General features: G+C 41.4%; 3 protein-coding genes, 3 long non-coding RNA genes and 2 other non-coding genes across 15 annotated transcripts; 4 read left to right on the top strand and 4 right to left on the bottom strand.

Moving 5' to 3' along the window:
• Positions 1 to 10,824: 10,824 nt before the first annotated feature.
• LOC140591001 (uncharacterized) lies at positions 10,825 to 26,568 on the bottom strand. The gene is made up of 3 exons (XR_011991887.1): positions 26,464 to 26,568; positions 11,065 to 11,189; positions 10,825 to 10,947 (listed from the first exon to the last, which is right to left on the bottom strand). It is a non-coding gene; the product is annotated as an uncharacterized lncRNA (long non-coding RNA).
• Positions 26,569 to 32,412: 5,844 nt separating this feature from the next.
• Positions 32,413 to 52,455, bottom strand: LOC111858254 (synaptotagmin-C-like). 3 transcript variants are annotated; one of them, XM_023839859.2, is made up of 12 exons: positions 52,170 to 52,450; positions 49,239 to 49,469; positions 46,910 to 47,338; positions 46,515 to 46,632; positions 46,170 to 46,352; positions 43,299 to 43,425; positions 39,928 to 40,146; positions 38,911 to 39,031; positions 38,338 to 38,509; positions 36,289 to 36,418; positions 35,670 to 35,760; positions 32,413 to 33,479 (listed from the first exon to the last, which is right to left on the bottom strand). In XM_023839859.2, the coding sequence occupies exons 2-11, from the start codon at positions 49,387 to 49,389 to the stop codon at positions 35,674 to 35,676; spliced, it is 1,737 nt and encodes a 578-aa protein (XP_023695627.1). In that variant the 5' UTR covers positions 49,390 to 49,469; positions 52,170 to 52,450; the 3' UTR covers positions 32,413 to 33,479; positions 35,670 to 35,673. The 3 variants fall into 3 exon arrangements, with proteins under 3 accessions (XP_023695627.1, XP_072568755.1, XP_023695628.1); XM_072712654.1 differs by lacking the exon at positions 32,413 to 33,479 and having other exon boundaries at positions 34,554 to 35,760; positions 52,170 to 52,452; XM_023839860.2 differs by lacking the exon at positions 32,413 to 33,479 and having other exon boundaries at positions 35,687 to 35,803; positions 52,170 to 52,455.
• Positions 52,456 to 52,690: 235 nt separating this feature from the next.
• On the top strand, positions 52,691 to 56,500 carry LOC111858255 (uncharacterized). The gene is made up of 3 exons (XR_002841547.2): positions 52,691 to 52,839; positions 54,695 to 54,958; positions 55,435 to 56,500. It is a non-coding gene; the product is annotated as an uncharacterized lncRNA (long non-coding RNA).
• A 1,722-nt stretch (positions 56,501 to 58,222) lies between these two features.
• Positions 58,223 to 75,618, bottom strand: LOC111858252 (circularly permutated Ras protein 1-like). Of its 6 annotated transcripts, none has more exons than XM_023839854.2 (22): positions 75,472 to 75,517; positions 72,703 to 72,787; positions 71,810 to 71,913; positions 71,423 to 71,656; positions 71,087 to 71,335; positions 70,571 to 70,708; positions 70,232 to 70,312; positions 69,970 to 70,043; positions 69,553 to 69,720; positions 67,415 to 67,456; positions 67,034 to 67,123; positions 65,627 to 65,778; positions 64,948 to 65,068; positions 64,603 to 64,733; positions 64,183 to 64,267; positions 63,971 to 64,077; positions 61,936 to 62,048; positions 61,299 to 61,410; positions 60,818 to 60,958; positions 60,378 to 60,471; positions 60,103 to 60,132; positions 58,223 to 59,505 (listed from the first exon to the last, which is right to left on the bottom strand). In XM_023839854.2, the coding sequence occupies exons 3-22, from the start codon at positions 71,898 to 71,900 to the stop codon at positions 59,389 to 59,391; spliced, it is 2,370 nt and encodes a 789-aa protein (XP_023695622.2). In that variant the 5' UTR covers positions 71,901 to 71,913; positions 72,703 to 72,787; positions 75,472 to 75,517; the 3' UTR covers positions 58,223 to 59,388. The 6 variants fall into 6 exon arrangements, with proteins under 6 accessions (XP_023695622.2, XP_023695621.2, XP_023695618.2 ...); XM_023839853.2 differs by lacking the exon at positions 75,472 to 75,517 and adding an exon at positions 73,451 to 73,594; XM_023839850.2 differs by lacking the exon at positions 72,703 to 72,787 and having other exon boundaries at positions 75,472 to 75,618.
• Positions 75,619 to 76,768: 1,150 nt separating this feature from the next.
• LOC111858253 (protein kinase C and casein kinase substrate in neurons protein 3-like) lies at positions 76,769 to 89,532 on the bottom strand. Its single transcript, XM_023839858.2, has 10 exons — positions 89,352 to 89,532; positions 83,048 to 83,117; positions 81,699 to 81,855; positions 81,017 to 81,252; positions 80,308 to 80,463; positions 79,654 to 79,829; positions 78,994 to 79,114; positions 78,796 to 78,866; positions 78,630 to 78,709; positions 76,769 to 78,001 (listed from the first exon to the last, which is right to left on the bottom strand). Exons 2-10 carry the CDS (start codon positions 83,105 to 83,107, stop codon positions 77,889 to 77,891), a joined length of 1,170 nt encoding a protein of 389 aa, XP_023695626.1. The 5' UTR covers positions 83,108 to 83,117; positions 89,352 to 89,532; the 3' UTR covers positions 76,769 to 77,888.
• Positions 89,533 to 91,319: 1,787 nt separating this feature from the next.
• On the top strand, positions 91,320 to 96,753 carry LOC140590918 (uncharacterized). The gene is made up of 3 exons (XR_011991821.1): positions 91,320 to 91,429; positions 92,711 to 92,742; positions 93,962 to 96,753. It is a non-coding gene; the product is annotated as an uncharacterized lncRNA (long non-coding RNA).
• On the top strand, positions 92,541 to 92,627 carry LOC111858266 (small nucleolar RNA SNORD88). The gene has a single exon (XR_002841550.2). It is a non-coding gene; the product is annotated as a small nucleolar RNA SNORD88 (small nucleolar RNA).
• Positions 92,826 to 92,914, top strand: LOC111858267 (small nucleolar RNA SNORD88). The gene has a single exon (XR_002841551.1). It is a non-coding gene; the product is annotated as a small nucleolar RNA SNORD88 (small nucleolar RNA).
• Positions 96,754 to 119,000: the final 22,247 nt, after the last annotated feature.

The raw sequence follows: 119,000 nt of genomic DNA, 5'->3' as shown, positions 1-119,000 counted from the left end.
ATAAATAGGGCATCAGAGTGATTGATCATACATTGATAGTTTTCTATATTCAGGCCTGAATCAGTCATGCTCACTATTTCTGTGCATAGCCCTGCTATGTCACCCTTTGATTCCCACTCACGCGCTCTGTCTTTCTGACACATTTAAGCACATGCATGACCTGCTCTTCATCTTACACTTTACACCCTGAAATGAAAACCTGAACATCTGCATTTTTACTAGTGAAAGGAATTCTTAGTAAGTTCAGAGCAGATTATGATATTTTCGTCATTCTGAGAACCTTACACTTCTTCATCCAACAGTCTTATTATTATTTTTAGTAGTAGTAGTACTACTAGTATGACAGTGATGACTATTGCTAGCTTGATTAGTAAATGCCCTGTATTTGAAGATAGCCATGGTCCACTGTGACTGGAGACTGAATCCGCTCCTCCAAGCTGACCCCCCTCCAAACACACACACACACACACTGAGTGGGTCTCTGTGTGCCTCCCTCTCTCTCCTCGCCCCCGACTCCTCGACTGTTTGTCTCCACCACTCCCCAGTCCTTTAGAGTTGCCCTTTCACTGCAGTGCCCAGCAGAGGAGACAGCAGGCTAACTTCATGTTGAAGCAGTCACCCCTAGCTCAGGCCCTGCTTTCCTGCCCCCGCCTCTTCTCCTTCTCTCCTACTCCCTTTTCACTTTTTCTTGTATGCGGTAACAATCGGTGTTCAAAATTTGACTAGGAATTATATTCAAGTCAGTTGCCTCTGTGTTCCTATGCTTCCAGTGTCTCTCCCTCTCTCTCCCTCCCTCCCTCCATTAAATTTCTAGTCACACAACGGTGCAGTGAATATCCCTCCCTCATTCCCTCCCTCCTGCTTTTCTCTTCACAGACCACATTTTAAATTTTCAATCTTCCTCAATCTTTTCTTTCTCCTCTGTGGAATTCTCTGTCCTCGAGTCCATCCTACTTTATTTCTCTCCTTTTCTAAAAGAACCCTTCATACCCCCCCCCCCCCCCCACTGCCCTGATCTCTTCTGCCTTGCTGCTTCCACTTGGTATCAGTGTTTGTGTACTGCAGCGTCTCCATCAGGTGAATATGCAAGAATAAGAACCTTTTTCTCAGTCACTCTTAGCATTGAGACGGATACTTCATGTGACTCAATGGATAATGCAGGACATTGATCCTGATGTTGTGAGGGAGGGCGAGGAATACAGTGAAGCACCAACTGCAGGACATTAACAACATACTGAGCTAAAAGCTACAGGGACCGGATCTGATGGACACCTGGCAGCAGTATTCCGTAAACAAACAGACACAATAGGCTCAGAGCTCATCATTCATTTCTGCTTGCCCAATTAGGGAATCTTAGTGTTACTCAGAATCCAATTATTGCTGTTTTGGGACCTTTATTGAGTCATTTTCAGCTACCTTTGACTATGGTTGCATTTTTGTTACTAAATATTGTGTGCATGCTACCATCTGCTCTGAAAGAGATTACTGGATGAGCAGACCATGTGCTGACATGAACATGAAGATCAGCGAACCTCTGAATGCCAGTACATACACAAGCAACAGGGGCTGCTGTGATCCTGGGACACGCCATGACTTTCCCCTTCGCTTCCCTTGCTGGCTCATCTCAGCTGGCCAGAGAGCGTGAGTACAGCTCTGGGTAAATGCAGCCGGAACGGTGGGACCGGCGGCAGCTTTGTGCCCCTCTGGCAGCAGGCGTGAGGCATGGCCTCAGATCCACATGGACCACAGCCCTTACCTGCCTGCTTCTGGAGCGTTGCCCGGCAACACCTGCAACTTCTTTTGCATGGCTTGTGATGCTGTAGCAGTCACAAGACAAGGCTGAATTTTGGCATGAATTTGCAAGTGACTTGATTAACACAAACAGGTCAGCAGTCAGGATAATCAGAAGAAGAATTATATTGCGTATGACATTATAAACAATATTAAATAAAAGTTGCTGATATATGAACAGAAATAAACCCTGTTTTGTTAACAGTGAGAGATTAAAATAATAATCAATAGATGCAGACATGATTTAGGAAGTAATTCATTGTGTGACTGCACAATGTTTCTTACTGTGTGAGGGACACAGAAAGAGAGGAATGAAAGAGATTCCAGTATCACAGTATCCTAGCAACTGTTTCCATCTCCTTGGAGACAAGGACTGACATCACTTCCCGTATGTGTATGAGAATGTATCTGTTTGTTTACAATTTGTGTTTGCATGCGTGAATCTGTATATGCATGTATGTAATATGCAAGAAAATGTTGGGGATTTCTGTTTATGTATGAGCCAAAGGACATGGAGAATCTCTTCATTATGCTGCGTTGCTGGATGTGGCTTCTTACATATTAAAAAGTACAACCAGCAGGGAGTATAATTTTATATGCTAAATGTCTAAAAATAATTCATTTTTTTATCATGATACTTTTGAATAAGGATCAGTTATGATTTATATAACTATAGCAGTGTACTTGTCATTTATTCATTCATCAATATATTTTCTGACTCATCCAGGTGACGATTGCGTTTGGAAAGGATTGTTCAAATGAAATGTATAATGAAATACATATCCAGCATTGTATATTGTACGTATTATACCATTTTTTATATACCTGTTTTATGGCTAACTTTGAACATATCCAACTTTGGAAGACAGGAAGCATCCTAGTTGTTTAACAAACTAAAAATTTGCCATTAATGATATCCTACAACAATTTCTCTGATTGCCTAAACAATATATTTCTTTATTTTCCTTTTGGGCTGCAAGTCTTCAGCTTGGAGATTTGATGTTGAAGGATTTTGCTTCCCAGGGTCAGGAGGGTATTTCCGCTGGCTCCCAGATGAGGCAGTCAGTCCATGGGGCAAATTTTTCCACTCGAAAGGTCAAAGTCATGCACAATTCCTCTCCAGCTGCAAAGTAAATACATTTGGTATCGTAGCTTCTTGTGCTTATTATGCATGTGCTTCAAGCTGCTGGCCCCTTTGAATGGGATCCTCTTCGGTGCAGAAATGTCATGCACTACTCAGCAACATGACAGGATGCCACAGCCTAAGGGACAGGAAATGACCGCAGCACCACAGCCGTAATAACAATGATAACAGAAATGCTGTTTATAGCTAAGCTTTTTTGGGGGTCTTTTAAATATTAAGACAAAAATGTTTCCTCCCAACAGCAAATGCTTCCTATTATGTGTTTCATCAATACATATATTTTATAAAACCAATGAACCCTATTAAACTGAAGAGGGAAGAATGAGTTGAATTGAAAGGGATCATTTGTTCATTCATACAGAACTACTGTTCATCCTTGAGTGGGATTTTCTGTTGAGTGTGTCCAATTCCAGGAATGGCTTCAGTTTGAACAGGCGCCCTTTGTTTTCTGTGCGACGGCTGTTTGTGTCCCCAGGGTCGTGTCACTGAAACTTAAATTCTTCCACCTTTCTGGGTCCCCTAAACACGAATACCAGTGTGACGACCGGAGAATGACATGTGACATAACCGCTAATTAATTCCTCCCTTTTCTTGAAATATGGTTTATTCTTCAGGGTAAAAATGTATTAGACTGTAATGTACATGTAAGAGAAGGTCCTGAGGAAGGAATTGCTCCTCATTGTCACTGTTTGTGCGTTAAGTCCTGTCGTGTGACTTCTGAAGTACATTGCCATCAAAAACACTTGAGTTGTTTCCCTGTCTTCACCATACTGAAAGTATTGCTCTCTCGCCTTAAGTTACAGAAGATTTAAAATACGTAATTTAGCACAAGTCTTTCATTCAAAAGGAACAATTAGTATTATTATTTTTTTAGATTAATGTAAAAGACCATTAAGTCTTTTATAAACAATGCATCATTTCTCAAACGTTGGGTAGAAAAAATTACAAATTAAAATATACGCACATTCCTGTCATGTAAAGTGACCTATATATTGTTACACACACACACACTACAGGTTTATATGAACATGAAGATCATTATTATTTAGATGAAATGCATACTGTTGCCTTTGTACCATGCACTGCAGCAGGAATCAGACAAAGTTACCCTGGATACCAGACAATTTGATAACTTGCCAAATAGTAAATGTGAACAGTAATACGATGATGCGAACCTACAGATACCAAATGCACCTATACATGCCCAACGTACCTGAGAAAGGAGGAAGCTGAGTTTTGTGTCATTTGTACATCGTGGGGTTTTCTATCACAGTAGACAATTTGAAGACATGTCTATGTCACATTCATGGAGTGCTGGCCTTTGTGAATCTAAATATGTCTTCTTTGCCAAATAAGATCACTGCCAAACAGAGCCATCTGGTATAACTACTAGTGGGGAGACACTATCTGACACATTTGAGCATCTATGGTCACACAACATATGAGTATATTTAAAATTATCATGGGGCAACATTTTACAAGACATTAAATAATCTTTGGTCTTATCTATGCCTCTGCTTTCCTCTCATTGTCATCTAACAAGATCAATTAAAGAGCGTGCAAGATCCAAGTCCTCATTTTACTTGATATAACCCAACCCATGCCGAGACAAGAATCTGCTTGTTTAATTTCAGCAAAAACAATTCAATCTGACCATTCGATTTAATAGAAAGTCAGTCTATAAAAGATGCACAAATGGTGATAAACTAATTAATATATAATATCATCTTGCTTAATACTTAATGTGTAGCATACGTCTTTCTGGCAGTTTATGCTGCTTGGTGTATCTGCTTATGCACGACCAGCCCCTCGCACCGCACACAGCTCTCAGACGACCAGCCCTGCTCTCTCCGGTGTGTGTCCTTTGTGCAGGCGCTGCTCCGCACGTGCTGGTGGCTTCGCTCGGACGGTGCTGCGAATTGAAGCCCGGTCTGAGCTACAGGGGCTTTCACACTTATAAACAAAGAGGAGACTGACACGCGTCGCTCTGGCTCACAGATCTGAAAGTGAAAATCAAAGTCTATTGACCTCGATGTTGGCAGTGTTTGCCGTGTGTTGCTTTGTGCATCTGCTTGCTATGCGTAGTCTCTTGCCCCCTCCCCAAACAAACACATTTTTACCTTTCCTGCTACCCTATTCAGAACCACAAACAGCCCAAAGGCCAGGCTCGGTTCAGCACCACGGAGAGCGTCGGTGCTCAGCTCAGATCTTTAGATTCTACTCAGGGGAGATAGAAGGATACACCGTGCTGAATTATATCCAATTGATCGCCTCCACCTCTACAGGCTGCAGCTCCCAGGCCCATTGGTGCCTGGTAGAATACTGACCTTTGAGGAAAGAAAGAGTTCCAGAAACCAACTTCGGTTCATGGTCTGTTTAAAAAGGAGAACAGATCTTTTGGGGTGGGGGGGTGGGGGGGGGTGATAGTGACAGCATAAGCTAAACAGATTGGCTAGCTCTCGGGAATGGCATCGTGGTTGTGGTCTGGGTTGGGGGGTAAAAGGAAAAAGAACAAACAAATTCATGCATAATGAATGGAACAATGGGCAGGAGACTCCAATCGACATGGAAAAGCTGGACTGGACCCGATGGCAGCCAAGGCCCACCAGAAATCTCACAGACCATGACGTGACATCACTGAGTTCTAACAGTACCTTTCATACAGTACACTGAAGCTGCTCCGGGTCATTTCATTTCAGCAGAATGTCACCCCTGCTTGTAATAGCAGAAGGGAAGCACCAGCCATGTGATGCAAGATACTTCTCAAATTTTGCTGTACTTTCCACCCAAAAAAACTTTCAGCATGGGGTGTTGATACCTCTCCAACTTCTAGAATGGCACCTTCTGTCTAATGTATCTGCAAAATGACTGATTTGGAAAAGTTAGGTAGCATAAAATGTGGGCTACCAGAAAATGCTACCTTAATGGGCAGGGATACTGTGTGATGGGAGTATGTTCCCTGGACTGGATCTGCAGATCCTTTCTGGGTGTGATGCCTGTGACAGGGCTGGCCAGGGATGAAGAAATGGGGAAAAAAAACTGTAATTAGTCACCCAGACCAGGCTGGCTTTCCAAACTTAGGCTGTGGGCAGGCATGGATCACAGCTGTTTGAACTTTTCAAGGTTGAATCCGCCCGCCATGCCTGAGAAATCCTAAATAACCATACCTCCCGCCTTCGGGAAGTGGCAGCCGTGAGGTCCCTGCATCTCCGCCTGACTGCATCACCATTCATTGCTGTACACAAAGATGTAATTGAGATGATATCGGCACAGGCAATACAAGGATGAAGAATGCTGCCCATTAATCAGCAAAATGTTCCCTGGCCCCATGCAAACCCAACAGAACTGTACTAAATATTTATAAACCAAAAGGAGTAAAGATGGTCGACTTTACAAGGCTGCCTCTGGCGATAAGAGAATCTGGTAAGAGCTGTATGGAGTAAAATCAAGGCTGACCCAAGCAATGTAGAAACCGAACAAAAGGAGGTGTGAGTTACGTAACAACACCTTGTTTATTGTTTACTCAAAATCAAACAGGTCCATCTGGTTAACATGCTATCACACCGGACAGATGCACTCACTGAGATTATAAATCTACTCATAGTCAGGCATTTTAGCCAGTGTCCCACTGCTTAGTTCTTCAGCTTGGATAGATATAATGGGCAGCACTACAATGCCTGGTGGAGTCTGTATGTTGTGTTCTATGAAGTCTATATGAACAAGGCAGACCACGTACTGAATCTCCTGCTGGATAATAGTTTGTGCTTTTTGCTCCAGAATAAACTAAGCCTTACAGGGGATTAGACGGGATTGGGTGTTTCTGGCGAATTTAGTAGCCACCCCTTCCAAGCTTTCTAGAGGTCAGCACAGAATATCTGAAGTGCATTTCAACAGTGTGTTGGCTGAATCTCATCTCCTCGATTTCCCTTAAAGGGCCCTCGTCATTTAGCGGGAAATGTAGATACAGATGTAGAGCGGAGCACATGCTTCTTATTTTCTGATGGAAAAAATACTTTTTTTTTCTGGAAATCTACTGTGCAGGTCTTGGTCCTGGAGCAAATGCTCTAACAATACAACCTCTAGGGAATGGATTTTTGTTCACAGGTGCAGCACATATCAAACCTTATTTTTAAATGCGCTTGGACCATCATCCCTTTGTTGTTTAATAAATCCCACTATGACCATAATTCAAGAACCCTGGGTGGACTGGGAAGCTCCCAAATAGAAACTCATAAAGGGCTGATTTCTGCCCCAGGCTCCAGCTCAACGTGACCCTGTCCTGGATAGCAGTTGGAAGACAGATGGATAGATGAATAATTATTCCTAGTTTTTATATCGCATGGATCTTAAACTTTTGTTAAAGCTGCCTGATTTATGTCTGCACCAATGTCCAGGGAAAGGAAATCGGCTATTAACCTTTCAAGTGCTTTGGTCCCCTGCAGTGTATCCAGCTAACAGGTTATGATGACTTGCTGGAGAAGCATTTCCCAACGGCTACTCAGAGCCAGAAACCATGTGCTTCCATCACCTTCAGCTCTGTCCTCGCTCATCTTCACCAATCAGAAATAAGTATACATCCACACTCAAGCTACAGATCAAGCTCTGAGCAACTTTCTCTAGCACAGGATGAGGAGTACTAACCCCAGACGGCTAACCATAAACACAGGAAGTAGGGAAAACCATAATAGATCTGACTGATGGGGCCCTGATGATTCTCCCCCTACAGGACAGCCAGGGTAATGCACACATTTATCCACCCATGCTTTTTCAAAGCATGCTGTAACAGATGATGGAAGTTTACTGTTTCCATTACACATGGTTTTATGGTTTTTTCCATAGTGATTAACAGCAATCTAATGGACTCTATATCAGCGGTGCTATAAGGGTCCTTTCTTGGGTGGCTATTTGGGTATGTTTGGAGGTTAACAGTGTTTGAATTGAGTGGTTTTGGGGGGGGGGTGTCTCCTGAAGGATAACAGTTGTCAACCTGGACCGGGGGGACATTTTAAAAGAAGGAAAGCTGAGTTCTTATGGGAGGGGGTCTATTAAATCACTAATGAATGGTCACATTTAGTCTGTCTCGGTTGGGTGGGCAGACAATTGGTTTGGGGGTGCACTGTCCACCCCCCCGCCCACCCATATCCATGTCCATGCTTTCTGTCCTTACTCCTTGAACAAATAGAATCTCCACAAATGTATGTCCCTTTTGGCAGTATAAATCAGATATTGATAGATGAGAGATTGTTCTCCCCCAAAACCCCAAGACAGGGCCCAAACAGCTTAGTACTTTATAATTTTAAGCCCTGGCCAATGATGCCAGCATAAATGGGGGGTGTTCCCTGCAGGACAGCGACCCAGGACGCAGCATCACCACCATGGTGAGAGGGAGGTGTGAAATCACCCATCTTTCTTCTAGATGACAGCCGTACACCTCCACCAAAGAGATGTCACCAGAGGCATAGGGGCCAGGGGGGTGGTGGAGACTTGTACTCCCCAATAATTAATTTTGATCATTAGCCCCCCTCCCCAATAAATAGGCCTTATTAAGTTGTGTACAGTACCTTCCGATATTAGATTACCTCCAATGCCCTTGTGTGCAACTGCTACTTGTAACTGAAAACTGATTTTTTTTTTTTAAAAAAAAGAAAAAAAAACCTGACCTTTGTATGTAGTAGAATTTTTATTGTACGTTTTTACTGTAAATATAAATTGTTCCTTTCTCAAATTTCAAATCTAAAAGTAAACTGATTTACTTTTAATTAATAAAATACAAGGTATTTTCCATATGTTTTTCCTTGACTTTTGCTGTTTGGTAAGTGTCAGTACACTATACCTTTCCCTGGTGCTTCACTTGGCCTAGTTATCAGTCAACCAGGACAAGTCGAGTAAAGAAAACAGCAGCAGTAAATATCAGAAAAAAGACTAAGGGAAACCGAAATCAAAGAAAAACAACTGTCAATAAAACTGCCGACAGGCTCCGAGCTGCAGTGTGAAGGTGTCAAAATCTGCCTTCCTCAGAGAGCTGATATAGCAGAATTGCAAGGGCTTCAAAATGCAAAGCTCACAGTTTACAACATACAGAGCAGATTATAATTTATTCGGTGCAAAGAAGATCTGGGCTGGATTCGGATCAGAAGCGTCATGTTACCTCATGGGTGTGACACCCGACAAGGGAAGTGTCTCTGGAGTGACAAGGTCATTTTTATCGTTGATGGACATCTTTGGTATGAATTTTGTACAATATAGAATACAATCCCTTCATATACATTGGTTATCTCCCTAACATCCAGATTAAATCTATATCTTAAGAAGACCTAGCTAATGGTTTTGATTGAGTTATGCTGGCGTATTTTATAGTACAGGCTGTCCCCGGGTTAAGAATGTCCGACTTACAGACAACTTTTACTTACAAACAGACTGCCATAAAGCCTATTACATAAAAAAATTCAGTTGAATATAACGGTTTTTAATAACCAATGCACGCACTACTTTGTGATGCTTGTGAAAACATTGCGCGGCTTCAGCGGTTCGTTGGCTCAAGGTACAGTACAGTACTGTATGTAGTCAGTTTTACTATTATTATCAGTAGCATCATTATTTTTATTATGTGCTGTATTGTTCTTTTCACAATTAACCTACAAATTCGACTTAAAGACAGACTTAGGGAACGGTTCTCATTTGTAACCTGGGGACTGTCTATACAGTGAATTTAAGTTTGTGTAGGTGGCTTTATTGTTTACAATGTAATAACTGTACGGTAATACTGGTGTTTCGGACAGCCAGGTATTTGGCACACTTCAGTGTAAAGACAATGTTTGCTTAAATGCAGGCATATGAGATGGGAATAGCGAGTTCTTACTCATCTGCTGGTCTTGTGCAGTTTTTACTCTTACTGGCCAGCTCTCCCACAGTGACAATGATCAAGAAGACCGCTTACCAAACTGAAGTGCTGCTCACAGGAGAAAAATTGGATAGTATTTCAGGGGCCAGAGTTGGATTTATCCTTCTGTCACACCCAGATGAGGTTGTACGCCTCTTCAAAACAGCCCAATTTGCCGCATAAGAAAAGGGTAAGACACCAAATGTACTGGTGGGTTCAGCTTCCATTCAGTTGTGTTGTGAGTTTTGCTGGTCTTCCATGGTGCAAAAATTAACACTTGACACTCTGACTGATGCATAAGACCACGCATAAGCAAAACATTGACATGCAGCACAGACGCCCTGCAGGGCATAGGCAGTCACGGGCTAGTGGTGGCAGTCGGTGCTCAGTTCTGCTATATCTGCAGAGAAGTGAAAAAGAAAGGGAAAAGGTCATTCAATGAGCATTCCTTATACTTTTCGTTTGATGACCACCTCACCGGTTTGTTTTTGGTCAACGTTTATGTATTCTTTGGAGATTTAAAAGCATCTGATCTAGGAGATGGGGGATCTTGATAGATGAAGGAGTCAGACATCACGCAAGCCCAAAAACACGGTGTTGAAATGAGAGCCCTCAGCCTCAAGCTTTGCCTCATTAATGCCAACCTCAGCAGAGACTGCGAGCTCCATCCAGCATTGCAGTCTGCGGGTTTGAGGAAATCGCAGGCAAGAATGTGGAGAATGACATCATGCTTTGCGTTTACTACCGCCCGCGTTAAATGGGCTTAAAGTGGGATTATCTATGTGCAAGCTGCTCCTGAAACAAATCAGACAAATATTATGGAAATGCAATATGTGAGGAGGAATTGCTGTAGAGTGTCGGCAGGATTTGTGACGGAGCTTGACAAAAGTAACACCGAGCAGTTTTTGGTTGTTTATTTATTTATTTTTTGCTGTGCCAAATCTTTGTGTTGTAGGCGGAGTCAGTGCAAAAAAAAACAAACAAAAAAAAACCAAAAAGCACAGGATGTTTCATGACCTGACATTGTACATGACAAAGGTCCTGAGTCTTGAAATCCGCAGCATAGCTGTAAGACTGCTGAAAACCCAAATCCTTGCTTATTCCTCACACCATGGGCTTGCTGTCTGGAGACCTGATAGACATAAAAGAGGGTGAGAGAGAAAAAGAGAACAGAGAAAGGGAGGAGGTACTCTCTGTTTTCCATTTTTGTTAAGTTCTTTCCTCCAGAATACTCCGGTCTCCGTCATACCTAGCCCGCCCGCGACCTGACGACGACTTGCAGCTGAGCGCCAAGCCTCGGATCCTATCCCAGCATCCCGGCCGCTGTCAGACATGCGTGTGCGTGAGACGTCGCTGGATGTGACCGACACCACTCTGGTAATAAACATGAAGCGCATGGAGAAACCAAGTCAGGAGAACCTCAAAGAAGGTGGGGTGAGATGGACACAGTCAGACTCATGGGGAAAGATAAACCGTCTATTAAGGGAGAGAAGACTCAAAAAAAAGAAGCACGGGAGAGACAGACAATTCGTCTGTCTCTGTGGGAACCATTAGAATAGTCAAGTCCAGTAGTGAATAAAATGTAGATAGACAAAATGCTGCACTCCAATGCTGAAGTGAGAGAAAAAGGAATTAAAAAAAAGTTCTTTCTTGATTATACTGAATAACAATTCTTATTTACTACTTACACAAACTACTCACAGTAGAAACCAATACGCTTTTCGGGGGCACTGCAATTTGACCCCCCCCGCCCCCCCCCCTGGCTGCCTGATTTATCTGATAATGGGTTTGGACCATCCACTGCATTATGTAAAAGCATTATGTAAAAGCTCACAGATCTGTGCTTATGAAATAACATACCACCAACCCCCCCCACCCCCCACCCCCCCCCCCCCCCGCACACACACACACACACACACACACACACCTCGTTCTAATATCTCAAAGACCATGAGGGAAATTTTTTAGTTTTGACTTTAAGAATATAAACATAGTTGATTGATATTACATACTGTACAGAATGCATAATATTAAATTCCTGATTGGCTCTCATGCTGCCCCCCCCCCACCCCCCCGTCTCTCTTCATTGACTCCGTACTGGCAACCACATCCACTGACTTGGCTTTGGTCATCAAGCCAACTCCACCTGAAGACCCTCCACAACATGAAAATAAGCGTGACTTCACACATCTCTTGTGTGCGGTTCCTCGATGGTGGACCAGGCTACCCATTCACATCTGAGCACTCTCAACCTTCAAGAATCACTTGAAGACCCATCTTTTCCAGGAACAGCTCATCCAACCACTGACCTGCTCTATCCACATCTACCATCTCTTGTTTATGGTCTATTGTCAATACTGGATGCTCTTTTATTTTTGTGCTCAGTTCATAAAAACCTAGTCCTCATAGTGTCTTTGAGCTGAATAGCTCTACTGTCTGGTTTTTGCAAGGTTTTGTAATGAATTGTAACTCTTGCTCCAATTCTAGCTAGCACTTGGTACTGGTCACTCCTTGGAAGTGAAGCCTAGTTGCACTTCTACCCAGTTGGTTCCATGACAACTGTTTGCTTGTCAGGTATCACAGATCTGCCACATCTGCATGTCGCTTTGGACAAAAGTGTCAACTAAATAGCTAAATGCAAATGTACATATATTGACTTTTTACATTGTTTCTGCTGTTTCCTTTGACTGTGGCTTCTTTTGCATCTACAGGTGAATATTAGGTGTGCAAATCATAGCAGTATTTGCTGAATTATAAAAATATTCAAACTGGAGTAAAAAAAAACTGTGCCAAAGTAAACGATGGACACATTTATAAAAATTTATCATTCAGCGCTCATTTCCTACCTTAGAAGCCTGTACAGCCCTATTTAAATGTTGTTATTGCTCTAAATATAATATGCACTTGAGAGAGAAGAGACTTCAGCAAACTGTTAATGGGTGCTGTAGACACTGCGCAGGCTGCACTCTGGTGTCGTCTGTCTGGAAATGGGATTCTGAGGAAGTGACACAGAAAGATATGGAGGTTCTGGCGTATCCATATACTGCTGGGGAAGACAGAGACACACTGAGCACTGAGTTGTTTCAGGCTTTCCTGTAGCTATCAGGTACAGTCTCAAGTCACTGAGCATCAAAGCGCTGCACTTCACCCCCCACAGTGGCTGAAGAGCATCACTGCAGCTCAGCTGCGGTAATCTTCAGCCACATGACTCCCCTCCTGTCACTTATCTGGGTCTCACAAAAAATTTTACCTACCCAGATTTGCTGCCACCTACAGGCAATACAGAGGACTGCAGGAACAAAGAAACATTGAAAATCCACTTTTTTAAAGACTAAAAATCAAAGGAAACCCTCAAAATTTTTCACATATTTTCTCAGTGTTTTATTTTTATTTGTTATACTTGTATCACTTAAAATATATTACCCTGTGGTAGAAAAACCAAAATAAGCTGAAAACATGGTTATTCTTGCCCATGATCAAGAGAGGGGTGGCGGTTCTAGGAATAAGAGATGAAGGGCAGACGTGAGAGTAGTGTTAACAATGCTAAGAAGTAATAAAACTCCCTCAACAAAAAATAAATAGAGGCATCAATGAAAGCCCTTAAACAAAAAAGTCTTTGTGTAGCAAAGGAAATGTAGAGGGTAGTAGAGGGTAGAGCCAGAGGAATAGACAGGAGAGTGACTGACCTTCCAGCGAGAGAGGAGGGCAGTCATGCCTTTCATAAGTCACGGCCTGAAGCACAGAACCGAAGGAAAGCAATATAGACAACAAACCATGGGTCCCAAAGCTCATGAATGATAAAAAAGTCCAACTGAGGACATACTGTTTCAACACACTGTATCTGCCCTTTATGTGCTTTCTGACCTTAAAGTCACGCTTGGCAAAAATTTAAAATAAATGCAAGCTACAGTGTTACTAACGATTGATAACGATTAATTCAATTTATGACACGACGGACTATTCCAGAAATGAAAATCAGCTTGTTTTAGTCTCATTTTTGCTGTGAAAGAACTAGCTGCATGAATGTGACTCGTGCCAAAGCAAATAAATTTCATAATACATCATGTCAGTCACTGCTCTGGTCCTGTAAGTACTCACAAGCTTGCTCATGCTAGTAAAAAACGAATGTGGCATTAAAAACAACAAATTAAATCTTTAAGGAATTTCTCACCACAGAAGCAGGTCTATAGAAATATTAGTGAGGAAGAAGTCAGCAAGGTGCAGGTTAGACCATGACCAGGTTCCATGGACCTGGATCTGCATAACGGCCCACATGTAACCTCAGGGATCTTAAAAGCAATACATGATAATATGCTTGAGAACATCATATGAAGATACAGATACATCTGGCTTATGTTCTCCTATTGCAGTGTCAAAACTTATAAGAATGCTCATTTGTTCTGACTGGGCAAGTATCATTTTTCCGGCTTTTTGTCCTCGGAAAAGGTGAAGTGGTGACTCAGCGGGCATAAGTCTAGGGTCACAGGTGCGAATGCGGCCCCATGTCTATGTGCTGAGAGAACATCAGCCAGACAGAAGGGCTACTTCTGTAGACACCATCATCAACTGTGATTCATTAACTACCAAACGAAGCACATAATGGAATATTGTTCTTTCCATATTATCCTTGCTTAAAAAAAGAGTTACAGTTTTTCTTCTAAAAGTGAAGGGCAACAGTCACTGGCCACACTGACGACACAAACCAATATAACAGCATCACCGCCTCGCCATTTTCATGCCATTCCCTGCGCCCGCTTCGTAATGAGTTTGATTAATTGAAATGTTTCTTGCAATTACCACATATACTCTCTGAGGAATCTGGTGAAGTACTGCGTTACCCAGGGGTTAAAACTCCAAAAGGTTCAGGGAAATTTTACTGACACTAGGAGCAATGAGCTGTGATAAATAAGACTGATCGGCTCAAGCTGTTCATCATAAGACAGGTGCAGAAAAGTAAAGGAAAGGACTTCAGAGACTCTCTGGGCACCATCAAGTATTCAAGAACATCGTCAGCAGTATCACTAGTACCATGTATTCGTCATGAAAAAGGCATCAGAGACAAAGAGGAATGTGAATGACTCAGTGGAGCTCTGACTTGCACATTATTATTGAATATACACAATGGAAATTATCAAGAGAATAAAAATGCGTAGTAATTCCTGGGATACCTTGGAACACAGTCATACTTTTCTATTGAGCAAACTATTGAGGAATATTAGCTCTTCATAAAGTTCAATGGCAATCCCACTTACAACTCCTACCTCTGATAAATTGCAATGACAGTAACAAGGAGGAATAATCAATGCAGGTGATTAGGTTGAGGTCTTGGGATGATTAAACATTGGCTTCATGGATTATCAATATTCAATAACACACTGAAGTGGTCATCCAGTTAAAAGTGATTTAGCCAAATGAATCGTAATCTCATTGTTGTTAAGGCTTCTTCACACCATGCTGTCGAAGCATTTTACTCCATGATAGTCTTCCAGCGGTATCTCAGTAATCACACTAAATAATACTCATTACTGATTAAATGCTAACTCAACACACCAAGTTTACAAAGGTACAAAATAAAAGTACAGAAACCCCTTACCATAGTCAAAAAGACACATGAGTGCCCCCCCCCCCCCCCCAACAGGGCCCATTACAAAACAGCTGCCCAGCCCAGGCAGTAAAACAAATGCGTTAAAAGAATCATCACAGCCTTTTGCACGTCTGGCTAGATGATGATACTATAGTAAGTGGGACAACAGAAGAATATGAACTAAAACCACAAACAAAGGCAGTGCAAACCAGACTGCAATGGAAATACATAATTTAATTCCTCACAAGTAAGATATTCTTTCATCTCCCCATCAATCTCACATGCTGTTTATCCAATTCAAAGTCAGTCTAGATCCTCAAACATATTCAGTTCTTAATTTTATACAGATTTCCTGAGGAAAAAAAGCATAAATGTATATTAAATGGTAATCTAAGAGTATATGATCTTACTTGATACTTTGAACTTGTTACTTTGATCATACTTGTTACTTTTTTCATGGCATGATAATGCTCGTACATTCAATTTCAGCATTTATGTTTAAATATCCTAGCTGTCTATAAAATTACAAGGAGAAAGAAGCCCTCATAGGGATTTTGTAGTGTGGAGGGTGCAGTATGATTGGATTTAGTCATCAGACAAAATAATGCATTTTACTACTCATACATTTTTTTGTAAAGATCTCATGGTTTTTTTTTTTTCAATTCACTGCAACAATTGAAATGAGAAAATGTTTCAAATAGCATATATCCACAAGGCAGTCATGCAAATTCTCGTACAACAGTGCACTTACATTACTCATTCAGGCTAGGTTATAGATTGAATTACGTGCTGACGGGGCAGGTTTGAGGCAGAACCATGAAGCCTGCCCTTGGGAGGGACTAAAAAGAGAGGATGTATGAGGGGGGAGAAGGGATTCAGCTTTTACCAAGTAGGACAAAACCATAGACTTGACTAACATGATGTGTTTTCTCTTCAGCACAGCTGGGAAAATTCTTTCAGCCCACATCAGTCGGGAAGCAGGGCTGCTTTTCGGCATATCTTTAGGGAGAGAGTAGCTGCTAACTCATATCTTCAATAATTAAGAAAAATCACAAAATGCACGTGGGTGAGAGATCGAGCTTTTCTGCAGAAAACTCCTCCCACTCCCTGCTGCCTACATTAGGACTAATGTACAGAGAATTGTAATTCATGATAATTAAGCATTTTGACCATTTGAGGCGTCACTGATGATGCAAGTTATATGCTCTAGTTTGTATAGCCACTTTTATATGTATATAAACATACAAAGACGCACAAATACATATATTCGCTCAAAAATGATGTCTTATTCCCATTTTGATTGTCTGATAAAGTGAACGGTTGAAATGTTGCTTTTTCAATCTCATGTATCCAGTCTATGAATTATTTATTTATATGGTGCATTTATCGGCTTCACCGGTATAATTATAAGCTTGTCTGACTGACTGCCCTTTCCATGACACCCTTATCTAGCTGGGACTGTGTAGCGAAGAAAACTAAAAATACTTTTTAAGGCGCCCGCATTTGCATGTTTTTCGATGTTGTAAGCCATGGGCCTCATTCATAATACGTTCCTGATCTTAGATTGTGTGTATGGTTAAATCCTTGCCAAAGTTCAGATTTATAAAAATAGTCTTTGATGTAGAAAAGTATGTTAGGTCCGGACTTGGCGTACACACTTTTACTTGGGGTACGTTGGGGTACAAGAGCCGACATGTCATCTGCTGCCTGATTCCACATAATATTAATAATAACTGTCAATGCCAACATTGTCCTTGTGTGTTATTTTTTATAATACCAATAGTTGTTTCATTTTAGTTATTATTTGTTTTTTTCATTTTGCATTGTTTGGTATAAATACTTGAAGGTAACGTGGTACTGTTGTTGTTTCACAATGTTCAAATGTTTTTGATAAAGGGGTGTATGCTGAAGTACATGGAATATATGGTTTTGTTTTTTATTGTGGTGCTGAATTGGATACTGAAAATCGTGAAATTTTGCTGGTATTGGTACCGACTAACGAATTTCTGATATTGACATCTTTAGAAGTAACACCTCTGGAAAGTCTCCCAAACAGCATTCCTGCATGTATCTGCACCTCTGCCAACGGGACCTTGATTTCCGTCTCGCTAACATTGTACTTTTTGCAGCTTGCCATTATCAAGTAGACGATTTGGACTTTAATTCAAGCTAATTTATATGCTAATGATATTACTAAGTAGGTGTTTCAAAGGTGGAGCTCTAAAACCATTCAGCTGCGCACAATTTAATGATCATTTGCGATTTATAGATTGCACATCTGGGAGACATCATACGCACATTGTGTGTACATTCATTTTCTCTGAATTCAGAAATGATCTTAGATCAAATGAAGCCCCAGGCTAGCTAACACAGTATTGAGAACTGATGCACTGGATGTTGTTATGCATGAGAAGCCATGATTTTGACGAGTAGTTTCCAGATTTATACCTCTTAGCTACTGGGCCAAAATCAACCAAACATTGTAGCAAAATCTAAATGAAACATTTTATTAAAATTATTTGAAGGCCCCCTCCACAACGCTGACCAAGGTAAGTGGGAGAAAACTGGATGGATGGATGGATGGATGAATGCATGGATTGATTGATGGATAAAATTGTTTAAATCATGTTAACGTCCATGTGAAAAAGCATTTTACAGAACATGTAAAAACGCAGCAATGGCCATATTACATATGACAAAAGAATAATAAGAATCACCAGTAGCCTAATAATTCATTGTATTCCCTACATCCAGGAAGAGGCCTACATATGGTTTTAGCACCAGTCCACCACTAATGCCCCAGACACTTTGGTATGCAAGCCAATAACTCAAAAACCATTTGACAGATCTTTTTCCACCTTTGTTAAGACATTGTATGGGTGAGGAATTAAAAATGATTCAATTTTGAGACAGATCGCCTCAAAATTGATGCAACGTCCCATAGTGATAGCAAAAAAAGGCATTGATATTGTTAAAGTTCAGAAAGTTTTTCAAGCATCTTCGTAAAACTTCGCAGCAGCATTATATGGGTGCCAAAGTGGAATTAATTCCATTTTTACTCAGATCACCCCAAAACTGAAGCAACACCGCTTAGTGGCAGCAAGGTAAGGGTGAAAGCAAAAGACATTTGACCTTGTGAATGTGATAAGTCAAAACATATTTGATGGATCTTATTACTGCTTCACAAACACATTACATGGTAGCTCTTTAAATTAAGGCCCCCTTTTGCCAATTGTAAATGGTAGTAACTCATTAATAAAAACTGTTATAACTTGTTTAAAATTGTCTATTTTAAACAAGTTATAAAAAGTTATTTACAAAGTGTTATAACCTAATTAATAACCAGATTATAAACCATTCATAAACCCTTTATGTGGGTAGTCTTATTGTAAAGCGGCACCCATTATATACATGAAGATCTATACCTGTTTTCATTTTCAGACAAAAATTAGGTCGCCGTTGTAGAAATTGGAAATAAAAACTCGGACAATTTCTCACAAACTGTGACGCACGTCACTCTCTTTTATTAACTCGCAGCAGAAAACGCGCCTAAAGCAAAAAGAGAAAAGGAAGTATCTTACCCGGAACATCCCATCACGTGAAGATGAGCACCGATTCTAATGGGTCAATCACAACCCGGGTTAAGGTACAGATAATCAATTACAGATTAGGTATCAAGCCTTCATGAACAACATAGACTTGATAGTATGGTGAATTATGCTCAATAACTATAATGTGAAGTCGCCACACCGTGCTGTTTCACAAAGGAAGAAAACAGCAGATGTAAAAGACTTTTGGCCTTGTGAACACAGTAACTCTAAAAGAATTGCAGTTATCTTTTTCAAACTTTGCAGCCACATTGTAGGAATGACAAATTGAAAATGATCAGGTCATATTTTAAGACAGACTGCCCAAAAACTGAACGAGCACCACACAGTGATAGCAAAAAGAAAGGGTAGTTTCAGTACTTTTATCTTATTAGCATAATAACTATTTGACAGATCTGTTTCAACCTTTGCAGACATGTTGTAAGGGAGAAGATCTGGACATGATCAAACTGTGAGACAAATTGCACTAAAAATTGAAGCAACATCACATAGTGATAGCAAAGGATAAGCCAGCCTAGACATTTGATCTTGACAGCATGGTAACTTAAAGTTAAATATAAAAAACTGTCCAAGGCCCCTTCAGACCTTCGTATATGCCAGTGGTATTTAAAAAAAAATGAAAATTGAAAGAGCCCTGTAGTGTGTTGTATGTGGATACTATGTAGCTTATTTGTAGAGGATTCAACTGGTCCATTAACTTCAGGGGTCTAGAATTGTGTTTCTCAGTCACTGGTCTATTGTGGGCTATGGAACTGTGGCAGCGAAATACAGTTCAATCCATAATGGGACACTACATGGACGCCAACTCAATTGACACCTAGAAAGATTACCCAGGTAGCAAAATTTACTGAGTGGATAGGTCAGGGCAATATAAATGATATATAAACGTGTCATCATATAAAATTTAAGCAATAAGAAGATGATCAACTTCTTGAGCACACATCAAGCTATCACATCAGAGAAACTGACATAGTTCCAACCAATCAAATAGTAGCCTTTTAAGAACAAACAACCTAGACACAACTAACATACAGCAAGTTTGACTGAGTTAAGCCTGCCACTGTTCTGTTCTGGTAACATAGGCTACGTTCACACTGCCATGCTGAAGTGACTCAAATCGGATTTTTTGCCTTAATGTGACACAGATATGATCTTTTTAGGGCTGTGTGGACACGCAAATCTGATCTTTTCAAATCAGATTTGTGTCACTTTCATGCGTGGTACTAAATCTCATATGTATCCGATTCATGTGGCTTTTTGCTTATACGCATGCGCCAACATGATCAGCCTGCACCTGCAGCGCGGGAAGGTAAAAATGGGGGAGAGCTGCGATAACAGTCAGTGGAAGGATGGAGAAGTTGGGGATTTAATTGATATTTGGGGAAATGAATCTGTTCAAGTTAAACTGAAAGGAACCTATCGTAATAGAATAGTAATTGAAATAATTGTCAAAGAAATGGCACAGCGCGGACATAAACGAACGTGGCTACAATGCCAAAGGAAAATAAAGAGCCTGAAGTCAAAGTTTAAGAAGGCAAAAGACTCGAATCCGCACAACGTGCCAATTTTACGAACAACTTTTTACTCGAGTAAAAACGCATCAATGTGCGCATGCGTGACGTTTCGGAGGACCGATGCGTTCACATTACGGTCAGATACAGGTCACTTAATTGTGGTTATGAATGTGAACCGTCAAGATAGACAAATCCGATCTAGCTACATAAAGGATATATTATGTTTTATGTATAAACAAGGAAAAAAATATTGGCGGTGGTGGTGCATTTTTTTGCAGTTTAAAGTCCGATACACAAGACTGGTACGTGCTGTGTAATCTCTGCCGAAAACTTGTGCCAACTAAAACTGGAAATGCTGCGAACTCATTTCACCATCTGAAGCATTGCCATCCAGTAGAACATACAGAATGCAAGCGCTTATATTTACAAACACTAGCACACGGCTGCCAACTCTCCCATATTAAGATTGTAATTTTTCCTCCAAATTTTAAGGTTCAGTCAAACTGTTATATTAACTATCGATGAACCGAATACTCGGTTGAAACGAGTATCCGGTAGGAATGCGCACTTATATGCATGATTCATACAAGTAAGACGTGATCTTACGTGATACTTTTGGTTGCATTTATGGCCACATATGGACTCCATATCCTGGTGCAACATGCTAAACACACATGGTGAATGTAAATCAAAAAAATAACAAACCGCACGCTTTCGGGTTAAACCACGCCAACCTCCGATATGAATCCCACCCAACAGCGCTGTCAGCAATTAGGATTTCCACATTTAATCTGAAGAAATACGGACAAATCAAGTCCCATATTGCTAAAAAAACGAGACACAGCATTTTATTTTTCACTTTCGGGATGGTTCTACCAGAAACGTCTAACCTGATTCATAGAACAAGCAGCAGAGAAAAACACCTACAGCAAGACACCGTACTGTGGGCGCCCTGCCTGTTTTTCTTTTTTTTGTGTGTGTATGATTTATATATCATCGCTATCTAATAAAAACAACGTATCCCCAGAAATCTTTCAAGATTGTGAAAAACGCATTTGCTCTATAACTATTTTAAGAGATAAACAAACAAACAAAAAAACGCACTGATACACCCTTAACACCACAAATAGAAATCATTTTTACACAGAGGTTAGTGAACGGTTTAAGGTTTTCAGTGGATTTAAGTGGATTGCTGTCAGCAAACTTGGCCTTACGTGATTTTATCATGTGTTCTACAGGCACAAAGTTGGTTCCTCACGCTGTTCACTATATTCTAAGAGCTCTGTAGGTTATCGACGGCTAGTTTAAATATTTGGACATACATAATCAGAGCTTTGTCTTACTATTTTACCTAGCTACCAATGTCAAATTATTAAAATTAGCGATATAACGTAATCCATACAAACGGCTATCATGAATGTAAATGTTAACTAGTACAAGCAAACTACAGCGCTAACTTTCTTCTGCATGTTTCAAGTGACAGCTCTCGGAGTTGGGCTGCACAGTTAATCCTTTCTGAATCGTGATCTGGATTCATACCCTTATGCGGTCTTATCTCCTCAATACTTATGCGATCTCATTCTTACAAGACAATGATTCTGCCATGTTTGCATTAGTGTGGAGATCCGTTGGATCAAACCAAGTGCTCCTTTTTTCTCCCTAAAAGCTTCATCAATAAATTACAAAACTGCGTTACACCACATGACAGGAAGCGGGTACAGAAAACGATTTATGATAAATGAAAAAAAGAAAAACACAATTCATATTTTATGCAAAATATTGCTGCCATAGTTGATGCTCTGCCAGTGTGGTGAGAGATACACAGTTTTTGATTGTATCCAATTGAGATTCTCAATTAAATGGATGACTTCATATAACAACTTTTCATTGGTCAATTAGATGTCAAATGTTATCAGTAGACAAATGAGAATGGGTGTATTCCATCTATAGCAAAAAGTAACAATTATCTAAAAGTGGGCTCACATGGTTTTCATCAGACAGCAGTGATATTAAAATTCTATTTCAGTTTGCAGTCCATTCAATTTCTCTCATCTTTCTGAATCTATAGATTTAAGGGCATTTTAAAGGGACCTGTAAGCAAAAATGAAGCCTTGAAGTAAACAAATAATGAATTGAACTGTATTGTGATAATTATCAACATCGACTAACATTAAAAAATATCATGATATAATTTGATACCACATTTTATGCCTCCAGGGTGTCAACACGATGATGAATAGCTTGGAAGGGTTGTGAAGTCATAGTGTATATATGAAAAAAATACTCTGATTTTTTGGTCTGCCTGCAAGACAGAATTGTATGAAGAGGACATTATCACCAGGTCAATTAGATCATTAATATAATTCCATAGTCACACTGATACTGTAAGGAGCCAACAAGGAAGTTGTCATCCTGGAAATGACTTTGAGGCTAAGCGGTGTAGGTAAAGAATTAGAAGGTACTGCTATAGATTGCAAGAAGAAAAGTATTTTAGGAGACAGGTAAAACCAAAGGTTTACATCAGAATATCTCCAGAGCACTGTGATTGCTGCAATACAATACGCTGAAAACTCAAATGCTTTCAAAGAGTTGTAAAACAAAGTCACACACATTACACAAACACATTTCAAATCCCCACATACACAGACCAATATTATTACATAATTCTTGTTTTAGTGAGAATAAAATGATACCTCAGTACCTCATTTTTTTTTTCATCAGGAAGCATCTAGCTTTCTGGGCCACCTTTGAGGGTGGGGGCTGCATATCCGATTTCTTTTTCCTACTCCTGTCTGCCAAAATGTGTTTCATATTTTTAAATTAAGTCCTGAAACAGGGAAGTTGTATAAAAGAGCAAATATTACATTTTGTATTTGATTTTCATCAGTCATTCACTTATATGCTGAACATGGTCGAAATTGAATTGAATCAAAGCTGCATTTGATGTAGTTTGAAATGCTTTGTTTTTTAGGTACCTGTTTTCTTTCAGGGTAAAATCCTGGATTCAATGAACAGTGCAGCTTCAGGAAAACATGCAGGTGGTAAAATTGGGCCAACTTGATGTGCAAGCGGCCCAGTGCACAGTTGAATAATGTTATGTAGCAGGCACGTGCAGAAGGGGGGGGGAGGGTGCTTGAGCACCCGTCCCGTTCCTCCAGGATGCCTCAAGTGCCCTTTTCTTGGGTTTTTTTCTTTGTTGTTGTTGTTGTTGTTTTTTTTTTTTTTTTTTTTAAATATGTATGTGCGTATGGAGCCCTGTCTTTGCCCCTCAACAATAAAATGTAACTATTAATCTCAATTTTGCTAAATAAAAGGATCTGGCTTGCATCAGTCACATGACTGCCATTAACCAATGCTCGCCCTTGAGGGCAGAGCCCGCTCGTTACGAGCCGGGTACGAGCTCGCAAAGTGCACGCGCATTTTCTGCAGGCTGGGTGGTGCGGAGCTGGCGGAGAAGCAGGCAAATTAATTGGAAGGTGCAGACTGCAACAAAACAGTAAATAGGGTGTACAGCGCACACTATAGTCTATAACAACAAATGAATTTAAATAAATGAGCGTGCTGTTTGTGCAACAGCGCGACAAACATTACCTGTCCTTTTATGAACTGCACAAGTTGTGGTGGTCATTAACTGCTAGCTAACTGGGTAAGGTTGTTACAAGGGGGTCTGTAGCTCTGCCCACCGTTTTAGGGAACATGTTTTGTTTTTAAGTAAGTTACAGGACTTTTCCCTTCTTTTCTGGAGGGATTTTATTTCACTAAAAATGATCTAATATGGATATCCACATAATTCCATATTAGATTCGTCATGAATGTGAGTTGTTGTTATTCAGCCTGTTCTATCTTTTTTAACTTTGAGCACCCGCCCCTTTAAACGTCTCTGCACAGCCCTGTTATATAGTGTCCCAGTACCAATGACTAGCCTCCGTATATACACTCACCTAAAGGATTATTAGGAACACCATACTAATACGGTGTTTGACCCCCTTTCACCTTCAGAACTGCCTTAATTCTACGTGGCATTGATTTAACAAGGTGCTGAAAGCATTCTTTAGAAATGTTGGCCCATATTGATAGGATAGCATCTTGCAGTTGATGGAGATTTGTGGGATGCACATCCAGAGCACGAAGCTCCCGTTCCACCACATCCCAAAGATGATCTATTGGGTTGAGATCTGGTGACTGTGGGGGCCATTTTAGTACAGTGAACTCATTGTCATGTTCAAGAAACCAATTTGAAATGATTCGAGCTTTGTGACATGGTGCATTATCCTGCTGGAAGTAGCCATCAGAGGATGGGTACATGGTGGTCATAAAGGGATGGACATGGTCAGAAACAATGCTCAGGTAGGCCGTGGCATTTAAACAATGCCCAATTGGCACTAAGGGGCCTAAAGTGTGCCAAGAAAACATCCCCCACAGCATTACACCACCACCACCAGCCTGCACAGTGGTAACAAGGCATGATGGATCCATGTTCTCATTCTGTTTACGCCAAATTCTGACTCTACCATTTGAATGTCTCAACAGAAATCGAGACTCATCAGACCAGGCAATATTTTTCCAGTCTTCAACTGTCCAATTTTGGTGAGCTCGTGCAAATTGTAGCCTCTTTTTCCTATTTGTAGTGGAGATGAGTGGTACCCGGTGGGGTCTTCTGCTGTTGTAGCCCATCCGCCTCAAGGTTGTGCGTGTTGTGGCTTCGCAAATGCTTTGCTGCATACCTCGGTTGTAACGAGTGGTTATTTCAGTCAAAGTTGCTCTTCTATCAGCTTGAATCAGTCGGCCCATTCTCCTCTGACCTCTAGCATCAACAAGGCATTTTCGCCCACAGGACTGCCGCATACTGGATGTTTTTCCCTTTGCACACCATTCTTTGTAAACCCTAGAAATGGTTGTGTGTGAAAATCCCAGTAACTGAGCAGATTGTGAAATACTCAGACCGGCCCGTCTGGCACCAACAACCATGCCACGCTCAAAATTGCTTAAATCACCTTTCTTTCCCATTCTGACATTCAGGAGATTGTCTTGAAAAGGACCACACCCCTAAATGCATTGAAGCAACTGCCATGTGATTGGTTGATTAGATAATTGCATTAATGAGAAATTGAACAGGTGTTCCTAATAATCCTTTAGGTGAGTGTATGTCACACACTTTACCCAGACCTGATGGGTGATTTTTAAAGCATATTTCTCGACAAAGGCGTATAGACATTTTCTGCATTTAAAATGAATAATTCTTAGTGAACATGGAAAGAATTCAAATAGCTTGAGGAAAATAAAATTGTGCGAATGAAACAGAGCTTCATCGACACGCTACAGAGCGAACTGTACTGTACGTGTCTCTAGTGTTAAGCTCCGTGCTTCCGGGGACAGGCTACGGATTGAACTCTGATTGAACGAGTGGTTAATGAGTAAATGTGAATGGAATCGATAATATTAAGGTGTAATGTTCTTTACGACCACGTGATGTCAGCATAGTCTCAAAAGAATCGCTAGGGAGAGAGAAAGCCAAGAAATGAATTTCGGAAACGGTAATGATCATATACATCAAATGTAGTTCATTTGCTTGTACATGTAAGATGTCCCTTTTTGTGGGACTTCCTCGGAATTTTTTCATGTTCAGGTTATAACAAACAAATTGTGATATCCAATAAATAAATCCATAAATAAATCCACCGGATTTCCACTTGCTTATACCTTACAAATGCAGCATAATGCAATTTAGCACCTTTTAGTGGCCATAACCTTAACAAACCGACCTGCTGAGCATCACTGGCTGTCAGAATAAAGGAAAAACACTGATGAAACCAATAATCCACTCCCAAATGTGCGACGGCACCCAAATAACATAGTTTACATTGAAGTTTAACATGCCTGACCTGTGAGACTCAGTTCACCGTGGACCACCCCCTTTTACTTTTTTGTTTCTGAAATCTTACCTGCATTCTGTCTGTCATTGGCTTTTTCTCACACAAATTTTGACTACAGCATAGTCATTTACGAGGTGCAGTTTTTGATATTGCATTCTGGGATAGCTTGATGAGAAGGGCACCAGTGGTGTAAAGTACTTGAGTAAATGGACTTCGTTACTGTACTTAAGTATTTTTTTGGCTACTTTGTACTTGTACTGAGTATCAAAAATATAAGCAACTTTTACTCTCTACTCCACTACATTTGTGACTGAATATATGTACTCTTTTCTCCACTACATTTGAACGGACGCTTACCGTTACTCGCTACATTGTGATTGCGTGCGACAAGTCAGGATCTTTATCTACCACGGCTAATTTCTTCAAGTATGTCTGGCTGCAGCCTGCAGGAGGGCGGGGTTGGACATCCAACCCCGCCCACATCCAACCCGGCCCATTCGTACCGCGAAAGCCACGCCCTTGTCCAACACGTCTTAAAGCGGAAGCCAAAGCGAACTCGCAGAACGGAATCGTTGTAGTACCTGTTATGTCATTAAGTTAAAAATCTTTAGTATCCCAGTGTAATAACAGTGCTATCTATTATTTATTATTTTGTTTGTTAATGTTTCTGCTAGACACACTATTGACTGTCAATTACTGCACAAAGATTTTACTGTGGGACCCGCATGGTTGTTTGTGGTTGTTTTGCTGCTGGTTAAACGTTTCCATCAGTTAGCTGACTATCTAGCCGACTCACTACCAAAACTATGGTAACTAGGTAAAGACCTTCTTGCTGATAATATAGCTTCCATGTAGTTAACAAGACTTGACACTTAAAGACTTTGTGCGTCATCAGATATTACTGTCTGCTCAAACGACTGTTCAGCTTGCTTCCTATGGGTTACTAGTTATTAGCTAGTTAGCAAAGCCACTGTGGTAGCATCCATTAAGGCTGTGCGATATAGCAAAAATATTTTTATCATGATCATATCAAACGATATTGATAATTATCATGGTGTAATTCAAGTCATTATTTTATTACTAGGAGTGCTCCATTTTTGCTTGAAATACCCTTAAGAATTGCCCTTAAGACACCATTAAAGTCAGCTCTGAATTTGTTTTTTTATTAGTTTTTTTATTGTTTTACCTTTTTTTTGAACATTTGAGTTTGACTGAGACTGACTTTTTGTTCTATTTTCTTCTTCTGCCATTTTGAAACATTGAGGTGTTCAATTTAATGTCTATATTAGGAAATAAAGCCTCATAAATAAATAGTTCCTTGTTTTCCACATTTCTTGGTGTTCTTTGAGCCTACATTCAGTACGAGTAAAATACTTAAGTTCTTTTAAAATTGGATACTTTACGACTTTTACTCAAGTCTTATTGGAATTGGTGACTTGTAACTTGTAATGGAGTAATTTATACAGTAAGGTATCTGTACTCTTACTCAAGTATGGTTTTCAGGTACTCTTTACACCTCTGAAGGGCACTATATACATACATGCATGTCATTTAATTTTAGCTGAACTGAATTATCCTAAATGCAGACATATTCTTGTGGTTTTTAAACTGCATAAAACCAAACCCCGCACCTTCCATATAAGGAGGGTAACAAGCCATGTCTGAAACACCCGCTGGAAGAATGACACAAAAATGACCGAAGCCTTGTGCCACACATTTAAGCCAGAGCAACGGCTAATTGATACCTATGGCTGGGGTATACTATAAGATAAAAGTATTTTTGGACCCTCAGCCTTTTCATTTCTAACATACACTGATTCAGACAATAATGCCTAGAAAATAATAAGCCTGTTGAATTGGACGAAATATACAAAATAATAACACATAAATAACATTTGCATAACATGTATAGAAACACACAAATTTATGAAGAGATACAGTACATGCATTATGAGAAAAACCTGTTGAGTGATCTTAAATTGCAAAACATGGGTGAGATTCTAAACAATATTTTATGGAAGGATATTAGGTGTGCAATATACCATAAGGACTCCAGCATGCATTAAATTGTTATATAACTGCAACAATTTAGCTAATTACAGTTCATGTTCCTTTGCATAAAAAATATCTTGTATCGATACTTTCAAAATCTGATTCAGTTTATAGTTCTCGCTGGAGTCATGATTAAATACAGCGGACACAATTTAAACACTCTCTTGTACTGATTACAAAAATAAGACATACCAGAGGGATTAATCTATTACATGGTAGCTGTCAAACTGTTAAACTCGTTCTTAACAAATATCATTAATCATTTATAATATAAATATTTTGTGTCATCTGCTAATGAACTTCAAAGTCTCAGGAGGGAGTGCGGTCCGGAAGGGTAAATTAATTCATTCTTATGAACAAATGATTATAGAAAAATACTGGATATTATTGTTGTAGTCCCAATGCCTGTTTTCAGTCCAGCATGGGGGAGGGGGGAGCAGGGGAACACTGGATGCAGTGCTGGGCCAGCGCGGGGCACACTCCTCCCGCAGTCACTCTAAGATTACTCTGCATTGTACGATTCCAACAGCATTCAGCATTATTAAAGCATGTTATCATTTCCAATTACTTAACTTCGGATGTAGAGCAGCAAGAATGCTCCCATCTGGTGTTTTGTGGCAGACATCCCATTCCAGTTCATTGAAGTCAGTTTACACTGCTTCCGGCTTTCAGCGATGGTGACTTTCCGCTCCAATCTACCGTCTCTGATCTAGTGGGCTGCTTTCAAGATAGCAGGCGCGCAATCGGGAGGCTGCAGCGTATACATTTTAACATTCATCTGGCGATCAATATGATCAAGTGTTTTTCAGTGAGCTTCAAAATTTGTCACCTGTCTTTCTCAGTTTACCACGTCTCCACTCTCTCCCCACAGCACACATTCCCCCAAGTCTCCGAATCTCTTTTGCAGCTCACTGAGCTGAATGAAATATCTTTCCAACTTAATGATTTTTTTTTCCATGTGGGAATGTTGCCATGGAAACAGCGATTTCCCTCACCCCTCCTCCCCTCTGCAATGGGAGCTGTCCACTTGGCAGTGGTGCTAAAATTTGCTAATTGCCATGTTTGTACATCACTTGTTCATGTTTTTTTTGTTGTTTATGAATTTTTTTGTTAATGCATTATGTTAAACAGCATGTCAGCTTTTACACTGGATAATTCTTTCAGAAAGCATCTGTGCATCAGAGCAAATTTCCCTGTTGTCAGAATAAATGTATACTAATACTCAGCCTGTGTTTCCCCATTAGTAACTGATATTAAGTTAGCAATAATGCATTATAGCATATGCTAAATGTTTATATGAGAGGAGATATGTGAGGCGCGGAGAATGACTGAGAATTAAGTCAAGAACAGAATTTAAATGAGTAATGTAAAAACAGACATTCAACAGAAATTTCACCCATGCATCATAGAGCTGAGATGAAAATAAAGATACTTTGAGTTATGGGCTGTGTGTTTGCCCCATGGTATTTGTATTTACATCAAGGCAGCAGCCCTCATGTTGTCATTGGCTAATTTATGCATCATCAGCCAATGGGTGACAAGGGTTGTACTCCAACCAAAGGGCCAATTAAAGGTGCAGAAGGACAATCACCTTGGTGCCCCCACCATCCCACGGTAGGTCACCATGTGTCCAGAACATTTGTGATGAAAGACGGACAGCACTCTGAAAGCCCCAGAGTGAGAAAGTGAGAATATGAGAGATCAAACAAGTGTAACAGAAATGACAGTCAAGAGACTGAGACAGCTGTTTCAGAGAGTTAAGCAAAAAAAAAAAGAAAAAAACATAAAGAACACCTCAAGGGGGTAGAGAAGAAAATAAAGAGAACACAGTAGAGACAATGAATATTATGGGATGGGCCATAGGGGAGTCACTAATTTATAATGAAAAATGTGTAGCAAATGCAATAACAGTTCCTTACGTTAAAGCATTATAGTATTATAATACATTATAGCAATAAACACGGACATAAAAGGTCTTCTGCAAATGGAATAGGCTTCATAATAATGAATTTGTGACACATTAAGGCCTAATCACACACCCTAGAACCCAGAAAGGTAGCTGCAGAAAAACACGAGAAAATAACTAATATATGGAATATATATCGAAGCATGTTGTAAATACAACACGTGTCATTATGTGTGAACAAGGGTGTTATGCTTTAGCATGACAGACTATTAAGAGCCACAGTATTAAGAGCAATCCCATTTGTTTTATTTCAACTATCACAGTCTCATTTTCACGAACATCAGAGTCATTCCTATTGTTCTGCCTGAAATAATTATTCTCTATATAAAGAATCTTTTCTTTATTACTTAAAATTCTTTTTCACATCATCCAACAAAATTAAAAGCGCAACATTAAAAAAACAGAAATGTCATTTTCAGATAGACAGTACAGTATTAACAATGTTATCTTCATGATTTCTCATAATCACAATTAGTGTTCCATTACCATTGTTAGTAATATTAGTATTATGTTTGTTGTCTACGTTTTGCATCAGTTATTTAAACTAAATCAAGTTGACATCATTCATGCTAGTATAGCATGCAAACAATTTTTTTCACATTTTAAGTCATTCTGAACAGCACTGACACAGAACTGGGAAACACAAGAAATCAGTGTCCATATCACATGGAAGGAGGGGGATTGACGAGGCGGGTGAGATTGATCACGCAACAAGAAAAAACACCGGGGGTAAGAACACGGCAAAAACGCAGAGGCACATGAGGTAGAGAGAGGCCTGAAGACAGAGAGGAGCACACACAGAGCTACACAAGAAGTCTAAGGTCACGAAATATCAACGAGAACAGACATACGACTGCAGGTCGTTCAAGTGTCGGGGAGACAGCATGGAGAAAATGGGATGTACAAAAGTCCTGCGATTTTATATAAAAATATATACACGTCCAACCTCAAAGATGAAGCCCAGCTCTGAAATCACTATTATTAAACTAATTCATTTGATATTGGGTGAAAAATGATAGGACACGTGGAATTACGAGAAGGCGAATCGTGGGACATAGTGCATAAGCTAAATGCTTTTGTGAATCTTTACCTGAGCAATTTCTCACATTATTTTATCAATACATGAGATTCGACTGCAAGCTTATTCCATTACTTGAAGGCTCAGACCAACTCCGTATGGCTGGTCAGTGTGTCCTGTCAAGTTAACTCATACTACCATTACCCTTATTCAACCATGTCTGAAAGTTGTCAAATTACCAATATAAAGTAACTATAGCAACAGCAGCTCTAAGGTCAAGAAGATGATGGCAATATAGTATCAAACAGATTTAAGGATAGTTTTATAGATTTGTTAGACTGTCAATTGAGGCTGGAATAGTAGCGATAACTTGTAAAAATGCATCATTATCATAACACTTAGTATGCATGAATGGTAGCTGCCTTAGTTAAAATAAAATTCAAAAAAAAGAACAAAACAAATTCCCATAGCAATTTGAAAAAATAAAAGAGAACTTAATGAAGATGATGATAATAATTACAAAATCAGCGCTATGTCGACATAATCCCTCTTAATGTCATAACCTCTGCCATGTAGCGTCTATCCTTAGCTATTATTTATTCACAGGCATTTCACTTTTTGGGGGGATGGGGGGTGATAGTACACCAGTTGCCTTAGAAGACATTAATAATCATTAAAAGTTTATCAATTAATGTGCGTCAAAGACAATCTGGATGTATGTATAACTGCTGTCATACATGTATCTTAAGTAATTTTAACACAAAATACAAATGTAAAAAGGGGTGGGGGCAGTTTGAGGGGTAACAGGACACCCGAAGTAAACGTGTTACACACAAATTTCTCTTCTCTGAGACACAGGGAAGGAACATGACAGTTCCCTTGCAGGAATTTGTCAATGATGGGCAGGGGCTGTCACGAAGGACACTAGTGTTGCGCATGAAGTTGGAACTGCACGCGGAAATAGCATGAGGAAACACACCCACGCAAACTCAAGCTAACAGTAAAAAAATAATAAAAAAAAAAACAAGATTGCACAAAACATCAGTGCTGTTCATTGTGTGGGGAGTATAGACTCGCTCCCCCGAAGGAAAATCAGTCAGGCGATAACAAGGAATGGTACCAAAATAAATTACATGATCGAAACCCTTCTTAGAAGGACATTTTTTTCCCCCAGGTACAGTAAATGCACAGAAATACAAGCGTGTCCCTCTCAGGCGATGAGGTCAGATTCGTCCTTGCACCAAACCCACAGAAACACTCCCATTTGTCAGCTGTAAACTGGTAACATGCTTCAGGGTGACAAAGTTCACATTATGGCTATACGGAAGTAATGGAAGAAAACTCTAGACATTCTTAATCAAAGAAAATGCCCTCAACATTCTCTAGAGACGAACATTCATGAAGGAATATAGCCAATGAGCACTTTGAAATAAATATTTTTAATTTTGATCCCACTTTCTAAAAAAAAAATTCAGAATGCTTCTTACAAATCAGGGAAGACTCTTACAACTAATAAATATGAAATGCATACATTTTGCAATATCTGTTAATGTCAGTCTTCTAAGTCTTTGAAACTGTTTGGGTTTTGGAGTTATTAAATGTTTCTGAAAATAACTTTCAGATTTCAATATTTGATTTTATTTTTTGAGAAAGTGCATATCCGAAGTGCTGATATGCAGTCGTTTATATATACTGTCCATAACACATAGGTTTATTTTCAATCCCATCACACAGGTGTGTTTAGATGCGTGTCCATCTGCTTTGCGCTGTGTTCTCTATGGTGTGTCAGGATTAAAGTACAGCTTACTTTTGGTGTCTGCACAACATTTTCACAACATTTCGTCACTTTTTCAAGTTACAATGAGTGATGCGCAATTACGTACACTGCTCCTTTAAGCTATTTCTAGACAATTGATCAGAGTTACTATTGTTAGTTGTAGAACTGCTATATAAGCTTGTCTTCTCTCAGTTTCCTTCAGAAAATGTTGCAAAAAGATTACAGATGAAGAGAAAGGTCTGGAACTGGAAGGATAATGGCACCGAGGACACCTAGAAGAGGAAGAGATGGAGAGGGGTGAGGCGGAGGAAGCTGGAGCTCCAGGAACTCATTGATGTCATTGATCCACAATTAAGTAAATCAGGCTTACAACTGGAACCAAATGTGTTGTGTCCAGTCCCCTGAAATTTGTATTTACTGGAGTTCATTGATGTAAATTGAGCTAATAATGAGGGTGACCTGATAGGAAGTGACATTCCTGGTTGGACTAGACTCTGTTGCGTAACATTATATAGCAGGTAATTCCACCACCTGTTCAGGTAACCCTAACAGATACAGGTTGCCGTCGATTTATGACCTTTACAACTTACGAGTGATTGACTTTACGACCAATCCGAGACTGCAAAAATATGGTCACGACTGTGCCGGGAATGGCAGTGTGACTGATGCCCAGTGTGAGTATACGACAGTTTCTGATCCAACTGCTGGCAGCAATGAACTAAGAAAATTGTGATATAAAGGTTAAAAAACACCAAACAATATGACTTAAAGATGACAGAATTTTATTATGCAGTATACTACACATATTATAATTTTTGCCTATAAAATAAAGGGCCGGCTTAGGACCAAATAAACTTATGACCAGTCAGTCGGAACAGCGGTCGTGAATCGACGACGACCTGTACTCAGGTATGATTAGCAATTGTGTCGATAGCTCTATCATCTGTTGCCAAATGAACATTTATAACAAGCAAAAAATTACTTTCCCATTCCTAAGGCAATGAAAACTTTCAATAAGTCTTAGTAGCGTCATAACCTTATAATCTTTGTTTTTTAAGCCATCTTCTAAAGAAAAGCTCAAAACCACAATATGTACATTAAGAAGTATCTCATAGTTAAAGCTAGTGAAAGGCATCAATTGCTGATGTTAAAGCTAATACGGCCACAAACAAATATGTAGATCTCTTGATATAATGTTACAATTAGGAGGGTTATGATGTCTGTTTAGTGCAACAGTGCACAGTAATCAGTCTTACAGTACAATATTTGTGTCTATCCCTTTGTGGTAAGCAGAAAAGTAACAAACCCTCTATGGTATGCAGAAATGGGACAGTCACAGACAAAGCTCAGCAGCAATCCACATACATTTATTTCTGTTCCCTGGGAAATTAAAAAATATCCATCTGAATTAAAAATGTTCATGGGAAGCATGGCCTTCTGAGTTTTTAAATAATCTATGTTCATGCTCACTGGTATTCATGACCATCTGGAGAATGAAGTGATCAGGAAGAACAGCACTTGGGAACACAAATTAAAAAAAATAAATCACCAGTGAAAATGAAACCTTTGGAGTAATTTTTCTGGAAATAAACTATTTGGATCACACACACTCATTATCGATGTATATCCCGAACTTTTACATAAAACGAGTATGATTAAAACGCTAAGACCGAATAATGCATATCACCTCTGGAACTGAGGTGCCATTTAATATACAGCGCTTGGTAACACAGCTGTACTGTTTCTATTCCCTTAATGAAATTCTCACCTTTTGTGTTACTATGGTGACTACCAAAGCTTCAGGACATCTGTATCGGAACAATGGAGCTAGCTTTGTTCACTAATGCTCACTAATAACTTAACAGTAGACTAAATTTGCTACCGTTTCACTAAACTAAAATGAAGGATGTATACAGTAATGTGTGTGTGTTTTTTCTGACAGCAATTAATGAACGTCTTGCAGTGATATATATTTTGTTGACTTAATTCCAATCTTTTTTTAGCTGCTAATAAATAGGAAAGCTGTGTAAACACAATATAATCTCCATAAAGCCATCGCTGTATCGCTTCAGATGGGAGGAGAGCCACACTGAGAACAGCGCAACAGTAACAGAAGATGTACAACCAACACAACCACCACAAATTCTTCACTTTACCTTTCTATGAAGGAGGCATGGTTATAGGTCTGAACACAAGAAAACAGTGACTCTGGAGACGACTGTCTCTGTTATTTATGTTATTTGTTCTGGGTGACAAGAAAGACAAATATAACATCACAGCCATTAAAAGGTTGCATGGTCACATATCACACCATGTAGTCAGACACAGTACCGAGTCTCCCATAAATCAGGCCTTCTTTGTATCATTCTCAGTACACAACATACATCCAGCCCTGTCTGGCGCAGTACTCCTAATCGTTGCTGTTTAACATGAGCACATGGCCAAGAGAAAGGGGGGCTCACAGCTCTACTCGGAATGAGGGCTGTCCACAACGATGTGCGGCTTGGATGAACTCCCACCAGTCTTCGGCACGAAGGTGCTCATCGACTTCTCCTGTTCATAGAGAGAGGCGAGCATGCAGCTGGGGTTACAGGGTCTCAATGGACCGAGACAAAGAAGAAAAAGAAAAACAAGTAAAACATATTGATAGGGAAGGTGACCTACAGGTATTAAACTAACTTTGATAAATATAATTAAACATTAAATATAAACATACTTGCAAAAAGAAAACAGAATTGGGTACTTGTACTGGACTATGTGTACAACAGTGTTTCTCAATGAGGACCCCCAGACAGTCCATGTTTTTGCTCCCTCCCAGCTCTTGGTAGGAAGCAAAACTGAACTGCCTGGGGATCCCAGAAGCCCGGGATGAGAAACACTGCTGTACAACAAAAGGGGCCAAAATGGGGAAAAAAAACAGAAGCATATTATTATTGCTCTAGTGTATGTCTTCATTATGTTTATATTATATTCCATTCTATCTTAATTTTTATATCAATCAACAATTATGCAACAGTAACTGATTTAAAACTATGTGTAGTTACGGTGAACTACAGGCCAATGTGGACATAAGTTGTGTACCTCCACCAGTTGGTGCCAGTGCTCAATGGGCTTCCTGGGGTTGGCCAACATGGCCGCCCAGTGGTCCCTGCCAGGTCCCTCGGCGTCACTCCCGACCCGACACATGCCGATAACCTCATTGTGACCGATGCTGGCGCAGACGAAGAAGGAGAGATGCGAGACATTTAAAAAAAAGAGCAGGGATATACCTCAGAACTCAGCAACAGGCAGAATTCAACATGTAGTGCGATGCAAATAGTAGTCTATGTGCTTAGCACTCTGTGCTCACCTAATTCCCCTCTTCCAGGCACTAGTGTCATTGTAACCACAGAGTGGGCTATTTTTAGATGGCATGAAATGAAAGTTACCCTTGGTGTAATGATCATGCTGAACCCTGTACAACACATTTCATGGCTAAGTTGCGGAAACCTTACAAATGAATATTTGCACTGCTTTGAAGGGAACCCTGTTCCCCAATTATCTGCAGAAAGATATTAGACAGGGAACATTAACTATGCTCGTCAGTGGTTTTTATTATGGATACTTTGCTAGTACGCAATCAGGTTTAGGTGTATTTACACCACATGCTATCCCCCTTTTTTATTTAGGAATAGTAGGCTTTTTAAATGAAACCACAAAGGGTTACAACAGTCACACCAGAACATGTCACTTGCTATTAATTACAATAAACAATAGAAATTCATAATATATAACATAAGTCAAGTTAATATGCATATATTGTTTATAAAATCTAATCTGGAGGATTTTCTTTGGTTGAGTTACTTTCTTATTGCTAGAAAGGATAGGTGCACTTGATTTGCTCATTAGGGCTTGCTACATGTTGGGCTCAAAATGTAACACATTAAACCGGTGGTTTTCCAAAAGATGTTTCATAGTTGCCCACTGCTTGGTAATTACTTCCATTTTCTTTCACAGTGGATTCTCAGCATAAATCAGTTTGAGCTGATTTCTTCGAGCACCGTGTATGGCTTCGCTTAGGTTGATCATTCCCTTAATGTATATTTAAGCAGTCATTATGAGAATTGCATTAAGGAGTCAGAGGGGAGTGGGATCATTTAGAACAGGAAGTATCTCATATTTCTTATTTTTACGCTTCGGTCTGTCTACTGCACACTAATAGTCCTTTTGTGGGTTGTAGTACTGTATTTGTCTGGTTACAGGGGGATTTTTTATGATGCTACAAACCCTTTAGCCATTTACCATCAGCATTAACATCTTCAGGTTTATTCATACTTGCACAGTTATAAGCCCTTCAAAGATTCCTTCTTCTCTGTGACATTGGACGCGATCTTGTATTGCTAAATACATTCTTTGATCCGGCTATAAATTGGACAGCTATTTCCCAGAAACGTTACCCAGTATAATTACGCAGCATGGTATCACTCTCTGAATTAAACAGTCAAGTCCCCAGGCAAAGCGAAACACTCAATCACCTGTTTTAACTTGGGCCATCATGGCATAATCTACTAATAGAGGCCCATAATGCAGTGGTGCAAATATATAAAATTAAGAAAAATGTGTCGTGTTACACTGAAAAAGCACAATTTTTATATTAATTTCAGTTGAACTGGAACAGTTAAATAATAATCAGGGCTATAAAATATCTTTTTATTAAATTTAATGAATTAAATTGCAGCTAATTGTTTTATTAAAAGGTACAAAAGAGGGATCCCATTAGAGGAAACTGATTCATCACAGCATATAATTCAGTGATACAAATTGTAATACTACATAAACAATTTCAGTGGATTCTCTAGTGATCCAGTAAAGCACACAACTTTGTCTTAACCGCTCCTGGGGGTGCACATCTTTCAATCACTTATTCAGTTATTCCATACTGGAAAACAGATACAATTAACGATTCCAAGGAATAAGTTCCAACTATTTTTTTAATTCAAATATTTTTTTTAATGTTTTACTAGGTTTTATTTTCATTTTGGCCCTAGAGTCAATCTAATTATGGTGGAATACTTTCCAGTAAATGGGCATCATTCTTTATCATCTACTGCTAAAGCATTTTAATGAATCTTCTCTACACTGTTTACTTACCAGTCATAGTCCATTACTGCAATGATCAGAGAGACGTTGTCGATGTTCTCATTGGGAATGTCAAAGACCAGTGCCTCGTTGTAGATGGGATTCAGCGTGTTCTTCTTGGTGGATGTCTTCCTCTTCTTCAGCCTACGGCCATCACAGATCAGAGAGGCTTTCACATAAGGGTCTAACAGGGAGAGCGAAGGAGAAGAAAATCACAGAATATTTGGAAGAACTATCATAATTATAAGTATTTATAATTCTAAGAAACAGCTAACATACAGGTAAACATTTTGTGGCTTTTTTATTGTGGAAAATCATGCGCAAAAAAAGAATATATTTTCTCTGGAATAATACTTGTGATTCACAGAATTCCAAGAACGTAATTTTTAGAATGCAATTTGCTAGTAGCAAGTTATGACACTCTCTGGAACAAATGTATGTCAATAAACATTGTAGAGAAAAATTAAATTACTAAATTACCATGAGACCAGGACAAATGAATCAACTGGCATGAGTAAAACCAGCACAGCTGCTGCAGTAGTCCTGATACATCAGAGCATAATCACTGATGGTATGGCTATCTACCTGAAAAGCCTGTGAGGTCCATGGCCTTCAGGTTGGTTGCCTTGATGACAGTGGCAGTGAGTCTACCCGCTGTGGGCAGGTAACACAGGGAGAAGTTCAGCTCCCCCAGGTCTGCCCTCTCCTGTTGGAGGCAGAGTTGTCCGTTTATCATTGATTTGAACTGTTTAGCTGAGGTTTCTATCCAGAACTACTCGCAAAATATTTGAGGCCCTTGTTTAAAGTGTCTTGGCCAGTTGGATCATAAGTCGACAGCCAAGACATCACCATTTACACCTGTGTCTATCATTCGTCTCCAAGGTGTGCAGCTCACCATCTGTGTTCAGATTTTGTTACTGTCCTGCGCACAGTTATTGTGAAGTAGTCAGGGACGAATCAGAGTTTACACTACAAATGATATGTGGTCGAATGCGTCCCAGACCACCTCAGTGAGTGGTTTGAGTGGTCAGATCACAATGTGTCTTGGTGGTCGTTTACGGCTCTGTTTAGCAGTGCCCACTTGCGATCTGATTGCCAAGGATGCATTTTAAAACCAAGTGTAAACAGAGCCTTAGACAACAGCTGGCCAGAAGCATTGAACCTTTCATACAGAAACATGAGCAGGGCCCTGTCTGGGATCAGAACTGTCTGATTCCATACCATATGTTTATATTTATAGCAAAACCACACAGCCATACAGTCACCCACCCCCCACACTGCTCATGCATTACACTGTCACACTGAGCCTGAAGCCTGTCTCAGGCAGCAAACGGCAAGGATTCCTGTCCATTACACTATGGACAATTTGGAGACACCGGACGCCTAAGCACATGTTTTTGGACTGCAGAAGCAAATTTCCTGTGAACACAGGGAGAGCATTCCAACGTCACACACACAGAGCGAGGGAGGGATTCACCGCCCCAACCCTTGAGGTGTGAGGTAACAGTGTGACAGAGCCACTGTGCCAGAAACAGCAGAGATATACCAAGACACAAAGACGGAACAGGCGCTCCGAGACAGGCGGGGGCGGGGGCCTCTTACCGCCGTCCCCTCCACAATGTCCCTCCACACAGGCTTCTCCCCGCTGCCCTCGCTGAAGTCCAGCAGGTTGTCCACGACCACCTGACCGATGAGGTCGTGCCTGGAAAAGCGGTCGAAGTCGTAGATGGAGAAGTGGAGCTTCCTGTTGTGAAGTTCAGCGAGTGGCACCCCAAACTGAAAGGTTTCGTTAAAGATCGGGTTTAAGGTCTTCCTGTGGACCTGTAAGGGAGCGAAAGGCAGCCCCGCATCAGTGAACACCATAACAAACAGCCAAGGTTTGCACACTCCTTACATTCTACCTTAAACAGCATGGCTTCCTCAAATCAATTATAATAGGTACAATTACTATGATGTAATTATGTAATTAAACTATTACAAAAATAATTTAATTAAAATAATGGGGTGCAGAAACATATCAGTGGATTAAGGCATCCCTAACAAAGCATGGTTTCCATAAAGGTCATTACAATAATTACTATTACAATGATGAACTTACAATAATGTAATTAAACTACTTCTAAAATTATTAAATTAAAATATAAGGGTATGCAAAGACATATGGATTAAGACTTCAGACGCGAGTGGCGTCATTTAGAATAGGAAATGTCTCATATATCTTATTTTTATACTTCTGTCCATTAGGGTGCGTGTAATGCTGTAGAGACTGAAATTCAGATATATCGTAAAAGTTTAATTCAGATGACGTTTTAAAGGTTATGTGTTCTGTCACAGAGTGGCTACTGCACCTCATGGTGCTGGCATAATGGAAGATAATAACACGCATTAAAATACAGCTGAGACATTAAATGAGTCAGTATTTAAATATTATATTAGGAATTAACTCTTGTAAGAAACCCATCTGGAAGGAGAAATAACAGCACTGGGAATGGTAAATTCCAAGATATCACTCACTGACTGTAAAACACACATATACAGCTGCAGAATAAAGTAAGATACCACTCTAGAGTACACAAGAACAGAAGAACAAGATGAAGCAGGAGACACCAGGAATGACCAGAAACCAGTCACAGGTACAGGGCGGAGGCAACTTTCTAAGGACAGAGATGCCGGTAAACTTATCAGACAGTTTCTCATGAATCGGAGGATGACATCAAGTGACCTTCAAAAGGAATGGGGAACATTAAGTGCAGGTGTGAAGTGCACTGCTAGGACAGTTCGCATCAGGCTACTAGAAGCAGGAAGTGCAAACAAAGCAAGGAAGAAGCCCTTCATCAATGAGAAACAGGGAAGAACCAGGCTGCAGTTTGCAAAAAATATATGCAGTGGTACCTCAGTTCTCGAACTCATTAGAACTCGAATTTCTTAAAAGGCGAACCAACCAGTTCGAAAAAAAATGACCTAGAACTCGATCTGAATGTCGAACGGTGAACACCGACCTCAGATAAAATGAGTCACGCGGCACGTCTCTCAGCGGAAACAAAGGGTAACGCTTCAGTCTCAGCCTCGCATTTGCTGTGATAGCATCGTGCATGTTTACACTAGCTGAATACATATATTTAGACAGTAAAAATACATTTAGACAATGATAGACAGTAACAGTAATTATTATTATTATATTATAAAATACATTTAAAAACAAAGATTTCTTATTAATTATTTTAATATCATTAATGATAAACCATTAATACATTTAATTATAATAATATTGTCATGCCAAGCAGGGACGGAAAGGAGAGGGAAGGATCAGATGTCAGGGTATTGGGGAATACGGGGTTTAATTACAGGTAAGGCAGGCAAAATGCAGACGGACAATACAATGACTGGACTGGGGAAACAAACTGAAACGCGGACAAAACACATAGGACTAATGACAACAACCAGAAACAGCAGATCACACGGGGATTCCACACGGGGTTAACGAGGGGGTGTGGCACACAGAAGGAGAGGACGATCGTGGCAGAACACATTGGGTTTTTTTTTACTTTACACATTGTTTGGATACATTTATTTTCTTACTTTACAAATGACTATTTTGATAAATATGCTTAGATGTGTTTAGTACAGTATATGCTCTTCTTGTTTTATCCAGTTCATTTTGTGTTTAAATGCTAAAAAAAACATATTTAGGTGTAATTTTTTGGGGCCGGGAACCAATTAATTGGTTTTCCATTATTTCTTATGGGGAAAATTTGATCAGAACTCGAACTTTTTAGGATTCCAACCTGAGTTCTGAACGGATTAAGTTCGAGTTCTGAGGTATCACTGTATATTACTCACAGACACACACCCATAAACTCAGAAATGAAACGAAAAATTGTGCTGTGGTCTCTTAATTTTTTCTGTGCTGTATATTATAAGCATATTATATATATAACACTGTGCAAAAGTCTTAGGCAGTCAACAAAAATATTTAAACCTAAATAGCTGGGCAGTAAGAATAAATCAGTTTAACATTAGAATGTATGCAAAAAAAAATAAACAATAAATTTCCTTCGTTCTGCAAAAAGTTGCTGATTTTTTTTTGGATGGCTAGATGAACATCACTCCCAAACCTCTCCTCAGGAACACCCCAGCCATTCCATGTAAATTAATTAATTAATTACTTAAGTAACTCAATAAGGTATTGATTAGCCAAACAAGTTAAGTAAAAAAATTGGTGAAATGGCTAAGCTGACACACATTGACAGACATGAAGATCATTTAAACATCATTTTCTTTCTTTGACTGCCTAAGACTTTTGCACAGTGTTGTACAGATTGTCCTTGACATATGACTGGGTTCTGTTCCAGATGACACATCATATGTCAAAATTGACACGTGTTGGAACTGGCATTTACAGTACAGTGTACCAACTTCTAACATGAAAAAAAATTACCAGGCTTCAAAAAAGTAAGTTAATTATGTCATATGTAATACATATAATAATTTTGTAAGTAAAACAAAATGTTTTTTGTATTAGAAGTTTTTAACCTAATGGAAATAGTAGAAGAAATCCTAATCCCTCACAGACTGCCAGCCCCCACTGATCTGTGTCCTTTAATATCACTAAGGTTCTTTCCGTTTCTTCTTGTCGGTTTGGGGGGACTCAGTGGTGTACTGGGACGGTGAAGGGTGTCTGAACACATTCCATTACCCTTAACCCCCAACCCCCCCCCACCCTAGATTTTAGACGTTTCAGACACTTGACAGACATGACATTTATTTATCTCTATTATCATTATTACCATTCATCACACACCCACCTGAATTTTTATATATATATTTACTTTTTTTAACTTCAGTCTCATAGGTTGTGAGTCGCAGACATTCAACGTACATATACTTTTTTTGTTGTTCCCCTGAAACAATCAAGTGCATCCACATGGTCTCTGTGGAAAAACACGGTCATTGAGATTAAAAGGTTAATCTACCTTAGTCTGAAATTTCTTCTTCCTATCTGGCAGGAGATAGATCTTGACATATGGGTCAGAGAAGCCATTGGCGTCTTTCGCTGGCAAGTCAAGAGCTTTTAGGATCTTAACAATCAGCTGCTCCGTGCTGCAAGAGAAGACACAGGTAGGGTAACACTGAGCGATGCAATCACAGATACAGAGCAGGAACACAGATGAGCCTTCCTGGATTCACATTCCTAAAACGTAGAAGAAAAAACAAAGTGAGAGTCTATAATATGCAAAACTAGTCTAAAATTTGCATAAACCTGATGGAAACCATAATTATATATTCTTTAAACTGTAGGCCTACAGATTTGTTTATTAAAAAGGGTGGAAGTCAAATTTGATTAAGGAGTCAACATTTTAAATATTTAGGTTTAAATGCTGTCAAGCATGGAAGAGGCAGTGGAGATATTTACCAAATCCATGGTGATCTCAACCACTATAGCTATCACATCATACTTCAAAGGCATGTCATCTCATCAGAATTATGGCTGAAGGCACAGTCTTTCATTTTACATCAAGATACTGACCCAAAACACACATCAAAACTGTGCAAGAACTACCTGGTGAAGATGAAAAATGAAGGACCATACAAGCCAATGACCTGGCCTGGCAAGACTACAGACCTGAATCCCAAACTATATGCATGTGACAAATTAGACAGACGAATCAAAGCAAAGCCACTCAACCCACAAACACCCAGCATTTCTGGGAATAGCAGAAGAAGATCTGGGAAGACGTGTCAGGTAATCTCCTGCTGGAACTTAAGGAACTGCCTCAGGTTTGTGAAGCTCTTATGAAGGCAAGAGGTGAATCCAAGATTTAGAATTTTTTTTTGAGCTCTGCTTTAGTGCTAAAGTGGAAACTCCAGAGTTGGAGATTTGAATCCTTCCTTTGCCCTGTACACATACTATATGTGTATGTATGTGTGTGGGTCAGACATACATTACATCGTGGGGACCAACAAAGACCTGTTATTTTGATGTTGTGGGGACCATTTTTTTCTGTCTCTTCAAGGAGAAACTTTTCTTTTATAAAAATCCGTTACTGCAATTAAAAAACTAAAAATATTAATAGTATTTTGTTTTGTTTGGTTACTTATGGTTATGGTTAGGGCTGGGTAGGGGTTAAGGGCGTCATAGTTAGCATTAGTATATATCCCACAGAAATGAATGAGCAGTCCCCAGAAAGATATGAGTACAGGTTAGTGTGTGTGTGTGTGTGTGTGTGTATGTTCTCTGGGTGCTGCCCAGGTTTACTCTCCAGGTTCCTCCCGCAGCCCAAAGATAGGCGCTTAGGTGAACTGATACCTCTAGATTGCCTATAGTATGTGTGTATGTATGCCCACATGCCCTGCAATGCACAGGCGTCCCATCCAGGCTGCACCCCAGCCTTGTGCCCTGTGCTGCCTGCGACAGGCTCAAGGGACCCTTCTGCCACAACCCTGTATTTGATATGTAGCGGAAAGTTGGATGGATGCTTTGGTGCTTCATATGGTTTTGAACTGTAATGATTATTTGAATTTCAAGTGCAAATATATGAAAAAAACAAGTGTATTTAACCTTTTGAGGAAAAGAAGAGTTTTCAGACATGGCTATTATTTGCATACTGGCATTAAAATGGCAGATTTACTGGCTATTACCATGCTATTTTATGGAAACCTCATTAAGAGTCATCTATAATTCTGTTTAGTCTCTAAGAACATTATAGTACAATAAATAACACACGTTTAAAAGTCATAATATACTGTGCATGTAAACTACACAGACTGAAAATAAAAAATCAATCCAAATGTGCACACTCATTTTTTTATACACAGAAGGGGAAACATATTGCTTTTAAATGTTTTTACTTCACAAGACAAAAGTGAAGGTTTAACTGTTTTATATTCAATAGTTGATTAACGCAAAGGGTTTATGACTACACTAGAACTGATCTTGAAAATACAGTGAATAATTACAAACATGGCTCAAATTGTGGCTATAATTGTGGCGTAAACTAAGTGACATACTTTACGACTGTACTTTCCTATAAAGACCAAGAACATGCATAATGCAGCAACTGAGATGATGAAACAGGTAACGGCACATTTCCTGCGAGGTTGCCACATAAAGCCTGTAATTCCCACTCCGGCCCTGCGTCTGCCTTCCACAACAGCACCAGTAGGGCCAGATTTCCCAGGAGTCCCAAATGTGTCTCTGACTTTGATATAACGCAGATAAACTACAGTCCCAGTTTACACACTAGCTGGCACAGCCGCAGAAACACACTGTTAACTGCTGAGAATCCCCATTCAATCAGACGTGATAAACAGTATAATTAAAACTTGTGGAGAACAGAAATTATCTGTCAAAAGAAGGGCAGTAACAACCTGTTCCCTCCAAAATTCTCTGAGTCATATGTCTCCTCCTTCCATTCTCCGCCTGGCTTTGTGTTGCATTTTATATATGTCATAAAATTGGCTGTTGTTATATGTTGACACATTCACCCTTTAAAATAGAGCCCTATATATAATTCATGCTAACACTGCCTCTTGTTCTCATTTTTTTTCTATCATCAGCAGTTTCTTCATTTTAAACAGATTTCACTGAAACTGCAGAGAAAGACCCACACAGCACGTCAGAGCCACCCTGACAGAGCTTGGCCATAAGTGAGTGTCATTAAACTTCTCTCATTTACGCTCATCCTCACATTCAAATCCCCCCCCCCCCCAGTCTCTCTCATCACAAATCCTCTACTTGTTCACAGCCCAGAGAGTTAGAATATCACAGTGAAATCGATGTGCGGCACAGAGCCCATCTGGATTAAAGGGACTGCGTTACTGAGTAACGGGACGGCTTCACTCACTTGAAGGCGTATCGCAGAAGGAAGCTGATCTTCCCACAGGTGTTGCCCTGTTTAGTATCCCCCTGCTCCCCTTGCCGCGGCTTATACAGTTCCGGCTTGATCTGACCGATGCTGGTCAACTGCTCGCTCTTCTCATCGCCATGGAAATCAGGGCTGGACAGCTGGTGCGTCATGGGCCGTGGGCTGTGAACAGAGACAGAGTGCTTCCTCTCCCAGACTGCGGAGACAGTCGCAGGCTGGAAGAGGCCCAGGACACTGACAGCGTTTGCACACACATATGGAGGCATGGCTGCACGGCCTGGCGGCCAGCTCAGGCCTGCGTGCCACAAGGCCTGCTATACTGACCGTGCTGTGACCTGCTGCTGGGAATGAGCGTTGGGCAGCTCCCTGGCAAACTGGGAGGGGGGTCCCACCTCAGACGACGGGGGCAGCTCTGGAGAGGTCTGGCTCAGCTTCAAGCCGCCTTGAGTGAATGATAAAGAGGCCGGGCGTGCTCAATGATTCACTTCGAGGAGCCCCGGCACGGCACGCCTGTGCAGCACTTACATCTCATGATTAACATTTAGAGCAACGCCTGTCTGGCTTCAAATTTATGAAAACTGCGCACTTATTTTGCCTTGAGAGACACTGCAAATAATGGATCCTACCTCTCCCTGTAAACTTTGTACACATAAGGCATCAGGCACAGCCGCAGATAGGCATCACATTGAGAAATTAAGGGACAGCCTAGACCACCGTACCTGCAGCGGCGTTTGGATAGCAGTCCATGTCCAGGTACGAATGTTCCTGCATCTCTTGGGGACCCCCCACCACGCCGATGGGGGCTCTCTCTGGACCCCCAATCACCCCGCCCACTCCTCCTTCGCCCCTCTCCACCACCAGCATGTCAGAGAAATGTGGGTGGTGCTGGGCCGATTGCGAGAGGGAGGGGTACAGCGAGGAGGAGGAGTGCGTCTCCTTCCTTTGCAACAGAGTTGGAAGGAGGGAAGAGCCTCCCCCGCCACTCACTCCACCGCCCCCAGGAAGGAGCCCCGCAGTCAGACTCAGCCCGCCCCCCTCCTTATCCCTCCAGGGAAGCCAGCATAACTTCCACGAGACAAAGAGGGACACAGAGAGGAGCACGATGCCACAGAATGTCACAATGACGGAGAGCAGGCTCACAGAGATGTCTGAAAGAGAGCAGCGGAGGCATGTAAGCACATCAGAGCTCCATATCCCATAATCACTATTTTCCATCCACCATCCTTAAGAGCAATCTGGAATTTTCCTCTTCCTGTCAACATGATGCGTTTAAAGAGAAACTTGAAAGTGGAGAGAGAAAAAAAAACAGCAAATCGGCTTGCGAGAGAAAATGACAGAGACAGACACTGTTTGGACAAGCTTGGGGCAGATTGTGGAGGAACGGATTGGAGCAGTTGTCGATAAACCGCTCTCTCTGTACTCTCTGCATGTCCCTAATTAGTCATATCTCACAATCCGATGGCCTTCATTAATAGGGTCTATAAATACTAAGAAGCACAGAAGTGCAACTTGATTGTAGACAGATGTGTAACTGGACCTTTTTGTCTGTGCATCTATTAATACCCATAGAGGCGGCTTAAGATTTTAATAGGTGCATCAGTCACATCAATGTCCCTAGAGAATTATGAAGATCTACTCCAGACTTCTCTTTGCGAGGGCAAGTATATTTTCATAATAATGCAATATTAACAGCTAACCGACACATAAATTAATCATGGGAAATGTTGAAATTGATTGACATATCTTGATGCTCACAAAATACACCTAATGAGACAATTAACCTGGTTATTATTAAATGTCTGCATGTCATGCCTTGCATTTTGCTACATTTAAGTGGTCACTCGCTTGGCCATGCATCTATTTTTAATAATGATCTCTGTGGCAGCGATCCAGACCACATCTCAGGACTGTATCACAGGACTGTATCCTAGGACTTGAGTGTGATCCAGGGTACATCCTGGGTGGGAATCCAGTCAACAACAATTTATAATAGACAGTTCTCCTGAACTGCACTTGTTCGGACCGCCAGCGGAATCCAGAACATCCAATAAACCAAACTGGAAATGGACATACAGTTTCAGAACTAGTGGTTCTGGACAGCTCCACACACACACACAATTTACAGTAGTTTACAGAAACCTTCTCTCTCATCCGTGAGTCTGTACTGTAAGTGTGTTAGCTGGTTCGGAACTAACCACATGCCAGTCAAGCCATCAGCGCGTCACACTTCCATCGCTTACACTTTTCATTCCCTTCCCCCTTTATTATCCTGTCTCTCCATTTCTTTTGTGAATTATTCAGCAGCCAGAGTGTGTGTCATCAATTCGGCAGCCTTTCGACAGATATGATCACATACAAGGAGTGAGGTACGGACGGGCAGAAACCCGAGGCAAAGAGGGAGGCAGGAGAGGAACAAATTTGTAGCTGCAGAAAGGAAAACACAGCTGGAAACTGAAAGGGGGAAATCAGAGCGAGTGTCGGACAGCCGGGGTGGGGGTGGGGGGTTGCTGTGTGAGGCACAAACAGGTTAGCATGCATTCAGGAGTGGACATATGCTGACAAGGATAAGTCAGGGCATTCAAAGCGGGAGGCTAATGAAGTCACAGTCGCGTGAGCTCTGTTTACACCTGGCAGAGTGTGTGAAATGCAGAAATACGGAAAGATGAGATACGATAAGAAATAAGATGGATTAAGGGATTTAGGGGACTCTGCCAGAAAAGCCCAGCATCAGTATCTTCATTGGCATCAGAATATTTCACTATGAGCCACTAAAGCCAGTTCGTATAAAGAACTGAAGTACAGTGGAGTGGCAATAATCAGCTCACATTCCATGAACCTGAAAACCAGCACAAATCATCACGCAGCCCTTTTCATAACCAAGAAGAAGCACTGCACTGCAGCCTCGGAGCTGGCCCAATTCTGTCCAGTACCTCAGGTGCTCCCATACCTCAAGAACTGTTAGTGCTATAAGCTGCCCGCATGCGTCTCCTACCTGTGCCCCAGTCTGCCTGCACCCCCTGCCCTTTATTTCAGCAGTGAGCAGCTTACCAGAGTCTGTCGGCCTGTTGTGGCCGTTCCGCAGGTAATCGAATTCCTGACAGCGCTTGTTCTGGCTGTAGCCCCTCGACGAGTGGAAGCAGAGCTCCTCCACCAGAATGAGGGCCTTTTTACACAGGTGTTCCTCCCAATCTCCCGACATTGTCCAATCGGCATTGCACTCTCTGCCTCAGCCGGCCAATCACAGCAACGTCCAGAGCACCCAGGCCAAGGGTAGGTTCCCTGCAAAAAAAAAAAAATTAAAAATCCAGAAATTCAGTCAGTTTAATTGTGCCTAACTTGAAGGACTTTCAGAAAGACCCCGGTTGGTATTGCAGCTTTCTGGAGACACTGTGTCCACCGTCGGCTGCGGTGACGTCCACTCTGAAGGTGACTCCCTTCTGTGAGTGCATAACACACCTCTCCCAGAATCCCTTGCAATACAGAATTTGAGATATGGCACAAGACAGGGCGAGGGGCAAGACTGGGTCAGGTTATGGGGAGAAGCTGTAGCAGAAGGAAGAAGAGTCGTGAAAGTAGGACAACAAGATAGATGAAGAAAGAACAGCGCAGAAAAGAAGCGAATATAAAAGGGAAGGCAGGGCACTTTAACACTGGCAACAGCCACATAGTGTTATAGTGTCTTCAAAACCTAAAGAAGTTACGTACTATTCTACTGATCAATCTGAACTAAAAAAAATACAATTTAACATCTGGTGTTTGGTATCTTACAGAAATACCAACTTAAATGTTTTCCCCAAAATTCTTTTGCATAAAAAGCCTTCAACATATAAATCTCAATGACTAAGGCTTTGCAAAAATGTTAGTATTAAATGAGGATGATAATCTGAAAACAACACCAGTCTTTAGTAAAAAACAAGTGACATGACACTAAGAAACTGGAAGCTAATATTACAGATATTAAAGTTATATAAGGAAAGCAATTTGTTGTTCTCCGTTTTGATTGAGGATTGTCTTAAAAGTTCTAGCTCTGTGCCTGGATGACAAAAAGGAGGCAAAAAGTACACAAACACACATATATTAATATGACCTTCCTAACTAAGGCAGTGTTCTTATGAGACGACTTCTTCTGCTTCTCTCCTTGGGTTTCAAGGTGTATTTTTCCCTCCATTACCAGCTTTAATTTGAGCTTGCATTTATTTACCACACACATATATTTCCTAAAATATCTGGTTGCACCTTCAGACCAGCGGGTATTTATGAGAATCATATAAAGATGTTTGTCGCCATATAGGGCCTGAATCAATTTGCCTGGCAGAGGATTCTGTGATGATACAGAGCATGTCGAGACCCTGATGTTTGGACAGCAAGGTTGCAACAGCTCCAGTTGGTGTTTAGACACACCGCGTGAGAAAGCTGGAAAACATGCTCAGTATATTTTGAAAAATATTTTACAGCATATTATATGAAGTGCTCAAAAAAAGAATATCTATAAATAAACATTTTCATTAGTGCAAGCTTTTTTTTTTAACCCCAGCAGTGCCACCAAATGTTAAAAACTGAACTACAGTTTTCATTGGCCTGTGCTGTCCATGACAGCCGCACTTAGCAACCTATGACAGACCAGTGCAACCTGGACGATGTAGGTAACCTCAAAGTAAGTGTTATATGCTTTGACTGGGAAAGTCACCTGTCTGAAACATTTAGTGTACTTGATAAAGATCCATGCATCAAGGAGGACCCCCGCCCCCCATCTCTCTGATCTGTCATTTAATCTGCCAGTACCCCCCCCCCCCCCCCCCTTTAAAATCTAGTAGATTTCACAATGAGGAATAAGCTGACTGGCACAGAGCTGCACATAACAAAGATTGCCAGCAACAATTACATTGCATATATAGCACAGGCTCTGGAGAGGAATGACAAGGAGGGGTGAGACAAAACGGCAGACGGAGAAGCCAGGAGTGGAGCAGAATAAAGGGAAGAGATAGAGAAGTAAAAATAGGACATCTAAGGCATGGAGGTTAGAATGGAGGGAGAAAGCAAGGGAGAGGAGAGAAAGGAGGAAGAAATACAAAGTGTGAATGTTAGAGATCACAGGACTAAAGCAATGCATATATCAATGGAATGCCAATTTGCCTTAAATACTGCATGTGTTCACACAGTCTAGACCAGCAGTTGTAAGTTCCCAAAAAGGTACACAAACAGACAGGCAGGAGTCTGCATTGTACAACTGAACAAATAAAGACAGCAGACACACTTGGAAACATATACACTCGGAAAAGAGAGAAGACAGCAGTGGATTGGACCCATATGATAACGCAAGGAGAATAAAGAAAACATGAGAGAGGTGTGCCCGAGAAAGAGAGATCGTGCTGGCGGTCGTGGCGGTAATACATGCACGCCTGCATCTGAATTATGCAGTCCCATTTACTTTTAATATGTGTGACATCGTTGGCCCTCGAAGGAAAACTAACTGAATGTCATCTAAAAACACATATAGGGACCGGCTCTCTGATACACTTCAAATACATAAAGTGTAGAAGACATGCACCAACCGTTTGCATGGTCACTATGCATGAATATCCATAAATGAAATATATTTACAATGTAGGAGGAAATGAAATGCACTGAGGAAACCAATAAAAGGGAGGTGCACACATGTATAAACAGAACGAACTAACAGGTTAGCTTATACTGAAATACTTATCTACTGTAGGCATATGTACAGAACAAGCACATGCACATACGTTTAAAACGTCTGTTTGATTACAGCTTCCTGCAAACGCTGGATATTACCAGGTCAATGACGCATTGACAGTTATTTAACTAATGGCATTTTTATTAGTCCATGCATGTGGCTGTTATTCTCCTCCCTTGCATCCCGGAGCTGCTTCTTCCCTATTCTCCAACACATTTAATCAAAAACGGCAATCCCACCCTACACCAGGAACATGGAGAACCAGGCCGGCCGGAATACTACACCTGAGATTAAAGGAGGTGGTAGAGGGATAGACTGAGAGAAACACTGGGACGATATATCCCGTAATTCTCTCCTCTTCCGTCTCTTGGTCCTCTTCTGTGAGTATTTTTCAGCGTCTGTCCAGCCTCCCTCTCTCTCTCTCTCTCTCTCTCACCCTCCCTGCCGGGCGCGCGCGCGTGCCCGTTCTCCCCGTTTGTGAACTGAATACTAAGCGGTTGCCTTCACTGACTGTACAGCCAGACACTGAGATTGGGGTGTGTGCGTGTGTGTGTGTATATATATATATATATATATACACACACACACACACACACACACTGGTACACTATATATATCGTAAGTATGTATATGGTTATATTACTTTATATATAGCCTATAAACACACATATATACATACATATAGACAGCGAGAAGATGATGAGAGCGCTGTGGGAGGGAAGCGTGATGTGGGGATGCGATTTTCGAGTGAAAGGGTAAAAACGGAGCACCTGCGCCATGAAGGCAGGCGGCATGCGCTACGGCTCGCGCCGTGACGTGCACGCGGCACGGCGTGCTGCTCGCTCTAAATTTGGAGAGCTTAGTGCTCACTAGCAGGGCGTTATTTTTATCGCCGATGCTCATTGTTTAAGTGCTTCTCGCTACCAGCCTTTATCGCTTCTGTTAACGACCCAGGTATTGCTGACGTCGTGCTTTTTATATAACCGAAATCGCTCTACACCATTTCCACTGTTGTTGTACGTTACATAATTACTACCGCAGACACACAACCGTTTTCCGTAATTAATAGTAATACACATTGGACTGATATCCTTAATAGATACAAAATGAACATATTAATTTCGATAGCGCTATCTAAAGGACTACTACTCGTCCCAGGCAGTCTATTGCAGTTAGGTCGAGAGAAACTGCACCTGGGTTCCCTAGATGTTTGGGCGTAGTGAAAATACCGCGCCTGCAAAAATCAGCATAAGCACCACTTGGCTCTCTCAAGTGGACTCGTGAGACCAGATTTTTCCGTCCTCCGTGGTTTTTATAATAATATTGACATGCACTGACTGTGTATCTGCTGCACCAGAAAACCGTAATTAACCATTATCAAAGGTTTTCTGGGCATCGTTCTTTTTTATGAATGGTATTTGTTACCGAAAACATTTCCTTGAGTACGGTGAAATGTCAATGAATAAGGGTAACAATAAAGACGTTATCACATATTAAATTAATAATATTTGAAGCATAATGACACTGAGCAGCCAGACCACACCCAGACTATGTCATCTTGCCCGTGAGAGTATTCTTTCCATTGTAGATTTGAAGGAACCGGAGACAGTGAACAGCAGGCAGAGAGGCAAGGCCAGATTGACATATAAATGATTGTAAACAGCTGCCTCTGCTAACTGCCACTTTAGGGCATTGGGAGAAAAGATATATTCAGGGAATAAGATAGGACAGGAGAGAGAGAGTGGGCAGGAGTACAAGCAAAAGAGAACAGAAAAAGACAGATGACAGCTTTAAAATAAGGAGAGAATGGGTTTTCGAGTGGGTAGGGGGATATGAAATAAGACGTTAGAGAACAACAAAGGTTTTGTGCCAATGATAGAGAAATTATAGGGAATGGGATGTATGAAATCATAGTTAGGGCTGGGCATAGTTATAATGACTGTCATAGTTAGGGCTTGGGGTAGACCGTTCATAATGACTAGCTGTGAGGGGCCCAGACTGTCGTCTATGTCGTATTTCAGTTCAAGGCATTCAATCTTGTGTCTAACAAAGTCACTCTTACTTTCAGTGTATGTGCTGTCAAGCACAGGCAAAAAACGCCAAATCGTGAGTGAGAAGTGTAGAGGTATAGCCCGGCATCGGCGTTCAGACACTGGTGTTGATCACAACTGGCAGGTGTCGTTGCCTGAACAAGAAAAGCAGGACAATAGATGCCCCGCACAACCCTGCCAAAAGGAAGAAAAGTAAATGAATATGTAGCCATCTATCTTCCAAGCGTTTAGCTCAGTCAGGGTCACCGGAGGGTTTGGAGTTTATCCCAGACAGCACAGAGCGAGCCTTAGGTACAGATGCATGGCATGCCGGTCCATCACAGCGACAGCGAATATAGAGGCACCAATTAACCTCACTGCATATTTTTGGACTCTGGGTGGAAACCAGAGTACCCAAAAGAATCCCAGATGACACAGGGAGAACATGCAGTCTCCACACACACAGAGCGTAGTTGGGATTTAAGCCTGCAACCCTGCAGGTGTGATAACCATTGAGGCTCTGTGCTGCTATAAATAGGACCAATCAAGAGTTCAAGTACCCTGACTGCAAAGTTATTTTTTTTATAATTTGTTTCATGTTTTTAAGTATATACAAATGAAAAAGTATTAAAATATATAAAACAAACAAAATGAGTACCAAAACAGCTATACTGGTATCCAGTATAACTTTGTGAGCAGTCAGGATGGCGAACAGAACAATGTGAAATAGGCATTTGGAAGCAATCAACAGGTTTATTAGGTCCCGTTTCTCTTTTCAGGCATCTCATTTCAGGCCAGTGAGAAAAAAAACAGCTGTATTGATGCTTTGCTGGTGAACAGGGAATCAAATGAACAGGAGGAGCTTATGAGTCTTGGGCCTAGCATCAGCAGTGGGATCCGGATTACTGGAGAAAATCAAAACAGAACCAAGAGAGATTGGTGGGACATGTCAATACAGATAAGCCAGGTCACATGATTCTCCCTCCTGAGAAATATGGTGCCCAGAGAGTCATACTGGTGGATTCAATATTCAAATATAATGGGTAAGTTTTTTTGTTTGTTTGTTTTACTTTAACGCATCCCTATATTTCAGAATGGAAATGAACACGGGAGAGATGAAGTCAGAGAGCCCAGGAGAGTTAAGTGATCCTTGTCAATGCTGCTGAAAAGTCAAAGCAAACCAATTAATTTTTGTAGAGTTGGTTGTAATTGTGACAGGCGTGAGCAGAAATGGGAGCAAAGGGGAAATTAAGAGCAGAAAAATAAGAGTCAAAGGTCCCTTTCACAATCATGAAAGCTTCACGGGAGATGGTGTACCATCTGTAGCAAGTAGCTTTAATGAAGTAAAGAACAGATGAGTCAAAATTATCTGTCTGATCAGAAAAAAACAAGCTCTCTAGTTCAGAGGAAATTGCAAGTCTTGAGAGCTTAAACATTATCTCTATCCAATTAGCTCAAAATTTAGCAATTTTTTTTATTCAGCTCTGTCCTTTAACACTCATTTTATTACTTTTTACAGGATTTCAATCGAGTTCAGAACCGAAGGTCCTAAACTGCACAGAAGTTTAAAGACGCTGAAGGATCTGCCCTCCGTTTATCTGGCTGAAATCTCTAGCGTATTGAACACAGTCTGCAATCACAGCCTGCAGACTTTATTGTACCTCCTAGAATAAAGAGAAGCACTGCAGTCAGTAAAGCCTTCAATTACTGGGCCCTTATGGTATTTAATAGTCTGCCGGCCAATGTAAGGGATGTCTGCTCAATCTCGACACGTAAATCAAGACTAAAAACCTTCTGTAGCATAAATAAAGCCGCTGGTTCTGCTGCCTGTACTGCCGTCGATGAGTGTTTATAAATATGTGTTATATTTCTATATTTCTACTGACCTTCTGTTTGTTGCTTTTGTCCTCCTGGCAAGAGCATTAGCCGAGTGAATCCTACAGGAATTTGGAAGCAGCCCCAGTCCTTACAGCAAATGCAGCAGACCTACTTAACGTCACCTCCCAGAGCTCAGATAAGACGCCCATGCAGTGCAGTGCTCCTGCTTTGCATATTTTTTTTTGCTTGTATAAAATTAACATGCTCAGTGGGGTTTGGCCTGACTGGCCTTTGACCTCACAATGTGTTTTTTTCATCCATAAGCAAACTCTGGAGTTTTCTGCACCAAATTAAATTTGAGAATGTGAATTGTTGCTATGGATATTATAATGCTATCATTATGGGCCAAATGTTTCTAATGTGCTTTTCATATGTTAAGCATATTTGGGGCAACTATTTTAGCAAAGGTATTCTAAAAATCAGAACTGATCGAAGTAGAACTAAATGGCAGTGGTTTATGTTGCATATATTACTTTTTAGGCCAGTATGTATTGTACAAATCTAAATGATGGATTTTTTAAATGTGTAATATTACCTTTAGGGCATTGTACCTGTTTTTGCTGTTGTTGTTGCCTTGTAGCCTTGCACATTAATGATTAGGCTCCACTGCCCCTATGTGCGTGGAGTTTCCTTGCGTTGTCCATGTTTGGCTGGGTTTCCTTTCTTAGTATAGAAACTCATTGTTAAGTAAAATGGTATCTCTAAAATGCTGGTATTTTGTGAGTATGTGCCTATGCTGGACAGATCCCAGGCTTACTGTAACCGTGTACTGGATAAACAGTTTTCAATGGATGGTTGCTAGATATAGCACATGCACAACTAGAGGTCATTCTCTTTAATCTAGTTCAGCATCTACATTGTTTACCTAAAAATTAGTGTTTATGCACCTACCTGTTTGTAATGTATGAAATCAATTGTAGTATTCACCTGACCCCATACCATAGGAATATTTTTTACATATTTTACTAAGTGCACTGAGAATGAACTACACCATTTTGCAATTCTGCCTGAAAACAGGAGCTTGGAAAAGGACCATATGTTTAGCTAGGCTAAGTACCCATTTTACATGTTGCAGCATTGGAGAACAGTGTTGGAGTGAGACAGGCTCGTATAAATAGCTTTCTCAAAAGAAACTATGGTGAGTTGGGTCAACAGGAGCAGCCACTTGAGAACGACAGTGGCCCTGCCCCAAGAAAAACACATTTCTAAATGTTTAGAACTAATAGTGCACTAATAGCCAACAGAAAAGGTGTGTTTCTCAGCCCTCGATGGAAGGAAAAAGCTACTGAGGAAAGGTAATGATGCCCTGTGACGTATGTTCCAGCAGATCTGCTCCTGCCAATCATAAAATGGCTTCACGAAATTGATGTTAATTGTATTTCGTCTTTTGTATCTTCTAGAAGTTCTGCAGTGACAAGATTTGCCAGTGAAGTTCTCAAACCTCTGAGCGTGATCCTCCCCCAAGCTGGTGTTTAAAGCAGTTTCTTGCTGAGATAATGTGACACATTCATTCTAGTAGATGATCATGGAGCTGAATGTGGATCATCTCTCTGTATCTCTACTAATGGATTGTTTTCCCACACACAGAGCAGGCATTTCGCTGTGTTAACTCTTGTTTTTATGATATGCCTCTTGTTTTCCCATTTTTTTTCCAGTTCATCATGTTACCATGGCAATAGTCTTTTAGGGGAAGTCACCTACACCTCTCATCTCTCTTGGCCCTGTCTTCTTTGTGGTCTTGCTCATTTCTTACTCCTTAAACTACTTCTAGCCCCTCGCCACACATCGCATCTCCCCCCAGCACAGCTTTGTCTGGTTGTTTTTGTTTTTTACCTTTTCCATTCTGCCCCCCCCCCCAATCAATGTTTTTTTTCTCCCTTTTTTCCCTTTTGCTGAATCAAAGACATGCTTTTTAGACCGCGTGCACTTTGGTCATTTGTCACTCCTTTTATCTCTCTATGTCTCCAAGTATTTTAGAGGGAGAGATAAGTACACATGTGGGGAAAAATGACTTGGGGAACAAAAAAACATTATATGGAGCAATGTCTCAGCTTCACACATAAATAATGTATGCATGTAATGCATGTCGAAGTTCCCCTACATCTGGTTAATGGCATCTGACTCACACGTACCACTGTGAATCGGGGCTGAGACAAAGACTCGCTGTTACAAATGGACCAGGGGACATTACAGCCCCGATGAGTCACACCTTTACCCTGATTGCCCTGCTTCCAACATGCTGTATAACAAAAATCTGTCTCCTTTAAACATAATAATGCAGCTTAATATTAGTCATTTCATATATATTATATATATTGTTTATAAGTTCTTTGAAGTCTACGATGGTTGAGCAAAACAGAATCAAATTAAAAAAATAAAACTAAAAATATATATATATATATACAGGAATATGAGGTTCTGTGTCACAGTTTTGCAGATTTATAAGGTTTTATTTGGCTTCTTAATAGCAATGAATAGCAATGAAAGTGTTCAGTTTTATAACGGGGGACAGGTTAGAAATATAGTGTTATTTAACACCACCTCTCCTTCTGCTGCCGACCCCCCCCCCCCCTTTTTTTTTTTACTTTTCACACGTTGCACATTTTATCTTGGTTATAAAAAAAGCCCACCTTTAAGGAGCAGCACTGGGAGTGAGCACATCCATTCAGTTTGGACAGGAAACACTGGGAGTTATTACACAGGACCTGAGAGCTCCAGCATTGTCATTCAGTATAGGAGCCCCAAGAACTGAATGCAATTAGCAATTAGCTGCTTGATCTATTGGGAGGTTGTCACATACTGAGGGTCATGCAGAGAGCACTCTGGACCACAGTGTCGGGAGTCTGTACAAACTACACAGGCTGCTTTACTCTTGTCCCTCCTGTAGAGACACAGCTTGGAGATGCTGTGAACATCGCGGCTCTTTTCCACAGATTAAACCGTTTTGGTGCCACATTATTGGAAACCATTTATGCTGTTTGTTCAGCATGGAGCATTCGGTCTGTTTTCCACAGTTACAGAATGGCTGCTCCTTTCGGCTGTGTATGTATGTTTCTCACATTCTATCATGTCAATCCTCCCTCACTTGTGAAATTGCCTTTCTGCTCATTTTAATGTATGACCCCCCTTGTTGGCACCTTTGGCAGCACAGTCCAGCTACTGTGCCAATAAAGCACTCTGGATTGAAAATGAATTGGTACTGAGCAGACTATATGGGTAAAACTATAAAAATAATTGGAAGATGTTCAAAAGAAAACTGTATAAATTGTACAGATAGAAAGGTGGGGGGTGGGAAATGTCTAAAACTCTACAAGCATCACGCCGCTGAGGACGGGGGGAGGGTGTTTTGCTTGCTGTGACGGTTTATTTGGTTAGAAGGCAACAATTAGCCCGCAGTTAATTAACCATAATTTTCTCATGGAGAGCAAGGAGTGTAAAGATGCAGGCGGAGGATTTGGGAGAGGGACGGGGGCAGCTGGGAAGGCCAGGGACAGGGAGCCCCAAGAGCCCTGGTGAGATGGAGGATGCCGGCTGTCCCAGGCAGGAGGAGGTGTTGAGCGTGGGTCTGTGACTGTCAGCTATTGCTGCCCGCTAGTTAGCAGGCCTGGGCCATTTCAGCTGGACCCACAAGCACCATGCTTCTGGGCAGCGCCGACGTCCGGGAGCCGTTCTTCATGGTGAAGAGCAGCGCCGCGCCCGCGTCTGTGAGAGCCTGATGGAGAGCTGAGGTTAATGCATGATGGACGTAGCCAATGGAGGCTGCGGTGAGCTGCAGCAGCACTGACAGGGAGGCAGCCCAGCACTGCACGCCCCCTCCCTCGCAGTATAGATACCTGCTGGCTGCCACCCCAGACCGGCTCCATGACAATTAGCCTAATTGAAAACTTGAGGGGAGCCATTTTCTAGATTGAGTCTCTCTTTAAAAGTTTTTTTTTTTTTTTTTTTTTTTAATGAACATTAATTCTGTGCCAGGACTTGGTTTCAAAGTCACTCTTGTGCCTGCGGTATTGTGTAACGCAGCCATCTGATGCCTGCCTCAGCATCACTTAGATTTGAAAGGGGCTGGACGTGAGGTTAAGTACATAATCTGCAGCCTCCTTTAACAATATGCGGGTTGTTACACATGCGGAATACAGATAGATACACATTATCAGAACTGTGTGTGTGCAGACAGATACCTTCACAAATAGCAACACAGTACAGCAACTGGCCATTCAGACACTCACCAGTATAGCTGTTATGCAAATACACAACACACATGCACGAATACATACGCACATATATACATGTATTCATGATTGTATATTACCTGTATATCTGACATAGAGAAAGGCTTAGCCTAGAACAAAAGAAAGATAAATTATTGATCCTGATAAGCAATGAACCAAAAACAATAAATCATATTAAATAACTAAATATACATTTGTTTTATTGTTACATTAAACTTTTCAAAAACATGGACAGTATAAACCTAGATTTGCAAAATGCAATATTCTAGTATATTAGACACACACAATGACTGTTTTTACAAACAGCATGGTATATCATGGTATATCATGGTATATCATGTCACTGTTATCTCACCCTTGTGTAGATATCAATGCTGTTAAAGATGGGATCCATGATTTCCACCCATTGTCTGTGCTTCTGTTCTTCCTCAACACTTCTCACATAATCTCTGTTATACCAATAAGAAACAAATGGCAAAGTCACCATGACACTCTGCTAGATCATTATTTGGAATATAGATGGATGGACGAATGACAAGCTTTTCTATCCTAGTCAGGGAGATGGAGGAGAGGGCGGCTGTAGGGCACAAGGCTGCAGTGCACCATGAATGGCCTGCCAGTTGCACATAACCATTCAACTATTTTCTGATAATTTTTATGCTAATTTTGTTACTCAGTACCACAGGTAATAAAAAAAACTGAGCAACATTGCCCTCTGCTGGTCACGTAGCATATTTGCAATGTATAACTCAAAATGCCTATGCAGATAGATAGATATATAGATGGCATGCTCACAGAAACATTTCCATAAGCTTTGCTTGTGTCTCTCCTTCTCTCCATGCCTCTTTATAGCGCCCTCTCACCGCCAGGGCAGCGCTGGACTGAGATAAGTTGAGCTGAAGAATAGGGAGAGAGAGGGAGGACAGGACCTGCGAGCTAAAAGAAAGGGGAAATAGGGAGAGATTAACAGGAACCTAGCAATCAGTAGATAAGATACTGCTGATGTCCAATGAAGAGCTGTGTCTCATGCACACTAACAGACTGAGCAGCAACAGGTACACTGATTGGATAGGAGGCAAGAAACGGAGACATCGGTCTGGTCTGTATAAATAGAGCTAATTCCCTTCAACAGTACTGGCTTGCCTTTCAGTTGCTTGGCTGAAAGCACTGTGTGGTGAAATTTTATACAGTAAAAGTGTGCTGAGTAACAGAAGACGCAAACAGCACCGAGCAAAAGAACCCGCAGCAGAGCCTTTTAATGCACTCATTTGTTTACCTGTCTGCCGTCACCCTCCTGTGGACTGTCAGCACTCTGAGCACCGTTCTGCCATCCGTACTCCGATATCGTATCTGCAGCTGCGCCCACAATTTGCTGGCAGAGAGCAAAGCTGAAAGTATGGAAGACCGTCCAGGAATAAGTCACAGAAACATCGCAGTGATGCCCCATGAAAAGCACTAACGCTGAAGCAGGCTTAATGGACTTGTGGTGCTTTATTCACCCCTGTGGGTAAATTGACTTTTTGCCATCTTGCTCTGCATGAGATGCACACAGATAAGACCAAGTTTGGGGGTCACTCCAGAGTCTAAAGGCATTGTTCAAGCACCAGATGATGACATCAGTCTACCAGCCAGGGGTTTCAAACTCGCAACTGTTTGATCACAGGTATACAGTCCAAACCTGTTGAGCTACACACCAACCAAATTACAAGAGCACCTAAGACACCAGGGGCCTGTACTACGAAGCGGGGTTACTGGCTTATCGGGTTAACTTGTCGGATTTAAGGTAGTCTGAGCAAAATGTAAGTTAACGAATATGAAGTCCATTTAAAATGTGGTACCTTAAATCTATGTAAAAAATGTATATATCCAGCTATTAGAGGCTTCATGAAGGCATCTCCTCTGCATTTCCTTACTTGCCGTGTCTTGCTCCTTTGCTCCAAACTGGAAGGTGATCTCTGTGTCTGAAAACACATTCCCCACCTGCCTAATGACCTTATGACCAGCCTCCCTCTCTCCTCTCACAGACCTTACAATAGAAGAACAGAGTGAGACAGAGAGAGGATGACATTGCAGATCATAAAGCTCATGGAAATTTTACTTACACAAAAATGTCCTGAGGGTAGAATGAAAAATGATTGGTTCCGAGACAGAACCAGAGGAGGTGATTGTAGAGGAGGTGGGTCAAAGCAGCTAGAGGAGGTGGGACCAACCAGTCAGATGTCTTGGTCTCGCCTCCTCTAGTTGCTTGGACCCATTTCCTCTATAATTTGATTGGTGATCTCACTGAACCAATCATCTTTCATTTTGCCGTCAGAACATGAATATAAACCATGGTGCCCATTTACCCTGTAGGCCAGTGGTTCCCAAACTGGGGGGGCAGAGGCATTGCGGGGGGGGGCACACCAATGGAATACCCTCAGGGGCAAAATGATCTCTTCGCAGACTGGACGATTAAACAAATAAAGCAGCGCAACATTACAGTAACTAACAATATATAAACCACTACCTTACGTGTACTATTAGAGCATTTATGTAATTTATTTAAACTTTATTTTACCAGGTAAATTAACTCAAAACCAGTTCTCACTGCTTTACGTGATATTCGGGAGAAATAGCAGCCATTTGTATTTTGTAATTGCATTTGTTTCGCTCAATTAGAAAAGGGAGTTGTATTTCAGATAAAGTTTGAATCTGAACCTATGTTTTCTATCTAGAAAAGGGGGGCCCTGCAGAGAAAGTTTGGGAACCACTGGTGTAGGCCATTCTACACCTCTCTCCTAATCCTACCCCCTCCATGGACTTACTCATGTCAACTAAAAAAAAAAAAAAGTTTCACCCTGGTATCAATAATGTTTGATTTATCTTATTTACACTCATGCACATGTAAATCAGACAGTAGAAGGTATGTCTCAAATTTATATCATATTGTAGCTGTCTGATGAAAAGATGTAAAACAGTCATGCGTCACTTAATGTCGGGGATACATTCTGAGAAATGCATTGTTATCATCGTTGTGCGAACATCATAGAGTGTATTTACACAACCCAAGATGGGATAGCCTACTATTCAACTAGGCTGCAGTAAACTTTTTTGTATAAGCAGAAAGAGTACTCTCTAAAATAATGATAAAAAGTATAGTTAATATATAAACCAGTGATATAGTTGTGTATTACCATTATCAAGTATTATGCACTTATTGTAATACTTATTTAATATCTGCTATACTTTTACATGACTGACAGCAGTGGGTTTGTTTACACCAGCATCACCACAAACACGTAAGGCGCTATGCTACAATGTTACTAGGCGATAGGAATTTTTCAGCTCCATTATAATCTTGTGGGACCGCTGTCATGTATGAGGTCCATCACTGACCGAAACATCGTTATGCAGTGCATGACTGTACACCCATTCTCCTCTCTCTACTGATAGTTTGACATCTAATTGACCAAGGAAAATATATTTTATGCACTTATTGTAATACTTCTGGAGGCCATCTATTTCACTAATATTTATGATTCTACTAGTTAACATTTGTATTCATGATGGTCATTTGTATAGATTACTTTATATCGGTACTGTAATTTTAATTTAGCATTGATAGCTAGATAGCTAGCTAACTAAAATTATTAATTGTGAATATAAACAGATTAGTTTGTATCTTGTTGACACTGACATATTCGCCTCACTGACAACAATCCATGTAAGTCCATTTATAAACATGAACAGCTGTGTAAAGACAGCTTTCTATTTCTGGCTCTAAGGATGCCTCACTATGCCATTTTTGGTTCATTTTGTAAAGCAGCTCAGAGAAAATGCATTTTTTTTCGCACTCCTGAAATAACGAATATGCATTTTTCATCACACAGATGATATGTACAAGGCCTTGCTTTGAGAACTAGTGAATGTGTGTTGTGCTGTTTCATGACTAAGTTTTTGGTTTCTTACAGAGCAGTTGGGAGCAGCAAGGTCACAGTGCAGTGTGTGGCCACTGCTTTCCTCTCCATCACTGACTCGAATGCAGTGCAAAGGCCACTCAGACTAGCAATCGCGACCTGAGGATGCAGATATAGGTCGAGTCAAGTTAGTTTTGACCAATCTTGACATGAGAAGTTACAAACGTGTATGATTGACTTGGGGACAGAGGCTGGCGGACTTACATTTCCACCAGTCAAGTCAAAAAGTCTTCCCAGTTCATCTAACCGACAGTCTGTCCCCTCTATGGTCAGCACTGACACTGTAATCCTGACAGACATTATAATGTTGACAATTTGAACAAGCTCCATCAACTGCAATTAAATAAATATCTGGTAACACTTTACTTGAGGGGGCAGAAATAACATAACTACTCAGTTACTACTCAACTACAAATCATGAACAAATATAGTAACTGTATGAAATACATGGTCAAGACTGATTAATGATGAACAAATATGGGTACAGTATGTAACTAAGGCTAATTTACTGGTTAATTAATGCATTTAGTAAGAGTGTACTACTACATTATTTGTGTCCCCTCAAGAAAAGTGTTATCAAATATGTTATGATAATTGCACCAATAATCTGTGAGTGGTAGCTACCCCTGATTAGCGGCAAACTCTCCTAAGTCCTGGTAGAAGATGGAGGAGGGCACAAGTGAGCGACAGTCTGTCTCAGGAACGTCGAGGTTCCCCAGCCGGGTGTTAGCCTTGCCATCTGTACAAATCACCACCTAGCCGAGAGTTACAGCCAGAAGACCTTGTCCTCTTCAGCTACGTAGTTCATCATATTTACATCCTCTGAACATTATGACATTGATAAAACATTTGGAAGGTAACAGATAGAGACTAATAAATCTAGTTCTGTATTCTTACTGAAACACAGATAAAGTTACTGGGGTAGCAGGATAATACATGATTGATTAATACAATGGGATATGAACTGACCCTTGACCCTGGATGCCGGGACGCCATCGTAATGGCAGCAAGGGCTGCAGGACCAAGAGCCTTGTCTCCAGTATTCTCCAGGCTCAACGGCAACGAGGACAGCTGCAAAAGTGAATACAGACTGCAGACAAACAGAAATGAGAAGCTGTATTAGTCTCATATTCTCTTAAGATTTATGGGGTCACCCAATGTCCTACCAGTAATTTTACTGAAAAGTAATTAAGATGCTTTGACTAAAACAACCGTAGAGAGCCAAATAATTTTCTGGTGCATTTTAAAATAAACACTTTACTTAAGGGTACATCACAGGCCACACCTTGAACTTCAGGCTGAAACTTTATTGTATATGTGCTGTTTAGACCATTCATTTATGGAGTAGTGCTGGTAAATTATGGTCAGACTTTGCATTGAACCCAACTACCTCCCCATCTTCCAAACACTTATCCAGTACAGCAATGCCAGAAACAACCCATGTGTCTTAGGTAAGTTTCAGCACTGGCTCCCCTTCAGAAGGTGGTTCCCTAGGTGGCTGCTTATGTCTCCTAGTGGGTTAAACCAAAACTGCAGTACAGTGTCATTATTTCCTAGGCCTTCCGACCAGGCTCCCATTGGCCAATGGTCCTTACAGGATGAATGACAGCTGAGTTGCCCATCATCTCATCTCCCTTTCCCCCCATACCTGTGCACCTCCCTCTCTAGCCACGCCCTGCTCTCTGCCAGGGGGGGTGGGTCTGGGAAGCTGGAGACCGCCTCCTGCAGGAGAGCGCAATCCATCAGCTGGGCGCCACAGAGGAACTGGGAGGCGGCCTTGCCATTTCCATGCAGGCATAGCTGGGCAGACATGGGGACATCCACATAGAATCACACGCGGGCACACACAGGGGCATCCACATAGAATCACACGCGGGCACACACAGGGACATCCACATAGAATCACACGCGGGCACACACAGGGACATCCACATAGAATCACACGCGGGCACACACAGAGACATCCACATAGAATCACACGCGGGCACACACAGGGACATCCACATAGAATCACACGCAGGCACACACAGGGACATCCACTTAGAATCACACGCGGGCACACAGAGGGACATCCACATAGAATCACACGCGGGCACACACAGGGACATCCACATAGAATCACACGCGGGCACACACAGGGACATCCACATAGAATCACACGCGGGCACACAGAGGGACATCCACATAGAATCACACGTGGGCACACACAGGGACATCCACATAGAATCACACGTGGGCACACACAGGGACATCCACATACAATCACACGCGGGCACACACAGGGACATCCACATACAATCACACGCGGGCACACAGAGGGACATCCACATAGAATCACACGCGGGCACACACAGGGACATCCACATACAATCACACGTGGGCACACACAGGGACATCCACATAGAATCACACGTGGGCACACACAGGGACATCCACATACAATCACACGTGGGCACACACAGGGACATCCACATACAATCACACGTGGGCACACACAGGGACATCCACATACAATCACACGTGGGCACACAGAGGGACATCCACATAGAATCACACGCGGGCACACAGAGGGACATCCACATAGAATCACACGCGGGCACACACAGGGACATCCACATAGAATCACACGCGGGCACACACAGGGACATCCACATACAATCACACGTGGGCACACACAGGGACATCCACATACAATCACACGTGGGCACACACAGGGACATCCACATACAATCACACGTGGGCACACACAGGGACATCCACACGCAAACACATATGAGTGCTACTGTTAAACAAGCACGGGATGAGCTGTTAAGACCAAAGGGCTTGGTAGCATTTTGAGTGCAACTGACACTTCTGTGCCTAGAGACACAGATTGTGGTTCAATCTAACATTAAAAATGAGGTAAGACTGACACAATCTACCATATCAACAAACCATTTAAGGGACAGTGAATTCTGTAAAAGGAACCCATTACAGATCTTGTACATATTCTACTGGAGCAGAGATCTCTACTAGATATATGGAGGACATAGATATATTGGAGGACATTAGATACCTGTTTGTTGAATGTGATGAGTCCTACTCTGGTGTTTGGCTCTCTCTCACTTAGGGACTGTACACATTGCAGGACCGCCTGCTGCACACACTAGGAACACCCATACAAACATCCCATCAGCAATATAACGCTGAGCATTAGGACCCTGAATGGGAACCCCTCTTTGCAGTGTGGAAGTTTGGCTGTGTCAGAGACCCAATGTTTACCATGTTAGCACACTCAGTCCCATAAAATTAAAGGCACAGATCAGCCTGCAGCCTGAAAGTCCAGCGATTTAACATGCTCTGTACTTTGATTGTAAATTAATATATTGATATTTAAATCCCGTTACAATGAACTAGAAAAATAAGAACAATACGCCCAAAATGAGTAAAAACTCACCTGCAGCCGTGATTTGTATGTTACCCGTCCATCTTCAGTAATCTGAAATAGAATGTAAAAATTGTTAATAGAATATAAATATAGTCGTTACAAACAACACACAGGCCTCAGATAGAGCTAAATAAAGAAATATGTTTGGGAGTAGTAAATAGCCTTTCTGTGACTTAAGCAAAGCATTTCTCCATTAGGTTGTGCCCAAAAGCCTGGCTGTTGTTACCTGTGTCCAGTCAAAACAAAAGTGTACAGGTTTGGTTTTGGTTGCTCCATTCCTGCATTGTTATTGCAGAACCTATTTTTATTGCAGGCACAAATCTCTGAAAAGTTATAGAACAAAGGGCTAAGCTTGCCAACATTAAGCAATCTGCTTAATTAGCTATAACACTGAAAACATTTGTAATTATTCTGTATTTTCTTGCATCCACCTTTGTGTTACGTGTTACAAAATCCAATACAGTACAATCTTAGTGTTTTATAAGTACAGCCAGCACCTTTGTACTATGGTATTCTTCTATTCTATTTTATTCTATTATTCTTCTATTTTATCACCTGGTAGTTAACCTGCATTTCAATGTATTTCTTCTGAAAGAATCCTTCCAGGCATTTCATGTTCATCAATCATTTGCTAATCAGCGCTGGCACAAGTAATTTTATAATGGAGCTAATTAGAAGCTTTCATACCTTCTGAGCATATTGAGTGTAAGACAAACAAAAATATCTGTTCCATGATAATCAGTTTCTAGTAATATGCAATGAGCACGCCGCCACCTGTAGAATTAACTTATTTATCTAATTCATCTTGACAGGCAATTTGCCCTAAGGGATTTCAGTTGGTTGAATAGCTTAAGGAGAAAGAAAGGACGGAACATCAGCATAAATTAATTAATAATTAAATAGAGCAATGTTTCCCAGCCCGGTCCTCGGGGGCCCCTAGACAGTCCACGGTTTTGCTCCCTTCCAGCCCCCCAGGAGGAAGGGTTAGGTTGAGAAACACTAGAACAGAGTACTTCTCTTAGAAAATGTACATACCAAAAAATTTTAAAGCACTTCATAAATGAAAAGGCATTTCCTTTTCAACGTTATTTTCCCAAAGATGCTGGCAGACATAAAACTGTAAGTCTTGAGCAAAATCAAAGATGCAAAATATTAATTTCAAAATCCTTTTTACATTTTGTCATCAAAGACCTTCGTTTATAGGTTTCAATAATACATTCTTTTTAAATAACTCCACAATGACAGGGCATTGTGAATTGTTTAGGTGCAACTGAAATTTGTTTGAAAAGAAAGTTAGCATTTGACGTGGAAAAAGACATTATTGAAGGAGACAGTCAAATAAATAAAAACTATTTAGCTACTAAATTCCATCAATCCAACCATCTTCCAACCATTCATGCTGGTAACGAACTAATAAATTACCCTTGCTTCTAAAAGTCACCATTACTTCACTGTCAGAAAAAAAGAGTACCAATTTGTACCTTTACTTGTCACTGAGGCTGTACCCTCAAGGCTCTGCCAATTGTACCCTTAGCTGTAGGTAAATGTACCTTTTAGTCTAATTTAAGGTACAGAAATGGACTCTGATGAACTTCCCTAAGGTATAAACAGCATTGACGTTCCTCAAATGGTACAAAAACGTTCCTGATAGTCCATTTCTGTATCTTAAAAGTGACATTTACCTACAGCTAAGGGTACAAATGGCAGACCCTTAGGGTACAGCCTCAGTGACAAGCAAAGGTACAAATTGGTACTCTTTTTTCCGACAATGTATAGCTGGTACTTACATACTTCTTCAAATAATAAAAGGATTTTTAAATCCTTTATACTAAGCCTCACATATAAAAAAAAATATTATGTGCCCTCACTTTCATATATTGGACATTTAAAATGTTCCTGCACTGTGTAACATCAGGATTAGAAGCCTTATAATTATAATTTATAATAATAAATAGAAACACATTTCTCTCATTATTTCAGAAGGAGTTCAGCATCTGTATTTTTGAAAGGTTAAACTGAAATGACATGCAGTGTATACATATCAGTGTGCTTGTATATCAATTAGCCTGCAGTGCATTGTGGGATACAACATTCACAGCCCATAAATACAAAGTAGAGAGATATATGCAACATATGCTGCAACATACCTGCGACATAACAGTCATTGACCCTGAGATATCGATACAGAAAATAAGTAGTGGGTCAGTTGGAGGCTTAGGCTCTGGGGTCAGGGGAAATAGAAAATCTTGACATTCCGTTGTAGCACAATAACCTTGAGAAGATTTCCATGGCTGGCAGAAATAGCAGTTTTCCACCTAGATAAACATAAAGACAAAAGGCTTAAAAATGTAACTATTTCTTGCAGTTTCATTTATATTTTAATTTGCATTCCTGTAGCATTGGCAAAATGCTTATCTTGTCAGTGGCAGCAAGCAAAAAGCGTTCAAATAATGACTTAAGTAAATGATTTATTATCCATTGTGATTACTGTGACAGTTGCTTTGTGTTATTCTGCACTCATTCTCATTGTATCGGCGTGATACAATATAATGTATGCAAATTACCAGATTGTCATAAAGGGACTCCCTTGCTGACCCACACTGTGAGCAGGCTGTAGGCTCGCACTCTATTGTGTTCACTGTGATTGGACACACAAAGACAGTCACCTTCCTATTGGACACAGGCCATGCTGTTATAACAGTGATACATTACTGCTAACAAAAACCAGCAGAAAACATCAAAGGGGTTTAATGCAGGAACAAATGAGGATGCCAGAAGCCTGTTTCTGGAACAAGAACACGATGATCAGGACGATGCACTTCTCACCATTTTCTTCAGTCACTAATTTCCCCACTGCGACTAGAATCACATTTGGGTTCCCTGGCAAAAGTTGCTTGTCCAACAGAACTGCACAATTGATTATTAAAAAGATGGCTATTAGAATCACAGCCGGATGCATTGATAAGACATGAGTATGAGACAAAGAAATGACTGGCTGCCTCATTAACATAATGGGCGGTCCAAAGACCAGCAAACAGCAAACAGTGATAAAGAAAGTATCCTCTGCTTTTGCTCATTGCTAATTCTGCATATCTGACTGATAAAACAATGCTCTGTTTGGTATCTGAAATACCATGTGTGTAACAATGAATGGGGCAGACTCACCTTCAGATAGACTGTTTGGGGAATGTGTTGACGGCATAGGGCCAGATGGAGGAATGGAAGAGTGTTTATTACTGAGTGCCTCATATTCCGGAAGCCTATTCAAGAGGAACGAGCTCGAAGATTGTAGGGGCACAAGAGCTGCAATTATAGAGGAAAAAAATATGAACTTTCATTGAGACTGGTGAAAAAAATGATTAACATCATTGGAGAGAGTTAAATTACTTTGGGTGGGGATATAAAGGCAAGCAGATCGTACTCATAACTGTTTTGTTCGGGCGAATGGCTATCAGGACAGCATCAGATGTGAATGTCTTATAATAATCTACTTCATTATCAGTAGTTCAGTCTTTGTGATTATATCATTTTTTCCAACTCTAGCTTTGTTAAAAAGACTTCCCTGCCTATTATGGCAATCTGAGTTTGTTGCTTTTCAAACATTCTGCTCACCCACTAACAATGGCAGTGATGCATTAAGTCAGGAACAATAAACTTCCGGCTTCACCAAAAAGCAGTTACCTGGCTTGTCTGATTGTTTGATCTTGGGAATATCCTGGGGATGTCTCGGTTCAGCCCTGGTGCCCCCTGGTGTCTGGTGAAAGGAGCCGCAGTCAGAGTCAACAGACTCTGACTCACTCTTATCTCCCTGCTTGCAGAGGCTATCCCCCTGTCTTTGCTCGTGAGGTAAAACGAATCTGGATTGTCCAAATAAAAAGTTGGGCGGAGAGAGGCGCCCTAGCTGCAATTTCATTGGTGGGCGGAGGAGCGCTGTAAGGAATGATATAGAAAGCATGAATATGTAGTTTGGTACTGTGGGATGAAGTCTCAGGAGCCCTGCAACAGTTATACGCTCACCTTTCTTTCGCTCTCCATGCAAAGGTTTTAATGGCAGGACTTGTGAAGTGGGCGTGTCTGTTTTCTCCCTCATTTGGCAGGTCGTGTCCCTGTGCACGTGCACACTGGTCCAGCACTCTGGACTGCCACTGGCATTTCTTGCTGAGCCCTCCAGATTTTTTTGAGGGGGAGGCAGGGGATGAGCGGGGGGAGTGGGCGAATGGGCCCGGGGTTTATATGGGGGTGGGAGAAGGGCTGCATGTGTCAGCAAGAGATATGGGGGGGCAGACCATGTACAAACAACATTAATTACACAACAGGCGCAGAATATCAAAGCTCAAATAATATGTAAAAGCAATGATACAGAGATTCATATGGAAATTGGATATTTATACAATCAAATCTCACGTGATCGTTTCAGAGGAGCTGGAGTTTGTTTCTGTGCTGATTTTAAATTGGCCGGTTGGGGAACGTAGACAAAACCACAGGCAAACTCCATTTCTTCAGGGACACTGTATTGATTGAAATAGTAAGAAAAGCCTGTTCAAATAAAGCTTTGTCCGTGATCTCCTGTGTAACCATCTTGTCTCTTGGCTGTCTGAATGTTATGTTTGTGGGCTGTTTTAAGGACCATAAATTTATTACCATCATCCTTGCTTAGCATACAAGATAACTCGCTGGAATCCTTTGGAAGGTCTGCTAATCCCATGGCTTTGTCATGTGCAATTTGGATACCGATGATATTTCCCTACGGACAATTTATAGACTTGGTAACTCTATTGGCACTTTTCCACTGCCACCAGGAACCAAGCTGTACCTGACCTACAGTATACCACAAACTGACAGTTTTCTACTACAAAATAGTACCTGACCTGTACCCGTGCTGACATGGCTCAGCCAGTAGCAGGGCCACACCTGTGACCAAACCAAACTGGTTGTGTCTCCACCATCCAATGCGGGGAGACACCAGTCTTCTGTGTCGATAAAAACTGATTATCAGAAGGAAAAAATGGCATATTCTATATATTATTAATTATTAGTAGCTTCACACATCGTGATGTATTATTTAATTCCCGATAACTCAGAAATTGAAAAGGTCCAGCCTCCTACATTAAAAAGTACTATGGAACAGCTGAAAGGAATGGACTTATAATGCAAATTTACACAAGCGTATCATAATTCCTCTAGCATTTGATGCTTACATAAAACGGCGATTCTCACAGACATGCTAGCGAAATTAGCACACAGCAAAATAATTATAATAATAACAATTACAGCATCTAGGAAATAATGTTGTATACCATGTGATGAGTAAACAATTGTCTCTTTGGTTTTACATCACTGTCACTCTCCAAACTCAGCAACGCTTTTACCGGGCTGACCTTTCTGCAATGGAAAACGAAAACGGGTTGGAACCGCGCTGTAACTGGTCACTTGTCACAGTATGGCTCGGGTTCGGCTCAGTTCCTGTATGCCAGTGGAAAAGCATCATATTACATCAGAATAAGGACCATTGTGTGTGTGTGTATGTGTGTGTGTACGTTTGCACCACATTTCACGAATAGCAAGCCACTGCCGAATCAAAGGAAAGCCTAAATAGGGCACTGGGTGACAGTCACAATCAGGGGTCATCACCATAGTGGATTGGGACATGTATTTTGATCAAGATGCATTTTTTAGCATGAACATAGGTGTTTCTAATAGTTTGGATGCAAAAATGCTGGGAGGTAGCAAAAATGCGGACTATCTGTGGGTCTCCGAGGACTGGCTTGGGAAACACTGGTCTACATAGTTTTTCTCAGACAAAACATTTTGCCACTTACACATTTATCCATATACAGACATGTTGATGATCCCTGATTACAACTGTTGTTTGTCTATGGGTACTAGGCTATAAATGTAAAAGTGATGTACAAGTATAGTTAAAAAATAATATTATTACAACCCTGAGTGATTTTAGGTTGAGCTAGCACCAAACCGGCAAATAATGTCAACTTCCTTTCCAAACAAACACAGGAGAAAATGATTCGAAACAAAAATGGCACTCACCCCTACCATATGGTACTAAAGGAGACACAAAGGTAAGAAGGCAGAACTGCTTCTGTGATCCTTGGCATTGGAGGGGTGCAACACGATTCCTTCACCAGAAGCTCACCAGTAAAAATTGGTGTTCATAGAAAATGTTAGCTCAAGTGTATCTTGCTCAACTAGTTTGACAACCGATGACTGGAACAGTCATTTATATTCTCATCAGGCCATTGGTGACTAAGTCTGGCCAGCAGATGCGGATGTTGACATTCTGGAAGATTCCACAACCATCAAGAGAGAAATGCTTTGCCACGGAATGAATGTGGTCACACAGAATGTCTTTGTATGTATTAGCATTTAACCTGCCCTCTGCGTTGAGGTTGAGTGGGTTTAAATCATGTTCAGGAAATACAACCTTGCAGTCAGATGATGTAGACTTGTTTGTCTGTTTTGCTTTGGATCTCAGCTTCAGATAAGGGTGTCACAGTTGGAGTGTGTTTGCGTCTTTCCACAGTTGTTTGCAGCTGATAATGTCTGTTCCTCATATCTCTGTGTTAAACTCACCTTACCCACTGTTCCTAAAAAAAATGCCAGCAGGTTCGGCAATATTCTCAATGCAGATGTGCACTAACAATCACCCCTCTCTCAAAGTCACAGAGGTCACTTCCTCCAGCAGTAACAACCAAAAAAATGGGGTGTACATGACCCTAAGCTAAGGGGTGCATGGAAGCGTCTGTTCCACTTTACATTTCTCATTTGCTAAAGCACATGCAGTTTGGAGCTGCAGAGGGCTTGGAACCTAATTCATTGAGCACAGAGGACATGGGATACCAATCCACCCTAGAACATTTATATTCAGCACGTTCCACATGCCACGGTATCAATATTTGCATTTTATTTATCTATCAGACACTGTAATCTGAAGCAACATACAATTGAGAAAGCAGTAGCAGCCTGTCCATGAACCGATTGGGGTCTTGCTCAATGGATTTGAACCAGCAACCTTCCAATCACAGACACAGAATCCTAACCGACAGAGCCACACACCACCCCTGAAAAATGCATCTGTAAAGATAGCTGATTCTCTTTATATATATGCAGCACAGGAAATAAAAAAATAACAGAAGACAACATATATCTGAATTATACATATTGAATGAATCGGTTTATTAGACTGCTAAACCATTTGCATGATCAATGAGATGCATGATAGTGTCTTTTGTTTGATTGTTTGACATACAGTAAAAGTAACATTACTATCAGTTTTTGTATTTTTGAGTTCAAAACAGCCTGCTGCTGCTACTTATGCAGCTCCTGATCTTCAGGACCGGCTGGTTTTGCTGGTTTTTCCTCATAGATGCTTTCCATTAGCACAGCAGTCGTCATACTTCAGCACTTATGAATGGACATAGCGAGAGCAGGATCTGCTGTGACAGACAGCGATCTCAAAAACAGCCCATCAAGGGATATAAAAGGTGTCTCCAGGCCCTCTTAAGCGTGGCACAGGTAGGAGACCACAGCCCCATTAGTCAAGAAACTTACATTTCTAAATTCTAAACATCAACTACTTTTTGCTTGATTAATCCCTCCATCAAAACATCCCAGCTGCACCAATCTTCTCATGTTACAAGCACCACACACAACACACGAGTGTCCATGTTACGCTACCCACCGGGTCGGCGCACCGTTGCTTGTTAATGGACACGGATTCATGAAAGCACTCACCATAAAAGCATGATTATTAATCAACAGCTGATGTGTGTACGGGGGATGGTGTGGTAGAACAATGGCATACTACATCACACATTACATATACAAGCACACGATGCATATGTATACAAAAAAAGACTGATAGACTCTCCACAGAGCACCAGACAGACACATCGCAGCTATTAAATGAAGCACAGTGTCAACAATTGTTGACAAGCTCTAAACATAACTGCCAAAGAATTGTTCATCTTGGAAATGTTTTTTCGCAAGAGTACGGAACACAATGTATTACACTGACACACAATCTAGCGGGGGTCCACTAAGGAACTTACCAGCACCTGTTTTCAGCTTGAGGATGTACCATGCGTATGAGACCAGCAAGAGAAAGGAATCATGTGGAGAAGGAGGGGAGAGAGAGCAGCATGACAAGGGCCAGGAGAGCAGGGGGATTGGTGAGTGTGTCTGACTCACTCCTTCATTTAGTGTTTTTTTGTGTGTGATGCAATTACAGCCACACATCATACACAGGTTACTCCACCAATCACAGGTTACTCCGTCACACACAGCTTACTGTTACTCCGTCACCCACAGGTTACTCCACCAACACAGCTTAATCTGTCACATACGGGTTACTGTTACTCTGTCACTCACAGGTTACTCCACCAATTACAGGTTAATCTGTCACACACGGGTCACTGTTACTCCATCACCCACAGGTTACTCTACCAATCACAGGTTAATCTGTCACACATGGGTCACTGTTACTGCATCACCCACAGGTTACTCCACTAATCACAGGTTACTCCGTCACACACAGCTTACTGTTACACCGTCACCCACAGGTTACTCCACCAATCACAAGTTACTCCGTCACACACATCTTACTGTTACTCCGTCACCCACAGGTTACTTCACCAATCATAGGTTAATCTGTCACACACAGGTTACTGTTACTCCGTCACCCACAGGTTACTCCACCAATCACAGGTTACTCCGTCACACACAGCTTACTGTTACTCCATCACCCACAGGTTACTCCACCAATCACAGCTTAATCTGTCACGCACGGGTCACTGTTACTCTGTCACCCACAGGTTACTCCACCAATCACAGCTTAATCTGTCATGCACGGGTCACTGTTACTCTGTCACCCACAGGTTACTCCACCAATCATAGGTTAATCCGTCACATACAGGATACTGTTACACCATCACCCACAGGTTACTCCACCAATCATAGGTTACTCCATCACACACACCTTACAGTTACTCCGTCACCCACAGGTTACTCCAATAACCATAGGTTAATCTGTCACACACAAGATACTGTTACTCTGTCACCCACAGGTTACTCCACCAATCACAGGTTACTCCGTCACACACAGCTTACTGTTACTCTGTAACTTACAGGTTACCCCACCAATCTCAGATTTCTTTGTCACACTGAGGTTACTCAGTCACCCACAGGTTACCATGTCACCCACAGGTTACTTCACCACTCACAAGTTACTCCATCACCTAGAGGTCACTCTGTCACCCACAGGTTACTCCAACACTCACAGGTTACTCCGTCACCCAGATGTTACTCCATCACGCACAGGTTACTCGGCCACAGGCAAATAAACGAAAGTTTTAAGTTAGAACAGTTTATTCATTAATGTGTGTTCATCATACAGTCAATTTAATAGATAATAAATCATCTGATTTCCTGTCTCGAGGGCAAATGGTCACGGTACCCAAAATTTGGAGAGTGTGTGGACAGAGACTGTGTAAAAAAGTGAAGATTCATGACTTCAATCAGACAGCTTTTGTAAAGACTCTGCCCTTTTGTTTCTGCACTGGTTCTCGGAGGAGACAGACAAACGTGGACAAACAGAGTGACTGTCCAAACGTGGTTAGACAGACCAGCAATTAAATACAATTATGGTGTACTCGTTCACAAATATCTGTAAAGTTCCATTCATCAAAATATATCAAAAAATAGGTACATTGCAAAACAAAACATTTTTGCTGTATGAAAAATGCACATATGTGCAATAAAGCAAAGCCAAGAAAATAAAAAATAATGAGGAAGAGCATCTCATTTTCCATGTAGGGAAGAAAAATCGCAGCTCACCTCAGTGACAGCAATAATGGTAATGAATGTAGAGTAAAATAATCACAGGGTGTTTTAGCCAGAAGCATCATGCAAATCCAATGCAGCTACTGTGAACTGACAGTGTGTACATATATTAAGCTCATTATCTCAATATACTCATGTAAAAATAAGTAGAAAGGAGCCCTGCTAAAGTGACACAGCTGGCGGCCTACTTGGGCCTGCAAGGCCTACCAGAGCCACCCATTCGCCGGGACCCGCTTCATCCCAACCGAGCACAGAAAACAGGGAAGGCTGATTTTAATGCAGCTCACAGTGAGGCTGTAACTCTTACATGGCTCCATGAGAGAACTGGTTTTGATGATCACGTTTAAATTGTGTAATAATTATAGTAAAAGACTTTACACTGACAGATGTGCCCATGGATCTCTAAACTGCAAAGGCGTGCCTGTGATGTGATGTAGCAGTCAGCTGAGTAGCATTAGGTTAGCAACACTTATGCATCTCTGTGCTCAAGGGTATGAAATCAATGCTCTATAACGTGAACAGGTCACATGCTTTTCCACCACACAGATGTATTTCTGGAACAAACGTTCTTTTCATATGGAATAACCCCCCCCCCCCCCCCCCCCCTCCCAAAGAACTGAGAGCTAGGTTACTGTATAACTTCAACATAATTCGCTGGGTACAGTCCTTCTCTGCCTCCATCTTTCATTCCTCTGCACCAGCCCTGGTCGTCCTCTTCCTCTGTCTTGATGAACTCATCCCCTGGGGAAAAATCAGAATGCAGTGGAGAGAAGCTCATGATGAACAGAAGGCAAGAATGGACTAAATGATATGCTTGAGAGTGACATTTTTGCTAGATTTCAAATGCATTTTCTGGCTTTGCTACAGATGTTTGTGGAGATTCAGGAAGTGCCAGGCAAAATTCCAGCTGAATTTTAAAACTTAGGGCCCCTGAAAGGTCTATCCTCCTAACCTAAGGATGTCAGCATTATAAAATAATTGTTTGAGCTATTCAGAAGCAATCTCATCCTTCCTACAGAATTTATGAGCTTGTATTAAATTAAATATAATTTTAAATAAGGGCACATCCGGTATAACTCCTGGCCATCTATAGGGAAGTGACAGCAACTAGCCTGTGGTTTTTGCTGTTTTTGGCCTGACTGGGAAGCCATAGTTGCAGTTATCAATATCTCTGCAAAGTGAGACCAAGCCAGCAAGTGCTCAGCATACAAAACGGCAGAGCTGGGCACAGAGGACTGGTGAAAAAAAGGCAAGACTGAGGGACCATCAGTCAAACGCAAATAGGGGCCGCAGATACGGACAGAACGACTGGCAGGCCTTAATCATACACTTAAAGAGAAAGCTTTTATCAATTAGCTAGCGGAGTCACCTGCTTTAAAGGAGAGTTCATCTGGCTCCTGTCCCACGTAGTCATAGAGTGCCTTGACATGCACCCCTCCAATCATCACACTGCAGAACAGAGAAGGCCACGGGGCGGGCATTAGGTTTTACCTCGTCACTCTGTGTGGGAACAGGCACGATCACGCTCATCTTACGTTCTTTCTGGCGGGTTCTTCTGTTCTTCCTTCTTTCCTTTCTTCTGCTTTTTTTGAGGTGCAGTCCACTCCTGAAAAATGTCCCCTCTTCTTTTAATCAGTCCTCAAATGCTACAAAGACACGCCACGCCTACCTCAGGCAGTCAAGCCACCAGCCCATTCTATGATGCTTTTGTTCACTGACGGTCTGTATTGTACCTGGAAGTGCGGCCAGTCGGTGGGCATCCCTGGGCCATGGCTATTCTTCCACCAGCGCAGGTCTTCCTGCTCGTTGATGGACATCAGCGTGTGGTGGAGCTCACTGTACACCGCCTTCACACTGAAAGGTATGATCGATGATAAGAAGCTGACAGGAAGAGGAAAGGTCTACAGCAAGAGGAAAGGCCTACAGGAAGAGCAAAGGCCTACAGCAAGAGGAAAGGCCTACAGGAAGAGCAAAGGCCTACAGCAAGAGGAAAGGCCTACAGGAAGAGCAAAGGCCTCAGCCTTGACATCATGCTGGCCATCAGTCTGTCACAGAGAGGTAACAGCGCTCTGTCTGCTCTGGTCATAAATGCCGTGCAATGACAGGAAAGAAAAGAGTAAAAAAAAATGGCAGTTTAGGCTAAGGAAGGGCAACAAAGTCAGGGTGTGTAATGTCTCCAGAGACAGAGCAGAGGTTTGGTTTATACTGTCAGGGTAATGGGACATCCTTAGTAATATTTCTTGCAATACTATTGGTGATTAAGTACTGATTAGAGAATAGGTCTGTCATCTGGCTTTGCCCCACTGGGGGGCACCCTCCCGTCCAGTCACAGTGTGCGTGCAGAGGGTGGGGTTCACCAGAAGCAGAAAGAGGCTCCCAGTGAGCACATTTACTTCTCATCATTAGTGACATCCAGGTGCCTGTGTATAGAAAGGAAAGCCTGCTTCAGAAAGCTTATCCTCTTCCTCTCTTCTTCCTGGGACTGGTCAAAAATGGACTCCATCTCCTCCATGTAACGGGGGGCGTAGCGTGTGACTTCCTCTAGCACCTTCTCATAGCGGCTGCGCACCTGGGGGGTCAGGGTTAAGGTTAAGGTTGTGGGGGGGGGGGGGGAGAATGTAACAGGCTGGGGTCACCAACGCTATGGTCAGTTTCATCAACAAAATGTTTTTAGTACATCTAGGTTGTCTGCAACTCAAGGTTTGATTCACAGATCATATGGTATACTGTCAAACATTTGAGAACATGAGCAAGGACATAACCAGTGCCGATTATGAAAAAAGAAACTGTAGGTTTTAATACTTCTTTTCATGTATTTACATCTGTGTCTGACCATAAGCTTGGCTGCCATTTGTATTTACATTACAGATGAAAATTTTAACAAAAGATTACAAATATAAATTGCTTTAAAATCTACGTTTGTGTGTCTTTATTGAAAACAACAGCCGCATTGTATTTTTGGATTTTTTTCTAATTGTAATTAAATTTACTGGTTTCCTGTTGGGCGTTCTCCTGTTTTATTAACGGAGACCAGTCCCGGGACTCACTTTCTCCTTTTCCAGCCTGGCCTGCTCCCTCTCCTCTTGGATCTTCCTCTGCTTCTCGATGGCGATGTCAGGGTTGCCCCTGGCATGGGTTTCCCGGTCTTGGGCGACGTGCTCCTTGCGGCACGCCTTGTGATAGGCATTGCGCGCCTTGTCAAGCTAGAAGACACCACAGACGATGGCGCGTGTGAACCTAGCGAAGAACATCCCTCCCAACTCATTCCAGCAGGCTGAAAGCGTGCCGTAAAACAGCAAGCAGACACGTGCACTAATCTATACTCACATTTACTAGGACCACAGAGAAATGTACTTCTTTAAAAGAATAACTTCCTTAGCAGTGTCAGTTGTAAAGGAAAGGAAATCCATTACTGGTACACTACAATGTCTGAGCTCTCATGGTGCAGTCTAAAGCAACTCAAAGTAACGTATACGTTCATCTTTCTCGATCAAAAGTGAAGATATGCGATCGGTCAATAGCAAAAGATATCATGGGTGGAAATAATCAATAAAACTAGTCAATACAACTCCCTGGACCCCCTTAAATGGGTGGAGACCTCAACCCCTCCAATGCTCAATCGAAAGTTATGCCCCTGGGAGATATAAAGTTACTAATTATGCAAACTTTACTCAAAGACCATTAAGATGATCAGTGACCCATGCATGAAAATTCCCTGTGACTTCACCCTGAAAAATGTCTAATCGGTGTGTTTACCTTCTTCAGCCTCTTTGCCCATGGTTTCTGGGCACGCGAAAAGCCTGTCTCAAAGTCTTGTGATTCCCGAAAGCCCCCAAACATTTTCTTGTGGAAGGTCTCCTTCTGCCAGGTCCGCATTCGGTCCCCATCCTCAGACACAAGGGATCGGCAGATGGAGGTGTGCAGGATGGACAGGCGATCGGCAGAGGTGAGGAAGCACTGCCACGCCCGCAGGAGAGAGCCATAGAGGGGACCTGGGGGATGGGGGCAAGTGTGGAGGGTAAGGAAGGAGCAGGCCATTTTCATAGCACAACACCAACAGCCCTTCCGGGGGGATTAAGAGACCCCAAGGGGGGCATTGTGTGGCTCACTGGGTTAGGCCTCCGTGATCAGAAGGTCGCTGGCACAAATCCCGTCCTCAGCAAACCAGTCACATGTCTGTTGCTCCTTTGACAAGAACCTTAACGTCCCCCGAAATGCTCCAGGGCTGCCGGACAGATGGCTGATCCTGCACTCTGACCCCAAGCTTCCCTCTGAACTGTATATATGTGTGTGTGTCTCAAAGGAGAGCAAGATGAGATATGGAGCCTTCCAATGTACTTGGATTTGTGCAAGTTCCACATAAAGCTTAATTCTAAATTTCATTTCAACTGGAACTGTCTCCCAACCTGTACAGTGAGCCGGGGGCGGTGCTACTCACTTGCATCCACCAGCGGCTTCCACTTGGTGCTCCACTCGCTCAGCTGCTGTGCGTACTGCCTCTCCACCCGCGCCCTCTCCTGGAAGCACGCCACAATCTCGCCGCACGCCTGGAAGGAGTCCTCTGTGCGCCGCACTGAACGCTGGTAGTTCCCTGGCTGATGAAGACATTGAGCATAAAGCAGCGATCATTCGCCAGCTGGGCGGGGGGGGGAATCACTGAGCTTCATTACGAGCCATTTATGGAGTGCTTCATGCTAAAGCCATGTTTGACCGATTGCCCCATCTGCTATCGGTGCTTTCACGTAGAGGATTTTTTTTTTTAAAGGAGGAAAAAGTGCCGGCATGTGTCTGTAAGCACGCGCAGGAGAGAGGGAGAGGGAGAGGGAGAGAGAGAGAGAGAGAGAGAGAGAGAGAGGCACGTAATGGTATTTCCAGAGCGAGTATTTGTTTGTTGATGTGGAGTCTGGCAAATCCATCTGCTATTTTCCTGGCGCTGTGCTGTACTTCCCCGTCTTGCCGTTTCTCCAGGAGTCCTTTGCATGAGCTGCATGCTGTAGCGTCCCGGCAGCCCGAGGCCCCTGAGATAATCCCAGCATAGTGCTGCGATACCATAACAGCGTCTCCAATTAGACAGCACCTGTTACCAGTTACTCTTTGAGGAGACAGAGGTGCCAGATACGAGAGACATTGGCTTTGGCAGACTAGCGTTATGCCACCTTATTTCTTCGGCATGGATTTCGGTCAACAGTAAAAGAAATAGGAGCCGTACTCTGGGAATTTTCTTTATGGCCTCGCAATCACGTTGCCGTGCTGTCAGTTCAGGCCATGCGACACCTGCGAGACAAAGAGGACGCACTTGGGGCTGAGTGGAAGCATGCGAGTGACCCACTAGCCAAGAGTTACACAGCAAGCAGATCGTGAGCTCTTGTAACTCACATGGCCGCCGGCCAATGGAGACATTGGGGGGGGGGGATGGGCGGGGCAAGGGAGTGCTTTAAAGGAAGGCAAGTAGAGGGAGCAAAAGTGAGCTAAGAAAAATGGAGGGAATGAAAAGGAAGCCTGGAAAAGTGACAGAACGGTAACCGGATAGCTGGAATTGAACTATTCTGACTTGGAGCCACTGTGTGTGAAAGCCAGGAACTTGGAATCAAGAACGAGGAATCTGGATGTCCTTTATGAGGCTGAGAGATTCAGAGGAAGCACATTTTAGATATATATTTTTCTCCTTATCGTTCCATGCCTTTTAATGGGGCTGTGTCACTATGGAGCCCTGCCAAAATGGGCCCGTATGTTAGCAGTGTCTGTTTATCTAAGTCTGTCTCTGTTCAGAGTCATTTTTAGCCTCACCATCCAGAAGCTTTGGTTGCTGGCATCCTCAGAAGGGTTTTCATTCGGGAGGGTCGACATGCTGGAGAATCTGAGCAAGAAGGAGAAACATTCAGTGAAGTTAACCTTAAAAATTTTTATTAAGTGCATCTAGGTGTAAGATGTTGGGAGGGGGGACCGCAATGTCTGGTGATGGGAAGACTTCAGGTGATGATTCAAATTCTGAATCAGCCAATAGGACTGCCTGTTGTATTCTCTCAAAGGAAGCATGCCCAGATGCCCAATCACACACCATCTTACAGTTCTCTTTATTTCCCCACATTACTTTATAGCGTTTTCCCCTGTGGCGACACCAGAGCGGCTTGTCTTTTGTTTTTCTAACTCCCATCGCATTTATTAGACCCAGCTCCACTAATGCATTCGTGGAAGATCTGACGTAAGACTGAGGACACGTGGTGGCCTCGGGGTGGGGGGGCTGGGAGTAGGGGCTGGTTATGTAGATCCCCACTGCAGCTAGAATCTCAACAGCTACCTCCTGCCAAAAGCACTGTAATCTTAACCACAGTCATATAGTAAATATTACACCAAATAGCAGCCCCCATCCTGCTATATGCTAACAAACAGAGATGGGCTACAGGGTTGTGGCCATTGGGAAGTTTGAGGACAGATAACATACAGTAACTGCTGAAGAATAGGATTGGCTCTCAAATTGAATATGAGCACTGTTTCATTCATTAAGGAACTTAATGCCACCCTGTATGTTACCAGATTCACCTTTTAACTGCACAAACAGCCCATGGTGGGGTGGGGGGGGGGAATCACAGGACACCAATTAGCCCAATTGCATGACTTTGGGCTATTTATTTATTTAGTGATCAGTGGTCATTGCTGACACATCACAGCACACAGTGCAAAACAATGAAATGTGTCCTGTGCATTTAACCCATATGTGACATCGTGACATAGTAGGGGGCTGCTAATTCAGCGCCCGGGGAGCAGTGCTTGGGGGCAGTACCTTGCTCAGGGTACCTCAGTGGTGCCTTGCTGGTTGGGGATTTGAACCTGCAATCTTTCAATTACAAGAGCACATCCCCAACCATTAAGCCACCACTGCCCACAGCCACCACTGCCCTTGTGACTCAGGGAGAATGAGCTCCACACACGTGGAGGCAAGATTTGAACCTGCAACCCTGGAGGTGTGAGATGCATATTACAGTAAATATAATGTGAAAATTACACTAGAGAATGTGGTGGGTGCCTATCGAATAAGGGGAAAAAAAGAAATCAATTATATTACATTATCCCTAGTCTGCCGATTGCACAGTGTCACTCTCTTACTGTTCTTACTGTCTAGTCAAATTTGTTAGTTCATGTTATGTCTCAGTGTATCACGTTGACTTTTTGGACAGCACTGTTACCTCGCACTTCCAGGGTTGCGAGTTCGAATGTGGAGTTTGAATGTTCTCTCTGTGTCATGCAGTTTCCTCTTTATACTCCAGTTTCTCACCGTGGTTCAAAGACCTGCAGGTTGCACACTGGAGTCTCTAAATTGATGAACTGGCATGAAATCCAGGCTGTACCCCTGCCTTGTGCCCCGTGCTACCAGACATAGGCTCTAACTTCCTTAGCCACATGGAGGGGCTTCAAGCCGGTGGAACACCAATAACTTCCTTCAAAATCCAGCAAGTTAGATCAAACAATTTTAATTTCCCAACTCTTTGCGACCCCTTACTTTCTCAGGGATGACTTCCAGGCGCTGCATTTATTTGCCAAATTCCCCAGCTTCTCTGGTAAAAATCCTGTTCATGAAGTTATTTTTCCGTCTGTCATAGTACTAGAACTTCAGCTGGTTTTAAACATAAAACTGCAGTGTTTAAATGTATTATAAAGAATTCTTTTTTTTTAAAGTGTGCTGAAACCCAGATACTGATGATGAATAACAAGCAGGACCCATGTAGGGTTGGTGATATATGATAACTCTGCTCAGCTGTGAATCCTCAGCGTAAGATGCAGGATGTGAGGAGTGGGATCTGGCCTCCACTGGCAGGATCTTCTCCCAAGCTTTCAAAGCGCGATATAAAGAAGGCCGTAGCATCCTGACATTTTTGACCAGAGTTCACTTTTCTATGTTCAATCTGTGCTCAGATGTCACCCTTCATTCACCCACTGTTCCCTCACATCTAGGCTTTCATCTGTGCTTATTTTAAACCTGGGCCCAGCCCTGGAGTGGGAGTCTCTGGGAAAAGCTCTGCATAAATGAAGCATTAGCTGTACCAAGGCCATTTTTAAAAATGTATAGGACCATCTTATATAAGTCTACTGGCTTCTTGTAATTTACAGCCGCCTCTCATATACTGTACAAGTAGAATAAAAACTAATACAAAAGCCTGGTTAATTCATGTTCTGTCTAGAGACTGTACAGTGAAAAACATTATTTACAAATGTTCTCTGTAGACTGAAGCTAAAGCAGGTAGATAGGGATACTTATTGTCGATTGTAGAGCTTTCGGGTGGAGTCCTGCGTGGTAGTTTGAGTACTGGTGTTGCCCGCATTTACATATTCTTTCACTTATTTGGCAAAGGGAGATATTTAAAGAGCCAGAAGAGCAGCGATGTAACAGATATTTAGCTCCAGCAGTCTCTAAGCTCCAGGAGAGAGTAGCATATCCCACCAGGCCTAAAACATAACTTTAGCATATATGAAACACAGCACTGATACAGCCAAGTGTCAGACAACATTTCTACATGTAAATAATTATGAACTAAAATGATTAATCAAAAATGTAAGATATTCCGATTTGGCTGCTGTTGTATTAACGTCATGATTAGTATGTATGTTGCATGTTATGTAGTATGTTGCAAGATTCCTGCTTCCAGAGGATGTATTTTGTAAATGTCAGGAAGTTAGGTGAGTGGATAACAAGAAACAGCCTTAAACTTTACAGGAAGTGGATATTTATAATGTTGGCGAATAAATGGTAAAGGGACTGTATTTAAATAGCACTTTTCTACTCCTACGAGTACTCAAAGCGCTTTACAATACATGCCTCACATTCACCCATCCACACTCACATTCATACACCGGTGGCAAAGGCTGCCATACAAGGCACCAACCTGCACACCGGGAGCAATTTAGGGTTCAGTGTCTTGCTCAAGGACACTTTGATGGGGTCAGGAGGAACCAGGGCTCAAACCTGCAACCCTCTGGATGCTGAATGATGACACTACCTCCTGCACCACCATCTTCCCCAAGACACACTTTGGCATTTTGATCAGTCTTTCTTACAGAAAAGCCCCATATAAGGGCACCAGTTTGAGTCTGAGGAGGGTCCCTGCTCTAGTAACCTTGAGAGACAGGAGCCACTTAGCCAGATTTGCTCCAGTAAAGCAGCCAGATGGGTACAGATGTAAGCCACTTCGCATTAACCATTAGCCGGGCTCCTCAGTGAATGCTTATGCCCTGTGCACATACAATTGAGATGTTTCCAGGATTACGCCTTGGGAAAAGCCAAGATTCTCTGGGGAAAAAAGAACCACTTGCTGCCGAGGTCGCTTTGATATGTGGAGTAAAGCCAACTGTGCAGTCGACCAAGTCTTACCCAGCCACCATGTTTAGAGCGCTCGCCGGCATGGTGCCGTTTGCACGAAGAAGGAGCCAAGTAAACATCATAGCTGAGATTTTCAATAACTGGCAACAGATATACAAGATAATGCATAAATGCAAGATGCATTAAGGCAGAACCTTGGCCTTATGCACTACATTACTTTTATAAAACTGCATAAGAGCCACGGTATGATGTCTTATTTATAAAAATAAACGGGTTATATAGCGATATGTAACTGTGTGTGTGCATGTGTTTGCATACAGTGTGTGAGCATTGATAAAGCATTGCACTGATAAAAATGTAAAGATTTATTTGGGAGTTATTGCTCATAATTTTGTATAAGGTTTTGCATAAGATTGTGTAGTAAATAAAAAAGCAGAATTGTCATTCAAGGATGACTCAGAAGTGCAGGTACATAGGAATTGGCTCACTGATCTGTTTTATAGTGAATTAGGTAGCGGTATTAATAAATGCTAAGCACTAGTGTACAATCACAGATCAGTATTAGCAGAAAGGCCACCTTATGTTTTTTGTGTGAATTAAATGCATATCAAGTCAAAATAAGATATCTAGAAAAGAGCTGCTGATTTTGATTACGGTATACAGTCATACTGTACATAATCAGAGAGAGACCAAGGGGTTGAAATATGAGAAAGAGCATTTAGAGAGTTAAACAGCCTGCACTCTATATAGGTTTTCAGTCAGAGGCTTGGTATCCTAGGGCTGGAATCTTACATCCAGAATAGAATGCCCTCACCCAGCATTCCGTACTTTGAAACTCTAGCTCTCCTAAAATAAACAAGAGGGCAAAGGTCATTTTTCTCTTCATCCCTCTCCGATTGTCCATATTGATTGGATTCGCTAGTTGACACTTAATTCCCCAGTTACTGTATCATTCCTTTCCCCTGACTTAGTTGTAAAATTATAGTCATATGTGTAGAAAATTACATTCTGTTTCAGCTCATTTTTTTCTGCTACAGAATAAGACTGTAAAATGACAGGCAGGGCATCTGTTACAGGAATTCAGAATACATTAAATGTTAATGCACCTAAAACATACTAATTGCACAAACAACTTACAACTGATACTCAATACATCAGCTCTTAGCTGTATACCAATGGCAGTGACTCTCAGTCCTCGTCTTGGCTATCAGCAGTGTGTGCTTACGAGTGTCCTTAAACTATCTCAACAATCTCAACACAGGATATATTACTTCAGTTAAAGCAAAGAGAGTGTTCAGATGTCCTTAAAAGCTACTGTAGATATAGTGCAGCCCATCAGAAAAAGGGTTTAAATTCACAACACATATGGTTTTTACAACACAGATGGTTGTCACAACACAAATATTGTAAACTCCAATTAGCCTTAATATATCAAGCAACACATGCAGCAATGCAGTGTTCTGATTTCGGCACTGATCCATCAAACCGTGCTTTATGACAAGACGACTCCAGAGAATGTGGAGATTCTCATGTCCATTTCAATTCCTGATCATGATTCGAGTTTTGACTTTATATTGGCCAGGCTGTTCCCTAGCCACACACAGTGTTCGCAAATTGCACTGTGAAGGTCTGATTCTCAAGGTTAAGTGATAACTTCTGTATCTGTAGGTTCAGTGTCAACGTCCAATATTTTCTGTTCGCTCATGAAGGCAACAAGCTGCATAGGATCTAGCCAAGGTCCCCTCTGTGTTGTCTTTGTGCCTGAGGTTAAGAATAAACTAATTTATTTCGTACTTGACCTTTGACACCACTTCCTTCCTTCCCAACCACTTTCCCATCATCTCCTTCTGTGTCTGTCATACACAACGAATAAGATGGTGAATCTCCTCAACCTTCCCAAGTGCCTGTTGTAAGGGTGTAAGTACATTTCTCTATCACTTTAATGCCAAATTCAATAACATTAAAATTAGTGCAAGACTTAAGAACTTCACAAAAATCTTTAAAAAAAAAAACCTCAGTGCAGTTATCAGATATAAACTATTAAGCATTAAATGCAGTTTGCATGACTGGGCAGGTTAGTGGGTAACATACTTATGCAGATACATAATAGAATTAAGATGTTTTTTAATCAAAACCATTTTAATGAACTTTTATAAGCATGGCATACAGAAAACTAGAAGGGTACACAGACGGAAAGTATGAGTGATCATTGGGTATGTCTCTTGTAATGCCTTATATACAAAATCGGAAATAAGAAAAGGGAAAAGATGATAAAAAAAAAAGAAAAGAAGGAAGATTAAAAAAGAGAGAAAAGAAATAGAACAAAACTCAATCCCCCGCATAATCAATATCACAGGTGTGGCAGCAATTAGAAAATAGGATCTATGAAGATTTTGAAGATCAGATCTCATAAGATCATAAATAGACAGTTATGAAGAAATCAGGAAAACATTTAGCAGCATAATATACAACAAAAACGAAGGAAGCGCTTTTTCCCCACATGCCAGCAGCAGTGTCATAACTGGCATTTATATTTTTGGCTGTGATCAGAGTGTTTATGCAGGGTGTTTATGCTGACCACCCCTTCAGCAGCTACCCCCTCTCCTAGCCCTCCTTATTCCACACTCTCTTCATCCATTTTCTTCACACATAAGCATGCACTTCCTTTCTCTAAGAAAATATAAACTGAAAGTATGAAAAAAAAATTGGCACACAGCAAAAAATATTAATAATACGTTTTCAGATGCAGTGAGAAATCAAGCCATAGAAGTTTCTTACGTTTCGGAGTTTCAAAGTTTCAAAGTTGGCTTCTTTACTACTCTCTTTTCACTTCTTAAGGGTTGGGGGCTCTTTCTTGCGGCCGTTCTTGAGATCTTAGTCCCTGTTTCCCTCTCTCTGCCGGACAGCCTCACTCTTTGGCGTCGGCACCCAGTGTCAGATGATGTGGCTCTCTCTCTCTCTCTCTCTCTCCCTCCCTCCAACTCACATTTGGATCTACAAACTATAAAAACATCTGCAGGAAACTGGTCTTCTCCCCCCCCCCCCCCCCCCTGCAGCCGTCACTGTACCTCAGGGCAGTATTAATGAAATTAGGGTCCGGGGGGTCTGTGTAGTTATATGACAGCTGCCCTGTGTGTTTAACCCCATCAGTTGTACTATGGTGCTAATGAAACCGGGTGTCCAGTAAGACATTTAGTATGTATCAGTGATTTTGAAGATTAGAAAGTTCATGCACTATACAGCTGGAAGATGGCTGGGAGATTATCTTTGATGCTATTCAGATTTTTGTAGAATATTAACATCTTTGAATCTATTTTATTTTAGGGTTATATTTGACAACTGTTGAATTTTAAAATACAGCCTTTATTACACTTAGGTTAGTGAATGTAAGGAATTGTGCAATTCTGACAGTGGAGGGAGATTCAGCCAATGAAAGCAAAAGGCAAAAGTTATCATGTTCTTGTCGAAGGCTAATAATGGGGTCATTCCATCTCTCATTAACAGGAGAATGAAGGATTTCAGATGAAGATAATGGGCTTGACATTTGCAAGTATGTTAATTAAAAATGAAGTAAAAAAAAGAAGAATGAAATTTATGAACAGATGTGCATGAACAAGGAAATAATAGAACACTGACCCTTTGATGAAGGGGCCATTTCTACCTACTTAATATCAGCTAAGGGGAGTGATCAACAGTGACATTGCAAAGAAAATAATAATTGTTCACTGAAGTAAAACTCTGCATGTTATTCTGTGTTTAACCAAGCACAAAACTTTACAAGCAGTTGCTGCTTGCCTTTCTACATTTGGGAATTACCATTTATTTGTTTTGCATAATGAATTATATAATTAGACAGAGGCAGCTTCAATGATGGGCAGATTACTGATTTTAGTTATTTACCGTAGTATGCTCACTTTATTAGGTAGGCCTATACATGCTCATTAATGTGAATAGCCTGTTCCGTGAAATCATGGGGCCACAACTGCATACTCACATTAGGCAGACAGGGTCAGGAGGTTCACTGACCGTACAGCTGTTCAGTAGAATGGCTAAGGTGCCTGCTCTAAGCAATTATTAAATGTGGGCTGATTGTTGATCCCAGGTTCTGAGAAACAGCCACCCTACCGTGTTTTTCAGGGACGTAAGTGGCCTTTGCCAGTGTGTTGGACAGTAAGGAGATGGAGCAATGGTCAGCTGTGCCTGGTATATGGTTCACGTATTCTTCCTTCCACAAAAATAGCTATATTATTGATCTGCATACCTCTACCAGTGATACTGGGAAATTCTCAGTATACATTTACTATGAGGAAACTGAAGTGTGTATCCTTTCCCAGTATGTTCAAGAAATGTGAAAAGCAGAAGCATTTTTTCCAGTCTCATTTGTTTACTTTTTATGTTTGCAGTTATTGTTATTCTTTGCATAACTCTGTCACTCACACACACGCACGCACCCACCCACGCACGCACGCACGCACGCACACACACACACAAATGCACGGATTTCCATATTGGTTTCTCCTAAATGAAACAGCCATGCGCGAACTTTTGTGGACGCGGGTTATCTATACATTTTTTTAGTTATGGGAGAATAATAAATGATCATGTATTAACTTTAATTCATTCCGTGTATAAAATGATTGTTATTGTAAGAGGCTGAAGATATTTTAAATACGGAACAATTAGAAGAAACACGAGAGATAAATATCTGCAAGTTTCCGATGCGGGCAATTACGCCGGACAACCTCGTACAACATCCGGGGTCCTTCGATTACATGCGTATTAAAGCAAACCGTGTTGATTTTTCTGTCTTTCAGAATACAACTTCCGAAGGAGTGTGCAGCCGGTGCGCTGGTCAGGTTAGTCTTAGGAATGCATTTGTGACATTTTGGTAACAAGGATTGCTTTTTAACTATCTATGTGCCTGTCTCTTGAATGACGTTATGGGTTTGACGTTTTGGTTTATTTTGAAGCTCGCGATCGGTTTCAGTTCACTATCAGTTGATTAGCAGTTTTATTGTGAAGAGTGTCAGCGGTAGGAAATGTAGGAGCATGTTTAAGTTACCACTTAGGTGTTAAATGTGTAAGTTTTTTTGGGGTGTGCAAGAGACGGGTCTTCTTAGACGGACAAATAGATTTTTGAATCACGACTTGAATCACATTGTCGTTTAATTTGACAGATATTTCACATGGGTGCTATGTTTCTGGTGTACTGTGGAGTTATATTAAAAAATAATAAAAACTGAAACGAAAAGGAGTCCTAATTCGCAAGGATGCTGGACGCGCCAGGCTAATTAGTATCGTTTCTTATAAGCACGTGGTCCCGCTTTGTGCTCTAAATGTAGCTGGGAAACACGTGAGGATATTACTTTCCCAAAAATGCATCTTTTATAACTATTCCAAGTTATGAGCTTCGGTTTTGACAGTCTTTGTAGATCTGGCGGTGGAAATGGAATACCATTAACAGAGTAAAATACAAGTTCCTTAGGTTTAGAATGTATTCTTTCTCGATTTTTGTACTGTTAAGATCAATGTACTCCGGCTTACATAATTGTAGGGAACGTTCCCTGCAGAATCTGTATCGTTGACGCTTTATATCGTAGCATTTTTTGTCACCATGTATGCACTAGTAAATACGATTATGGTCTGGGGAGAATGATTTAGCTTGTAGTTATTTTATTGCCAGTCATCATTGTGCCACAAGTAACTGAGCTTTTTTCTCCTTTTTGTGAAGTGCTTTACCCCTGGAGTGTGTTTTCGGTTTTCTAGTTTTTTGAATGAATTTATTCAACCCATGTGCACTGCTGTCACATGGTCCTGTTCTTTAATGAATTTATATTTCCCAACAGGAGCAGAAGTAATAGAATGACTGATTTTCTTTCTTTTTTGGGGGGGGGGGGGGGTGACAGTGCAAAAAACAGTTCACGTTTTCTAAAATTTAATGTTTTGGTTGCATGCGGGTGAGGTGGTGATCTCCCATGATGTTTTGCACTGGGCTCTGAATTCAGGTGGTGATACATGTGCCTCTGTCCTGACAAGGCAGAGTCTGAGGAGATTACTATTCAACACTTATTATGCATATGAAGTCTCTCCACTTACTCATTCTTGATAGTTCTTATTTTCCTCTGTTCTTACTGTAGGTGAAGGACCCAGCTGTTTGGAAGACTTTCAGGCAAGTTAAGATACTTGTTTAAACTGAGTATTGGACTATGTATCTACACTAATCTACCAGTTTTTAGGGTTTTTTTGTGCTGTTTTCTCCTGTGATGCTTTGCACTGGGCTCAGAATGTCTGTGGTGTCAAAAGTGCTTCTCTGTCCTGACAAGACAGAATCTGAGGAGAATACAGTGGTACCTCAGTTCTCGAACTCATTAGAACTCGAATTTAAGTCGAACCAACCAGTTCGAAAAAAAAATACCTAGAACTCTATCTGAATCTCAGAAGTCAAACCGTGAACGCCGACCTAAGAACTTGCACGCGCAGGGAAATGAGTCACGCAGCACGTCTCTCAGCTGAAGCAAAGGGTAAAGCTTCAGTCTCAGCCTCGCATTAGCCGTGATAGCATTGTGCATGTTTACACTAACTGAATACATATATATTTACAGCAAAAATACATTTAGACAATGATAGGCAGTGACAGTAATCATTATATAATAAAATGCATTTAAAAATAAAGATTTCTTAATTATGTGAATATTAATAATAAACCATTAATATGTTTTAATTATGACAATATTTTTGGGCCGAGCGGGGACAGAACGGAGACAAAGGCGCAGATATCAGGGTATCGGGGAATACGGGGTTTAATTACAGGTAAGGCAGGCAAAACGCAGATGGACAATACAATGACCGGACTTGGGAAACAAACTGAAACGTGGACGAAATAGAGGACTAATGACAACAACCAGAAACAGCTGATCACACGGGGGTTAACGAGGGGGCGTAGCACACAGAAGGAGCGGACGATCGGGGCAGGACACATTGTTTGGATACATTTACTTATTTTACAAATTACTGCTTTGATAAATGTGCTTAGATGTGTTTAGTACAGTATATGCTCTTCTTGTTTTATCCGGTTCATTTGGTGTTTAAATGCTAAAAAAAAAAAACACGTTTAGGTGTAATTTTTGGGGGCCGGGAACCAATTCATTGGTTCTCCATTATTTCTTATGAGGAAAATTCAATCATCACAACTCCAAACTTTTTAGGATTTGATCAGGAGTTCTGAACGGATTAAATTCGAGTTCTGAGGTACCACTGTAGGTTTTAAAAAAATAAAAAATAAATAAAAATTTTATACATCAATGGCTGGAACCTAACTGCTACATTCATTTTGATTGTTCTCCATTTTGAGTTGCTAAGTTTGGTAATTTTTCTATCTGTCCTCTTAGGTAACGGAATGGAAGCTGTGGAGGCATGCGGGTTTTGTTGGTCTGAGTACCAACGACAGCGTTTAAATTCATTCTCCTGTCAAAGCGCTCTCTGACTACTCTGACATGATTTATAGTGTTGAACTTCCAGTACCAGTCAAATTTTGCATGATCTAGGCTGTGTGCACATATTCTTTGTATGATTATGTATATACTCCTGCAATCCAGTATCTGCTTGAAGTCAGAGAAATTGATTTTTAATCAAAATTGGAAATCTAAATATCTAAGCAAGAAGGTTTAGTCTGAAGTCTAGATTTAAGTTTGTAACACTGGTCTAAATTTCTTTTGATCTCTGAGTTACCTTAACTTTTTGGCACCAATTGCTAACAGGTGAGGGTGCAGTTACAATACGTAGGTTTTATAGGGAAACGTTTGTCACTCCTGAAGGTAAGTGAGCTGAAAATGGCAAAAAATGCTCAACTAAGCAAAGAAAAAAGACAGTCTGTGATTACTTTAAGAAATGAAGGTCAGTCTTTAAGACAAATCGCAAGAACTTTGCAAGTGTCTGTGAGTGCTGTGGCCAAGACCATCAAACGGGTTGAAGAAACTGGCACTCATGAAGACCGAACAAGGTCAGGTAGGCCAAAGGCAACCTCAGAATCTGAGAATACGTTTATCCGAGCCACAAGTCTGCGAAATCGGCAGTTATCAGCACGGGACATACAAGCTCAGCTGAATGCTTCTAGGAGTACAGAAGTTTCAACATCTACTGTTCAGAGAAGATTGCGTGAAGCGGGCCTAACTGCAAGAATTTCTGCAAAGAAACCACTATTAAAATCACAGAATAAAAGAAAAAGACTTGCCTGGGCCAAAAAAACAAAGAAACTGGAAGTCTGAGGAGTAGAATTTGGTTTATGGGCCAGTGAGTCATATTTGGAAGTAAGTTGGGGAGAGGGTAATGGCATGAACTCTGCATGTGTGATTTCCGCTGACAGTTCATTCAGCAAGGACCCAGAATGTACGTCAAATACTCTGGCCTAAAAGGGATGTGAACAAATTAGACCAATGAGCTGGCCTGCCTTGACTCCAGACCTCTGTGCTGCAGAACTTAGATGAGGTCGAACTGCACAGAAGAGTCAGTGAAAAAACCACACGCAAGCACTCTGGGGAATAGCTGCAGAATAACTGGGAAGACTTGTGAAACTAATGGCTCATGTTTGTAGAACTGTTAAGGAAATGTTGATCAAGAATAGCATATCTGTGTGACTTGGTGTAAGTTCCCTGACACTGTGCCTCATCTCCTGGATGATTAGTTTTACTTCAGTTTGAGACAGAAACTTGCTTGCTTTGGACTTGGCTATTAGGCTTTGCTTGCAAGTCCCAGTTTGCAGTTGCATTATTATAAGTAGTATATTTTCCTGACAAATCGTTCTCCTGGGCTTTTTTGGGTTACTTTTTACCCTGTTCAGCACTTTGATTTACCTAACTGTCACCTCTGTGAGGAGAAAAAGTGTACAAGCCGTCTTTAGCTGTCTAGAGCTGGTGTGTTAAACTCTGTTATTGAAAGGGTCATGTTACAAACTACCAACAAATCTGTGGGTTGACTAAGGCTTATTTATGTAGTTATAAATGGTATGACCTGAACCCCCCCCCCCCCCCCCCCCCCCCATAAATTTTTACTATGTGCAAATGACATGTACAAATGTGAACTCTGTAATATATGTTATTTCTGGAAATTTATTTTAAATAAAACTGAGCATTAATATACAAAAACTTCCTTGAAGAAATAGAATTAAGTCAAATGAGTCCACTGGACAGATGAACTGTTAATAATTTGTTTGTAACTGACATTATCCACTGTCTTTCTTTTAAATGAGAGACTTTTGCCAAAAAAACAAGATTGCAAGTAGAATGTCTTGCTGAATTTTATTCTGATTCGGTGCTTCCTGCTTCCCGGGTAGGACTGTATATGTACACGTGTTCTGCTTGTTTGTTTTAGTTGCTTCATTTTGAGTTCAAAACAACAATGAAATGAATGAATACATTGTTTGTCACAGGTGCAACCCAAGTTTACAAGTAGATGTTCAACATGGGAAACATGCTAATTGCTGTAAGCTGGTTAGTTAGTCAAATAGCTGTTTCATAACATTTTGGTTCCCCAATAAATTACACCAACGTCGGAGAGAGAGAGTGATTGATGTGATCAAGACTGTCTGTCTATTATTTCTGTTACACTGCAATGTGCAAATAAGCGCCCCCATTGCCTTTGGTTTACAATTGTTCCAGATTGTGTTTGTAAACTTAGTTTGCGTAATAATTTCAAAACTTTCTATTCTCCCTGCTGTATCAAAATTACACCAAACCACAAACCCAAAACAAAGTTTAGTAGCGAAATGTGGGTTTTCTGTGCCCATTACAACTCTATTTCCAGGCCATTTTTAACAGGACATCAGAATCATTTTGCAATCAGAAAAGAATTGTACCAGATGTGGTCCACAGGCCTTGAGTGTGTTGTGGTTTAGAGACTTTCACCCTTGTTTACCCACTCTTTAGCTAGCTAACTATCTGCTACATAAAAATAAAGTGTTGTGAAATGTGGCATAGTTTTATACCCTTATACAACAAGGTAGATGGTTCATGCTGTCAAGTGGGTAATGCAGGATGGAATGTTACTTTTTCAAAAGAAAAATGTCCTTAATGTAACTTTTACTGTAACTGTAATGTGGTTCCTGTCCTGATGTATCAACAGATCAGTGTGGAATCTGTGAGCAGTAATAGTTAAAATTATTTCAAATAAATATGGTTGAAAATTACTTGTATGTTTCTATATATTGTTGTTGGAAGTTGGTGTCCAGTTTCTCTGACAAAATGGGCCAAATGCTGTTGTCTAAAATCAGGACATAATGGTATGTCTACATGCACACGCAAGTCTTCTTTTGGTGCTTTCTAGTTTCATATTTGGGCTCACAATTAGGATATTTATGCACACAAAATGTTAAAACTTGCAGGTTTATATTTTTCACTTTGCGTGTTGTTTTGACATGGATGTTGTAATGTCATGGATGTTTGACATGGGTTGTCCTGAGTGTTGACATGGATGTAATGCCTTCTATGTCTAATCCATACAATGGGGCAACCCAATATGTAAACTGGTTTGCTTTCTTAGTTTAATTTAAAAACATGTGTGTTTAGCTTGATGGTCTCCAATCTTTATTACAGTGTGAACTACTTTTACCAAGAATCTTGGGTGCGATGTGTTTGATGTAATACAATATTGGGGGAGGGGGTGATGGTGAAAATTGGCAGCTTTGTCTGAGAGAAAGTGAAATCCTTTGTAGTGCCCCAATGTACAAGTGTACAGCTAAATTTCTAGAATGTGTTCTGTGGGCTACTAGTACCTCAGGGTTGACATGTTGATGATCAGTGTTTTAGCCGAAAAAGCAGGTTTGGGTCATTAAAATGTCGTTGAGTTTCAAATGATCTTTCAATCTTCTGTGCCAGGGTTTCAGTACTGTACTGTGGTCCATGGCAAATACCATAGTTCCCTTTGTTTTAGGTTGTTACTGTGTACTGATGTGTTTTTGACAGATTACAGTGTTTGCAATTTAAACCATTACTCAAGCTGAGATGCTGACATTTAATATGTTGAGGTTTGGCCTTGTCGGCCAAATTCAAAGTATGTTAAATGGCTGTTTACTGCAGGACATATGAGAGGGTGTATCTCTCTTTACTGTCAGCTTAGTCTGCCACACCAGAGTGTCTTTATACTAGCTTCAGCCTAAAGGCTGGTGCAAGGGGATATTCCACCTTTTGTCTTTGGTGGGGGCTCTGCTAGGTCATGCAAATAACATCTGGGATGCTGTGCAGTTTGGAAAGTCACAGGGTAGCTATTTCTCTGCTATTCTATGTCGAGGCTGTGAAAATGTTGGGAGTGTGAGGTATGGAATCAGGAAGCTGTACTGACATCGCATCTGCGGTGTATCCCACCTGTGTGACCCCATTAGGATGAGCAGCTGGATGGATGGATGGATGGTTTGGAAACAAATGTAGTTATTACTTAAGTGAAGTTGAGGTGAAGTCAAATCTCAGGATGGAGCTGCTGTTCACATGTATTTATGCAAAATTACATCAGTAAATACTTAGCCATTAATGGATACAAATGTTGTATAAAAGGAGCCTATTATGAAAAGTGAAATCCCAATATTTATTGGGCTGAAAGCTTTTATTTTGGAATTATTTATGTAACTCAAACTGTTATCCATTTGTAATGAAACATCATTTAGTATAATTCAGTTCTTAGGCTTTTCATTTGAAAGAGACGGCAAATTTTCTTTTTAATGCATCAGTTGATAATTGAGTAACAAAATGGTGAAAATGCTTCAACATTCAACTTTTTGGCAGCTTATCTGCTGGTGTCATTTCATGTAGCTGCAGGATTGTGTTCTGTGGTGTGCTTTGGGACCAAATGAGCACCATGTATCTTTGTAATGAATCATTCTGCAGTATCCTTTGGTTTGATGATTGTAGGTTCCATCTATGTTTGGCAATCCGGCAAGTATTCCTGATGGAGAAGTGATGGATCAAATAAAAAACTTCAATGGATACCTGAGGAATAAAGCAGATTTCCAGTTTTATTGCCATTATGATGGATTGTGTATATATATATCTGGTTGACATTCTGTTCTAAATAAAATGGCTGTGCGTATTAGTCAGCTGGCATTGGCTACAGGTTGTCCTGTGTCTCGAATCCTGTATTTCCTGGAATTGGCTTCAGAAACACAGATGTTACAATCCAATGCACCCTTTGAGTTTCATACCTGTGGCAGTAATAGGCAACTGAACTCTTTTAAATCTTTGAGAGGTTCGAGGCACCTTACCAGCAAGTCTGCTTTTGGTAAGTATTAAATGTAGCATTGAGTTTCTAGCCATTTAAAGCTGTGAATGGGTGTGTGACTGTTCTGAAAAAAATACAGACGTCTGTCAATATTGATGCCTGCGGAAAGGGTCAGAATGGCTTGCAATGTTGGGTCCATAGCAGGTGTCAGGGTCATGTGACACAGCCCCCGGAGAGCCATGGGATGTACTGCTTCAGCTGAGGTTCCCAGCTGAGATTTCCATTGAACACATTACATGTATCACATTCTGCATACACTCAATGATGTAACAACAGGGTGGATTAATTAATTCTGAATACCAATAAGTATTTTTTTTTACTGAATATATAATTGACAATGAATGTGTCATTTTATTAAGGAAAGCCACTATTTATACAGTATAATAATTTTCAAATCATGGGGCCAGGATGGATACAGTGTCCCCTTGGTCAATGGCCTTTTTATAAATCCAAGCTCAAATCACCAAAGAAATCATCTCTGATTTTGTTCTTAAGCACAATATATTTTATGTAAGTTTCTTATGACTCATTTTTTGGAAGGTCAGGAAGTATACAACTCTGCTGTTTGGTTCTGGAGTGTTTTATTTTATGGTAATTTCATCTAATTTTCCTTCCCTATTTTTTTCCTTTCCTGTGGGTGGCGTGTTGACTCAGCGGGCCGCACTGCAGCCTGAGAGCGCTGGAGCTGTGGGTTTCAGTCCCAGCCCTGGCTCTACATGTTTCTCTGTATTTACTGTTTGTGTGTTTCCTCCAGTAATCCAGACACATGTGGTTTGGTGAATTTAAATTGCCCATTCTGTATGTGTGTGTCTGCATTATGCAATTGTCACACCAGACATATGCAAATGTAAACAAAACATAAACTGATTAGAAAATCAATGAAAACACACCAAAGCACCCGTAATTAAGACCACAATAAAACAACATATTTATTGAAAATATAAAAAGAGGCTCAAGATGTGATGTTGCTTCCTTAATGTAAACAAAACACAATGGTGGGCAGCAATAGGAAAAGGATGTAATACTTCTCAAAAGAAGCCTTAAAACAGCTTATTAAGAAGGTGGTGAAAATGATATATCATATAAAAATCATCCCCGACCTGGCTTGTTCCCCCCTTTGAGCCCATAGCCTCTGGACCCCCCGCGACCCTGAATAGGATAAGCGGTTTCATAAAATGGATGGATGGATATAAAAATCATATATTTTAATAAAATTATTTCCTAAAAAAGTACAATTACCTACAGCAAAGGGTACTACTGGCAGTCACTTGAGGGTACAGCCCCAGTGACAAGCAAAGGTACAAATTTTACCCTTTTTACTGGGAGCGTAGACACCAGAATCACATCTTCCACATGCGCAGGTCACATTCTACAGCAGTGTGTGTCTTTGGTGTGTGATGTCATACCTCTCCTCAGCCATGGTTTGGGGATTCAACACTGGAATCAGCAGGTATTCACTAAGACGACACCTGCTGTCTCGCAATAACCAGCTACCACCAAATGCAACATCCTTTGCCATTTGACACACTCCAAAGCTGGACCAAATATAAGCACTTGGATATTTAGGTCAATGAGCCGCAAATATGAATGGGGTTCAGCGTTCCATCCACCTAAAACGCCAGGTATGCCTGCAATGGCATTAAAATCAATTTTATTGTAATGCAATGCATGGTGCAACAGAAATGTGATCAATGTATGCACAGTTGCAGGACACAGCAGCCTTGCTGAGGCCATGTGCATCACCTATGGTCTGCAAGAATCCACCTGTGGCATAGAAACAGCTGTCATAAGCTGTCAGGTGCACTGTGGGCAAAAGTCTGGTGTGTTTCTCTCTTCAGTTTATCCTGCACAGGAACAAGGGGGCTCATTATTTCACCCCAGGCCAGCCTGTATTTCTCTATCATTGTTCATTACTGAGAAGGGGTTCATGATCACCAGTAGAAGCAACTTGGCTTCCTGGAAGACTCATTTACGTAAGAAGTTTGATTGGTTAGCTCATTATGTCGCTTACTAGGGTTGTTCAGAAATTATGAATTGGATTTTGAATTGACTTGGCCACGCCCTGTAAGATTTGAAATGACAGTAAGAAGAAATCAGTTCCATTTTAGTCCTACTTCCTTATATTCAAATTCGAATTGCGATTCTGCACCATGTTTTCAACTGATTTATGAATTTAATTTGGTTTTTCAAGGTCATTCTCAAGTCACTTCTGAATGTTGCACAACCCTGTTACGTACTGAAATGGCATACATGCAGGTGTTACAACAATGAGCCTCATTTGCGCTAATTTATAGTCAACTTTATAGTTTTATATTGCAATGTTGACCTCTTATTATATCATTAGCATTATTACGTTGTCCAAAAAAGAGCGTTGGTGTGTTTCTGTCATCTATATCTGTGTCACTGTGACAGGATAGCAGGCAAAAGTAAATAAATAACGACGTAGAAAACAACGATGGTCGGAGCACTTGTAAATCTATGATCGACAGAACAAACCACTTTAGTTACAAAGGGTTTCGGGAAACGTGTACTTAGCGATCGATCTTAAGTACTAGATAACGAACTACTACTTTCAGGAAAGCCACCTCAGATCTGTGGGCACTTCATAGCTACGACAGACAGGCCTACCTGAATATTTTTTGCAGTTTAATCAAAAAATTATATGAGGGCTAAAATAAAGCACCCTATTATGATGAGTTTTTTTTTTGTTGGGGGGGGGGGGGAGAATATAGTAATTTATGTTTAGAAGCACAAGGCAGCCAATGAAAGAGGGTCTGTCAAACTCGCTAACTGCATGTTTTTGGACAGCAGGAGAAAATTGGAGTGCCAGATGAAACTCAAATTAGAAATTAATTAGTTGACTGATTTTGCCTTGTTTCATTGACTAGTAACCAGGAGGTGGCCAATCACAAGGCTCTACACTGGTGAGGTCATCAGAGGAGCTACAGGCCTGCAGATGAATGATTAGTGGCACTATGGGGTAAACAATTATATATATATATATATATATATATATATATATATACACACACACACACACACACACACACACAGTAGAATCTCGCTTATCCTACATGAACCGTCAGAACGTCGGATAAGCGAAAATGTTAGATAATGGGAGGTGTTAAGACAAAGACTATTAAACGTCAAACTATGTTATAATTTTACACATTACGAACCTAATCGTGTTTTACTACAAAACAACAGAAAATTAACTGAAAAAATGAACTTACAGTTACAGAATTGTCTGAAGTTAAATACAGTATGTACTTAAAATCTTTAAATTAACACACACAGACACATATGCATATAAAAGACGATAAACCAATCCGCATACAATGATAAACTGCACTACACTGAGTAGTGAGCTGTGACAGTGAGTGAGTAAGGGTGGGGCGAATGATAGACACATGAGTCATAGTGTAGATGGGCGCGCCACTGTACAGTCGGGGTAACTAATTAGCTGCGGTAGAGTCGGGAGCAACAGAACATAAACTACGCTCACATTCGCAACTTGCATGCAGCAATACTGTGCGGAGCCATACAGTCGTTGTATCCTTTCCTGTGGCAAGTCGGCCCACAGCTGTTGATTCAAGATTCATGAGGTTTATTCGTCACGTACACAGTTGTACACATACAACATTTAGTGGACTGTTGTAACTGGCCCTTGAGATCCTGCAGATTGGCACTGGGTCTGAGTTAGTGTCCAAGCTGATCCCACACATGTTCAAATGGGGACCTGACTGGCCACAGGAGGACCTCAATATAACACAGGCAGTTCAAAGACACACGTGCTACTGTATGTGTGGACAGGTGTCTTGTTGAAAGACTGCACCATGGTGCTGTCTCAGGAGGGGTAAGACATGTGGACGCAGGATGTCACTGTGCCGTCAGGGTCCCCCAAATCACTACCAGAGATGACCTGAAGTCATACCCTATGGCTCCCCACACCATGATGCCAGGAATAACACTGGTGTGTCTCTCCACAACATTGGCAGGATTGGTCCTCTCCCCTCGACGCCGCCATACACGCACAAGATGGTCATCCATGGTAATGCAGACCCGAAATTCATCGCTGAACATGGCACAATGAGACTCATCAGTCCATGCCTCCCAATTATGGTGCCACTCCAAATGCAGCTGTCTCTACACTGGTGTTAAACGCAGCCAACGCAAGGGACGGTGAGCCCGTAGTCGGGCTGATGCCAGTCATTGAGACACAGTGCGAGATGATATGATATGTTGAAATGGAGTGTTGTAGAGAGTCCAGTACCTGTGTCCAGATGCCTCGGGCAACCGGACCCTTCACGACATGCCCATTGGTTCCAGCATGGGGAGCCTGTGACATCTGAATGCTGGGCAATTGCATGATACGACCACCCGGAATCATGCAAACCCACAATGTGACCCCTATCAAACTTCGTCAAGTGCTAGTAATGCTGTGTAATGTATCTACAGGGCATCCTCTGTGTCTGGTGACTAGACCTGTTAGCTCCTTGCAAATCAAATCATTTACATACCTATCGTTGGTTTGCATGTGTACCAAATGACATCCAAATTGGAGCCTTACTTCTGGGTGCTTAACTTTTTTGCTACTGAGTGTACACACACACACACACATACACACACACACAAAGTCCAATAACTGGCAGCAGCAGCTGTCAAACAAAAAATAAAATTAAAGTAAAATATCCTTCAAATAAAGTGCAAAATCAAATTTACAGATATTTTCATTAACGGTTTCGCAGAGAAATGTTGTTTGTAATGCTGTACAGGTATTTCCTGAAATATTATTATCAAACACCTTCAATAAAATGATAGCACTGTTTTGCAGAGAAATGCTGTTATTTTACAGATAGATTTTTTCTAAATTTACAAACACCTTAAACAAAGCTCAAGATTGTACATTAACCATTTTATTTTGGATGACAAAAGTCTCAAAATTATGCCAGCGTATTGCTGCCACCATAATAAAATAAAACCCGCCCAGTTTCTCATTATAGTAAGTATCTCGTTATAACAAGAAAGTATAACAAAACACAAAAACAATTTAGTTAAAATGAGATATGAGATTTCATATCTTGTTATAACAAGATATGAAATCTCATCAAAACATGAAAGACTTGCATTATATCATAATACTAATTTATGTAATTAAAATGAGAATGTAATTGTTTGAGTTACGTGGCAAACATTTTTCCTTATAACCAAATGGGTATGTTGATTCATTTATATTATTTCACCAAATTTTATTTTATGCTGGGAACAAGACTGCAGACAAGTCGTCCGCTCATAGTGAGTCTGTGCCTGAATACTTTGTTAGGTGAGTTTTACAGCACTACATTTATTTGCTCAAATCTTTGTAAACAGGCATAATATGTCTCCCATCCCAACTTGAAAACATTCTTCTATATAAGTTTCATCCAATTCTTTGGGGTTAACCTGAGGAATCACTTCTCCCCCGCAGCTGTCAATGTGCTCAAAAGGACCTCACAACGTTGACTCTCCACTGCACCCCCATCTGCACACAATTCACTACCTCCACTGAACTGTTTTTTTTTTTTTGCATTATCTACTCATTTGATTGCACCAGCTGCCCATTATACACAATGTGTATCTCCAATTTTCATCTCTATCATTACATCTAGCACAACCATTCTGACTGTACTTCCTGTCTGCACATTAAGCCACAGACTACCATATATTTTGCACAGAACCATACTTTACACATATTGATATCTACAATTTATTATAATATATTGTATTTATATGTTTTTAATTTGCACCTGGTCAGATGTGAACTGCATTATGGCATTGTACCTGTACTCAGCACAGTATGTATTGTATAGCAAATAAACTGTATACTGTAATAGCTAATACTGTGCCGTCATGAGACATTTTTCTCGTTATAATGAGATATTTATTTCGTAATAATAAGATATCTATCTCGTCATTGTGAGCTACAAATCACATTATAACGATAAATTGGGCTAATTTTGTTTTAGCATTGTGGTTCCGATAAGCTGCTGTACAAAATACCTATATTAAACAGATTAAAGTCATCTCTAACTTGCAGTGTTTGTGTTTAGATTTAATGTTTATGTAATGTTATAAAACTGTAGAAGTACAACTTAAACAGAATTACACTACAAACCGTAAAAGAAATGCAACATTTAAACTACTGATTAATTGTAGAAATGTTTCTTATTATAAAATATAAACACTAAGATTACTGTGAAATATCAACAGAAAACATACAAAATACATTGACACATCTACAATATTTTTCCACTGTTTCAACTAAAGTGGAGTTTTAATCTTAATAATTACAAATAGTATACACTACTGTTCATTCTAAAACACTTGTATATTTACATCGGAATACATTAAATTAAAACATCAACTAATTAGTTTGGAAGGGAAAGAATAGAAAGGAATGGGAAACATTAAGTGCAGGTGTGAAGTGCACTGCTAGGACAGGTCGCATCAGGCTACTAGAAGCAGGAAGTGCCAACAAAGCAAGGAAGAAGCCCTTCATCAATAAGAAACAGGGAAGAACCAGGCTGCGGTTTGCAAATAATATATATATATACTATTCACAGACACATACCCATGAATTGAGAAATGAGTGAAACAAAAAACTGTTGTGGTCTCTTAATTTTTTTCCTGAGCTGTGTGTGTCCAAACATTACACTACCTTTTTATTTCAGAAGCCTAACTATACAGTGTTTTAATAAGTAAAATCAAAACATAAATCACAAAAAAAACAATGAATCTGTAACAGAAGTGACACTGTAATGCGATCCTCCTCCAAACTACCCATAGTCAACTGAATGCTTGGTGCATCTAGGACACACAATGATCCACAGAAAACTCCTTTAAAAGTCAAATTTTTTTTTTTACTATTTCTTTAAACAGATGTTATTTAAATTATCTGTACTGACAAGTACCATTATGAGACATTCTGGCAATGTGCACATACAGTACTGTCAGCTTTGAGAGTGCTAGTTATTAAATGTTTACCAACAAAAGCCAAGTTGTACATCAGTCAAGTCAAACCAACCTTCTAATAATTTTATTAACTGCAGCTCAATTTACCCTGCTATAATACATCAGAGGGTCATGAGGGTCTTTCCCTCAATGTTCTCCCGAAAATTAAATAAAGGATTGATGATGATGACCACATGTCTTTCAAGTGTCTATTCTCCATCAAATGTGCCAACTCAGAGGAAGGAAAACAAAAGTAAAAGTTATTCCGTATTTCTGTTGCCATTAGGAGGAAATGTCTTAATGTACTTTGATGGGGTCATTAATGTACTTAAAAAAATCATATGCTATCAGTCAAGTTTTAGCACACAATGAGATTTTCTACATTGCCATGTTACTGACTTAATGTTTACTAAAAAATACACTCAACATTCCTTGCTAACAAGTACACTTATAGTATGTTCAACCATTGGAGTACCTCTATTAGCAAGAAAATAATGTATCTTTGATTCATCAAAGTAACTTCCTCTAGCACTCCACAGCAGAGAAAATTTGAGGCATTCGTTAACTAGTGCATTTAAAGTTAAAAGACAGTGTAGTATTTGACTACGCCATCATGACACAATCTGTTAACAGAATTTCAGAAATGCACTGTTACATACTCTTTCCACATTATAAGGAAAACCTGTTTTATTTGACTTATCTTTTCATTTATAGTTGTTCACTTAACTTTCCAATGTTTAACAAGAATAAAAAAATCTGCAGTTTATGAAATACATGGAAAAGAGGTATGTAGTACTTAATACTACATACTGTACACCAATCAGCCACAACATTAAAATCACTGACAGGTGAAATGAATGACACTGATTATCATGTTACAATGGCATCTCAAGGGATGGGATATATTAGGTAGCAAGTAAACAGTCAGTTCTTGAAGCTGATGTGTTGGAAGCAGGAAAAATGGGCAAGCGTCAGGATGAGCGACTTTGACAGGCCAAGATAACTGGGTCAGGGCATCTCCAGAATGGCAGGTCTTGTGGGGTATTCCTGTTATGCAGTGGTTAGTCTAAGGAAGGACAACTGGTGAACTGGCCTAGGGGTCATGGGTGCCTAAGGCTCAGTGATGCACGTAAAGTTCCGCGCCGTAGAGTGGTGACGTGTTGAATGCCGCTCCTCGCATCCCCACTAAAACTGTACGGACATTCCCCAACCAGAAACCCTGGGCTAACGCTACCATCCGGCGTAAGCTCCGCGAGCGCACGCGTGCTTTCCAGTCCGGAGATGCGGACCTGTACAAAAAATGCAGATACGATCTCCGGAAAGCCATCAGGAGCGCGAAACGGGAGTACAGCAGCAAAGTGGACTCCCAGTTTAGCTGCACACGTGACGCCCGTCAGATGTGGAGGGGGATTCAGACGCTGACGGATTACAAACCACGAGCTCACTCACTCGTTTCCGCCAGCCCATCACTCCCAAACGAACTGAATGCATTCTATGCACGCTTTGAGCTCGCTAACTCTCACCCCCCAGAGCGGGCTCCGGCTGATCTGCATGATGACGTCACTCCAACCGTGTCTCTTGCGGACGTGAGGAACATGTTTAACAGAGTCAACATCCGCAAAGCTGCCGGTCCAGATGGAATTTCGGGTCGTGTACTGAAGGTGTGCAGCGAGCAGCTGTCTGCCGTCTTCACTGACATTTTTAACACCTCCCTGCAAAGCTCAACTGTCCCCATCTGCTTTAAAAACACCACCATTGTCCCAGTTCCCAAGAAGAACAAAGCCAGCTGCCTTAATGACTTTCGGCCTGTTGCACTAACCTCCATCACAATGAAATGCTTTGAAAGGCTGGTAATGAGGCACATCTTGAGCTCCATTCTGACCAGTCTGGACCCCCTCCAATTTGCATATCGTCACAATAGATCCACTGACGACGCCATTTCACACACCATCCACACCACCCTGGCTCACCTGGACAATAAGAACTGCTATGCCAGACTGTTGTTTGTGGACTTCAGCTCTGCATTCAACACAGTTATTCCCTCCAAGCTGATCCAGAAGCTGCGGGTGCTGGGACTCAGTGCTACTCTGTGCAACTGGGTTCTGGACTTCCTCACCAACAGACCACAGCATGTGAGGATCGGCAAAAACACCTCCACCACAATGATCCTCAACACTGGCACACCACAGGGAAGCGTTCTGAGCCCAATACTGTACTCCCTGTTTACACACGACTGTGTGTCCAGACACAGCTCCAACACTATCATCAAGTTTGCTGATGATACCACCGTTGTCGGCCTGATCAGCAACAACGACGAGACGGACTACAGAGAGGAGGTGAGACTCTTGGCAGAGTGGTGCCAGGAGAACAACCTCTCTCTCAATATCAGCAAAACCAAGGAGATGGTTTTGGATTTTAGGAGGCAGGATGCAGCTCATCCCCCTATCTACATCGGAGGAGGTGCCGTGGAAAGGGTCAGCAGCTTCAGGCTCCTTGGGGTCACCCTCAGTGCCAACCTCAAGTCCTCAGACCATACAGCAGCGGTCACCAAAAAAGCCCATCAACGACTTCACTTCCTCAGACGCCTAAAGAAGGCTGGGGTGTCCACCTCTGTCCTCACCAGCTTTTACAGGTGCACTGTGGAGTCCATCCTCACAGGGAGTATTGCGTCCTGGTACGGCAGCTGCACTGCTCAAGACAAGAAAGCTTTGCAGAGGGTGGTGAAAACAGCTCAGAAGATCACAGGCACACCACTCCCTGCAATAACGGACATCTATAGCATGCGCTGTCTCAGGAAAACCAAGAACATCCTGAAAGACCCCAGCCACCCTGCATTGGCACTTTTTACTTTCCTGCCATCAGGCAAGAGACTCAGGACAATTCTCACACGCACGACTCGATTCAGGAACAGTTTCTACCCCAGTGCCATCAGGCTATTCAACAATCAGTAATTGTGGTAAAATCCCTTACTGTGCAACTTCCTCCACACTATGCACTGTCACTGTATATTATGCACACTCAAACTATGCAACTTAGACTATTTATTATTATTATTGCTGCTACACCACTTTGTCTTTGTCTTCTATGTCTTGTGTGTATCTTGTCTTATGTTCTGTCTGTGTGGGGGGGGGGGGGGGGTTTCAAGTAAGAATTTCATTGTGCTCTGTACGCTGTACTTGGTACACATGACAATAAACTTCAACTTCAACTTCAAAAAGTGAAACCTGTTTGGTCCGATCCTACAGATAAGCTACTGTAGGACAAATAGCTGAAAACCTTAATGCTGGCCATGATAGAAAGGTGTCAGAAAACACAGTACATCTTAGAATGTTTCATATGGGACTACATAGCTGCAGTCCGGTCAGACAGCTCATACTGACCCCAGTCCATGGGAGAAAGTACATACAATGTACACATGAGTGTTAGAAATGGAAGTGAATACGAAAGTTCAAACAAGGAGACCTAATGAACGCCAGCGTGTCCAATCACAGCGGTCCAGGTTTTATATAAAGATTACATCTAACCCACTTCTTTGCCGTTACAGCTATTCGTTCTCCCGCCTCGTTCCTTTCCCGCTCTCTGGGCTCCGTCGTGTCCGGCTTGTGTCTGTCTCCGGCGTGCCGCCTCCTCTTGGGGATTTCGTCTATCCTTCACCCGCTTTCGGTGAAGGTTTTGGCGCTCCACGTCCCTTGCGACGGGAGACGCGTCGTTCTCGGCTGTCTCCAGACCGGGACATGCGACGGTGATCTGATCGGCGATTCCGGGGTTTTGTGGAGAAGGCGGCTGTCCTTGTTGATCCCGATCTCTCGTGCTTGGGAATCCCGCAAGTTGCACTACACCTCATCGGAGTACACGGATCGCCATCGTTAAGCGCCCACCGGCCGCCTTTCTCCGATGGCTGCGCCCTCTTAGCCCGCCGGGCTGCTTGCATCTCAGATTCCCCCGCTCATCCGTCCCTCTGGTTCGTCCTCTGCTAAATCGCCTGCGCGTCTGTGGGTCCTCGGCGCGTCTTCCGGCTCACTCGGAGCCCATTCCGGCCGACAGGCTCGTCATGCTGGATGCAGGACCGGCGTCTCCGCTGTTCCGGCAGCGCTATCTTGGGACTTTTCGTGTCTCCCTCCACCGCGGTCCATTCTCATGATCAATCTCGCATCCTCCAGAGTAAGGACATTGGTCTGGTTTCGTTGCTTTTGCCAAGTGCAACAGGCGCGTTGTGATTGCGGCGGCGTTTCCGTTTGGGGCTTCGGATCCCCAATTTCAGTTTGGCCTGTATCTCCGTGTTCGTCGTCGTGTTTGGCGTTTATAGAGTCGTTGTTCGCTCTGTGTCCGGAGTGGTGTGGGGAGCTGGACGCCCATTTGTCCTTGATTTATGGTAAGGTGGGTCTCTGTTTTGTGAATGCCATGGATCGTTCTCGGCTGGAGCTGCCTTGTTGGTTCAGGTGACAAACACCCGTGTTTGTTGATCGTGTCCGATCTCCGGTTTTCTAGTTCGTCGTGTTGGTGGATATAGAGCCCTTCTGTGATCGCTTTGCCCTAGTCACTCATCGCGTTTCCATCCTGCTAGAAGAGGGACGGGCGGTTCAAGTTTGTGGACCTTTTTGGAAATCCATCCTTCTGCTTCTGTCTGCGTCCGTGCTCTTTCTTCGGCGCTTTCTTCTCACCATGATTCCAATGTCGTTGATTGTTTGCTAACTGGTTTGACTGAAGGCTTTGTGGTGGGTGTTGTTGCGAGGGGTCTTAGGTCTGTCGTGCGGGAACCTGTGGTATTTCTCTTGTTTATGGTGTAAGTGTATGATGTGTCGAGTACGTGTCTGGTACGGTAAAGGTGTATGCATGGTAAATTAATTTGTGAGACTTACTTTACAACTTTCAGTCGATGACGCAAACTTAATTATCATATTATGTTGCTGAATAAAGGCAACGCCGATATTACAAATGTCTTTCAAATTCTCATACATCCTTCCCAATGACCCTTCTTTGGCGTTAAATTGCGAATCTGTTTTATTTTCCAGTCGGGCTCTTTTTGGTTGTCAGAGCAGTCCGTCTGTATTGAATTGTCTGGCTTCCGCTCAGTCATGAATACTGCTGTACAACTCACGGATTCATTTTGTCTCACACTTGTTGGATCTCGTGATCCACCCTCCTCACAGCCTGACTCCTCGCTATCTTAATTAAAAGTATGTTTAGGGAATTTGGCATCCCCTTCCCGGGGACGAAAACAATCGGTCTGCTCACTTCTGAGGCATTGTGGGTATCGTGTTAGGCTTGCATCTTATTGTTATCCATCTGCCGTTGGAGGAATCGAATTGCATTCGCGGAATTTGCTCCACGTTCATGCATTCGTCCTCGGTTTCTAAATGCAAACGAGTGACCCTGCGGGATATCATTTTACTTCGAGATCATTTTCAGGGGTAAATGTCCTGGTTATTTTAGGATTACGTTTCTCATTCATTGGCATGCATTTCATTTTATTACTGATACGTCCCATTCGCTATGCTTCTATACAGACTCCGCTCCATCTACAGGTTTCGGCGGGTATTATCAAGGCTTCTGATTCGCAGCGTGTTGGCCCTCGGATTTCACGGGTTTGCACTCCTTGCGGAGTATTTAGCTGTCCGTGAACTTTTCCTATTGTTGCTTGTACTGTATGGGATAAAGAATGGTTTTGTAAAAGGAAGTTTTCTGTGATTATGGTAATATAGATTAGGGAAGTGCATTTGTAATTGCAGATTTGACTCACTGACCAGCGGGGCACTGCTGGGGTGCCCTGATCAGGGCGCTGCTCCCCAGGCGCTGAATTGGCTGCCCCCTGCTACAGTATGTTACATTGTTGCGTGTGGGTGTGGTGCATAGCGCATGATTTGTTGTGCACTGTGTGCTATGGTGTGTTACTGATCATTAAATTTTTATTCTAATTCTGAAGCTGTTTCCATAAGTACTATAGGTCGCTCCAAAGCCAATTGGATTGGAGCTGCATCCACAGCATCTCAACAAGGAATCCCGCTGTCAGTGTTAACTCCTCGGACGATGGTCCTCTGCTTTTGCCACATACGTCTGAGCCTCCAGGATAACCTCTTATGCTGGAGGCACAACATGTTATTACTTCATCTAATATAAGTAACATTATTAGTAACAACAGATAGCCGTTGGTGGTGGTTTCCAGTTACTTTAGCGACTGCTTACATCTCTAGAAGCAGCTGGCGTCTCCATAACACCCCTGCATTAATATGGTGGCTCCATACCACTGGCAAAGCGCTTAGCGTTTCCATAACGCTTCGTCGTATCAACTGCGTACCCCTATAGAAGCGCTTGGCGTCTCCATAACGCTCCCTGCATTAACATAGCGGCTCCATACCGCTGGCAAAGCGCTCGGTGTTTCCATAACACTTCGTCGTATCAACTACTTACCCCTATAGCAGCGCTTGGCGTCTCCATAACGCCCTCTGCATTAACATAGCGGCTCCATACCGCTGGCAAAGCGCTCAGCGTTTCCATAACGCTTCGTCGTATCAACTACTCACCCCTATAGCAGCGCTTGGCGTCTCCATAACGCCCTCTGCATTAACATAGCGGCTCCATACCGCTGGCAAAGCGCTCAGCGTTTCCATAACGCTTCGTCGTATCAACTACTCACCCCTATAGCAGCGCTTGGCGTCTGCATAATGCCATCTGCATTAACAGAGCGGCTCCATACCGCTGGCAAAGCGCTTGGCATCTCCATAATGCCTTCTCATTACACTAGTGGCTCCATACCACTCTCAAAATCGTTCAGCATCTCCATACAGTCTTGCATTAAATTAGCAGCTCCATACCGCTCAAGACGTTGACAAGAAGTTATTTCTATAGTCCTTCAGCAGCTATACAAGATAAAGGTCAATTTCCTCACATTCCTCTAGTCAAGTTGTCATTAACTAAACATTGTTGTGTTTCCTTCCTACAGGTCTAGAGTTTCACCTGATAGCCCAAGTGGAACAGTTTTCTTACTTCGCACCCTCTTCATATCATTAACTTTTGGGGTTGGCTCCTACGCCTCCTGCCTGGTCGCCCAGCCAGATCTGTCAGCTTCAGAGTCGATGGAACCAACGACCAAGAGGGGCTTTGCCAAATCACTGTTCACATACTCATTTAAATTTGTTCAACAAATAAACACTTGTCAACTATCTATTGAGGTCTCCTTGGTTGAACTGGACTATTGAGCAATGGAAGAAGGTGGCCTGGTCTGATAAGTCATGTTTTCTTTTAGATCATGTGGACGACTGGGTGCATGTGCATCGTTTTCCTGGGGGAGAGATGGCACTGGAATACACTGTGGGAAGAAGGAAAGTGGGTGGAAGCACTGTGATGCTCTGGGAAATATTCTGCTGGGAAACATTGGTCCTGGCATTCACATGGATGGATGTACCTCCTACCTAAACATGGTTGCAGACCATGTAGATGTCTTCAGGGCAACAGTATTCTCTGATGACAGTGGGCTCTTCAAGCGGGATAATGTGCTGAGTCACAAAATTGATTTGGCCCTCAAATTTCCCAGATCCCAGTCTGATCGAGCATCTTTGGGAAGTCCCGGAAAACAAGTCAGATCCATAGAATTTAGAGATCAGTGGTCATTCTTCACACACCACAGCACAACAACGAAATGTGTCCTCTGCATGTTAACCCCATATGTAACATCGGTACATAGCAGGGAGCAGCAAATTCAGCACCCGGGGAGCAGTGCTTAGGGGTGGTGCCTTGCTGGTCGGGAATTCCAACCAGCAATCTTTCAGTTACAAGTGCGCTTCCTTAACCATTAAGACACCACTGCCCACTTCACAACTTATAGGACTTAAAGGATCTGCTGGTACCGTCTTGGTGCCAGATACCACAGGACACCTTCAGAGGTCTCATGGAGTCCATGGCTCGACAGGTCGGAGCTATTTTGTGGGCAGAAGGGGAACCTACACAATATTAGGCAGGTAGTGTTAATGTTGTGGCTGATTGGTGCATATTAAACCACAAGGAAGGTTTACAAATAGTAATAATAAAATATTTAATATGTTTGTAAATTATTGTCTTACCTGTATATGCAGTTAGTTAATTATTAGTGATGGGCTTATCTCTCTGTTGGGTCTGTTCTACTCATAATCCTTGTTCCAATACTTGACCTTAAAAAAAGCAAGTCTCATTATTAGTAGTTGTCAGTGTTGGAAAAGAGAATGTAAAAATTGCTCAGAAAGAAACAGGCAGCAATATATATTTAATGTGTTTGGGCCAAATATAACATCTTTGTAACATCACTCCAAGACAAGTCGTATCATATTTCTGTGTAATTAAGGGAAAAATCTGTAAAGCAAACAAAAAGTGTGTTTTTTGATTACAGTGACAAATTTTTATGAATTGAATTTCCCCTTGTGGGGACCGAAAAAATGGTCCCCGCAAAGTCAAAATAACAGATTTTTATCACATTGTGCGGACATTTAATCCCCACAATGTAATGCACATCTGGACCACATACTGTACACACACACAGTATAGTATATACCATGCACATATTTCCCCACCCACAGTGAGGGGTGACGGTTGGTCATTCCATTCCTATAAGTACTGTAGGCGTGCCAGTCTATTACTCCATCTGTCTCTCAGTCTTGTTCAATCAGAATTCCAACACACTGGTCCATATGAAGTGTTTCCTCTACATTTACCCTACTCAGCAGTGGGTTATTATTACTGTATTATTAATTACTTCAGTTAGCCTCAACACAAGCACCCTTTAGGTCCAGTGTTTAGAAGTGGTTGTTTCAATAAATTTCCCAAATATCAAACGTTTTAGTGCCATTACCTGCACAAGAGCTAAAATGAGGACTGACAGCAAAAAAGAGGGAACAAGCAACACTGCTCCACTGCTACAAAACAGCTACAGCACAAAGACTGCATATGAATCCATATGACATACTCTGTGTAGTAGGGGTGGGGGGAATCGATACAATTCACGATTCAAGGTGGCGATTTTAATATCACTGTGAGAGTTACAGAAATCTATTTCTAAATGTCAGTTTAAACATGGGTTACTAAAATTATGTTGTTCACATTTGGTACTGCTAATATATACATGCTCAGTTGCACACAGCCTGATTTTGTTAATTAAGACACTGACATGTTCCAGTTTGACCCGGTGCTGTCATGAATGAGTAAGCGTGTGCAGAGACTCTTCCTGCACCATCTAAATTTAAAGCCACAACTAACCGAAGGAAAATGTACTTTCACTGAATATCTCTATACCTCTTCCCTAAACACTAAGAATAATTTCTAAACAAACGGAACTATTTAAACTTTTTAAAACTCTGCCCTCAAGTTTCACCTGACCCCGTGTCTTGCTCTTTCATTGGCTGTAGTTCGTTGCCACGTTCATTGCCAGTCACAGCACTTTTCACACAGGTTTTGGATTTGCCGACAGGTCCAGTTGTTTAGCCTGCTAGAAAGCTGATGGGCATCTGCGATGGATTGGCAATGCTGTCTGGTCACGTCTTTGGACTAATAGCCATAGAGCACCACTTTGCCACCACCAAGGCCCTTGCCTTCGATTTGGGACTTTTGTTGGCTATTGCCAAAAACATTCAGCAAGCAGAAAATCGGGGCTAAAATCATTTAGTGTGAACTTAGCATTAGTTATTATTTTTTAGCCTTTGGTATGACCTTCCTGGCAAAAATGAATTAGCATGTTGGACATTCTTAATCTTATCAACTACTCTTTCTTTGGCGTTGGCTTAACTAATTGGGAAGCCAAAATGTTCCCAAACTACTGATTTAAGTGATGTGAGTGGGTCTCAGCTCTCTAGCACTAGCTGTAACAAACTCAAAGCCACAGTTGGCATAATGTTTTCCATGTTGAAAATCTACTTCTCTTAATTCATTATATCGCATGTTCTGAACTGAAAATGCTGTAACTGAAAGGCACATGACAAATACATGAATCATTACAGCTAGAGATGTAACAATACACTCAACTCACGATTCGATACGACTCACAATTCTCGATACAATTTTCTTATGATTTTTTAACAGAATAAGCTGCAGACAAATTTATTCAAAAATATTTTTATTTATCTTTCTAAACTGTGCAAAATGTGTCCTCTTCTTAACAGTGCAACTGAAATTGAATAAAATACTTTTAAAAACAAATCTCAAATCAAAATAAATTTTTAAAAATCTTCAAATAAACGGTAATGCATTAACTGCACCTTCATAATGCTTTTATATTGCATTCATAAAAAGTTCAGTACACCTTCATAATGTACAAGTGGTACCTCAGTTCTCGAACTCATTAGAACTCGAATTTCTTAAAAGTCTAACCAACCAGTTTAAAAAATTGTTTTTTAATTACCTAGAACTCGATCTGAATCTCAGAAGTCAAACCGTGAAAGCCGACCTAAGATAACTTGTATGCGTGGGAAAATGAGTCACGCTGCACGTCTCTCAGCTGAAACAAAGGGTAACGCTTCAGTCTCAGCCTCCCATGCGCTGTGATAACATCGTGCATCGTGTTTACACTAGCTGAATACATATATTTAGAGAGTAAAAATACATTTAGACAATGATAGACAGTAACGGTAATTATTATTATATAATAAAATACATTTTAAAATAAAGATTTCTTATTAATTATTTTAATATTAATAATAAACCATTAATACTTTTAATTATAATAATATTGTTGTGCCAAGCAGGGACGGAATGGAGACAAAGGCGCAGACGTCAGGGTATCGGGGAATACGGGGTTTAATTACGGGTAAGGCAGGCAAAACGCAGACGGACAATACAATGACTGGACTGAGGAAACAAACTGAAACGCGGATGAAATACAGAGAACTAATGAGAATAACCAGAAACAGCTGATCACACGGGGATTGAGGTTAACAAGGGGGCGTGGCACACGGAAGGAGCAGACGATCGGGGCAGGACATGTTTTTTTTAACTTTACACATTGTTTGGATACATTTATTTTCTTACTTTACAAATTACTGTTTTGATAAATGTGCTTAGATGTGTTTAGTACAGTATATGCTCTTCTTGTTTTATCTGGTTCATTTTGTGTTTAGATGCTAAAAAAAAACATATTTAGGTGTAATTTTTGGGGGCTGAGAACCAATTGATTGGTTTTCCATTATTTCTTATGGGGAAAATTCGATCACAACTCGAACATTTTAGGATTCGATCCGGAGTTCTGAACGGATTAAATTTGCGTTCTGAGGTACCACTGTATTCAGAAATCATTCGTAAACATCATGCATGTATACCTTTTCATCCTAACATCCTTAACAGCTGTAATATAAATTAATAACAAACATTATATAATAATAACAAACGTTATAATTGTATAATCATGTAATTTTGTTATTAATGTACACTCACCTAAAGGATTATTAGGAACACCATACTAATACGGTGTTTGACCCCCTTTCGCCTTCAGAACTGCCTTAATTCTACGTGGCATTGATTCAACAAGGTGCTGGAAGCATTCTTTAGAAATGTTGGCCCATATTGATAGGATAGCATCTTGCAGTTGATGGAGATTTGTGGGATACACATCCAGGGCACGAAGCTCCCGTTCCACCACATCCCAAAGATGCTCTATTGGGTTGAGATCTGGTGATTGTGGGGGCCATTTTAGTACAGTGAACTCATTGTCATGTTCAAGAAACCAATTTGAAATGATTCAAGCTTTGTGACATGGTGCATTATCCTGCTGGAAGTAGCCATCAGAGGATGGGTACATGGTGGTCATAAAGGGATGGACATGGTCAGAAACAATGCTCAGGTAGGACGTGGCATTTTAACGATGCCCAATTGGCACTAAGGGGCCTAAAGTGTGCCAAGAAAACATCCCCCACACCATTACACCACCACCAGCAGCCAGCACAGTGGTAACAAGGCATGATGGATCCATGTTCTCATTCTGTTTACGCCAAATTCTGACTCTACCATTTGAATGTCTCAACAGAAATCGAGACTCATCAGACCAGGCAACATTTTTCCAGTCTTCAACTGTCCAACTTTGGTGAGCTCGTGCAAATTGTAGCCTATTTTTCCTATTTGTAGTGGAGATGAGTGGTACCCGGTGGGGTCTTCTGCTGTTGTAGCCCATCCGCCTCAAGGTTGTGCATGTTGTGGCTTCACAAATGCTTTGCTACATACCTCGGTTGTAACGAGTGGTTATTTCAGTCAAAGTTGCTCTTCTATCAGTTTGAATCAGTCGGCCCATTCTCCTCTGACCTCTAGCATCAACAAGGCATTTTCGCCCACAGGACTGCCGCATACTGGATGTTTTTCCCTTTGCACACCATTCTTTGTAAACCCTAGAAATGGTTGTGCGTGAAAATCCCAGTAACTGAGCAGATTGTGAAATACTCAGACCGGCCCGTGTAGCACCAACAACCATGCCACGCTCAAAATTGCTTAAATCACCTTTCTTTCCCATTCTGACATTCAGTTTGGAGTTCAGGAGATTGTCTTCACCAGGACCACACCCCTAAATGCATTGAAGCAACTGCCATGTGATTGGTTGATTAGATAATTGCATTAATGAGAAATTGAACAGGTGTTCCTAATAATCCTTTAGGTGAGTGTATATTAAAGCTGTTAAGGGGTCTTAAAGTGTACTTGCATGCTGCTTATGAATGTTCTATGAATGCATTCTGAAGGTGCATTGAATGTTCTATAAATGCATAATGAATGCATTATGAAGGTGCACTTAATATAAAGTGTTACCAAATAAACTTGCATGTGCAGCTTTTTAGCGTGGTTTACCCTTTTAATAATCTTCACTCTGGTGGTGGTGAATTGAGCTCACTGTGGTGCCGGTGAACATACTGACAGGGCTGTGGAGTCGGTAGATAAATGCTCCGACTCCGACTCCTCAGTTTCTAAATCTTCCGACTCCGACTCCCCGACTCCGACTCCTCTGTATGTATAGACTATGCTAATGTATTTTCTACATCCATTGAAGGAAAGGAAGGCAACATACATGTCATTTCACCACAGAACTACTGGCTAGGAAGCCAACACTCTACTATAATGCCAGATTAAAGACAAACACAATGAAAACAAGGTTTCAAGGGTAGCGCATAGTGAAGGGGAGCCGACGGAGCTGAGAACACACCAGATGATTTTTCAGGCGTTTGACGCGTGATGACTCGTTGA

Source organism: Paramormyrops kingsleyae, chromosome 5, assembly GCF_048594095.1.
Source record: "Paramormyrops kingsleyae isolate MSU_618 chromosome 5, PKINGS_0.4, whole genome shotgun sequence".
In the NCBI taxonomy this organism is placed as follows: Eukaryota; Metazoa; Chordata; class Actinopteri; order Osteoglossiformes; family Mormyridae; genus Paramormyrops; species Paramormyrops kingsleyae.
This window is presented reverse-complemented; position numbering and strand designations above follow the sequence as displayed.

Coding starts and splice junctions, on each gene's coding strand:
- LOC111858254 (XM_072712654.1), bottom strand. CDS start 49,389: ATGTCGGGAGATTGGGAGGAACACCTGTGTAAAAAGGCCCTCATTCTG. Junction 46,353..46,514: donor CAGCAGCAGGTCACAGCACG/GTCAGTATAGCA, acceptor CTCTGTTCACAG/CCCACGGCCCATGACGCACC. Junction 39,032..39,927: donor ACATTGTGGAGGGGACGGCG/GTAAGAGGCCCC, acceptor TGCCTCCAACAG/GAGAGGGCAGACCTGGGGGA.
- LOC111858252 (XM_023839850.2), bottom strand. CDS start 75,503: ATGGTACATCCTCAAGCTGAAAACAGGTGCTG. Junction 71,336..71,422: donor GCATGGAGAGCGAAAGAAAG/GTGAGCGTATAA, acceptor CATTCCTTACAG/CGCTCCTCCGCCCACCAATG. Junction 67,124..67,414: donor CATACAAATCACGGCTGCAG/GTGAGTTTTTAC, acceptor GGGTGTTCCTAG/TGTGTGCAGCAGGCGGTCCT.
- LOC111858253 (XM_023839858.2), bottom strand. CDS start 83,107: ATGTCGACCCTCCCGAATGAAAACCCTTCTGAGGATGCCAGCAACCAA. Junction 80,464..81,016: donor GGGCAAAGAGGCTGAAGAAG/GTAAACACACCG, acceptor GGTGTCTTCTAG/CTTGACAAGGCGCGCAATGC. Junction 78,867..78,993: donor CCGACTGGCCGCACTTCCAG/GTACAATACAGA, acceptor GACATTTTTCAG/GAGTGGACTGCACCTCAAAA.